The sequence below is a fragment of the Rhineura floridana genome, chromosome 4 (assembly GCF_030035675.1).
Source record: "Rhineura floridana isolate rRhiFlo1 chromosome 4, rRhiFlo1.hap2, whole genome shotgun sequence".
Taxonomy (NCBI): Eukaryota; Metazoa; Chordata; class Lepidosauria; order Squamata; family Rhineuridae; genus Rhineura; species Rhineura floridana.
Genome location: NC_084483.1, coordinates 86,620,792 through 86,723,235, shown reverse-complemented (window position 1 = coordinate 86,723,235; position 102,444 = coordinate 86,620,792). Strand labels below are relative to the sequence as shown.

The 102,444-nt window shown below is 42.4% G+C and overlaps 2 protein-coding genes and 1 long non-coding RNA gene across 7 annotated transcripts; 2 read left to right on the top strand and 1 right to left on the bottom strand.

The window, feature by feature from the left end:
* Positions 1 to 23,149: 23,149 nt before the first annotated feature.
* LOC133384376 (uncharacterized) lies at positions 23,150 to 40,813 on the bottom strand. 2 transcript variants are annotated; one of them, XR_009762540.1, is made up of 5 exons: positions 40,615 to 40,813; positions 35,359 to 35,542; positions 33,978 to 34,090; positions 32,858 to 32,968; positions 23,150 to 24,447 (listed from the first exon to the last, which is right to left on the bottom strand). It is a non-coding gene; the product is annotated as an uncharacterized LOC133384376 (long non-coding RNA). The 2 variants fall into 2 exon arrangements; XR_009762539.1 differs by lacking the exon at positions 32,858 to 32,968 and having other exon boundaries at positions 23,154 to 24,447.
* A 93-nt stretch (positions 40,814 to 40,906) lies between these two features.
* Positions 40,907 to 73,112, top strand: SLC22A16 (solute carrier family 22 member 16). The gene is made up of 8 exons (XM_061623611.1): positions 40,907 to 41,099; positions 59,128 to 59,604; positions 62,627 to 62,744; positions 63,556 to 64,102; positions 66,899 to 67,026; positions 67,767 to 67,876; positions 67,989 to 68,088; positions 72,265 to 73,112. Exons 1-8 carry the CDS (start codon positions 41,050 to 41,052, stop codon positions 72,451 to 72,453), a joined length of 1,719 nt encoding a protein of 572 aa, XP_061479595.1. The 5' UTR covers positions 40,907 to 41,049; the 3' UTR covers positions 72,454 to 73,112.
* Positions 73,113 to 78,155: 5,043 nt separating this feature from the next.
* On the top strand, positions 78,156 to 101,555 carry DDO (D-aspartate oxidase). Of its 4 annotated transcripts, XM_061623609.1 has the most exons (6): positions 78,161 to 78,262; positions 81,141 to 81,295; positions 84,863 to 85,037; positions 87,238 to 87,346; positions 94,116 to 94,292; positions 100,878 to 101,555. In XM_061623609.1, exons 3-6 carry the CDS (start codon positions 84,866 to 84,868, stop codon positions 101,443 to 101,445), a joined length of 1,026 nt encoding a protein of 341 aa, XP_061479593.1. In that variant the 5' UTR covers positions 78,161 to 78,262; positions 81,141 to 81,295; positions 84,863 to 84,865; the 3' UTR covers positions 101,446 to 101,555. The 4 variants fall into 4 exon arrangements, with proteins under 4 accessions (XP_061479592.1, XP_061479593.1, XP_061479594.1 ...); XM_061623608.1 differs by lacking the exon at positions 81,141 to 81,295 and having other exon boundaries at positions 78,156 to 78,262; XM_061623610.1 differs by lacking the exon at positions 81,141 to 81,295 and having other exon boundaries at positions 78,255 to 78,344.
* The last annotated feature ends 889 nt before the right edge of the window (positions 101,556 to 102,444 follow it).

Genomic DNA, 102,444 nt, shown 5'->3' with positions numbered 1-102,444 from the left:
CAGGCACAGTGATGCATGTGGGCACCTTGTTGGTCACCCATGGAATAAACAAATAAGAGTCTGGTGGCTCCTTAAAGACAAACAGATTTATTCTGGCGCTAGTTTTCATAGACCAGTGTTGATTTGGTCATCAAGGTGCCACAAAACCAAGATTTTTCTTTATCATGATGTTTACTATAGCACAGCTTAGCCAGAATGGGGAGAGACAGATATCAGACTGTTAGAGCATCCATGTTCTAAGACAGGTTTGCCCCAGTGCATAATGAACTGCAAGAAAATACTATTCTGTGTGGTGTTTTCACTGTGCGTTTGCAGACTGGCTTGTGGAATGGTTCTGAAGCAAAGGCTTCCAGATGTTATTGATTTTTAAGGACAGCCCATAGAAAGATATAAAGTTTCCTTACACTGAGTCAGACTATTGATCCTTCTAGCTCAGCATTATCTACAATGTCTGGCAGTGGCCCTCTGTGGTTTCAAACAGGAGTCTCTCCCAACCCTGCCTGGAAATGCCAGGGATTGAGCCTGGGACCTTCTGCATGCAATGCAGATGCCCTACTACTGACCTACAGCCCTTCCCTATAGACTTAGTTGTCTGCCGCCCTAGGATCGTAGCACCACAGACATAACAGCTTTCAGAATAAACTGGCCACAAGGATCAGTAGCAACATTTTCTGTCTGTTATTTATGTTGTTCATGTCTTATGGTTGCTGATGAAAATATCAGAAATATCTTGCCTGTGTGTGCTGTGTCAAAGCCTTTCTACATAATAAAACAAATCCAGAGTTCCCTCTGAACATTGAACTCATTCTAGCTTTGATCCACCATGAGTGTGAAATGGAAGCTCCATGTAACTGATAGAAGCTTGTCTGGCAATGGAAGGATAGCCATCCTCTTAGTCACTGTTTTAAATAAAAGCAGGCGGGGGTGGGAAGGCAATGTGTCACTAGTGCTGAAGAATAGGAGCACACCACATTGTAAAAATGAAATACAAATTCACAAAATGATGACACACTTGCTATGTAGAGAAGTAACCCGGCTGCTGGAAAAATATGAGGGCATATCAAAAGACTTGATGCAGTCTTTTGATGTGTGTTCCTAGTGAAATACCTACAATATTTGGTTATTTGTATTTTACATTTATGCCTATATAAAAATCAAGTGAAATAATAAAAAAAGCACTCAGATTGGAGAAATTCAAATCAATAGAGACCTGTGAAATTTGTGCAGTCACAGTCCTCAAAGCTGCATGATACAGCAATGCACATACTACCAGGAAGACTTTAATGATCCAAGTCAGTGGTTCCCAACCTGGAGGCTGTGACCCCTGGGCCCCCCAGAAAGTAATCCAGAGGGGGCTGTGAACAGTAAAGAAATAAATTATTATTTTTTTAAAATAAGTCTTCAGTCCCTGGATGCCATCTGGTTCGCATTGCCGCTCCAAACAACACCTCCCCCAGGGTTGGCTCCAAAGGGTGGCCAGATGTGGCCCTGGCTGAGGGCCCCGTGGCTTATGGTGGGGAGTAGCGCTCCCCTTCCGCAGCAGGCTCCCTGCCGTGGATCGTAGGGAGGGAGCTGCCTGCCCACTTGCTCGCTCTCCCTCTGCCCTGCCCACTCACTCGCTGGCCCTTCCCCCACCCCCTGCTCACTCACTCTCTCCCCTGCTTGCTCGCCCTCCCTGCTGCCCCCCACTTGCTCACCCTTCCCCTGCGCCCACTCCCACTTGCTCACCCGCCCCCCCACTTGCCCTCCCTCCTGCTCCTCTGCCTACCTGGTTGGTAGGTAGGTAGGTAGGTAGGTAGGTGGGTGGGGTGTGCGTGCATGTGCCAGGGCCAAGGGCAGGCTGGTGGCCAAGGCCCGGCATGCCTGGGGCTGGCCCTGACCTCCCCCTTGCTACAAACAAGAGGGGAGGACACTTGCTGAAGCACCAGAGTGTCTTTCAGGTGCACCGAGGGCAGGCATCTGCCTATAAAACATGTGGCAGAAACCAAAGGAGGCTGAGGGTGGAGTTACCAGGAAGAAGAGGGGATTACTGTTGCCAACTCCCATCTCCTCGCACTGCCATTGCTGACGATGCTCAGAATGAGACGAGAGGGTTTTTTGTGAAGCAAAAAGCAGCACGGCCACAGGGAAAGGCTGCTTTCTGCCTTCATTCATGGCAGCCTGCCTGCCTGCCTTTCTTGGCTCCTGCTTCGCTCCCATCTCCTTTTAAAAAATATTTGCTAGGCTGCCCAGATCTTGCCTTCAGCCCAGACGGAACCAAAGAGAGGAAGCCAAGGACTTGCTTGCTCCCCATCTCTGAGGCTAAGTGTGTGTGCCAGAGTCCCCCCTTTCTTCCACCTACACTCCATTCCCCCAAACTCACTCTCCAAGATGCTGCGGCAGTTGAGGGCTTCCCCACTCCCACATGCCCAAATGCCTGCATGCCTGCAGAGATGCTTGCAGGTGGGGCAGGTGTGTTTGCATGTGTGCTGATCTGTCTTCTGCTCCGCTCTCATCCCCCAAGTGCACACTAACCAAGTCATCAGTTCTGATGATCATCCCAAGGCCTAAAAGCACTAACCCCCCTACTCAATCTATCCACCCTTTTGTTTCCCCCACCACTACCACATTGCTGCTTCTTGGTTATTATTATTATTTTTAAAAAGCTCAGCACGTTAGCTGAAGCCGGGGTCCACATATTGCAGCTGAAATGTATTTATTTTATTGCATTTATATCCCACCTTTCCTCCAAGTTGCTCAAGGTGGTGCACATGGTCCCCCCCTTCCCATTTTATCCTTACACCAACCCTGTGAGAAAGGTCAGGCTGAGAGACTGTGTCTGGTCCAAGGTCACCCTGTGGGCTTCATGGCTGGTGGGGATTTGAACCTGGTAATTAGTCCAACACTGTCACCCACTGGTGTTGGGAGGCAGGACTGTACATCTTCAGAGTGTGTGTATGTGTGTGTGGGGAAATACCAATTTGATTGGACCTTTGCATTAAGAAAAGAAAGCAACACCTCCCTGTCTGCAGGGAGCTTTTTGTGGAAAGGGATATTTGGAGATGTGATTTTGTCACGCACCATTTTTTCAATTAACAGAGACTAAAATTACAGTTAGCATGGGGGGGTCATAAACTTTTTTGAGCTTGCATACTCATAAAGGTTGGGAACCACTGTGCTAAGTAACAAAATACTGAGAAAATGCAATATCCAAACCAAACACTATGGCTTTGTACTCATTACTGGCTTAAGGTGCAGCTAGCTGATTCTTTTTCTTGATTCTGATCAAAGCTGGTTTGGGAAGAAACACATCAAAAGACAGTATTTCATAATAATAACAGGAGAGCTATGGATTGTGGCTAATGTTGTGTGTTTCCTAAACCAGCAGTGGGAGAGCACTGGATGCAGAGTAAAAGGGAGTGTGTACACAACCTGCATTACACAAGATGTTTGGATCTCTCACGAGCAATGAGTAACAGCTGTATGCTTGTCTGTTGCACATAAAAATGACTGTCTTGCACTGGGACTGGCCACTGGAAATCAAGCAGCAGTCAAAGCATTTCAGATGCATAACTGCTCCATCTTGAGCTGCTATATTCTGCCCACCTTCCTTTTTACTTAGATATAGCCAGTTAAATTTCCTTCCCTTTTTTGCACTTTGGCACCCCTTTGTCATACCAAACAATAGCCAAATTCTTTTAAAATTAGATTCTTAGCAGCATTGCTGTGTACCTAAATTCATCAATTAGTTCTAAGTGCAGCTTGCCTTGGATATTTGAGGGACTCAACTTGTTAGTAATAATTGAGATATGAAGTTTTCAAAGGAACAGAGTGGTTTTAATTCTCTGGGACAGAAGCTGAAACTGCCTGCTGTTATTTAATTCTGGCCTTTTGTTTTGGTCTGTGAGGGTTTTTTCTTCTTTTTTGAAGGGGAGAAACAAGGATAAAAGCAGGTTTATTAATGCATTGTCAGACATTAGTGGTCCCCCCACAGGCAGCTGAGATGAACCCAAGTTTTCTCTCACGCAATATGGTTCCTTATGCACTAAAATTTGGGGGTGGGCAAAAGGCTGGTCTTCCTTTTATAAACATTTTTAAATCACTTATATTTGTTTAAAGCAGTTATTTGTTAATCCTTTTGGAGTTGTGCTTAGTCATTGTGGGTAAGGTGTGGCTAATTTTGCAGCTCTTTCAAGCTTTGGGTGCCCTCTGCTGGTAAATCCAGGGGGGGGCGGGAGCAGGGAAAAGAACTGGGGGGAAATCAGCACCAAGTCTGGACTCAGCGAAAGGAACCATGACTGATATAGTCACAAGGTCATTTGCTGATCCCTGGATGGTCAGTTTGCTGCCAAATTTGGAGAGAGAGAGAGAGAGAGAGAGAGAGAGAGAGAGAGAGAGAGATGCAAATGAGAAATACGAGCATCTGGTTTTGTTGCATCAGTGAGGACAAATTATGGGAAGAGGACATGTACCCCCAGCACAATAGCTGAAACAGTCATATCAAATTTGACTCCAGTGTACAGCCATTTTGTTCAGAATGCCAAGCTATAAATGTATGGGTTTTCAACTAAGTCATAGACCCCCATTGAAGTCAATGGATGTGAATGACTTCAATTGATTTCAATTCTTCTACTCTGAGGATTACTTTTTTTGGATACAATCTACTGTTCTTTCTCTCCAGTTGATACGAAGGAATGCCTAAACTGAAAGTGGTTACATGCAGATTTCACCCCACCCTCTGACCTCTGGCTGATCTGTGGAAGGTGGGATTGACCTGAGAATACATTACTGTTTTGCCTGCTATTTTTTGTGAATATGCCAACATGACTGACACTTGCACCTACAACTACCCTCAATCGACATGCACTTTGGCACACAGCATGTAAACACATGTCATATAGGCAATGTGTTCTATGTGTTGCAAACCAAAGTGCAGATTACAGAACTGCTTGTGTCATTGCCCTATAGCAGGCATGGCTAACCTGTGGCCCTCTAGATATGACTGGACCCAATCAACTCTATCCACAAGCCATCCTGGCTGGGGCTGATGGGAGTTGGAGTCCAATAACAGCTGGAGGGCTCCAGGTTAGTCACCCCTGCCCTAAGTACACATGGACATTCCTGCCTTGCATCAGGCCATGTGCATTTTAAAACACATGATATGTTCTGTAAGTTTGAAAACACTGTTGCAACTCTGTATACATTTATTGCATGTGGGAACATAGAAGGCTGCCTTATAGTCCATCTCTACCTAGAAAATTCCTTCTGGGAATACAGCAGCCAAAGCAGGTACAAGGCATAAGATTGCAAAAGGCACTTCACATTCAGTGCTTGAGAAAAAGCTGTTGCTCCCTTGGAACACAGGAAGCCACCTCGTACCGAGTCAGACAATTGGTCCATCTAGCTCAGTATTGTCTACTCTGACTGGCGGTGGCCAGGCTCTCCCAGCCCAATCTGGAGATGCCAGGAATCTTTTGCATACAAAGGAGACGCTCTGTCACTGAGCTATGGCCCTTCCCCTTGGGGATACCTTGAGATTAGCATGACTCTTGGGCCCTACAGTTCCGAATATCCCTCTGCTTTCTTCATCTGTCCTTATGCTTGCATGTTGATACATGGCGATGGGGTGAAACCCTGATATTTGATCACCAGAAACAGGTGGTTTTATTGATTGATTGGTCGATTGATTGCTAATATTTCTGTTCCACCCTTCTAGTGCTTGCACACCACTCAGGGCAGCTAAAAGAAACCAGATACAAAATACAATCCATTTCAAAAGCACAATATTATTTAAAACAGAGCTAGGTGTCGCAGATAAAACAAAGGCATAAATTAAAGCAAAAGAGTGTCTATGAGCAGAGTAGTCATTTGCACCGCCCCTGATTGTAGGTGTTATAATAATTATTAGGGAGAAGTGGGCCATTTTGCTTTCAGCACAGTCCTGTGATTTCGTTGAGAGATAAGCCATTTAGTAGCTAAGCCATTTTGACATTTGCAGTTGTATCATTTGGAGTCTGCTGACAGTACTTGTTTTGTACCACCTGTGAGTATCTGTCAGTATTAATGAGAGCAACTGCATTTCTGGTGTGTGTGAGACAGAGAGGAGAGGGAGAGACTGCTGTGTATACTGGGCTAGAGTTGAGTGACTTATTTTTTCCTTTCCTTTTATAATTACTGTCTCTCAAGTAAAAATACAGGGGAGAGTTTTCATCCTTTGTGCATGCCATCACCATTGGAATGAATGGTCCAACCCCCTTGCATGAGATTTGTGTACAGCAAAATTCATGTAGAACTGTAGACTGGGATGGCAATATATCACAGAACAGAAGTATTAAATGTAAAAACAAAGCCTTATCATTTGGATAACTCAACATTCAGATTACATATGGTTTCAAGGTCAAGCTGTTTTTAGCGGTTTTGAAAGCTGTACAATACAACATAGAGGAAAACTCTATAGTTTGCTGGGATGTCGTTTCCTGTTTGGTTGATTTTTCCCTCCCCTTCCTCCTCCTCCTCCTTGCTGTGCTGCCTTTTGAATTCTCCATTATCACATTGATCAAGCAGGCATGGTGCTGCTTGTGGGAAGCTGAAAACTATGGACTGAAAGTAACCAAAGTTTCTTCTTTCTGATTTCTTAAACTGTTCCTGTATGAAGCGTTCATGAGGAAACTATTTGTGTATAGTTTACTGGGGAACGTGTGGTTGCTTTATTCTGTTAGACTGTGTGAGGCAGGACAAAGGGTAAAGAGCGGGACTGGTAACTGCACTTTCCATTTTTGCCATTTTACTGTGCTAGAGATGGAACCACATGATTGTTTTATCCCACAAACCCCAACACTTATGCCTACCAAAGCTCCTTGCAAATACCTCCCCTGAATGCCATTTCTCTACAGACAGGCTCACTGTTAGGTGCTGAGCCTGGTTGGGGAAAACTAGCCTAAAATGACCTGATGAACATTGCTAAACATCCACTCCCATTCACGAGTAAAAAACATTTTGGAACAAGGGCTCAGAAAGAATATACATTTACAGATTCTGGCCTCTTTTGCCTGTTCACCTTCTCCCACCATAGCTGCTCTGTTCCATTATCCATCCATGTTTACCAGATGACAGTTGCAACAGTGATGGAGAGGCCTCACTGCAGAACCTCCATTAGGCCCTTGATGCTTATGAACCAGGAATCCTATGAAATGTAGTTCCAAAGACCCCTAGTAAATATGGCTGGAGCAGTGGGAACTGTGTTTCTTAGGGATCCTGATACATTGGATGACACTGGAACAATATTCTGGGGCAGGGATTGGAAATATTGTCAGCCCGAGGGACAGATTCCCTTTTGGGCAACCTTCTGGGGGCCACATGCCAGTGGGGGCAGGCCAGGAGCAAAAGATGGTGGAGCAATTAATGTGAATTTTATCTTAGAGCAGTAGGCTATTTTCTACACATGCTCACACATCTCTCTCCTCTATCCTTCATCTAAGCAATCAAGAGGGGTTATCAAATTTCAAGGATGCATTCCAGCCAGGTAAAAACATTCAAGGAGCGCTGATGAGCGATGTGGCCTGAGCTGAGGGGGCATGAACTGGAAAGAGTTGTCAGGGCCAGACAGAGAGGCCTGGAAAGATTGCTTAAGCCCCTGGACCTGAGGTCACCCATCCTTATTCTAGGCTTTATGAGGTATCTCTGTAGCTGCCTCAAGATAAGATGCGGGTGGGGGCTGGGGAGCACAAAGAGAGAGGTGCTAATCAGCAAAATGATAACATGTTTTCTGATCATTCATTTTAACTGAGCCCATCAAGATGATGGAGGGAGCTCATTCATCACAGTAACAGGAAGGGGAAAATTTTGCTGATGCAGCAGCAGATAATAAACTGCTGTAAACCGCCCAGAGTGCTGTTAACCGCCCAGAGAGCTTTGGCTGTGGGGCGGTATATAAATGAAATAAATAAATAATAAATAAATAAACATAACAAAGCCATGCTGATTCAGATCAAAGGCCTATCTAGTCTAGCATCCTGTGCACATAGTGGGCAACTTGATGCTTATGGGAAGCTCACAAGTAGGATATGAGGGCAACAGCACTGTCCTCCCCAGCGACTGGTATTTAGAGACATACAGTCTCCCATACTGGAGGTAGTACACAGCCATCATGTAGCCATTGATAGCCTTATCTCCCATAACTTTCTCTAAGCCCTCTTTAAAGCCACACATTAGTGGCCATTACTATATTGTTTGATTCATGAATTCCATAGTTTAGTTATGCACTGTTTGAGAAAGTACTTCAACTATGAAAAATGGAAATGGACTGTCTTCAAGTCGATCCCAATTTATGGCGACCCTATGAATAGGTTTTTCATGGTAAGCAGTATTCAGAGGGTTTACCATTGCCTTCCTCTGAGGCTGAGAGGCGGTGACAGGCCCAAGGTCACCCAGTGAGCTTCATGGCTATGTGGGGATTCAAACCCTGATCTCCCAGGTCAAACACCTTAACCACTACACCACACTGGCTCTCACTTCAACGATAAATACCTACAAATAAGATCTTTTCAGCACTAGGTAAATATGTACCTTTTCTCCCAGGCATTTGATAGATTGCGATGATGTTTTGTTTTAATACGCTGCCAAACCTTCCTGTGGCTGTGTGGGGGTGCTACTGCTATTGTTTTGTTGTGGTTTGTTGTTATGTTTTTATAGCGTGTTTTATTTATTTTGTTTTAACATTGTGAAAGTCGCTTGGGGACCTTCAGGTGCCAAGCGACTAATAAATCAATAATAATAATAATAATGATGATGATGATGATGATGATGATGATGATGATGATGATACAGTAACCCTATAGAGTGTATTAAGTGTTCAAGACTCAAGGATCCCCTGCCCCCCCAATGAAACGGAGTACAGCATATTTATTGCAATGAGAAGCAGGCACCAGTCAGAATCCATGCCTCCTTTTCTCTGTTACAACCCTAATGACCTTTTTGGAAGGTGAGAACATCCGCTCTCCCTCCTGAAAGGTACACTAGCCTTTTTCTTCCTATTATGGGAAATCCATAACCCCTCCAAGATCACCTTTGCTAATCATGGAAATAGATTCTTTTCTGCCCCAAAGCAAAATAACATCAAGAAAACAGATTAATCTGTAAGAGTTGTCTTATTAAATGCAAAGTATTGATCAAATTGAGTTTTTTTGTATTTGCTAGGCTATTTATTTAGGATATTTACAAAAGGCTCAGCTCAGTGAAAAACAGCTGAGATTCAGTTTCTGTTGTTTTTAGTCACCAGTCTAGCGTCTGCATTACTCATCTTTAATATAACAACAGTGTTATGGCTGCTGGCCATTGATTCCTTTGTTAGGCAGATTACTGCTTAATGGTCCAGGACAGTTGAGAAAGATCAGAACTAGCCCACTGATGCACTGTCAATGGGTGTGATAACTGCAGATCTCTTTCAAGTGTTTCATAAGAAGTAGCCATCAGAGCTTAGAGGTGATGGAATGCAGGGAAGGGTGCTAGATAGAGTGGAAGAGTGTGTGCATGAAGAAACCGCAGATTGGCAGAGAGAGCAAGTTCACTGTTTACTGGCTGAAAGCATTTGGACTGTAGGTGTTCTCTCCAGAAGATCTGACTTGATATAGTGGGTTTTTAGCTTCATGGGATGTCTATTGACTTCCACTTAAGACAAAGGTGAGGAGCATGGTACCCTCTAGATGTTGTTGGACTACATCTCTCATCATCCTTGACTATTGGCCATGCTGGTTGTGGCTGATGGAGTCCAACACCATCTGAAGGGCCACAGGTTCTTCATCCCTGATTGAGATACGTTGTTTGTATATCTGGAAAATAAAAACAAATATTCCAAGGTCCCCTGAAGCTTCCAGGGCACTCTCATCTCAAGGAAACCAGAGTTGAGTGGGGCTGGAACCTCTCATGGCTCAAAGAAGTGGGGAGCATGTAACAATTTTCCATTTTAACTTGAAAAAGAAATGAAACTTCTCTCACTGGAAAAGAATGCCATCTGTCAGGCTTGACAGGCACAATTTTGAAAGATTACATGAAGGATCACAGAAAATTAGATTGTTCCTGTGGATGATGGGAGAGTAAAAAGCAAGACCTGTAATTGGATGCAGAAATCCAATGAATAAGCAGTTACAGAATCAAAATGGCTTGCAACTGGGTGCAATTGTACAATAACATCTAATGTAAGGATGAGGGAGTCATGAAACTAATTGTATCTTTAGCTGATTTATTAAGGCTTCCCTGGAATTTTGCTGATGTTGTAATTCCATTCTGGGAGGACAGCATCGTACCCATGGTCTGGAAACACTTATTTCCAATAAAGCAGGGGTTCAGATTTAATCTCTTGTGAAGGAAAGTGTGCATAGATGGCAGGCTTACCCTTGTCTTTCAATTTGGTTTTGACATCATGACTGATTTGACAGGTATCATTCATTTACTTGAGCGGCTTAATGCTGTTTTTGTGCAAAGAATGTTTGCTTTAAAGTTCCTATAGCACCCACATAGGCAAGTAACACTTACAAAATTTTTAACAATTATTATTTTTAAAGAGCAGAAACAATTGAACAAATAAGCACATAGACTGGCTACTTTCCAAGATCTGTTCCAAAACATATGAACCAAAGAATATCAAACATAGACATATTCTGGTTAATGTTCCAGGTTGCTCTGAACTCTGTTTTGGGGTTCCAAGGCACACAAAAGGAGTCTCCCCTCACATGTGCAAGGAATGAATGGGGTTTGTTGGAACATGCCCCATGACCACACCCCTGCATGCCAACTGTGGGTCTCTTTCCCTAGTGGCCGTGCATTTGCTATTAGTGAGAAAGGAGCTGGACACAGGTACAGCCCTATCAAGTGACTGAGAACCCTGACTGGCCGGGAGGTGTGGGTGGTGGGTGTGTTGACACATGAGGGGCATGGCTAGCAGATGCCTTCCCTTCCACCTGCTATAAGGGAATGTAGTGTGTGGATGGCAGGCCAACCACTACCGTTCCAATTTACTTTCTCTCCACGAGTCATCTCACAGAACACTGCTAGGCTAGAACAGTCTGAGGCCACATTCACACCATATATTTATGCCACTATTATTCTACTTTAAGCAGGCATGGCTTCCCTCAAAGAATCCTGGGAAAGATAGTTTATGAAGGCTGCTGAGAGTTGGTAGAAGACTCCTGTTCTCCTCACAGAGGTACATTTCCCAGAGTGGTATAACAGTCAGTCCCTCTTCCCAGAGAACTCTGAGAACTGGGACTCTATGAAGGGAATAGGAGTTTCCTAACAACTCTCAGCAGCCTTCACAAACTACACTCCCCAGGATTCTTTGGGGGAAGCCATGACTGTTGGAATAATAGTGAAATAAATATGTGGTTTGAATGTGGTCTGAGGGTAGAACGTATGCATTGACTGTGTGATCATTCTTAGTGACTGACAGGTGTAAAGAGGTTTTACTCTTCCAGTAATTTTTCAAAAAAATCTCAAGATCCTCAGCGTAACTTGTAATTTCTCTCACCATCCTTCCACCCCAGAGGGGACAGGATATCCATGCACTCGCGTGTGTGTGTATTTACAAATAAGTCTATAATTGTATAGTGTGGGCTGAACATTGACAGGGATAGTTCCAGTTACATTCTGATAATCCTAATGGGAATGCATTTTAGCAGCTATTTAGGGCCATAAGAGAGTGTGGCAGAGAAAGGTGATACTGATTGATCAACTGGATAGCTTATAGCATGGATCTGCAGTAGGCTTAGATGAAATGAACACATCTACCACAGGCAGATTGCTGGAGGAAACTTCTCTACTAGTCACAACTGCACAGAACTATGGTCAGGATGGGCTGTCCACTTGAGGCAGAAGAAAGAGAGAGAATTTATTATTTATTTATTATTATATGGTGAGTGGTGGCAACACCTGCAATCAGCCCAAATAATAGAAACAAGACATGTGGCTGTGTTTATCTTGTTTTAGCAGGGATGAAGACAGTTGACATATTTCAGATAGTCACTTTAAATATGTCTGATTTACTTTGCAATTTTAGTGTAGTTTCCTATAGGAAATCATTTTCTTTTGCTTCTATTTCTGTGAATATGTGAAGTACAGCAACACTTTGCAAAATTTACACCAAAAAACTCCAAAAATAATTGTGAAATAATGGCACTGACTATTCTGCAGAATAGTCTCCAGTGGAGATCAGGAGTGTCTCAGTTTGCACAAGATAAAACAGTGGGAGGTGAAATATGTTCTAGCAAAATTCTAGGTGCGCGCTATGTTTTTAATTGACGATGCCCACCTTTCCTTAAGTGAAGTGATTTAAGCATAGCAGGTTGAAAAGATGCATCTTGGGCAGGCTAAGTTTGTTTTTTCCAACAGCTAGAGTCATTCCTGAAGTAGCAACTTATTGTAATCAGTCTGATTTTACATCAAACTGCAGTTTCAGATTCAACGGTTAATGCAGCCAAAACAGAAATAGAACATTACCTCCAATTCGAAACACAAAAGGCTGTCTTCACCATCATATGACACTGACCAATAAAAAGGCTTTGAAATTAATAAAAATAAGTTTGATGCAGGTTTCTAGAATGAATAATGAGAGAAATAACATCTTCTATATTAGATTCTCTGTAGAAATAGTAACACAGGAATGAAGCAAAGTAAGAAGAACACCAACAAACATACAAAAATGTCATTTTCCATCTTTGGAGATGACAGGTATTGCCACCACTCACCATATGCTCAGAGGCACATGTTACCAAATTCTTCCAAGCTACACAGGAAGTAGATTGGACTGTGAAAGACCAACCCAAATTGTGTTTGCATTTTGACAACTTTGTAGGGCAGTCCAATATCTCCCAGAAGAGGTCAGGTCTCCTGCTCCCCTGGTGCATTCACTATAACTGCCCAATTTCCCTGCTTTTTAAAGTTGGATAGAAATATCTGTGGGCTATAGGTACATTCTTAAACTGCAAGGTTTTTTGCCTATTTGTGAATAGACTATCTTAATTATGTGAGATCCAGAGACTAGAGGAAGTGTTCTGTAAACCACACACCTACCTCTCTATCAAAAAGAACACAAAACTGGTTGCATCACCAGCTTTGGTCCTGCTTTCTTGTTACCAGAATGGCTGCTTGTGTATAAGCCCAAATTCCTATGGGATCTAAAGCATACCTGAAGTGGCTGCTGCTTTAGGAAGCTCAGACAGAAAGCAGAAGCAGCCAAGCTTATAATTATGTGCCCATGGTGATGCAGTGTAACAAGGGCATTGCTGGGTACTTTAAAGGCTCAAGGCATGGGCTGTTGACACAAATTTGCAAATAAATAAATGCATATGCAATATGTAAAAATGTAAAATGTCAGCAATCACTGAAAATTAGACTCACCCAACTTGCCCCTCCTGCTCTTTTACCACTGTAATATCTTGCTCTTCCTGGGGTACCTTCCTCAAAGCGTTCTTCTGTTCGCCCAAGAGATCCATGCCACCCTCTCTTATTTTCTTTCTGCTCCCATATTCCTGTCCTCTCACCTCATCTGCTCCTTTTCAGCAGCTGACTGCTTAGTAATTCCTGTAAAAATGCCTTACCAATCCAAGCCCCCCTGCCCCTGTCTCGTTCCTAGGAGCTACTTTTTCTAAAGTCTTTAAAAAGGTGATCATGAAAGAAATTCCATTTGAATTGAGCATGTGCTGTATACTAAATGGTATGCTTTCACCATCTGTTGTGCTGGCAGTGCTGATACTGAATCACAACAAAAATGTCTTCCAAAAGGTATTTTGCAGTTAATAATATTTGTGCTTAGTTATTTCATTGGCATGCCAAACAAAGCAAAGTGTTGTTGTGCCTTGTATTTGTACATACTGTGTTCAAAATAGTTTTTGTGCCACAAATGTTGAAAATATTGTCTGATACAAACCACGCCATGTGTGTCCCTTTGTATAAGGTTGCCAATTTTCTTTCTGGCAAGCCTCCTATGTCTTTAACAGCTGTGGAACAAAGAGCTTGAAACTTCCTTAATAGTCAGCAAGCCTGATTGCCAGGCGCATCTTTTTCTACGGAAATTACAGGTAGGTGGCATACAATGACTTGGAAATAGCTAGAGACACCTCTGGAGGGCCATTTCGGGAAAGGCATGCCTTTCTCGCTCCCACCTAAAGATTATGTTAAGTGAGATTTGTGTCTATGAGAGAAACAAAGAATGCACTTTTTGAATGGGACTGAGAGAGAGGCAGAGGGCTTTGAGCTCTGGAGAACACCTTTTGGGGCCTGCCTCTCTGGAGATGTGAACTTGTTGTTGGAGCTCCTTTTAAGCTGTCTGCCTCCATCTATGCTCAACCTGAATATTTGTAAATAAACGTGTATACCGGCAGGAACAGCGTCAGCAGTCAAAATGGTTAGGCAACTGCTTAGGACAGCAGCATGAGCTCAGTCTGGTGTGAAGCCAGGCGAGTACCTCCATCTTCATTTCCCCTGAATGCCTCTGGCCCCGCAACATCCTGGGGAAATGGAGATGGCAGCTGTCAGGGCTGCTTCTCTCGCTGCTTCTCTCCTTGCAAGTGGTGGGTGGTGATGCTGAGACCAGAACTGAGGAGCATGGGCCAAAGCAGCTGCAGCAGCCAGCACCATTTCCCTTTCTTGGTGAAAGGCATGTTACCTGGTGCAGGCTTGATGACAGAAATACCATAAGTCTCCAGTCCTTCCAAATGAAACCAAATCCAGGTAAGGACTGTGCCTCTGAAACTTCTCACTACTCAGAGAAGTGAGTACACATAACAATGTGGCCCCTGCTAGTGACTGTAGGCAAAGCTCCAGATTGACACCAAATGTTAATGGAATGAATGATAAGAATCAAAGCAAGGTGGGAAAGTTTTAATATCCTTAGTCTTTTGAGAACCTTTTGGACTCTCTATACCACCTTTTATTTTCTAATATTCCTTTAAATGCTATACTGAATTCACAGCACAACTCAGTGTGTTGATATAGTATTTGTTTCAAACAATTACATGAGGTTGGGATTTCATTCCACCAACATTTATGTTATTAATGTGAATCTGTCTGCAGTATATGGATGTGCACTGGTACCCAGTTGGTGCCTTGCCTCATCTGGAGCACTGATTCGTTCCACCAAAAACTTTTGGAAAGAAGCTTTTTTCATTTTGACACAATAGCTTCCATTTAAAATAATGAGGTTTACTTTTCAGAGTAAGAACATTGCATTGCTGGTTAAAAATAATCATGGTGGCTGGTACCACCTCCACCTCTATAACTGAGCTGGGCCCCCTGGCTCTGATCACTCAAGATTCTTCATGGCTCAGTGTAGGGTATTCAAGATCACTGTTGCCCCCTTAAGTCGTCTCAAAAAGTAACAATATCTTTTCACATCCTGTAACTGTACAACATTAATTTAAGCAAGTTCTCAATTATTTAAAGAAGGTCAGGTGTTAAGCAGGCAAAACCTTCTGAACCACAACAACTCTGAATAAATGAAGAAGAAAAACCTCCTTATTCAGCTTATTAGTTTCTCATGCTAGCAATTCATAGAAATGAATATACACAAACACTTGGCTTTATATAGAACTCCTGGTTAAGAAGAAATCACAGAGTTTTCCCACTTGCTTCTTGAAAGCTACATCTGAAAACAGCCCCACCTACTGGAGCAGGTTGATCACAGCACTGGTGGTAAAATTCAGCATAAGTTCTATATGTCCCCTAAGAGGTGGCCTCGCTCAGGTCATAGGCTGTGAACACACTAGTCACCAGAGTAAAGCATTTGCATTAGCCACACCTGGAGGGGAAATGGGTTTGCCAATCAGTTGCAAACTCTCTTGGAAGCTAAAATAAAACAACACACACACTCAAGCTGCTCACACCAAGTTTTACAATAAAAAGGGGCAGGGTTTGACTAGCATCATATGCCCCCTTTTTCAGAAGAGACAGGTGGATACACATCGGAATGGGCAGAACAGTGAGTGTGTTTCTACCGTTAAACTGAGATCCAGTGAAAAGTATATTGAGTAGCAGAGCTGGGAAAGACATGTCAGTCAGAACCAGATAAGACCATTGCACTTGTGGCTACTTACACATCATCAAAAAGGAGGAATTAAAAAGAGGCCAAAAGAGGACATAGGTTTGCATAGAAATCATATTTGCTAATTTATGTATATAGATGACTATTTAGAAATAATTACTATGGCTGTGATGCAACATAGTGTGAGCAGGTGGGATTCTCCTGCCTCCTGAACCTCCGCCCATGTGCTCCTCAAATCTTCTCTAGAGGACTGGGGGACCCCATAGAGCAGATTTTAGGAAAACACAGGGGGCTGCTGGGGGGAGGAGAGAAAGGAGAAGCTCCACTGCACAAGTGGATTTTTGTTGTGCAAGTGGGCAGACCTCAATGGATGTCACTCCAGTGGCGTCATTAGGGTTGGTGTCACCCAGTGCGGTAACTCATGGTGTCACCCCCATGGACCTCCTCCCGTACCAGACCATACAGAATCCTTAGTAATGTTTTTTGTACTAATGTTACTCGTAAATCGTAATTCCCATATATCACTGAATGTAATGGCAATAGTAATGACATAAACAACTAGCAAAATTAAAATTACACCTTTAAATTACAATATCATATGCACAGCCTAAATGTTTACATAGTTTCATGTGGTTAAAGTGAAAATTCAGTAAGAAAACAAAAGAATTTGAAGTAAAAACGTTTAAGAACTACATCAACATTGATAATATCGCAAGATTGGAAAGCCTTGACTGTCCCATGGTAGATCGCAAATAGTTCTTTATAAGTTCTTTATCAGTTTCAGCTTTGAAAAGCTCCTCTCACATGAAGTTGAAAAGACTCACAGGGTTGTTGGAAAGACTCCACACACACACACACACTTGTAAAAAATACACCCCACATAATAGTTTATTGTCAAAACAGTTGGTCATTGCAGAACTGCCTAATTGTTTTAAAAATAGGATTGGAGAGGAAGGGAAAGATTTACAACACAAACACAATTCTTTGTTATGTTTACTCAGAAGTCCCATTAATTTACAGCACAATCCTAACCATGTCTACTCAAAAGTAAGTCCTAATGAATTCAATGGGGTTTACTCCAGGTACATGGGATCAGCATTCCTTTACTCCCAGAAAAGCAAGTATTGGATTAAAGCTTTCATATTGGAAAGGTTTTCAAAGCACTGCCCTCTCCAACAGCCCAGGGTCTGACTGCGTGTTACACAGAAGAGAAAAAAATCTTTAACCCATATTCTTACTTACTCAAACTGAAGACCTCAAAACCACCATTTTGACGTTGTAATGAAGCCTAAGCACTGCCTGGGTCAACAAATCACAAGCCTGGCTCCCCTTATTGGCTACAATCCTGAAAGGGTGGGATTAGAGGCCAGGGCCTGGAAAAGTTATTTTTTGAACTATAACTCCCATCAGCCCAATCCAGTGGCCATGCTGGCTGGGGCTGATGGGAGCTGTAGTTTAAAAAAGTAACTTTTCCAAGCTCTGGCTAAAAGCTGCTATACAGATCGGTTAAAAAACAGATTAGACAGTCACCCTTCACAAACTACACTTCTCAGGATTCTTTGGGGGAAGCCATGACTGTTTGTAGTGAAATAAAGGTCTGGCATGGGTGTGGCCCCTTGATTAGCCAATCCCAGCAGCTGTGAGTCTGATTTTGAGAACCCTGACAGTTGGTTCTTACTGAGCATGCCCGGGCTTATCATTGAGTTCAATGCTAAATTTCTTAAATTAATTAAAAATCAGCCAGGCATTTTTTAAACTTTTAACTGTAGAAGATGAAGGTCAGAGTATGGGGCAACGTCAGTAACAGGATTACAGGTACTCTGTGAACATGGCTGATTTTTAATTAATTTCAGCAAATTATGAGAACACTGACAGAAAAAAGTCCAACAGGGGTCTGGATTTTTTTTCTGTTGTTTTAAACTTTGAACTCTCGATTCTCTCTGACTGTTTTATGTATTGCCATGAAAACATAGAGGGTTGTTAAGCAAGTGTTTCTGTGTTCAGGACAACATGTTTTGTAAGGTTTTGTTTTGAAATGAGCTTATGGGAAGCAGCAGAATGGCATGGGGAGTATTTTAAATTTAACATTGTGGAATGCGAAAACTCCATGCTGGCCATAGTATACAGCTGCTCTGCTAATGGATAATGTCAAGGCCCCTGCTCTCCCTTCCTATGGGTCTTTATCCTTAAAGCAGTCCTTCAAACAGAGGCGTTTAGGTGTAAACTATGCGTGATTCACAAAAGTGCATATATTAGCCCTGCTTTATTTTTGTTTTTAATAGAAAAGTGCCTTGGGAGAGGAGGGTTGGAAGTGGAGAAGCAGTGGGCAGGGAAGTGGGCGCAACTCTTTCTCTGTTCCAAAGTGCCCCACTGAAGTGGTTAGCCCCACACACACACCTTGCAGGGTTTCAAATACATATTTGTTGCCCTCTTGTTGTACTTCACATTCTGAAACCTGCTGCCTGCTTTTTGTGTTACACAGATGCCTCTTCCATTTTTTCCTTATGTAGTCTTATTTATTTATTTATTTATTGAATTTTTATACCGCCCCACTAGCATAGCTCTCTGGGCGGTGTACAACCATTACAATAAATACAATAGAATCACACAGAACAATACAAAAAATATAAATGCAAATCCACAATCTAAAACCAATTAAAACATGTTTAAGAAAAGCTAAAATGCCTGATAAAATAGGAAGGTTTTGACTTGGCGCCGAAAGGATAACAATGTCGGCACCAAGCGCACTTCTTCGGGAAGACTATTCCACAGTTCGGGGGCCACCACTGAGAAGGCCCTAGTTCTTGTTACCATCCTCCGAGCCTCTCTATGAGTCGGAACTCGGAGGAGGGCCTTCGATGTTGAGCGTAGTGTATGGGCAGGTTCATATCGGGAGAGGCGTTCCGAAAGGTATTGTGGTCCCGCGCCGTATAAGGCTTTATAGGTTAAAACCAACACTTTGAATCTGGCCCGGAAGCATATAGGTAGCCAGTGCAAGCGGGCCAGAACAGGTGTTATATGTTCAGACCGCCTGGTCCTCGTTATTAGTCTGGCCGCTGCATTTGGCACCAGCTGTAGCTTCCGAACCGTCTTCAAAGGCAGCCCTACGTAGAGTGCATTGCAGTAGTCCAATTGAGAGGTTACCAGAGCATGAACAACTGAGGTGAGATCTTCTCTGTCCAGATAGGGACGTAGCTGGGCCACCAACCGAAGTTGGTAGAACGCATTCCGTGCCACCGAGGCTACTTGAGCCTCGAGTGACAGAGAAGGATCTAAGAGTATTCCCAGACTACGAACCTGCTCTTTCAGGGGGAGTGTAACCCCATCGAGAACAGGATGAGTATCCACCATCTGATCAGAGAGACCACCCACCATCAGCATCTCAGTCTTGTCTGGATTGAGTCTCAGTTTATTAGCTCTCATCCAGTCCATTATCGCAGCCAGGCAACGGTTCAGCACATTGACAGCCTCACCTGAAGAAGATGAAAAGGAGAAGTAGAGCTGCGTGTCATCAGCATACTGGTGACAACGCACTCCAAAACTCCTGATGACCGCACCAAGCGGCTTCATGTAGATGTTAAAAAGCATGGGGGACAGAACTGACCCCTGTGGGACTCCATATTGGAGGACCCATGGCGTCGAGCAATGTTCCCCAAGCACTACCTTCCTTGCAGAAGACATCTCTGCAGCAAAGAAGGAGCTTTCCATCTTTCAGTTGCAGAAATTTTTTTAAAAGGAAGCGGGAGGTCTTAAGCTCATGGGCCCTTTTCATGTAAAAGTATGGTGGTGCTTAATGCATATTTGGAAACAGCTTCTTTGCTTACTAGTTACACACTTCAGTGAAATCAAATAAAAAGACCAGACCTGCAGCCAAAATAGCTCCCATATCAGATATCTACCGTACTGAGCTTGCTATGAAAAGGGCAGGGTGTTCTTAAATGCTTGTTAAGGACTGAATGATAGTGACAAGGGATGTACAGATTTGCACATGTGCTCTCTTCAGACAACAGGTGTCTTGTGTGGCCATCTCTACCATTCTGATAATTACCATTGAGATGCAACATTTTGCCTAAATGTTATAAAGCATTTCATGTAAAGAATTAGGCAAATGTTTTACAACAGGAATCTCTGTCTCTCTCATTTTTATATTTCTGTGATGAATTATGGCTCTCAATAATTTGGAGGAGTTATTTTAGATGTGAGAAGACAATTTTTCTCCTTGAAAATTACTTTTCTTCATTACAAACGATTAAGAAACTTCCTCCTCAGCACATGGTAGAGACGTTTAAAGAGAAAAAAAAAATCAAAAATCTGTTTTTTGCCTGCATTTCACATTTCTTCTTTCTTTCATCTGATCTCACCAAAGAAAGTCAGGGTTGTTTTTTTTAAAAAAAGGGAGATTGTAGTATATGTGTGTGTGGTTTCAGATTTTGCAAAACAAACTAAACTGTTTTTCCTTGATGGCAGGGGTTTTGTTAATAAACTGGGGAAAAGTCATGCATACCTCTTTGTTTCTGATAGTGTGTGAATATTTTTTGGGACTGCTCCTCCTGAATGGCTTTAAAAGACGGGTAGAAAATTCATGGAGGATAAGGCTATCAGTGGCTTCCAGACATGATAGCTATGCTGTCCCTCCATAGTCATAGGGTGTATGCTTCTGATTCAGTTGCTGGAAATCACAGTGGGGGAGAGTGCTCTTCTGCTCAGGTCTTGCTGGTGGGCTTCCCGTAGGCATCTTGTTGGCCACTATGAGAATGGGATGCTGGACTAGATGGGCCACTGGCCTGATCCAGCAGGTTTAATATAATAATAATAATAATAAATTTTATTTCTAGGCCGCCTATCTGGCCGCACAAGCGGCCACTCTAGGCGGCGTACAAGATCAAGTAAAATACAACATACAAACTACATAAAAACCCAAGAACTACAATATAAAACGAAACCGAACCCACCCATAGCTAAAACCAATAAAATTAGGCTACCCCAGGGATCTTGTAGGCCTGCCTGAATAGCCAGGTTTTCAAGGCTTGGCGAAAACTTGGCAGGGAGGGGGCATGGCGAAGATCATAAGGGAGAGAGTTCCAGAGGGTGGGGGCCACGATTGAAAATGCCCTCTCTCTGGTCCGCACCAGCCTAGCTGTTTTGACTGGTGGGACTGAGAGAAGGTCTTGAGTGGCTGATCTAGTCAGGCGGCATATTTGTTGATGCTGGAGGCGTTCCTTCAGATAAGCTGGGCCGAGACCGTATAGGGCTTTAAAGGTTAGTACCAACACCTTGAATTGGGCCCGGTAAACAACTGGTAACCAGTGTAGATCTTGTAACACCGGAGTGATGTGATCGCGGCGACGGCTGTTCGTAATCAAACGTAACGCTGCATTCTGTACCAGCTGCAGTTTCCGGACTGTTTTCAAGGGTAACCCAATGTAGAGCGCATTACAGTAGTCTAAGCGAGAGGAGACCAGGGCATGTACTACCCGTGGGAGAAGATGGACAGGCAGATAGGGTCGCAGCCTCTGTATTAGATGTAATTGAAACCAAGCTGCCCGGCTCACTGCCAAAACCTGAGCCTCCATGGACAGCTGGGAATCAAGGATGACCCCGAGGCTGCGGACCTGGTCCTTCAGGGGCAGTTTTACCCCATTGAGCACCAGGTCTAAAGCTCCTAATCTTTTCCTGTCTCCCACAAGCAGTACCTCGGTCTTGTCAGGGTTTAGCTTCAGCCTATTTTCTCCCATCCATTCACTTACTGACTCCAGGCACTTGGAAATGGTCTCCACAGCCAACTCTGGCGAGGACTTAAACGAGAGATAGAGCTGGGTGTCATCCGCATATTGGTGGCACCGCAGCCCAAATCTCCTGATGATGGCTCCCAGCGACTTTACATAGATGTTGAATAGCATGGGGGCAAGGATAGAAACCTGTGGCACACCACAATTGAGAGGCCAAGGGTCCGAGACCTTATCCCCCAATGCCACCCGTTGATGTCTGTCTGAGAGATAGGAACGGAACCACCGTAGAACAGTGCACCCTATTCCCATTCTCTCCAGACGATGTAAAAGGATACCGTGGTCGACGGTATCGAAAGCCGCTGAGAGATCCAGGAGGACAAGGAATGCATGTTCTCCTTTATCCAATGCCCTCCTTAAATCATCCACCATAGCGACCAAAGCTGTTTCAGTTCCATGACCAGTCCTGAAGCCAGACTGGAATGGATCCAGATAATCTGCTTCATCCAAGTGTGTCTTTAACTGTTCGGACACCACTCGCTCGATGACCTTGCCCAAGAATGGAAGATTAGAAACTGGGCGAAAGTTGTTTAAATCTTGGGGATCCAAGGAGGACTTTTTCAGAATGGGCTTTATTACCGCCTCCTTGAGGGCTAATGGCACCACACCTTCTTCTAAAGAAGCATTCACCACTGCCTTGATCCCTTCGCTCAGTTTCTCTTTACAGCCCAAAATGAGCCATGTAGGGCAAGGATCAAACAAGCAAGTGGTTGGCTTCACAGTAGAGAGCACCTTGTCCACTCCTCAGAGGGAAGAGGCTGAAACTGATCCCACCAGACCGGAATGCAACTGGCCAACTTTGGCACACTTCCTGTATCCACGGCATACGGAATTCTCATGTTCTCTGACTCTCTCTCGTTATTATGAAATAGCCACAACAAATGTTCTTAAAATGACTCCCCCCCATCTCCATAATCTTGAATACATGAAGAGCAATCCTTTCTTCTGTTGTAAATCTCCAGCCTTCCCCTTCCCCCAAACTGAAATGGCACCCCAATACAGTGTCTGCTCCAGCACTCAAGACCATTTGGAAATTATTTTTGTGGTCTTCCTTTTGGAGTGAAGTATCTATCTCTTTTCTGATCCTATTTTAAGCCTAGAGATGTTCATTCAGTGTGCCAGTTACATTACCTCATTCACCGATGCTCTAGTCTAGTGTAAGAGTGAATACTCCTTTCTTACAGTGGTACCTTTCTTCCTTACAAAGAAACAGTGCTTTGTTATCTCATAGATAGGATAAAGAACCAAGGAGCCTGCTTACATGCCAAGGGACAATTGCTGCTATTAACTACATGGAACCTCCGCACACAGAAAACCAGAGAAAGCAACTGAACAGTTTCTTTTAGTAACATGAGAATAAAGTAAAACCCTCTCACAGTAAGTTTTGGCTCCTCACCAATGGAGGGTTGGCTCTTGGGCAGATGCTATTCTAAGAAACCAGTCTCAAATGTTCTGTTTATCAGTTCAGGCTGAATGAATGGTTTTACTTTATTTTGTGTTCTCATTTTAAAATGACCAACCCTACCACATATAACTGTTGTAGACGAATTCAGAAAGCAAAAAAGTATAAGAAAAACAAAGAACACCAGCGTTTACTATGGTGAGCGAGTGTTTTCTGCAGAGTTGGATATGCTAGCAATTTTAGCGAACAGCTGCCACAGACAAGTTTGTTCTTGACAGATTGCAACAGGAGGGGGAGCTTTGACTGCAGCAGCCAAGGCAGAGGAGCTGTTCAGAGCCACCTACAAATGCTTGCTGCTCTCTGGGCTCTGCTTCTGTTGCATTCGATGTTCCCCGTTACTCAGGGCCAAACTTGATGTGATGGGCAGGGCAGCCATGTACATTTAATACTGGGGGAGGGAGTCTGTTCTTAGCCTTTTCACAAAAAGGGGCATGTGAATAAAGGGAGCATAATCCTATAACAATGGGGGAGATTGGGTTCTAAGGATATATCTGAAGGTATGTGACCTCTGAAGATGATTCCCTCTTCCCACTTTGGTTCCCAGATGAAGGAAATAAACCAGTAGGCCTGCTGCTTGCCTCCTTCAGTGGTGTAATGGCAACTTCTGAAGTACAGGAGCTCACCTTCACAGCTCCTCTAGCCAGGCCACATTGGGGAATCCAAAAAGACCAGGCAGCTCTGTGTGTGTGTGTATACACACAGAACAGTAGTACATAGCACAGTGCCCAGTTTATTAGCAGCAGCAGCCAGTGTGATTGCAATCCTAAACACAGATTCCTGCAAGTAAACTCCATTGAACTCAGTGGTGCGTGCTTCTGACTGCACTGGATCAAATTATAAAACACACAGTGTTGTAACACAAGTTCTCCAGCCAGCTGAAACGCAATCTTTAGCTTTTAACTAGAAATGCAGACAACCTCACACAGAAGCGTTGCCATCTGCTAGTGTAACCCCCACAATCTTGTTTTAGTTGGTTCAGTCTGGTGGGTGGGGTTTCATAGCAGAAAAACCCTGTTTGAAGAAGATAGCAAGTGTGGAGCAGAAAAGTTGGTCCTGGGTGTGGCTGCTAGGGAAGCTATTATTTAGTTGGTCTTTAATCCCTTGATTAAGGACCTTGCTGAATCTGTGGACTTTCCAGGCCAAGCTGAAGCTGCAGTGGTTCAGAGCAGCAGGATAAAGCGATTCATCTCCTGAAAATTAAGAAAAAGAACTTTTCAGTTGATTGCAAAGATATTTTGCCAAAAAAAGGAGAAATGACACATGGACAAGGATCTTTTAAGTATTTGGAAACTGAGAACCATATAAAACTGTGTTATATTTAATGTTATGTTTTCTTTATGAAAAAAAGTTCACAAGTTATGCCGCCTGACAAGATCAGTCACACAAGACCTTCTCTCGGTCCCACCAGTTAAAACAGCTAGGCTGGTGCGGACCAGAGAGAGGTCATTTTCGATTGTGGCCCCCACCCTCTGGAACTCCCTTCCTTTAGACCTCTGCCATGCCCCCTCCTTGATGGCTTTCCGCCGATCCTTGAAGACCTGGCTGTTCAGGCAGGCCTATGTGGTTTCTGGGGTGGGTTAGTTTTTAATGCTGCTGATTACATGTAAGAGTGGGTAGCTTAATTATTGAATGTTGTTGTTATGGTTTTATATTGTATTTTATCCTGTTATTGTACGTCGCCTACAGTGGCCGTTAATTCGGCCAGATAGGCAACTCAAAAATAAAATTTTATTATTATTATTATAAGTTATTCATTTCATTTTTGGCCAGAACCTGCAAGGGATTACACTAGCATGAAGTAGCAATTCCATGAAAGGAAAGAAGTGTCCACCCTTTGCTGGACTATTTTCCTCACTCTCTGATTTCCTCTATGCTAATTTGTAACAAGCTTGAAAGCTTCATTGTCTCCTCTTTAACTTGTTAGAGGAGAATCCATCAGTTACTCTGCCACTCTGATAATGAGAGTTTTGTTCCTGTCCTGAAAAAAGAAGTCACTGAACTGCACTCCCCTGTGCTCTCCCTCCCCTACATCGCTGTTTGCATGTCTCTTCTCTGTCTATTTGCTGGAAGCATGACAACAGTGTTAATAAATAACCTTATTTATTAATGCTTGGGGAGGGGCCAGGGCTTCTTTGTAAAAAAACAACACTAAGTTGTTGCTACCTATTTCCTGCGGTTTCTCCCATCTGTAAGGGCTCACTGCTATGTCAGTATCAAGGCTTGTCTTTGGAGTGCCAAGCAGAAAGTAAGATGTCTGACTTCACGTGGGCCAGGAAAACCTTGGTTCAGATCTCCATTTAGTAATGAAGCTGACTGGGTGACCCTGGGCCAGTTACTACTAATATTAGTATTATTATTACCCACCCTTCACCATTAGGTCCCAGGGAGTGGTACAGAAATTTAAAATATTGCATTAAAAATCATTAAAACACATTACTTTCACAGGAGTAAGGTGGGTCCTGAAAACTACATCTCAGATGCTGAGATGCATCTTTAGCATTTGCTGGAAACTGTAAAGGGAAGGTGCCAGACGCACCTTTCTAGAGAGCAAATTCCACAACGTAGGGGCTGCCACAGAGAAAGCCCTCCCCTGGGCCACCATCCCCCAAACTTCTGAGGGTGGTGGAACTACCAAGAAGGTCCCCTCTGCTGATCTTAACACCCAAGAGGGTCTGTGGGGAAGGAGATGGTCTCTGAGATATTTGGGGCTTAAGTCATTTAGGAGTGTAAACACTAACTTGAGCACCCTGAATTGAGCCTGGAAACAAACAGGCAACCAATGCAACTGTTCTGGAATGATATGGTTCTGTTCTGGTTATATGAGTTCTAAAAGCGACCTCTGCCAGTAATCTGTCCACTGCATTTTGGACCAGTTGACATTTCCAAGCCATCCTGAAGGGCAACCTCACATAGAGCACATTGCAATAATCCAATCTGGAAGTTACCAGAGCATGTGGTACTATTGCCAAGTCATCTCTGTCCAAACAGGGCTGTTGCTGGCAAACCAGCCATAGCTGGAAATAGGTACTCCTAACCACTGAGGCTACCTGAGCCTCCACTGACAATGTTGGATTGAGAAGCTACAAACCTGCTCCTTCCAGGGGAGTGCAACCCCATCCTGAACAGGCTGTCTTCCCATCGCCTGGACTCAAGAACTTGGAACACGTAACACTTCTTGTTTTTTCAGAATCTAGTTTCAATTTGTTGGCCCACATCTAGCCCATCATTGCCTCCAGACACCTGTCTAGCACCTCAACTGCCTCTATTGATTCAGATGGAACAGAGAGTTAGTATTTCTCAACGTAACCCACCACTCAGAGGTGGTGAAAGTGCTGTAATAGGAAAACCATATTTGTACCACTATTGTCAGGGTCCAGGTTGGATTCCTCTTCATCAGGTGTTGGATGCAAGGACTCCAAACCTGAAGGGCATGCAGGGCCAGCCCCAGAGGTACTGCTACTCAATGAACCGGGGGGGGGCAGTGCCTCCCCCCAGCCTACAGATGTGGTACCATCATCCCCCAAGTCTGATGACTCCACTGTAGAAAACCTTAGACAATCTGAGCCTCCCCTACTCCATCAGAGTAGGAGATTGCTAGAAGGAGTAGAACAGCAACATGTAGCATAGTTTGTATTAATAATTAGGCTGCACCTGGTGCTACTGCTGTAAAATGGCTCAGTTTCACCTTGTTCCTTGAAGGAGCAACCAAAGCTCTGTGTTTCCCATCGCCTTGCCGGAACCTCACCATGTCCTACAGCCTGGCTGAGCATTGCAAGACAAGGATGTCTATGGAGGAAGAATGTCATAATACAGTTTTGCTGTGAATTTATAGTGAATTTTTCCCTAATCAGTGAATAGCCAGGCCCTTCCCCTCTCTTGATTTAGGACTTCCAAAGGGGAAAACTTAAGTCCCAGCAACTTCTGTAGCTGAGAAATTAGGCCAAGTGAAATAAAAAACCCTTGTAAAAAGACTCCGGTTAAGCAAGGTCATTGCACTAGAACACACGGAGCCAAGTGTGTCATAGCAAGTTAATGCTGGGCCATGGCTTCTTCAAGGATTGCTAAAGCATCAGATGAATGCCACTTCATTGTATATTCAGAGAATATGAAATCTTATCATTTAGCTCTAGTGCAGTCAAGGGGGACAGATAACGGCTGGAGCCTTCTAATAATATGATTAAAATATTAAGTCATTGTAGTGTTCCCACCAATATATTGCCAAATATAGTCAGGGACTTGGATCCTAAGATAGGTTGACAATGCAAGGCACGTTGTCCATCCCTTCCCCTCCCTGCGCACTACAAAAAGTCCATCCGGAAGGGTATGGCTCTCCTGAACAATATGTGATGAGGTATGGGGGGTTACTAAGAGAAATCACCCCAAATTGGGCTGACATTGGCAATTCCCCCCTCTTCCAGAAGCCCCTGCATCTCCATCCCACATTTTTAGCCCCCTTGTCCCTGAATGATTTTTTTTGAGGGGGAAGGGCACAGGTGATTGCAAGGGGAGGAGAGGGCCAGAAGTATTATTTCTGTTAACTTTCTTATCTTAGGATCCAAGCCAGTAACTCCAGAAATTCTGATTAACTAAGATTTGTGTCAGGATTAATGTAGAACTTCAAAGTTTTAAAAGTGCTTCATTCAGATGATTTCCAAGATATCACTAACTGCATGACCCCTTGGCTGCTCTCTGGGTCCTGGATCAGCCCATGCAGGCTTTGAGGACTGAGAGAAAGGAGAGGGTTACATCTGCAGCCTCTTTTGAAAGTCAAAATGTCATATTGTAGTAATGCCTTCAGACTGGAGGGCATGGATCCTTAGCCACTGGCTTTTTAATTAACTAAACCGAAGGATTGGTTATTTTCCTTACTAGCAATAAAGCATCTGATGAGCATGGTATTCCATCTGAACTCTTCAAAAACAATATAATATGGTGAGTCTAAGTTGGTGCCAAATTTTTAGATTCAATTAATTTCATGGGAAGGTTTCCTTAAACTGGGAATATGAGTACACTCATTCCCATACAAAAGAAGGTCAATCAACATACTGGCTAAACTTTATGCAAAATAGTTCTTAAACAGATTGGAGAGAGCCACTTAGTTGTTGATGAGTAAAATGGGTTTCAGCCAGGCCAGCTTTTCTATTATGGACAACTCTTTTATGTTGGCCCATTTAATTGATAAATATTCAACTCTGACTAAGGAACATCTGTATGAAAAAACAGATGAAGCTTGTTGTTGCTGGTGCTGCTGCTGCTGCTAGCCTAACTCCGGATAGTCTCTCTGTATACTGGGCCAGATTGAAAACCAAATGGACTAGCAAAGGAGGAATGGAGAGATCCATCCCTCTTCAAGCAACCCATTCACTTGCCTGCATGGAATTCCTGATCACCTATGGCAACCAGCTGTGGCTGGCACTCTCCTGCTGCTGGCATGTCTTCCATCTCTGCCGCTGCGGGTTGCGCTTTGCTTAAGCGACCCTCGCCTCTACCTCATTGTTATCATCTGGACTTTCGAAGGTGGCGTTCTTCGCGGGAAGAACGGTTTTAGAGATGGCGTTTGGGCGCACAGAGTGCGGGACTGTGTCTACTGTGTGGGTTTGAAGTGGATGAGTGGGTGTTTATATGAGTGTATGTCTGGATGAGTGAGTGGTTTGTATGTATGAGGGTGTGATTGTGTACAGATTGTGAGTTTTGTTGTTTTTATTTTTCATTTCATTTCATTTTTATTATGTGCCTGGGTGGGAGGATAGGGTATTGGGAGGGAGCACCAGAGGGGGCCCCTGTTAGCGTAGTGATGGGTAATGGGAGGTATGGTGTTGTGAGGAGGACATGCCAGTTGAGGGGAACTCGGCCCAGACAACCGGTGGCTGTGCCGTGTTCCGGTCCTCCCCACATCCACAGGATTGCTGGTAGTTCTATCAGCCAACTCTCGGATCTCCAGTTGCTGCTTCTTAATGCCAGATCGGTAAACAATAAAACCTCCCTCATCCATGATTTAATTGTGGATGAGGCGGCTGATCTGGCGTTTATTACCGAGACCTGGGTGAGCGATCTGGGAGGCATTAATCTCTCCCAGCTGTGCCCACCTGGGTACTCGGTTCAGCATCTGGGTAGATCCGAGGGTCGGGGAGGGGGAATCGCTGTGGTCTATAGAAGTTCTATCCCTCTTGTTAGGCACCCTATCCAGGTGGCTAATGGTCTGGAGTGCCTTCACATTGCGTTGGGTCAGCGAGACAGACTGGGAATACTGTTGGTGTACCGTCCACCCTGCAGCCCAACAGCCTCCCTAACTGAGCTGATGGAGGTGGTCGCGGGGTTGGTGTTGCGATCCCCCAAATTTTTGGTATTGGGGGATCTCAACATTCATGCCGAGACCGCTTTGTCTGGGGCGGCTCAGGACTTCATGGCCTCCATGACAGCCATGGGGCTGTCTCAATTTGTTACTGGCCCTACGCATATTTCGGGGCACACTCTAGACTTGATTTTTGCCACTGGATTAGGGGATGGTGATCTGGGAGTGAGGGATTTTACATCTATTCCTTTGTCATGGACAGATCATCGCCTATTGAGGTTTAGACTCACAATGTTTTCTCCCCTCTGCAAGGGTGGAGGACCAATTAAGATGGTCCGTCCCCGGAGACTAATGAATCCTGAGGGTTTTCAGAAGGCTCTGGGGAGTTTTCCGGCTGATAAAACTGACGCTCCTGTCGAAACCCTGGTCAATCTGTGGAATACGGAAATGACCCGGGCAGTTGACACGATCGCCCCGGTGCGCCCTCTCCTGTGCAGAGCTCAAGTGGCTCCGTGGTTTACCCCGGAGCTAAGAGTGATGAAGCAAGAAAGGAGACGGCTTGAGTGCAAATGGAGGTGAACTCCCGACGGCTGTAATCTTGCACTTGTGAAGGTCTCTACTAAGCTCTATGAGAAGGCGGTGAGGGCAGCGAAGAAGCAGTACTTTGCTGCCTCTATTCAGTCATCTTCTAACCGCCCAGCGGAACTTTATAAAGTTGTTCGGGGACTTTTACACTCTGGTCCTCAGAACGCAATAACACCATCAACAGCCCGCTGTAATGAGTTTGCGAGATACTTCCAAGATAAGATCACGAACATCCGCTGGGACTTTGACTCCAACATTGTAGCAGTTGAACCTAATGAGGTGTCCGGAGCACAGTCCTGTCCTGTTTTATTGGATGAATTTCAGTTGGTAAAGCTCGAGGATGTGGACAAGGTGCTTGGACAGGTGCGGGCGACCACTTCTGCTCTGGATCCTTGCCCCTCGTGGCTAATAAAAGCTAGCAGGAATGGAACAGCCGGATGGGCCAAGGAGGTGATCAATGCCTCTTTACGAGAGGGAGTGGTACCACCCTGCCTGAAACAGGCGGTGGTGAGACCGCTCCTAAAAAAACCCTCCTTGGACCCTGAAAACCTTGACAACTATAGACCGGTAGCAAATGTTCCATTCCTGGGCAAGGTTCTAGAGCGAGTGGTCGCTAGCCAGCTCCAGGCGCTCTTGGATGAAACTGATTATCTGGACCCATTTCAATCGGGCTTTCGGCCGGGGTTTGGTACAGAAACAGCCTTGGTCGCCCTGTATGATGACCTCTGTCGGGAGAAAGACAGAGGGAGTGTAACTCTGTTGGTTCTCCTTGATCTCTCAGCGGCTTTTGATACCATCGACCATGGTATCCTTCTGGGGCGACTTGCGGATTTAGGAGTTGGAGGCACTGCTTGGCAGTGGCTGTGCTCCTACCTCGAGAATCGTCTCCAGAAGTTGATGCTTGGGGAGCATTACTCGAGTCCCTGGGTACTCCAATATGGGGTCCCGCAGGGTTCAGTTCTGTCCCCCATGCTCTTTAATATCTATATGAAGCCGCTGGGTGGGGTCATTCGGAGATTTGGAGTGCATTTCCAGCAATATGCTGATGATACGCAGCTCTACTTCTCCTTTTCATCTTCTTCAGGTGAGGCTGTTAATGTACTAGACCGCTGCCTGGCCGCGATAATGGACTGGATGAGAGCTAATAAACTGAGACTCAATCCTAACAAGACTGAGATGCTGTTGGTGGAGGGGCTCTCTGCCCGGATGGTTGATGTCCGACCTGCCCTAGATGGGGTTACACTCCCCCTAAAGGAGCAGGTCCGTAGTTTGGGGGTCTTATTAGATCCACTCCTGTCACTGGAGGCGCAAGTAGCCTCGGTGGCACGGAATGCGTTCTACCAGCTTTGGCTGGTAGCCCAACTACGACTCTATCTGGACAGGGAGAACCTCGCCACAGTTATCCATGCTCTGGTAACCTCTAGATTGGACTACTGTAATGCACTCTACGTAGGGCTACCTTTGAAGACGGTTCGGAAACTTCAGCTGGTGCAGAATGCTGCGGCCAGAGTTCTTACTTGGTCTAAAAAATCTGACCATATAACACCAGTCCTGGCCCAGCTGCACTGGCTACCAATATGTTTCCGGGCCAAATTCACAGTGTTGGTTCTTACCTATAAAGCCCTTAATGGCATCGGACCGCAATACCTGACGGAACGCCTCTCCCGCTATGTACCTACCCGGTCACTGCGCTCGACGTCGAAGGCCCTTCTCCGGGTTCCAACGCATAGGGAGGCCCGGAGAGCAATAACTAGAGCTACGGCCTTCTCAGTGGTGGCCCCCGAATTATGGAACGCCCTCCCTGACGAGATACGCCTGGCGCCTTCCTTATTATCTTTTCAGCGCCAGGTAAAGACCTACCTCTTTGCCCAGGCATTTTAAATGTTAAATTTTAAATTCTAAATTTAATCTATTTTAATTTTAATTTCTTGTCTTAATTTTGTTTTTAAATATGTTTTCATATTGTATTGTACCCACACCTGTATTTTAATCTGTTTTTATCTTGTTGTACACCGCCCTGAGAGCTTGTCGCTAAAGGGCGGTCTAAAAGTGCAATAAAATAAATAAATAAATAAATATTAAAGGCTGTTGTTAAATCAACTGATTAATATGTATCCTGCTCTTCAAAAAATATCTAGAGCATTTTCCTCCATAAATAGTAAGGCAAAGCTTTCCAGCACAAACTCTTAATTGCAGAATGCCTTTTCCATTCAAAGAATTATGTGAGATTGAGAACTGCTCCTACTGGCTATCTGATGTGGTAGCAAAAAGGACCAGGGAGGAGCAAAGGGGCTGCAAACTTCTCTCCAGGAGCCGCCTCACTCATGCGGTCCTGCAAAGCCATAGTTTGGCTTGACATGTGAACCAGGCCTCAGAATACCACCGGAGATATATTAACAGGTTGTATATTTGCTTCCTGAGGCTGCAATCCTATACCCACTTACCTGGGAGTAAGCCCCATTGAATTCAGTGAACTTACTTCTGAGTATGCATATATAGGGTTGCACTGTTACTTCCTCTTCTTCAATTATTGGGATAACTGCAGAATTTAAAGGTAGAAGGTCTTTCATAATGGTAGTGAAAACTACCTCTGCCGTATGCAGGTGAAGTAGTTTTATTTTCACAGCCCAAATGTATTTTGGTAACCTTAAGGAACTATTATAAAGAAGAAGAAGGAACCTGATCCCCACCAGAATAGAATTTCAGAGCTGAGAAGTTCTTACCTCTTGTGCTCACCAGCCTCAGTCTGGGATGAAGACACCCCAAGCAGGGCCTCTGAGGCATTCTGTATTGTGATTTTTAAGCAATTGGGGACTTGCTCAATGTCAGAGGTACTTGAGGGAAGGAAAAGGGCCAAATTAAAAGATAAGAAAAAAAGTATTTGGTATTATGTTCTAGCTAACCATGTTCACAGAACACTCCTACTTTCAAATGTAGTAATATATCTATATATCTATATCTATATATTGTAGGATAACCAGACTATAATGAGCTGTGGATTGTGAGTTTGACAAGAACCGTGGCTAGAGTCAAAGGAGGACTGGGCACCTCATGTAACAGATGAAATTTTGACAGGTGCTATTTGTAAAGAAAAGGTGAAAAAAGCTGCGCCTATTTGTATTCCCTCTTTTATACAACTAATATGAGTGCAGCACACTCATCTGCCATTGCATTTGCACACCCTAAATGTAGAGAGAGCTGATTATGGAGGCTTTTAATGATGGAGACTTATGGCTATTTAAGGACAATGCTTTTATGTATTTATTATATTTATACCCCACCTTTCTTTTTCATGAAACCCAAGGCGGATTTACATATGGTACTTTTGCTAGAACATTGCTGAAACGTTGAACAACAAATGTTCTGCCCATCTCAGTATACCCACTGCGGTGTGAACACCAGGCACCTGAGGATGGATGCCTTATTAGTTCTAATCCATAGCGGAAATAAGAATCCATGGTGAAAGTAAAGTATTACATTACTTGAAAATGGACTGCCTTCAAGTCAATCCCGACTTATGGTGACCCTATGAATAGGGTTTTCATGGTAAGCGGTATTCAGAGGGGGTTTACCATTGCCTCCCTCTGAGGCTGAGAGGCAGTGACTGGCCCAAGGTCACCCAGTGAGCTTCATGGCTGTGTGGGGATTCGAACCCTGGTCTCCCAGGTCCTAGTCCAACACTCTAACCACTATACCACACTGGCTCTCATTACATTACTTATAGCAGTCCTATTGATAAAATGATGAATGGCCTTACAAAAAAAAGTATATACCTATCCTTACAAAATAATGCAAGCCCCAGTGTTTGCAGAATATTAAGTGATTGTCTATAAAAGTACTTACTTTTCAGTTCTTTATGTGGTTCAATCAAGAGATGAGATGACATATTGGATTGGTCTCCCTGTTAATAGAACCCCACTTCCAAATTTTCAGCTACTATATCACAACCCTGTCTTCTAATAACAAAGAAACAAAAGGCCATTCATGTAACATATTATGTAACATATGTGTAACATAATACACGTTTAAAGCAAAAAGTAATTAAGATCAGCACACATTTGAGGGATGTTTTCAGTGGAAGGAAAGTTCTTCCAAGAAAAGGCCACAATGGTGACAGCCACAAGCTATTTTTCTTATAAACCAGAAGAAACTTTATAATTTATGTGTAAATATGTCAGTTCCTTCCCTTAGATTATAAAGTTGTCTGAAAAGAAACTCACAGGATACTACTATATATACATCTACTAAGAAGGAAGTTCCATTAAGCTCAGTGGGGCTTACTCCCAGGCAAGTGGGTATAGAACTACAGCTTCAGATGAGCATCATGCTTCCCAAGCTACAGAGACTGAAGTCTTCAGAACAGATGCTGCTTTGTATGTTTTTGGTTGTCATGGAAGGACGGTTTTAAAAAAAATGTAAATAGTGATAAACATACATATTTCAGCTGATTAACTGAGCTGATTGTGTCTAATTGGTAGTATAATTATTCTCAGCCTGAATCTGTAGTGCATGAAAGTTTGCCATCCAGTTAAAGCACATTTCAGAATTCATCTTGGGCACAAATAATAGTCAACTTGTTTCAAAAATCTCCAGGATAGATCCTCCATTAGATAAACTTACATTCCTGTAAATTAAACCAATCAGTGATATACAGCCCATCCTGGACAATGATGTTCCCTTTTGCCGGCCTTGGGTGGCAAGCCTGAAGTTGCTTACAGTCAGCCCCCACACCACTAGTTATTCACAAGCAACAGACAACATTACAGAGATATAGATACAAGGTCCAGACCCTATAGCAGACCCTGATACCAAATCTGTCCTCATGTCAATGCTGGCAGCACCATTACAGGCCCTAATAATGTTACCCACAACATCAGAAGTTCATTTACGTGCTCCTCTTCCAGTGTGACATATGTCATCATCTGCCAACAATGCCCTTATGCATTCTACACAGGACAAATATGCCAGTCTCTGCAGAAAAGAATACAAGGATATGAAACTGGCTTCAGAAATGGCAATATCAAAAAGTCAATGAGGGAATCTTTCAACCTCCCAGGACACTCTGTAAGTGTCCTTAAAGTAGCCATACTAGAACAAAGGAACTTACAAGCGAGACCTCAACATGAAATCACTGGATTGCAATAAATCAAGATATTAAGTGCTATCACTTGTGGAATGAATGGCACAATGGATTTTTACATGCTACATATGTTAATTTGCTTACTGATTGGCTGCTATTTGCTGCCAGGTGGTATTTGTTGGGTTCTTGTAACATAGAGCCAGTTGCATAACAGCCTCAGTTGCATAGATTCCATTTGTTAATACCAGTGAGAAGACAGATCTGGGACTTGGGTCCGCCACATGGCCACTGACAACCATCTAGCTCCAATACAGTGGTGAGCCTGGAACTAACCAGAGAAAAGGATACCATATCAATATTGCCTAAATAATTTAGCCGTTAAATGTATGGCCCTTAGCAGTTACAATTTCCCAGCATTTTGGAGCATGAGTGAATATTGAAAGCCCTTAACACAACATGTTAAACCAAAAGGTTTTTTGTTAATTGAATTTGATTAATTTTTGAGAAGCCTGTGGACAACTCTCTGATCAGATAAACTTGAAATTGATAATAAGAAACTCAATGGAAAAAGAAATGAAGAAATGCCCTCATTAATAAGAAATCACACACCATTTTGAAGGGCAGGAATTCACATGCAACTTATATTATGCTATTAAAAGCAGTAATCAGTTACTGCATCCCATCAGTGCAAGGATTTCCACTTGCACAATAGGACTTCACCCCCTTCTCTTCCTCCCATGCATGCCCTGCACCCTCCCCAAATCTGCTCTAGAGGATTGGGGGTCAACAAGGTTTCTAGTTAGTTACCTGAACCAGTGAGGGGGGGGTGCTAGAGAGAGAAAGTAATCCTTGTGTTCCTCTCACTCTTTTAAAACTTCTTTGTCTTTTGAGCCTCTCTTCTTCCTTATCAGACATCTTTCCTTTGTTCTCCATCCACTCTGTAAGGATGTGCTATCCTGAGTTCCCACCCAGAGATGGCTAAAAATGCTGGTAAGAAATAAACCTTTCTCACCTTTACCAGCAGTCTTAATAGATCGATTTGTTGCAACTGCTGTGTAACTGCTGACTTCCAACAAGGGGAACCCCAAGAACAAATTTAGAGGGTGTGCAGCAGGAGGACTTTCAATTGTGAAAGTGGAAATCCATGCACTGATGGAATGAGAGACTTAGTGCAATGTTGAATTCCACTCTTTGTAGCTAATTTATTAAGTGAAACAAAGATCAACATAAAGGTTGCCAACTTTTTTCCTACCCAGACTTCTGCGTCTTTAATGGGGTTGCCAACTTTGACTGGCTCTGCTGCTGCTTCTCTACATGTGGCAACTGGTTTATTGGGTGACATTAGCAGGGAATCACATTGGTTCCCATGCCCTACAATCACCCCAGTTAATTTCTGCATATTATATGGTGGTTAGTGGATTGGAAGACTGGAAGCATATTGGAAGAAGCAAAGATCACCAGTGTTGAAACAATGATCCTCCAACATCAACTTCGCTGGACCAGCCATGTTGTTCGAATGCCTGACCACCATCTTCCAAAGCACCTACTTTACTCCCAATTTAAGGATGGAAAACGGAATATCGGTGGACAGCAAAAGAGGTTTAAATATGTTCTCAAAGCTAATCTAAAAAAAATGTAACATAAGCATTGAGAACTGGGAAGCCTTGGCCCATGAGCGACCCAATTGGAGGTCGGCCATTATCAAAGGTGCTATAGACTTTGAAGAAGCACGAGTACAGGGCGAAAGGGACAAATGAGCTAAGCGGAAAGCACGTCAAGCAAATCCTCATCGTGACCATCTTCGATCTGGAAACCTATGTCCTCACTGTGGGAGGCTGTGTGGATCCAGAATTGGCCTCCACAGTCACTTACAGACCCACCGTTATAGACCTCATATTGGAAGACAATCTTACTTGGCCACGAATGATTGCCAATGATGAATGAGTGGTGTAGAAGCAGGCCTGGCTGAGGGGTTTTAAGTCAGCTAGCCTTTAAAGAGGAAATTCAGCAGATAAAGCACACACAGAGCCATACAATTGCTCCCTAAATCTCCCTCTTTCTTTTTTTCTGAAGGCTCTCCTGTGCCTTCAAAAGCTATCCATCAGAAATCCAGCTGCTATGCACTCAGATATTATTATTAGATTTATTAGTCCCTAAACAACTTATATAATGTTAAAACACACACAAATAAAACACACCATAAGAACATAACAATAAACAACAACAAAATAGCAGTAGCACCCTCACACAGCCACAGGAAGGTTTGGCAGCATATTAAAACAAAACATCATTTCAATCTAGGAAATGCCTGGGAGAAAAGGTACATCTTTACCTGGTGCCAAAAAGATGTCAGTGAAGGTGCCAAGTGGACCTCACTGGGGAGCACATTCCACAGATGGGGAACCACACTGAAAAAGCAATCTCCCTTGTCACCACCCTCCAAGCCTACCCCGGACGGGGGGACGTGGAGAAGGGCCTCGAAGGAAGATCTAAGGAAGATATTTCTCCCCAGGCCTGTCAAATGATGTTTACTCATCTTTTTTCACACCTAACTTCTAGTCCTACCTGATCTGTAAATTGTTAAAAGGCTAACACCTGGTCTGTCAGAACTTTCATCTCTCTCTCATCATCTTCTCCCACCCCCAGTCCTTTTCAGTCCTTCACACAGCTCTATCTTGCCATTTTCCAGCTGACCTTCTCTGCTTGTCACTCGCTCTCACTCCACCCAACATTCCAGTCAACCCCCCCTCCACATAACTTTCTCTCATAACAGGTTCATTCTTGTGAAATCCCATTGAGTAACACTAGCTACAAAAATGCCTTTTTAATAAAAACTACACACTTTACTTAACTCATGGCTAATGGCACAGACTTAGACATTCCCCTTGAGCCATTTCCCTAAAAGTATAGTACAAATGGAGAAACTTTCCCCAAAACCACCCCAGTAAAGTCTATGGAAGAAAAAAACACACAACCTATAAATTTGCCAAAGTCTCTTGCCAAACTTTAAATTTGTTTACAATAGTCTTTTTTTTCCTGCCCCAAATTGGGCATACACTATCCTCAAACCTACCTCTCCTACATGACCAAGTTTCAAATCAGTCTGCTGAACCATTTTCTAATTAAAGACTATACAACCTTCTTCCCCAATTTCTCCTTATAACAGTGGAATGTGATTCAGCTGACTCATCTCAGTAGTGGCTCTATAATATCTGCTACCTTAATTTTGTACAGGGTCCCTGAAGAATGAAATAGAGCCCATCCTTTCACTCCTCATACTCTAGTGTGTGTTGTTGCCATTATTTCTACAGGTGAGTCAGGATCCAGCAAAGCCTGGGATATTTAGTCACTAAGAATGTGCATTACAGCCTGTTATGTTCTGAAGTACATTCCTGCATCTGATATTGGAAAGGGAAGAACTTATACTTCTTTCTGGTTGAACAGGTGACTTAATCTGGTGGCCATTTGACTCTTTTTCACAATTACCAAGTTATTTATAGCAGTACAAAATAATAGGTTTGGTTTATTCTGAATTGTGGATTGTTTCAAAACTCTTGACTATGATGACATGAATCCATCTTTATCTGCTCAAAAATTAAATGGTCACATGTGACAATGTTACATGAAGCTTTTCCCCCCATCTTCACAATGTGTTTATTAAGGCAACATGAACTCCAGATGGAAAATTAATGAGTCTCCACTCAAGTGTATTTCCCATCATTTTGTTCTCTATGTTAGTAAAACCTCATTTTGTTTTGTAAAATCTTGGTAATATTTGCTACTATGATTTTGGCCTGCTTTGTTTGTGTATAATGGTTAGTTTTACCAAAGATCCCATGGTTTCTGCTGGACATCTTCTACTTTCTCCCCCTACTCTACATGTAACATCCCTACATGTCAGACCTGGCTTTGTATCCTGCATTTTCATTGTCCATTGCTATAGTTTGGCTCATCACTCTTTCTGTAGCCTGTGGCCACTTGTAGATGGACTGCAGTCTGGTGGTATCAACCCTTCCAATGGCATTAAGGAGTCCTGGTATCTTTCTTTACCACTGTGAATGAATGAATGTTTCACTGCCATGATTCTCCCTAATCCTCATCTCCCAAAAGAGCATTGTTTGTGGATAGTCCAGTGTAGGCAGTAATTAAAAATTGAATACTATTGTTATGAATTAAAATATTCATAAATAATAATACTTTTGAAGCACCTAAAATGTTTTGAGTGGTGTACAGATATCAAAAGATAAGGCAGGCCCCTTTCTGTGAACTTACAATATACAGAGACAAAACACAAAATAAATAAAAAGAGGGATGGCAGTGGAAAGCAAGTACACTGGGACAACTCCTCTATCACTGGCTGATAGATAGGGCCAGGTTAGTCTCCTCCTCAGAGATAAAATTAGGTAAATTCTGGCTTTAATGGCCCCTTCCCCCACTTTAGATGGTAATGTGTATTACTTCACTTGCTTCGAGAGCCAGTGTGATGTAGTGGTTAGAGTGTTGGACTAGAACCTGGTTGACCAGGTTCGAATCCCCACAGCCATGAAGCTCAGTGGGTGACCTTGGGCCAGTCACTGCCTCTCAGCCTCAGAGGGAGGCAATGGTAAACCACCTCTGAATGTCACTTACCATGAAAACCCTATTCATAGGGTCGCCATAAGTTGGAATTGACTTGAAGGCAGTCCATTTCTATTTTCCCTTGCTTCAAAATGTGGTAAGCCAGGCACTTGTGGACCCCCCTGTTCATTGTGCTGAATGGCCCTCTGAACCTGGACCTAAAGTCCTACTGATGGTACCACCACTCCTCCTTGCCATTATGTTGTTCTTCCTAGGAGGCAGGAGGTGCCAGCTGCCAGTGGCCCTAGCTCTCATAAACCTAGCAGCAGAGGCAGGTCAGGGCATGCCTTCCTTCTGCTCTGTAGTCCCTCCCAGGGTGACCCACAGATCAGAGGTAGTCTAGTAGTCCTCATGCGCTTCAGATGTTACTAGAGGGCAACTTCCAGTGTTCCTACCCATTGGCTGCGCTGGCTGGGGCTGATGTTGATGTGAGCCCAACAACAGCTGGAGGGCACCACTTTAACTACCCCTTCCTTAGACCTAAACAGATGAACTGATGCAGAAGCCCGAGGATATTTCCCTTCTAACCAAAACGTATAGAAATTGAGCTGAGAGCTAACGCAGCAGTTGAATCCGTTATAGTTAAGGCCCCAAGATTTAGTTTTACAAACAAGCATAAATATGCATATGTAGCGATGGTATGCTCAAGGCAAGAAGAAGTAGCCCTTATTAATTTTCCACACAAGATTGGCTTTCAAGCGTTGACCACCAAACTGGTCCGGGCGGCGGCGAAGCCCACAAAAAACATCAGAAGAGCCCTGCCGGTCCGACGCAAAGACCCACCTAGTCCAGCATCCTGTTCTCACAGTGGCCAGCCAGATGCCTCCCTGGGAAGCCCAAAAAAACCCAACCGCCACAACAAAGACAAAAGCGCCACATCCTAGGAAATTTGGCCAGGAAGCCCCCTTTTAAAAGCGGTGGTGGACTCTTCTACGCGGGAAGGGCTCAGGTACGCTGGGGCTGGTTTAGTGGAGTGCCTGAGAGGAACGAGGCGGGGCACTGAGGGAGGCCGGACCGAAGGCTAACCGGGGGGGCGGGCAGGCTAATTGGCAGGCGCTAGGGGAGGGGTTAGCGCGGCCCTCTCGGCGGCCTAAAGGGTCGGTTGGGTGGGAGGGCGAAGGAGCCGCCCCTTCTAAGCAGGCGAGCTCTGCGGGGCAGGGAGGGGAGAGTGTGAGATGGGACTCTGGCCGGCCCCGCACACCACCAAGCGTCCCCGCCATGGCTCGCAATTTCGAGCTCCTCTTTGACTCCTTAGGACACTTCGGCAGGTAATGGCCTCGTCGAGCCTGGAGGGGAAAGGAAGCAGCAGAGAGGGTCTGGTTGCGAAAAGTTGGGGGGCGCTTTGCGTCGCCAGTCCTGTTCCTCCGCCGCCACCACTCCGTCTTCCTTGCCCAGAAGCAGCGGGGGTGGCGGTGGCTGGGGAGAACGTAGGCAGCGCGCACGCGGGAGAAGCAGGGAATCCGCCTGCTTTGGGCACTGGGGGCGGGCGGGTGAGTGTGAGACATGTGGCCACCGCGGGGTCGCTCAGATGGTCGCTTCTCGTGAAAGACAGCGCATTTATTGTTAAAAGAGTTTTATCTCGCCCTTAAGGAAGCTCAAAGCAACGAGCATGGTTCTCTTCGTCCCGTTTTATCCTCGCAACAACTCCGTGAGGTACGCTGGTCTGAGAGATAGCGGCTGTACCCAAAGTCACCCAGTGAGCTTCAGGGATGAATGGGGATTCGAATCCAGGGGTCTTCCCAGCCTTAGCCCAATCCATTAATCACTACAGCACGCTAGTGTAGCGTTTTTTGGTCATTTTATGTCTTGTGTGGCATTAAGCATAATCTCTGTGGTCAGGGCAGGGTCCTAGTAAGCTTTGGCTCACCTTCCCACCCGATGATGAAATATGTTATTTGAATGGGGTTCTGACCCATTGTGTGCAAAACCCATGGGGAGCTGTATGTAGCACGGTAGTGTGTGTGTTTAAGGATATGGCAAATCTGTCTCTTGGGGTTCTTGGAGTATTCCCTCACCTTTGTGACCTTATACTTATCTGCACCTGTTTGTAGTGTCAGTTCCTATTAAGTTCCCCCCCACTACAGAGTCTTTAAAAAAAGAAAGAAAAAAGAAATCAGAAAGAATACAGTTTTCTAGATAGTTTATTTATTAAATCTATACAGTATTGTTGTAGTTTGGCCAGTTTAGTCACTGTGAGCGAATAATCTGGGGTTTGATTAAAGAATGTTCATCTTTCATGAATGGGCAGCCCAGGGTTGGCGAAGAGTGCTCAGTGGGGGGAGGGAGAGAGAGAAACAACCAATTTTAGGGCTGTTTGTCTTTTTAGAAACGAAGAAGAGGAAGTAAGTGGAAACTGGGAGTATAGCTTTGGGAGGAGGTGCACACACTGCTGTCCGAAACTGGGGGCTGTTTTTAAGAGCCTGCTTACCTCCAGTGGAGTTTATTGGAATACTTTCATTTTCCCCTATGGACTACTTGAAAATTGCTGGTGGTCTTGACAGACCACTTAATGATTTTTCTGCCTGTGGACAATTGTAACATGTTATGCAAGGTGCTGTATTAACTAATTTTTTACAGACATGTTCCAGACCACCTGAATGAAGTTTGTGAACCACTGGTAAACAAAGTAAACAAATAAAATAAAGTAAACAAGGCAAGAAATAAATATATTATCTAAAGGAAACAAAACCCTGTATCATTGTATCTGGAATGTCACTGCTCAAAGTAGTTTTTATCAGATAACCTCCCTGGTAGACTGAGAATGCTGTGAACATAATATATCTGACTTCAGCAAATCTTTTGACAAAATGCCTCATGATATTCTGATTAGCAAGCTAGCCAAATGTGGGCTGGATAGAACAACTATCAGGTGTATCCACAGTTGGCTGCAGAATCGTACTCAAAGAGTGCTTATCAATGGTTCCTTCTCAAAGTCGGGGGGAGGCAATGAGTGGGGTACTGCAGGGCTCAGTCCTGGACCCAGTCTCTTCAATGTTTTTTAAATTGACTTGGATGAGGAGGTGCAGGAATGGTTATTAGATTTGCAGATGATACAAAATTGGGATAGCTAATACCCTGGAGGACAGAAACAAAATTCAAATGGATCTTGATAGGCTGGAGCATTGGGCTGAAAACAACAGAATGAAATTTAACACGGATAAGTGTGAAGTTCTGCACCTAGGAAATAGAAACCAAATGCACAGTTATAAGATGGGGCACACACACTTGACTCGGCAATACTACATGTGAGAAGGATCTTGGAATTATTGTTGATCGCAAGATGAATATGAGCCAACAGTGCAATGTGGCTGCAAAAAAGGCAAATGCTATTTTAGGCTGCATTAACAGAAGTATAGTTTCCAAATTGCATGAAGTACTAGTTCCCCTCTATTTGGCACTGGTTAGGCCTCATCTTGAGTACTGCGCCCAGTTCTGGACACCACACTTTAACGAGGATGCAGACAAACTGGAACAGGTTCAGAGGAGGGTAACAAGGATGATCAGGGGATTGGAAACAAAGCCCTGTGAGGAGAGACTGGGAGAAGAGAAGAAAAGAGTGCGGGGAGATATGATAGCGCTGTTCAAGTACTTCAAAGGTTGTCATACAGAGGAGGGCCAGGATCTCTCCTCGATCATCCCAGAGTACAGGATATGGAAAAATGGGCTCAACTTACAGGAAGCCAGATTTCCACTGAACATCAGGAAAAACTTCCTAACTGTTAGAGCAGTACAGTGATGGAACCAATTACTTAGGGAGGTGGTTGGCTGTCCAACACTGGAGGCCTTCAAGGGGCAGCTGGACAGCCACTATTGGGTGTGCTTTAATTTGGATTCCTGCATTGATCAGGGGATTGGACTCAGTGACCTTACAGGCCCCTTCCAACCCTACTATTCTATGATTCTGAAGTAATTTAAATCTTCTTTCTCACTTGTTGTGGGCAGGTGTAGGGATACTCTTTGCTTCTGCCTTCAAAGCATTCATTTCTCATTCAAGTCTATAAGAGTCTACAAGGCGCAGATATGTTTTTGCCATAGCAAATTAAAAACCTTTCCTTGTGGTTAGTCCTGAGAGAGCTTAACCATCATCCCAGGTTTGGATGATATGCTAAGGCAAACCTTGGCTTAGCACAGCATGGAGTAGCATGGACAGGGGAAAACCAAAATGGTTGCAAGTTTCTTTCTGGGAGAAGCCTGCATGCTATAGTAAACTGCATAAAGGTTCCAGGTGGATGCTCCTGTTATGAATATATATGAATCCAGCTTATAATGAGCTAGACCAGTGGTTCCCAACCTGGGGGCCAGGACCCCCATGGGGGCCGCGAAGTAATCCAGAGGGGGCCGTGAACAGTAAACAAATGAATTATTTATTAATTTTTTTTTAAAAAGTCTTCAATCCCTCAACACTGTATGCTTTCTACTGGCGCTGCAGATGACACCTCCCCCTTGCTCCAAACGAGAGGGGAGGCCTTTTCTGAAGCTCCAGAGCGTCTTTCAGGTGCACTAAGGGCAGGCATCTGCCTATAAAATACATGGCAGATGCCAAAGGAGGCTGAGGGTGGAGCTACCAGGAAGAAGAGGGGATTACTATCACTGATTCCCATCTCCTTGCACTGCCGCTACTGACAGCGCCCTTACTTAGAATGAGAGGAGAGGGCTTTTTGTGAAGCAAAAAGAAGCAAGCCTGCAAAGAAAGGCTGCTTTCCCCCTTCCTTCCTGGCAGCCAGCCTGGGGGTCACAATTTTTTTTCAGCTTATAAAGGGGGTCCCATGCTCATAAAAGTTGGGAACCACTGAGCTAGACCATTGGTCTATCTAACCCACAGTTGTCTACTTTGACTGGCATTGGCTGTCCAATATCTCAGACAGGGCACCCCATGTTGATTCCTAATTTCTTTCTAATTGGAGGTGCTAGAGGTTGATCTTGGGATGTTCCCTATGCAAAGAATGAGCTACATTACTGACCTTGCGCTCCTCTTCTGCCAATTCTAAAAGGAAAGCCACCTGCTTTCTCTTGACAGCAGGGAAGACTAAGAGATTCACACATTGGACCAGAAGCATGCCATGCACTCCTACACGCACACACAGACACACACCTCCTTCACATTGTATACACACCACACAATAAGTCCAAAACTCTCATTGTATTAATACAGAATAACATGTTATGCATAAATACCAGGCTAGTTCAAGCGGATCCAGGAGTCAGTCAAGAATTGAAGCAACATTCTTAGGGACCACTGTTTATAGAAATTGTGAATGCTTTATAGCTGCTTTGAGTACTTGTTAAAAACACATCTTCAGGTTAGTAAGAATCTTTGACCCTTGATAGGCAAGCGTTTGCCAACAAAGCACTTTATACTCCTCTTGAAATTGTAATGATGTCTCTAAACCTTTTGCCAGTTTATGAAGCTGAAACCTGGCTTTCCCAGCCACTCCCACCCAGCTGAGTTCTTGTTTGCCAAAAATCATAAATCTTGATGATTTTACTCTGATAGCAGAGTTTTAGATAAGGTTTTTAATTTCCTACAACCATATTGGCATCCTTATCCATACCACATGCAGTGCAATCCTAATACATATCTGCTCAAAAGTAAATGCCATTGCAGCTTTAATATGGTGATGAGGCACTGAAGCCAAGAGTTGATCCAGAGAAAATGTTTTTGAGGTCTGAGAGCCATTCCTTGCAGAGAACAGTTTGATTAAAATGTTATGATAAACAGCAATCTTGATCCCCCGAAAGAAAACAGGACAGTGTCTCTTACCAGTCACTGGTGATTTATAATAATAACATAAAAGAATATAAGAATATAAGGAGACCCCTGCTTGATTAGACCAATAGCCTATCTATGTCCAGCATCCTGTTTCCCACAGTGGTTGACTTGCTTATGAGGTGCTTATGAGACATGAGCACGGTAGCACTCTTCCGCTCATGTTCCCCAACCACTGGTAGCCAGAAGCAAACAGCCTATGATCACAGAGGTAGTATATAGCCATCATGATTAACAGCCATTGATAGCCTTGTCCTTAATGCATTTGTCTAATCCCTCTTTTAAGAGCTCACTGAAATCTTAAAGAATGTACTCACATGACCTAGGGATCAAAATATTTTTTGTAATGATTCCATAGTTACCATTAACATTTTTAATTGAGTTATATAATGAGAACAAACATGATGAAAATGCAATATGAGTAGCCATATAAATATAAAGTGGGCCCTAGCACTGCCTGGTTGACCTTAACCCTTTGATTGCCCAGCTTTGTTTGGCAGTTTCGATATTGGTCTGGGTTGGGAGGGTCATGCTGGGTGAAGGCTGTGATGCTGCTGTCTGAGGGGCAAATAGGATGGGGGGAACCCTTTTCTCACCAGACCACTTTCTCTGTTAATTGTCCTCACTAACCTGATGAGCTGCTGAGGTTTTTGCTAGTAATGCAACTTTTTTAAAAAAGTGATGCTACTCCTACATTGTATTTCCTTTTTAGTATCATCGTATTTCCTCATTAGTATCATTCATAATAGATTTTAAAGTATTATTTACACAAAATACTGGTTTGTGTTTTCCTTTCTTCAGCTTGCTTTTGCTTGAAAACAGGCTGGGAATTGGTCAATATATTTCATTTAAACAATCACCTGTATCTTTTCTGCAGTAGTGAAACTTTTGCTTTATAGAGCATACATTGAAGATCAAGTATAGTAAACAATAATAATAAAGAGGAAAGCTCCATACACATCAGTATGTATTTTTTAAAAAAGTAACTAAGCAAATAATTGGCCAATTATGCATGCATAATTGCCATTTAAGTGAGGCTTGTCTCTGGAGTGGAGCCCAGTGATGAATAACAAGACAGTTATTGAAATGAATGCTTTACAGAGCATTGAAGGGCTAATACTGAAAACCAGAACTATTCTAAGAGACATTTTTATAGCCTTGCAAGACACTACTTGGAGACTAATTGTCCAAAACCTGTGCTGTTTGTCCATTCTGTTGTTCTTCCCCCTTCACTAATTCTTCTGCTCCCCTCTTTTCTGCCCCAGATGCTTCCATCCTAGCCCAATACCTGAAGTGGCAGTAGAGTAGTGTGCTCATGGTCACCATTGCATTGCACTGGATTTTTGACAAGCAGCACCATGGAAGCTTCATGTAGAGATCCTGCCCTTCCTTCTAGACAGTACTTCTTTAAGACTAAAAGGTAGAGAATTCAATGCAGTATTATGTTGGCCATAAATAAATCCTGGAGGTAACTTGTAATTTTGTGCAGGTGACCAGCTGAGTGTTTCAGGATACTCATTTGCTTGACTGTAGGCTGGGGATGGGGAACCTGTGGCCCTATGGATGCTAGACCACAACTCCCACGAGCCAGTGGTCAAAGGTGATAGAAGCTATAGTCCAGCAACATCTGGAGGACCACCAGTTCCCCACACCTGCACATTTGAAATAGAAACATCAGGGGTAAAAAAGCAGCAGGGGGTAGAATTTTTAAATTGGAAAGTAGTATCAGGGAAAAACACAACCCTCTCTTAACACCATGGTGTCAATCCTACTGTTGCTGTTTTTAACAAGAGGAGAATCCCAATCATGGGATTAAATAACATGGTTGACATTGCTTCTCATACCAAGTAACTATCTTGGTGTTTCCTTATGCCTTTACAGGCAGGCCCTGCTTATACGGCAGGTTCCGTTCCAGACTGCCGCCATAAAGCGGAAATCGCCGTAAAGCGAAACCCATTGAAAATAATGGGCCGTGTTATGCGAAAATGTCACAAAATGTCGGAAAAGCGCAAAAACGGCCTTAAAACGGGGAATTTCCCCTCATTGAAAGCTGCTGCATCAGCGGAACACCGGAAAACGGAACGCTGGTAAGCGAGGCCCTACTGTATTAGAAATAGGTGCACAAATAAAATCTTGCATGCTTTCAGGAGCAACTTGCAAGAGAGCTCTTCTTGCTTGTGAACCAAACAAAGAAGGCCTTGGAACTGATATAGTTGTTTTTAATTCCATTGGTGGGCAACTACTTGAATTATTAAAATATTTTGTTTGATGCACAAGCGAAGTCTTGTCTCAGACTCAGTCATGCTGCAAAGTGCACCTGTGTAATCATACAAAAATGCTACAATGCCTTGGGCGAATTCATTCAGTAACTGTTGTGCTGATATGTCAACTCTTTATGTAACTGATTGGTAAATAGTCCAGACATTCTGTGCAGAATTGTGATCCATTCCAGCAAACTCTGAGGAACAGCCACAGCCTGTTAAAAGCAAGAAAATTTGTACACACATGCAGCTATATTGTTCATAATATATTAACATATATTGTAATTTGCCTTAAGTTGCATGATTTCCCTTGGAATTTAAGAAGATACGTTTCTGTGTACTCTAGATTTCACTTCTATTTGATAAGCCCAATATAAAAGGGGGAAAATAATGGGTTGGTCCTGTCTTGATCAGTATTCTGGAATAGCCAAAATGAATATATTTGAAATGGGGCAATGTGTAGTTATTCTATGAGCATACCAGTTCTCAGAATTGTGGTTTTAGCAGTGTTTCTTTTTAAACATAATTTTCCCCAATTATACAAACATTTCAACCAGCAACTTCAGGATTTGGGTATTATTCTTACACAGAGATGGTAATTTTAAAGGCAGCAGTGCATTGTGGGTAGAGTGTTGGACTTGGGCTGGCATAACTGGGACCAAATCTGCTCAACACATTATCATGGGCATTTGTGCACTATTTTGTGTTATGTACAAGCCTCATGGGTCCACACACAGTGGGTTGTTTCTCATTCTACATTTGTACTTGGAAACAGATATTTGCCTGCATTTTGCTATGAGAAGCAGTGACTAAAACATGTTATACAATATGACACACTGTTTATATTTATCCAGATCGTGAAGTGAGAAGCAGTCCATAATTGCAGTGATCCAGAAAAATGGGTAAACCTGGCAGGCAGGATAGGAAACTTGGACAAATCAGCCATGTCTCTGGAAGCGAAGGAAGAGACACACTGATTTTTATACATACCAATACAGACAAGCTATAGGTGCTTCTGGATCCATTGCACATTACAGCAGTTTCATAAATCATTACTTTTATTAATTATATCTTCATGTTTTAAATATATCTGTCAAAGATTCTCAGATCTTTACACAGATCTTAGAAAAGAATGGAAAGTCTTACGAAAGTATCAAATTCCAGAAGATGGTGCTGTTCATCAGTTACAGCAAACACAATAAAGAATCTTGTGGCTTCTTAAAGACTAGCCAATTTATTGAAACAAAAGTCTTTAAGCTGCCACAGGACTCTTTTTTGGAAAAATATGGAAAAGATTCAGAAGCAGTCTCTGAAATGCAGCCAGTAGAATCTAGGGAAAAATGCACAAACAGAGACAGCCTACCTTTATATCTGCTATTCAGCTCGTCTTGCTCAAACGGCTTTTGTCCTATATTTTGGAAGTACATCTTGTGATAAGGATGGGCATAGCAATGTTCCCAGTTGCAGAAATGTTTTAAAGAAGCCCACTGCAAGTAGAGGAAAGGTTGCAGCAATTGGGGCTTTTTAGTTTAGAGAAAAGGTGAGTTAGAGGCAAATGATAGAAGTGTGTAAAATTATGCATGGCATGGGAAAAGTGGATAGAGAATTTTTCCTTCTCTCATAACACTAGAACTCAAGGCATTCAATGAAGCTGAATGTTGGCAGATTCAGGAGAGACAAAACAAAGTACTTCACGCAGCACATAATTAAACTATGAAATTTGCTCCCACAAGAGGCAGTGATGGCCACTAACTTGGATGGCTTTACAGGAAGATTAGACGTTTATGGAGGATAAAGCTATCTATGGTTAGTAGCCATGATGGCTCTGCTCTGCCACCATATCAGATGTAGTATGCTGCTGAAAACCAGTTGCCAGTAGCTGCAGGAGAGTACTCTTGCACTCAGGCCCTGCCTGTGGGCTTCCCATGGGCATCTCGTTGGCGACTGTGAGAACTGGATGCTGGACTAGATGGGCCACTGGCCTGATACAGCAGGCTCTTCTTAGCTTCTTATGTTCTTATGACTAATATTGGATATTGTCCTTAAGGTTCCACTTGGCAGTACAACAACATATTTTACTGAACAGTGGTATTGCTTCATAACCTACATAAATAGACAAACTGGTAAACTAAATCCATCAACCATTATCTTTTATGGATGGAAGTACTAGGATGAAGAACCTTTGAAAATTATAAATGAATAATATATTTATCTGGGCTCCTGCTGGAAGGAAGGGTGGGATATAAAATAAATAAATGAGATATGCTTAGAAAAATGTAACTTGCTTCTCTGTACCTATTTATGTTGTATGTTTGTTCTGAAAAGAATTAAAAACCATATATTCTAAATCAGGATAGGATTTGGGGAGGGAAAGCCAGAGCTGGGTGTTAGGAGACATATCATGATGGAGTCTTCTTGTCCAAGAAGTCTCAGTGGGAACTCATTTAAGCAGGATTTGAGGGGCCAGTTACAAACATGAGCGACAAATGTAGATAAGTATGATAGCCCCAACGCCTTTAAAAAGAAAAAGGGAAATCGGCATTGGGGAGTGGGAAGGGTGCCCCCTCTCCACTCATACAAACTGTTTTTCTCTCTGTGGGTTCAGTGTGAGATTGTTAGCCCCTGAGGCATGTATAGTGACGACAGATTCATTATCAGTATAGAGGATTGGCCTCTGTTCAAATGGCTGCCTAAGGCTTTATTCGTGACCCAGGGAAACTTTATTGAGACTGTTCCTTGGCTGTCCACAAATAAACACAGGTAGCAAAAAGGGACAAACAGGCCTTGTCTGACTTGTCACTGCCTCTGTTATGACATATTTCTAGGACGTCAGACATGCTTTTACGAAGCTTACACTTCATCTTATCTTGCCTAGTTTAGTTTCAGTGTTTGCGTACACAGACATTCATCCACACTCATCCCTTTGGCAAACTGGATTTCAATCAAGAACTCACATTTATCTTCTCTGGTGTTGTGTTCTTTTCAGTCATAGTTCAGATCAGGTGTAAGACAAGACAACCAAATAAAAGAACAAGGAAATATAAACCCAATCTCCTAAGATGAACCACAATACAAAATTGGATTTGTGTGTCTTAAGACAGTGAAATATAATACCTTAATTAATGTAACAACATTTTCCAACTTTAATTTCCTCAGACAAATGGTATAGACCTAGACTTTATTTTTTCTTTACAGCTCAGAATGTAATATGTTAATACAACAGCAAACTGTTTATATTGTGACAAGTTTGAATCATAAAACTATATTGACTACTGAAGAAGACCCTTATAGAATAGAAATGTTTACAGTATAACTGCTTGTTATATAAGTCTTGGTTGCCCATACTAGAGCTGGCTATATGAACTGGTTTTTGAATGTAATTACGTATATATGTTTATAATAATGAGATTTTAGATATTTTATTCCTTGATATATTTTTTGTTTTTTATATTTTATATATGTATATACCATTGGTCTGAGGAAATTAAAGTTGTAACATTTTGTTCTGTTAATTAATTTAGGTATTATATTTCATAGACTTTGACATGCAAACCGAATTTTGTATTATTGTTCTTGTAAGATAAGACAATCACATGACTGCTTTTTAAACATACCATCATTTGCTTATTTATTTATTAAATTTATATCCCTGCCCTTCCTCCTAGAAGGACCCGGGGCAGCAAGCAAAAATGCTAAAACCACTCAAAACATCTTGAAAACAAAACTTCTTTAAAAACATTAAAACAAAACATCTTTATAAAAAAGCTTTAAAAACATATAAAGAAGTAATTCCAACACAGACACAGACTGCGATAAGGTGTCTACGTAAAAGACTTGTTGAAAGGGGAAGGCACCAAAAAGGTAACACAGATGGCGCCTGTCTAATATTTAAGGGGAGGGAATTCCAATGTGTCGGTGCCACAACACTAAAGGTACGCTTCCTGTGTTGTGCAGAATGGATCTCCTGAAAATATGCTATCTGCAGGAGGCCCTCACCTGCAGAGTGTAGTGACTGACTGAGTATATAAGGGATAATATGATCTTTCAGGTATTCTGGTCCCAAGCTGCATAAGGCTTTGTGCACCAAAACCAGAACCTTGATCTTGGCCTGGTAGCTAACAGGCAGCCAGTGCAATTCTTTCAGCAGCGGGGTAACGTGCTTCTAATTTGCTTCTGATTCAAATCTTCATGTGTTCATGCATACCAAAAATGGCACCACCCCTACATGAGAAGGTGGTGTTGGCAGACTTGGGGTAAGCCCAAGGTTTGCAGGAGTATGAATTTTTTTTAGGAAAAAAACCTAAGGGGGGAAATCAGCCCAAAGAGGATTCAGTGGCCACTAGGAAGAAAAAAAATCTGTAAAGCGGATGGGAATGAAATAAAGTGAATGGAAAAGGAGGATGGAGAGAAAGCTAGGTACAGCCCTGGGGTTCCCCACGCCTGCCTTAAGTGGGTGATAAATACTGGAGCACAGCAGAGCCATTTTTATTATTACCAAATTATTTTTATTCTTACCAAATTATTACTCTGTACAATCAGCTCAAATAGACATGTAGATACAATTTACACTTTTTAAAAGCATTTTGCGAGAAGACTGAAACTGTCCTTTTGTGACATGCAATAGCGCACAAAGCAGCAAGTGTTGTGAAAAATTCTGGCCTATGTTCTAGCAAGTGTAAAAAATTCTGGCAAACTTGTCCTGTATTTCAGACAGTTTTGTAACCCAAGAGAAGAAATGTACAGATATTTATACATAGTTTTTGTCTTGCTGAAAGAAGAACATTCTTCATCATTTTGTTTAAAGCATCTTTGGTGATGTTATTAGAAAAACCCTCCTCTCCCTGAACACACCCCTCAAACATGTGCTGCCCAACAGTTGCCTTTTTGTATGTGAATAAACAGTTTCCAGTAAAGGTGCTTGGATGAACAAAAAAAGTAGCAAAATAATTTTGGTGCCCATAAATTCTGTGGGTTGGTCTGAGGTTTCTTGATTAGAGGGGAAAGTGCAACACCTTTCTGTGGAATTTTTGTGTTAACAGTTTTATTGATAGATAGGCATTTTTTAAAATCATGGTAGTGTTGCTTGTATTTATGAAATATATTGAGAATCTGTTGCTTATTTGTTTTGGGAGATCCAGACATAGGCTTAGATCCTAAGAAGTAAACTTAAGGACGGTCTTGGAGGGAAAGTGGCCTGCTCTTATCCCATCCCCCATCACAAAGCCTCTCTGGAGGGCTTGAAACTTCCCGAATAATGTGCAATGGGGGCGCTCCTGGGGAGAGGAGAATTGCCACAAATCAGGGAGGCATCTGCCCAAATTTGGGTGATTCTCTACTCCTTCAACAGTGTGCCATGCCCCATCCCATATTGTTCAGGAGGGGCCCCCAACTCTTGGAAGAAGCTGTTTGGGTCCACAGATGGTGGCAGGAGGAGGAGGGGTAGGAAACCTTCCTTAAGTTAAACTATTTTTGGATCCGAGTCATATTTTCTAAATCTGGTGCTACCTTGGCAAGGGTATTAAATTTTCCTAGCATTCTCACAGCAATATTTTATTTCCCTCCACTCCTCTCCACCTCCACAGAACCTATATCCCACCCAACCACGCTTCCAGGTTACGCTACAGAGTACAAACATGCCTGCCTGGTCTCTCAAGAGGGCAGAGGACAGGTGACATAGGAGGATCTGACCTATTTGCATTGGAAAGGATGCAGTTGTAACTAAACTAGCTTCAGTGTGTTGGTAGTAACTTTACAATAGCATGCTGATTTCAAGTAAGTGTGCTTAACAGTTGCTGCTCAGATCAATAATTCATGAATCTTAAAGAGATAGCACAGACTTCAGCTATTGCTCTGAATCAGCATTTTTTTTAATGGAGGGATTGGGAATTGCCTGCTAGGTAAGTCTCTATTCTATGTACTTTTAATGTTCACAATTATTCACACCTGCTGTGTTGCTATAAGGCTACATTTTATTCTTATAATTTAGAAGCTTCCTACTTCTGTTCTAAAATGATTACATCTGAACAAGGATGTGCTTGTGTGTTCCATCCTCCTCTCATGTGCTTTGCTTGATTAGTAGCTTTCCATTTTTTGGCAAGCTACGGTTTGCACCGGCAAGCTTTATTTTTTTGCGCCAAGATTGGAAGCCAAGATCCAGCCATGGCTTCGTCCTGTTAACATCTGAAATGAACCAACCCTAAGAGCATTGATGCTCCTCAGAAAAAGCCCTACTGAAGGAGAGTGATATGAAAATGTTGAAGAGCTTGTGTGAAAGTGCTTTAAATATGATCCCTAGTCAATATTTTAAAGTTTTATCCTGATTCCATACACACTACTACAGCCAACTACTATGTCAGGTGTGGGTTAGTAGGGGGAAATGCCCCCCAAACAATAGCCTCTCATCAGTCCAATAGTGCAAAATAACAGTAATGCAAAGGATGATCTAGGAGAACAGGTGATAACAATAAGAAGAGATCTTAAATATGACTGCTTTTTGGGAAAGTGATACTGCTGGGTCTGATGTCAGGAAAAGCTTTGGTCAAGGTGGATGTCCAGTCATAATAACTAAGAGTGATTGTCAATGGGAGGCTTGTGCCAGGGCTAGCAGACACTGTGGCTCACTTTTGGAATCTGGGATAGACCAGGAGGGTTCCTTCCCATTCCTTCCTACCTCCTTTCCAGTCACTGTTTCTCTGCATTTCTTCATCTTTGCGTCATCCGTGATACGTGGTGGTGATGATGATGATATGATAAACAATGATTTTCCTAAGTGCTCATTTACATTCATCCCCCACATACATTTTATTAAATGGCCTGATTCAACTCAGGTCCTGTGCACTTTTGGTTCCATCAGTGGCGCTTCTCTGGTGATATGGATGGTCCTTTGGGAAGTGTTGCAATAAGTGGGAGTGAAGCCAGTTTTGAATTCTCTTTGTATGGCTCTTGCCTAACGTTGGCAGTCATATGGATTTGGGAACAGAAGCCATTCATCCTTTCCACTCACGGTGGTCCTGATGTGTTGGGAATGTTGTGCACAAGGCTTTATGGGTTTGGGGATAGGGAAATTACCTAAATATTGAGGCTGGTAAGTTGTAGAGAAACCACATTGATGTCAGCATTGTTGAAGTGTAGTCATGTGACTACTCAGACAGTAGTATCATAGCAGATTAAGGCCCCATCCACACCATACATTTAGTCTACTTTAAATAGTCATGGCTTTTCCTAAAGAATTGTGGGAAATGTAGTTTGTGCAGGGTGCTGAGAGGTTTAGGAGATTCCTATTCTCATGGAGCTACAATTCTCAGGGAGGTTTAACAATCAGTCTCTCTTCCTAGGGAACTCTGGGAGTTGCAGCTGTGTAAGGAGAAGAGGGGTCACCTGACAACTCTCAGCACTCTTCTCTTCCCAGGATTCTTTGGGGGAAGCCATGACTATTTAAAATAGAATAATAGTGGAATAAATGTATGGTGTGAATGTGGCCTACAAGTGGGAGAATATCATGTAATTGCCATCTAATACTATTACCATTTAAGAGTTATTAAGCATTTATAGTTGGCTTATTCCCATGTTATGCTGAGCACAGGAATAAGCTGTCTCTACACAAGTAAAAGTATGTGTAAAAGAGTGTACAATCATTGATTTGTGCAGCTCAACTATTGTGTACGTAGGTTGCACACATGGGAACATCCTTAGAGTGTCAGGAGCTATATAGGAGTCACTTGTGTGACCAGAGGAATTACAAGTGGGTCTGTAATTCTAAATCGTTTTTTTTGAAAATAAACCTATTACAAGTGAAGTTTTAAAATTTGTTCTGATGAGAGTATTGGTAAGAGAAAAGAACTGTATTGCATTATACAAGGGATTAATGAAACCTCAGGAAAATCAGCAGGATAAAACCTGCACAAAGAACTTTACATTTCTTTACTGCTTCTCTCCCTCCCCCCCCCCCCGCCCATGTGAATATTATTCTACAGGGAAGAAAAGAAAATGCAAGACTAATTATTTGTTTGAAAAAATAATCAAAGACAAGTAGAATGACTCTCAACAAATGATTTTTTCAAAGAAAGAAAATGCTCATCCAAGGTTGCCTAAGATACATTTAAAGATGTTTATTGCTTTTGACTAGTGAAAGAAACCTGTAGATTGGGAAAAGTAGTCATAACAGTAATTTGGAATTGTGTGGTCAGTGAACATTAGTAACGAAAGTGCCAGCAATGGAAAAGCTCAGTAAAAATATATTCTGATAGTGCCTAAAGCAAAGGTGAGGTGCTATTCTTTGAAATCAGACTGTAACTCTTATCAAAATGAATGTGTCCTAAATCTTTCTTTCCTTCTTCCTTTCAGCCGTGCAACTCTTCTTAAGAAAGGGGAATGTCTTGGAGAGATGGAATTTTTCTTGTGCAATTGTCCTAGTTAATACAGTGCCTTGCAAAAGTAATCAGACCCCTGACCAATGCTCTCATATTACTGAATTACAAATGGTACATTGTAATTTCGTTCTGTATGATATTTTATTTTGAAACACTGAAACTCAAAATCAATTATTGTAAGGTGACATTGGTGTTATGTTGGGAAATGTTTGTAAGAAACATAAAAAACTGAAACATGCTGCTTCATAAGTATTCAACTCCTGTGCTGTGGAAGCTCCCAGTTTACACAGATGAAAGGAATTGCCCTATCGAGGACACAGTGACCTTACCATTGGCCTCCACCTGCGAACCATGAAAGTTGCTGTCACATTGTCAGGATAATAACCCCACTGTTGAAGGATCACTGGTCAGGCTGTGGATCTGAGAGAGAATGAAGACCAAAGCGCATGAAGACCAAAGAGCATTCCAAAGAGAAGTGAGAGATGATAAAAATGCATAGATTAGGAAAAGGGCACAAAATAATATCCAAGTGTTTGGATATCCCAGTGAGCACAGTTGAATCAATAATCAGGAAGTGGAAGCTGCATCACACCACCCAGGCACTGCCAAGAAAAGGCTGTCCCTCAAAACTCTGTGCTCGAACAAGAAGGAGACTTGTGAGAGGGCAACAATCACTTTGAAGGAGCTACAGAGTTCAGTGGCTGGGAGTGGACTAATGGTGCGCCAGTCAACCATATCAAGAGCTCTGTGTAACACTGGCCTGTATGGGAGGGTGGCAAGAAAGAAGCCGTTACTCAAAAAGTACCATTTGAAAGCGCATCTGGAGTTTGCCAGAAAGCATGAGAGTGCCCCATCTGTGATGTGGAAAAAGGTTTTGTGGTCAGATGAGCCTAAGATAGAGCTTTTTGGCTAAAACTCAAAGCTCTATGTGTGGTGCAGACCTAACCCTGCCCATGCCTCAAGACACACCATCCTACAGTGAAGTATGGTGGTGGCAGCATCATGCTGTGGGGATGCTTCTCATCAGCAGAGACTGGGCATCTTGTGAAAATCAAAGAAAGATGGAGCAAAATACAGGGAAATACTGCAAGAGAACCTGCTTCAGTCTACTAAAAAACTGAAGCTTGGGAGGAAATTAACTTTTCAGCAGGACAGTGATCCCAAGCATAAGGCCAAAGCAACATTGGAGTGGCTCAAGAACAAAAAGGTGAATGTCCTACAGTGGCTCAGTCAAAGTGCTGATCTCAATCCCATTGAGAATCTGTGGCGCTCTTTGAAAATTGTGGTCCACAAGCGACGTCCAACCAACCTGAATGACCTGGAGCGAATCTGCCAAGAAGAATGGGCCAAAATTCTTCCGACACTGTGTGCAAAGCTGGTACATACCTACCCCAAAAGACTTAAAGATGTTATTGCAGCGAAAGGTGGCTCTACCAAATATTAAGTGTGGGGGTGGAATACTTATACAAGCAACATGTTTTAGTTTTTTATATTTATTACAAACATTTCCCAACATAAAGCCAATGTCACCTTACAATAATTGATTTTGAGTTTCAGTGTTTCAAAATTACAATGTACCATTTATAATTCAGTAATATGACAGCATTGATCAGGTTACTTTTGCAAGGCACTGTATACTTTTCAGTATTGACACCCAAGATTGATTTCCCTCCCCCCCCAAAACTTCTTTTGTTTCCTTGATCAGGAAGCTAGACAGGTTTACACAAAAAACAAATTCATCTTTTAGTAGTAACATGTATAACTTTGTCAACAACAATAATGAATAATCTTTTCCTGTTAATAGGCAAGTTAGTGTTTTGCTAGAAGCATGAAGTTAAACTACATTAATTCAAAGGAAAGTTGTTGCTGAATTTTGTCCTTTACACAGAACGTAGGTAATAAATAAAAATGGAAAGGTATTGTGCAAGTGTAAGAGAGCTAGTAGGCCTTCTCATAATGTGATCATTCTTGATGTTGTGGATGGCATGCTGAAGTCCTCTTTCAGTAAGAGCAGAATTGAGACTGATCTAATTTATAAGTTGCAGACTCTCTATATCTCCTATGAGTCATTATGACCACTAGGTTTGCCATGTCTGCCTGGCACAGCTCCTGTGCCTTTAACAGCTGCCTGAATGGTAGAAGCTCAACAGGTGAAGCTTTTCCTGGTGTGGAGAAGCAATGGCAGGGAAAGCTGCTCCAGCTGAATTTCTGCCTGTCACACAGCAGTGAAAAACACAGAAATAACTATGGTAAGCTTATGGACAGCTGGATATTTTAAAATGTCTAATTTTTTCCTGAGCAATATCCCTTAACTACCAATCCTGCTTTTGTCAGGTTTAATCTTTTTTCTTAGTATTTGGGGAAATTACATAAATACAGTATAGAGCATTTTCACAAGATAGTACTAAGAATGCCTTTTACTTTGGTATAGTACATCACTTGCAAATGTTAATATAGAAACAGAAGTGAGCCATTTGAAAATACAAATGTGCAAAAAAAACCAAGCTTGATTTATGATCTGTAATTTAGATTGGCTAAAATCAGTGTCAATTTTGTTATTTTGTTTCATGTGTAGGGCTCCTGCTGGGAGGAAGGGCGGGATACAAATTAAATAATTAATTAATTAAATAAATAATAGATTTTAACCCTTCAACTGCAGCTTACAAAACACTTTAGACTCTAATCCTCTGTCCATTTGCCTTAAACAAGGCATGCTACATCCACATGTGCATTTTTTACTTTAATCCGATTGTATTTTCTCTTATCAGTTCCTTGGAACAAACTTGTTGGGTTTGGGTTTTTTACATTCGAGTTTTAAAAAATGAGGGTGTTAAGAGTGTCAAGGCGTAATTTAAATGGTGAATACAATGATAATGAATTAACTGTCTTCCTTTTTCAGGTATCAGGCATGGGTTTATTTTGCATCTGTATTTCAGTCTATTTCTTGTGGCATCCACTACTTGGCTTCTGTCTTCTTGGCTGTCACGCCAAAGTTTGTATGCAGTGTCCCTGGAAATGTGAGTAGCATACTGATTTACAATTCATCTAGTTCAAGAATAGAGGATGCCTGGACATTCTGGACATCAACACAAAGCTACATCTTGGTCCAGCTGGAAAATGGAGATATTTGGGAACTCAATCAGTGCAGCAGGTCCAAACGAGAGGACGCTTCACATTTTATTTATGAATACAGTGGTAACAAGACTGATGTCCCATGTACCGATGGATTCATCTATGATCAGACCAAATGGCAGAGCACCATTGTTACAGAGTGGGACTTGGTCTGTCAGCGGGAATGGCTTGCAAAACTAACGCAACCCACATTCATGCTGGGAGTCCTTTTTGGAGCTGTGATCTTCGGGGATATTGCTGACAGGTATGATACTGAATTTGCCTAAACTAGCTTGGAGACTTAGGTTCAAGTTCCCACACACCCAAAAAGCTCACTTGATTTATTAGAATTGTTTATTGCTTTATACTAAAAAAAAAAGGCTCAGTAATTTACAACATATAATACAATAAAATGCAATAGAAACATTAAATAGGATGACAGGGCTGACCCAAGACATTTTGCTGCCTGAGGCAACGGATAAGAAGATGCCTCTCCCCATTCCATTTACAATAGTTGACCAGCCGGGCAGTTGAATTTTACTTCAACAGTGTTAATGGCGTATCTGATAGCAGCAGGCTAGTGTAGGACAGGCTGCATGGCACACAGAGTTCAGTCCTCTAACAACTCCCTGCCCCTCAGCTTCTGTTGCCTCAGGCAACTGCCTCATTCTGCCTAATAGTAGGGCCAGCTCTGCTTGGGATAACATACTGTGTACTGCTCCTTGGAGCACTGAATGAATGAACATGTTGCCGGCTAGCCTGCCATCTTGGAGCTCTTGTTTCATGTACCTTCTCTCCACATACCCCTTTTTTCTATGTGCTTCAGGAAGCCTTGCCCTCAGGTCCTGACGATCTATGCTGTTCACCAGTCTGTACTTGGGCTGATTTTAAACTTGATGCCAGGCAAGCAACAAGAATTTTGCCATGCAGTTTGCATGTACAATGTTAGTGTGGCTTTATGTTTCCATAATGTCATAACACTGCATGTGCAGGGCAACCTGGTTTTAGCAAATGCCAGCTGTCAATGAGTACGTTTTTTACCCATGCCACATTTTAAACCAGGCCTGCATTCTAGGCCTATTGAACTCATCTTTCCCCACTCGCTGCCTGCAGGACTCTTTTCTTGTTGGCCCTTGTGTGCCTACCTACAGCACCAGGTCACTCTTCGTCAGCAGAAGCAAGGTATTGCTCAGATGGCAGAAGTACAGACTCCTAGAATGTGAAGGGAACAAAAGGCTATCTTGCCCAATCCCCCACCACAAGGCACGGCCGCTTATCCACAGATCAGCCCCCACAATCTAGGTCATAGGGCGTTGCAACTGGACAGTGCAGAGGGATGCTATCTAAGTCTAGATATCTCAAGTAAGTGAGCAAAGCCATCCACTGCAGGAGAAAGAACAGAGCTGTAAAACCTGGGATAAAATTTCTATTAAATCAAGTAAACAGGCTGAGCTTGAGCAAGGCATATCAACTGAGTATTTCTAGGGGAAAATGTTATTGGAATACAGTTCATGCCACACTGGTATTTTGTTCTCTTTGCTCGTTACTTGATGCCCCAGTCAAAAGATAAGAAAACAAGTTTCTTTTTTTTTTAAAAAAAGCACCCCTTTCTAGGTATTAATGCTGCTTTTTTTACTCAGCAGGAGGTACACAGCTCCAATCTTTTTTTGGACCACTTTCTTAACTTGGGAGGGCTATGCTTCTCAGTTATCCATGGGAAAGCATTTTGATAATTAAAAACTGAAAGGCAGTCCTTTTCATGGCTACTCAAAACTGCAGCCTGAGGGAGCCTTAAATGTAGATGGGATGCAGCATGACTGGTTGGCTGTCACACAGGCTCCATTAACTCCACCACACACCTCTTTGTCCTAGTTGAGGAGGTGCAACACACAGCATGATGCAGACATACTCCATCCCCTCATCATTCATGGTCCTGTAGCTGATATGCAGATGGTCCTACAGAGTGCCAAGAACAGTTTTGAATTTAAAATCCATTGACTACATTGGGTAAAGATTACTGAACAGGAGTGTCCTATGAAGCTTCATGGGCTGCATCCGATCTATAGAACTTATTTTAGGAGAGTTATAGGAAACAATACAGCATCCATGTTGCTGATTTTGAAAAAAAAGTTTTTTGCAAGCCTCTGTCTTTAGACAGTAAAATTGGACAAGGCCATATAGGCAGTGCTATGTCTGTTTTGCCAGCCGCTATCATGTAATATAGAGAGAGGTTTACATCCTGTTATCTGTAAGCCTGTTATCTTTGCCAGACATTCATTGTGTTTTCATTCTGTTTGGCTTGTTGGTTTTAGCCTCTTCTGTGGTGTTTATGAATAGCATGTTCTTCTCATCATGTACTTTTATGTGTTTTTTTGTCAATGGGCCTCTGTGTCCCTAATAAGCCAAATATATATTCTTGAATTAAACAATATCCATTTTTTAAAATTAAGTATATAGTCTACCTGTGAACTCAGAGCACTTCTATTGTCTTTTAGTCTAGCCCAAGTCAAGCATTTTTTTTAAATCCTAAGTGGAAGAGTTAAATTAAGTGTTCTGTCCCACTGAAATCAATGGGGTGTAGAAGTACACAACACTGTCTGGTTTGTGCCAGTTTTATTTATAAATTAACTTACAGTGCAATCTGACTCATGCTTACTGAGAAGTAGCAAGTCCCACTGTTCTGTGTGGACTACTTGGAAGTGAGTGAGTGAGTGTGTGTGTGTCTGTAAGCCTCTGGGTTTTGTGTGGGTGGAATGTAGCCTACTGTACAAAGGTAAGTTACATCTGTTGCTTCACCCATTTTTGTCTCCGGCCCCACCCACCACTGGCATGTGGCCTGGAAGTTTGCATGCAACAGAATGTAGCCCTCAGACTAAAACTGCTCTACATAGTTACTCTGTCCAAAGGTAAAAGTAGTAACAGCTGCCCTTAAAAAAGACAGAGATAATTTACATTGACTAAAATGTAAGCTCTGATGTAAAATAAAAGCCATAAAGTTCATTGTGAGTTGATGAAAGACGATAATTTCTTTGCATAAAAGAGAGTCATAAAAATGTGTTTTACCCCTCTACTTTTGGCTGTTACCATTTTATTCCTGAATTATAGAAATATCAGGTATAATATACAGTATAATATCTATTAAACCTAGTTGTTTAATATAGCATTGGTGAGGTTTCCTTTTTCTCTCTCTCATTCTGGTAATGCAAGTCCCCAAATTGGAAATGTTTTTCTAATGCAGTTCTTGCAATATTTAATTTTATGCTTTTTTTCCTTATTGTGTTCTACAGGATGGGGAGACGACATGTCATGTGGTTCACAAGCACCGGCCAATTTATATTTGGCATTGCAGTGGCATTCACATTTGACTACACAAGTTTTGTGATTGTCCGTTTCCTGCTTGCAATGGTAAGACCCCAAGTTTGTTTTGCAAACAAAACAATTTCCTGGGCTGTTTATTTGTTTTTTCCTTTGCCTGTTTTAAAGGCTCTTTATTATTATTCACCCAAAAGTGTCATCTGGCTGCAGCCTCTGAATCAGTTAAGCCAGACCACTTGGACTGATTTCAGTAGGATTTCAGTGACACTAAAATGAGTTGAACCCAAGCGCTTCTAGGAATTTCTCTGGCTGCTTCTGGGAACATTGCCTACCCGTGTTTTATATTGACTGCCCTTTAATATATATGGGCCCAATCCAGCCAAAAACACTTTGAAATATCATTCATTTAAGGTGGGAGAGTTAAGCCTGTGCCTCCCTCTTAATCAATAGAACTTAATACTATTTTTTTCTCATTTATATGCACTTGTATTCCATATTTTTTTCAAGGATTCAGAGCAGTGAACATGGGTTGTCCTATTTTTTGTCTACACAACAACTTTGTGAAGTATATTAGGCTGAGTGTGTGTGTGTGTGTGTGTGTGTGTGTGTGTGCTTGGCACAAGGCTCACCCAGTGAGTTTAATGGCTGAGGGGAAATTTTAACCCATGTCTCCTTGATTCAGTTCTATGTTCTTGTCACATGGGCCTCTTTGGCTAGATTATAGCCTACATTTATATCCAGTACTGTTGTTGTTCTTGAATCACTGCTATCCTCTTTATGTCAGATCATGGACTTCTTGAAATTCTGAACATCTACAACTTGTCCAAATATTTTTAATTCTTATTATAGAGGGAGATTAGACTGAAGCCATTTTCTTTCTCTGTTTTTTTCCCCCTCTCAGGTTTCAAGTGGCTATCTGGTTGTAGTGTTTGTTTATGTGACTGAATATATTGGCATAAAGGCTCGCACGTGGGCATCCATGCACGTCCATGCGTTTTTTGCAGTGGGGATTATGGTTGTGGCTCTGGTAGGCTACTTGGCACAGACCTGGTGGGTCTACCAGATATGCCTTTCCATAGCTACTCTCCCCTTTGTCTTGTGCTGCTGGAAGCTCCCAGAGACGCCCTTCTGGCTGCTCACGGAGGGAAGATATGAAGAAGCACAAAAAGTAATTAATGTAATGGCAAGATGGAATAAAGTAAGCACTCCTTGTAAAATTTCTGAACTGTGTTCCGTCCAAGATGATCTAGTCAGTAGCAGAACGGGTGATAATGACATTTCTCCCGTGAAGAAGCACAACATCTTAGTTCTGTTTCATAACTGGCACATTGCAAGAAGGACCATTACAGTCTGGCTGATTTGGTTCACTGGGAGTTTAGGATATTATGTATTCTCCCTCAGTTCCGTGAACCTTGGAGGCAATGAATATTTAAATCTGTTTCTCATAGGTAAATATTGTTTGATGTAACTTTCTGTATTTGCAACAGAAATGCAACCCTCTTTTTATAAATGTCTTAGAACAAATTAAAACAGAACTGTCACTAGAAGCTAAAATGATGAAACTGAGGTTATCATACTTTGGACACATCATGAGAAGACATGATTCACTAGAAAAGACAATAATGCTGGGAAAAACAGAAGGGAATAGAAAAAGAGGAAGGCCAAACAAGAGATGGATTGATTCCATAAAGTAAGCCACAGATCTGAACAGGGTGGTTCATGACAGATGCTATTGGAGGTCGCTGATTCATAGGGTCGCCATAAGTCGTAATTGACTTGAAGGCACATAACAACAACAAAGTGATTGTCGCAATCACCAATGAACTTCCAAACTCAGTGTGATAGCCATTTCACAGGTAGTGGTTCACAAGATGGTTTGCTGGGTAAATGCTGGCTCCAAGCAGTTACATTTCAAGCAGGACTGTGGTGATGGGAGGGGGCTGTGGGGCGTGGCCCTCTCAGGGATATTCCAGCTAAAAGTTCAACTTTTAAGTCTCTAGCCCTTTTACTTTTGGAGATATAAAGAAAAATGTGTAGGAAGTATTCTACCCAATTGCTTACTAAGATGTAATACTATCAAATAAATTTAAACTTGTCCTGGCTGTTCTGCAGAATTTCTCTACCTGTTCAGGTCTCTCACCCTAAAGTGTCTGGTTTCAAGTGGCTGCTGTTTGCACAGCTTTCACTTAAGATTGGTTTAAACCTAGGGTGGCTTAGGGGAACCTGTGGCCCCTCCAGACATTGCTGAACTACAACTCCTATTAGCTTCAGCCAGCATGGCCAATTCTGCAGTTCAGGGGGTTGTAGTTAGCCACTCCTAGGTTACACTATTGTGGTTTAGAAATCCTGACCAAAAAACTAGGACCAAGTATGCATACCTCTCCTACTGTGCACATGACTTAGTGTGCAGTGAGGATGTGTGTACATATGTGCCCAATTCCTCATATCCTTTCCCTCCTCTATAAGGAGTGGAAAGGCTGCAAGAATTAAGGGTATACACATGTACCCTGTGTGGAGATGTGAAGGCCTGGAAAAAACCCGGAAAAATTTGGGGAAACCCCTGTTTTTTTCTGAAGTCTTTTTTGTTTTTTTCCCTAAAAAATTGGAAAATTTGAAAAAAATGAAAAAATGGATTATGGAATGTTTTATTTTAGCATGATGAATAAAATGTTTCATTAAATCTTGCACCCCCTCTTTTTCTCAGTTCTTTTTATGGGAATGTGTATTTATGTCTGCTTGACACCGTGGAAGACTAGCAGAGACATAAATAATTTTCTTTGTTATTAATGTTGATGGTTTCTTCTGTTTCTTTTTGACTGATTTTTGCCTGCTCTAAATAAACTGGCTCCAACTGTAGAGCAGCAGCATAGCACAGAACCAAGAATAGGGCTCCAAATGCTGGCTTAAGAAAACATTTTGTCTCCTTGTTTTAGCAGTGGGAGTTGGCCCCAACTTCTGACAGAGGACCAGGAGCCATTGGTACAGCAACTCCAGAGCTGTGAAAGAACTCCTGTGCACCATGTACTACATGAGGGTTTTCTTCAGGCCTGGGAGGGCACATGTCTGCCTATAGTCCCTAGGAGAAAATCCTAATAGCATTGGAAGAAATTCCTGGCCATCTAATGCTATTGTAGACTTCTATGCTTACAAAGAGGTAATAGTATTAGGAGATGCTTTGAGAGACTGGTGGGAGCAAAGGTGCCCTCCCACACTTGCCTTGCCTAGGCATGCTGCTATAGCTGTTGGCAGCACAAGCGACAGAGCATTTGAAGCTATGGATAGGATCGGACTGTTCTTTCCCACAAACTGGTATTGTCAGCTGGAATTTTAAAGATTTGCTTAAGAAAATTTGCTAAGACTTCATTGTGTTTAGCAGGAGTATCTGGTCAATGGATACGGTTGCAAGAGTGACTTGGTAATTAAGGTGTCTGTAGCTAACTGATTAAATGTTTTTAGAAGGAATGCGCTTTCCAAAGTGTGCTGCTAACCACTTCAGGTGCAGTTCAACCAAATGGAGCATTTTCAAGTTTCAACCTATTTCAATGGGAGACTAAAACATGCTGTTAAATCTCTTCTGTTGTAATGAATAGAATTTCATAATATTTCAATTTGATTGCATTGTGCCCATTATTTGGATGCATTTAGAGTCAGGATGTTAGACACACAACCTCCAATTAATTGGGAATCCTAAGGGGGCTTCCACCCTATAAATATGAACCGAACTCAAGCATAGGATAGCTTACACCACAATAAATGTTTAAGGCTTTAAAGTGCAACAGAACAAAGAGTTCTTTTAATGTCATATAATGAAGGCTTTTTAATGTGGCATAGCAGGACCCATTTTAGGTATCCTTTTAACACCTGGGAAAGATGGTTAGTAATAGCCTATGTTTATGTAGATGGCTTCCTCTGAAGGGCAAATGTATTTCATATTCAGTACTCTGTAGTAATTTATGCAACTCTGTTAGGTAGATATAGTCTCATTATCTTCATATTGCAGATCAGAAGGGCTGAGACATAGGGACATGGCAGCCTAATGCCATATTGAGTTTTGGCTGCACTGGGATTTGCACCAGGAACTTCCTTGTGCAAATGCATGCTTTTACTTACTGTGCTTTGCCAGATCCTTTATAAAAATTGTTCTGTTTATTTAAGAGCAAATCAAAATTATGACAAGCATCAGTCCAGCCATGTCTTTGTGTATTTTAACACATTTTTTTAAAATGAGAATTCTCTAATGGCAGGTGCTGTGGAGCTTCCTGCGTATGTCCTCGCTTGCATAGGAATGGACAAACTGGGACGAAGGAACACATTGATCCCATTTCTCATCTCAAGTGCAGTTATCTGCGCTATAGTAATGCTGATACCTCAGGTGGGTCACTCACACCTGGATCTTATAGAGGTGTATATAGCACACAGTACTGATGTAGAATCCAGAGCAAGGCAAGAGGATCTAGTCACTACATGTGTTGTTTCTTGTCAGTTGCAATTCAGTTTTGAAAGGGTGCCAGAACATATTCAGCGTGAATGATTCCATCAGAAGTGAATTGCCCCAGTTCCACCCCTGTTCCATCACCTCTTGGCTAGTTTGTAATGCACGAGGCCACATTTGATAGTAGTGACTCTTGTCAACATTGCAGCAATTCTTGGATGACGTCCTGGTTTGGCTCTTAGGGTTGTTATTCAAATTAATTGTAGACCATAGCTGATGCCATGGCTGAAAGGACTGGGCCATAAATTCTAGAAAATGTGTATTTAATACTGAAAATATTCCATCTATGAAAATAAGTTCCTAATCTAACAATCTTTTGTAGAATGTGACTGCTCACATGGTTAGATGGAACTGAACTACAGCCTTTGGGTTCATAATAGCAGTTCTAGAACCTTTATAAATAACACTTTTCGCTCATGATTAAGCACAGAGATGAAAGCAACTACTTGGTAAAGGAAATCCGATCATTGTCTGCTGTGAACTATTAAATGTGCAATTGGGATTTCTTATTGTTTAGGAAATAACCAGGCTTGTGATCTATTCTGGAGCATAAATAGAAAAGTGACCATAGATGAATTCATTCTCTCCATGCTTTTATCAATTCTGTTTACTTTTAACAGGATTACAGTGTTCTAATTATTGTAGCAAATATGGCTGGAAAGTTTGCAATAGGTGTTGCTTTCGGCCTTATTTACCTGTATACAGCAGAGCTATATCCAACAGTTGCACGGTAAGTGAAACAATTTTTCTTTAGAATTAGAATCTCCGGCTTTGCTCTGTGAAAATGTATTCTGCTTATAAAAGCATCCATTTTTAAAATGGCCGTTCTGTTTACTGTTCAGGTCCCTTGCTGTGGGCAGTGGGAGCATGATGTGCCGAGTAGGGAGCGTGGTAGCACCTTTCTGTGTCTATCTGTCAAGTGTTTGGATCTTCATGCCACAGGTGAATGATTCTCTTTTAAAACAGCTCCGTCAAACCTGACTACTCCAATAACTGACTACTCCTGTATGTTTCCGAGCTCGATTCAAGGTGCTGGTTTTAACTTATAAAGCCTTACACGTATTAGGACCACAATACCTGATGGACCGCCTCTCCCGACATGAACCCACCCGTACACTATGCTCAACATCCAAGGTCCTCCTCCGGGTGCCTACTCTGAGGGAAGCTCAGAGGATGGCAACAAGGGAGAGGGGCTTCTCAGTGGTGGCCCCCAAATTATGGAATGATCTTCCTGACGAGGTGCGCCTAGTGCCAACACTGTTATCTTTTCGTTGCCAGGTCAAGACTTTCCTCTTCTCCCAGGCATTTTAGCACGTGTTTTTAAATTGTTTTTATTTATTTTTTAATTGTTTTTTGTGTTTTAAAATTTGTATATTTGTTTTTATTGTTTTTAATTGCTGTAAACTGCCCAGAGAGCTTCGGCTATGGGGCGGTATATAAATGTAATAAATAAATAAATAAATAATGTGCTGGATGGCTAGGTGTAGGAAGAACCAGCTGCTGAGCTGGCATGTCTCTGGCTTGAGGCCCGAGTTCTTATACTTTTTTCCTTCAGCGGGTTTAAATGCATGACTCGCCTTGAGTCAGTGCCAGTTCTACTGTTACTTATTTAAATGTGCAATTTTAGTTAGGGTGTAGCAGTGCATTGCTCAAAACTGTGATTTCACTGTACTGCCAGTGATTTGAGAATTCAGTGTCCTGAGAATACTGGTTTTCATTGAAAAGATAAGGAATGTTTCTAGCCCTCATAACAAGGCAGATGTAAAAGTATGCAGCCCGGCCTGCTGCAATCTCAGAGTCTTAAAATAACTCAGAAATGTCTGTGCTATCCTTCATTACTTTCCTTCAGAATAACAGATTCTCAGGGCTGTTAATGCAGCCAAAGCTTTGCTCACGGCCACAGTTTGATTCCAACGAAAGGAGGAAGTCGAATGTCCGGTAAAAGGGGTCGAGGTCTACTCAGCCTTCCATCCATCCGTGGTCGGTAAAATGAGTACCCGGCATATGCTGGGGGGTAAAGAAAGGCCGGGGACGGAACTGGCAATCCCTCCCCATATATATGGTCTGCCTAGTAAACGTCGCAAGACGTCACCCTAAGAGTCGGAAACGACTCGCACTATAAGTGCGGGGACACCTTTACCTTTAAAACATCTGTGCTTGTTCTGTGCTAGGCCTCACCTAGCACGCCCACACTGACACTAACTCCAGTAACTAAATCAGTCTAGTCCCCCTATGGTGTGTAATACCCTCTAGAGAAAATTAACTCTTTCTTTGCTGTGCATCTAACCTAAAGACACATTTCACTATAAGGGCAGCTTGCACAATAGAAGTGAATAAAAGAAATGTTATGGGATAGCAACAAAATTAAAAAGCATGAAAAAGCAGTAAAAACACCTCAGTTCTGACAATTTAAAGCCTGGGGAAATAAAAAAAGGATTTCTCCTGGCACTGAAAAGGTGAGCTTCCTTGAGGAGAACGTTTTGTAAAGTGGTGGCAAGGGCCACCATTGAGAAGGCCCTCTTCCTGATCATCACCTGCCTTGTTTCTAATGGCAGGAGCCCCTGAAGGAGGTGCTCCCAGGGCACGGGGCAGATGATCCTTCATATTTCCTGGTCCCAAGCTGTGCAGGGGTTTAAATATAAGTACCAGAACCTTTCATTTTACCCAGAAACAGGATGGCTCCCTTGTGAGTATCCAGAGGCATCTAATTGATTGATGCTGCATAAAGAATGACAGACCAGATGGGACCTTGGCCTGATCCAGCAAAGTCAATTATTATAGTCTTCCTTTCCCTTTTCTTTGCATTCCATCCAAGCTACTGGTGTGCATTTGTGCATATTCATAGTATTACTAAGTTTTAAATTAACTGATCCAAATGGAACAGCCTACAGAAGAGGACAGATACGTAAATAAGAAACTCATAACAAGAAGGGCCAAAGCTCAAAAGCAGAGCACATGCTTTGCATATAGAATAGGAACCTGCAACCCTCCAGATGTTCTTGGAATCTAAGTCCCATCAGCTCCAGCCAGCATCGCAGAGCTTGGAAAAGTTACTTTTTTGAACTACAACTCCCATCAGCCCCAGCCAGCATGGCCACTGGATTGGGTTGATGGGAGTTGTAGTTCAAAAAAGTAACTTCCAAGCTCAGAGCATGGCTTATGGTCAGGGATGATGGGAGTTACGGTCCAACAACACAGGCTGCCCCCCCCAATATAGAATGTCTCAGATCCAATCCCTGTCATATCTGCTAAAAAGATACTGTGCAGCTGGGCTGTGAAATACTTCTGCCTGATCATGGAGAGGCTACTTGAAATAGATAGGATGGAGATAGGTGGACTGGTGGTTTTACTCTGTATAAAACAGCTTTGTATGCTCAAATAGAGGAGCGATGAAGGATAAAGTGTCCTAGAAGAGTGCTGTAACAAAGAAGCATGTGCACTGCAACCCTTGTGAACATGATTTGAGCATATCTGCAATGGTCCAGTTTACCTGTAGTGCTAAGCCAATCCATAGGAAAACAAGAGCACATGCACACTCATAGTAAAAATTGTGGCCACTTCGCTCCTTCTGCTGTCCTGCTGCCATGCTCTTCATTAAGTCTGAACTCAGGTTCATTGTTTGTTTCCCCAGACAAACAATGAGCCCAATTTCAAATGACAAACCATGGCTTAGCTGTGTGTAGAGCAGCAGGATGACTGGGAGAGGAGCAAGACAGCCACAATTTTAACTGTGAAGACTTGCACGCGTGCATGTTCACACTTAGCTATGGTTTGGCTTAGCATTATATGCTAACTGGGCCAATAACATCAATTTCACTACTGATAAAAAAAAAGACAAACTAAGTTAGATCTTTTTACTATCATTGTTATGGGGCACAATTTGGCTAAAGTTCTTTTAAATCCTGTTGATTTCAATGTTGGCACTAAAATATATTAATAGTTTCAATAAATATAGTATAGAATAAACTGGCCTTTTGCCTCAATTTGATTACAATGTGCATAGAATGAAATCTGTTCATATGATAGAGACATTCCCCCCCCAAATTGCTTGGTGTTTGATTATTTGTATAACTAATAGTTATATGCAAAATTATTGAACTCAGACATATCTTGGGGAAAAGCCCTACCTTAGTGGTATTTTTGTGGCTTTTTTCATGCCTGTTCCACGCCCAGAAAGATTGCTTCAGTTCCCTTTTCTTGTCCATGGCATAAGCCCAGCCAGTTAGGGATCACTTAATGAATGATATGGCATAATTGTGTAGCACCTTGATCCAGCTCTTTTTGGATATAGTTGTGTGTGTATCTAATTGTGGCAAAATGTGGATGTGAATCCCAGTGAAAATAATACTATACAGATGGATGAAATCCACATTCAGATATATATCTCCAGCAATATTCTGTCTCAGCTCTGTTAAACTGGATCAGGGTGAGGGAGTTCTGGCTTGGTTGCATTAGCAAAATTTCCTCTTCAAACATGTTCACATTCTTTTCCAAAGAGTTGTAAAAAGAATTGGCAAAAGCAGTGGGAGGGGGCATTCTTGAAGAAGTAAAAGGGTTTCCGAAAAATGCCATCCCTGTTTCGGCACAGTAATGTAATCCTAAGCACTAGCCAGCAGTGGCAGGGCTTGAGGGAGTGGTGCAACTAGTGACGCATCCATAGCTTTGCTGTTCACATCAGCCAGAGGCAGTTGGGGGAGGGGGGAGGAAAAAATGACCCTTCGCTTTGCCAACTCCCAGGCTGGTGCAGGGAAGAGGCCTACATCAGGCCCGTTGCCACTGCATATCGACAGCAGGCACTGCACAGGATCCAGCAGATCCTGTGCCAGCCCAAACCTACCCCTCCCAACTCCATTTTGGGGTTTACCACTGGCAGCAGCTTCCTACTGTTGTTTGGGCAATCATGTTGCAACACTCCTTGGTGGAGAGGCTCCCTCACTGATGGCAGAGCCAAGTAAGATTGGTTGAGGGACACCTCTTCTCCATGTAAACCTCCTCTAGCATGGCTCAGGATTGCTCTGCAAGTCACCTGTGTCACCTGTAATAACAGTAATTAAAACCTCATTTTACTTTTCATTGCATTTACTGTACCTCACTTATACAAACTTTGTTTTCTTTTAGTTGATCGTTGGAGTCATGGCCTTTTTGAGTGGAGTGCTAACACTAATGCTGCCAGAAACTCTTGGGAAACCATTGACAAATACATGGGCAGAACTAAATGACGGTTTCAAAAAAGACAGTGGTTCAGAAAAACCTTCTGCAGCATCACAGAGTGGTGCAGCGCTGGAGAAGATTGAGATGCTGAACTGAGAGCCACATGGCACTGATGGATAAGATACCCCCTTTTTGTTTTAGCTGCCATGCATCGTATTGAGCACCTTCATTTGCAATATCCAATGGTTAGGTTAGTACATGTGCCTTGTAATCTGTACACCCTGTCAACATGGGAGACGTAAAAATTTGAGCTTGTAGAAAGTATCTTGTGGAGTGAGTAATGTTAATTTAAAGAAGTGTTTTTCTGATATCATAAAAAGAACTCTACAGTTTCTTTGTCAGATTTCCTGCTGCCTTCTTTTCTTACCTTAGGAACCCTAGTCAATAACTCTTAAATTGCCAATAAGCACAAGAAATCATGAACTGGTGTTGTTATGTTCCCAGACATTTAGATAATGTCTACACAGGAGGAAAGCTCTCATATAATTGTAGCGATTTCTTAATAAATGAAATATAGCGATCTAGGTTTTCTATGCTTTTGTCTCATTGCTTACAAATGTCATCACTTTAAAAAAAGAAGCCAGCCCATAGCTTTTGGAAAGAGTCAAAAATTTGTACAATGTGCAGGCAGTATACACACTGCTTGAATGTTACAGGAATTTTGTGTGGCCAAAACAAAATATTGTTAGCAAACTGTTTGTAGTCTGTAGTAATGTCTCTGTGGCACAGGTAAAATCAGATTGTTTTAAAATTTACACTTCAGACTTTCCTTTGTTTCAACTGAAATCTTTAACTCTTAACACAAACGTAAACACACAGCTCTGCAAGTGTGGGAGAAAGTGGCATGAAGCTAAATGTGTGGATATGCTCCATGACTTATTACAAACCTGAGGATAATTCAGGATACATTTTCTCTCAACTCATACAGGGCTCATTATCTTAACTGTGCTCCAAGAATAAAATGTTGCATTGATATGCATGAAGACCAGAAATAATCTGTGAACAGAACCCAGAAGGATTTTGTATACAAAATTATATTTGCTACATACAGCTCTTTTAGGGTATATAACAGGTTTGGGGCCAACCTGTTATGGTAAAATGGCATAGCGGAAATGGTTGACCTGCCCCTTTCTTTATGCCATAATCACAGCCTGGAAAGGATGCTCCCCCTTTGATGCATTGTATTAAGAGGGATGGTAACTCCTAAGCATGCTATTTTTGAAAACATGATTGAAGTACCCTGTAGAGTCTCTTTCTACACTCAGTTAAAACTGATCTGGATCTTGACAAGTGCTTGAGCGCTTTGTGGAGCAGACGCTGGGGTCACCAGCCCACAGGTCTTTAACCCTAGGGCTGACATTGCAAAGGTGTTGGATTGCTTTATGTATATACATATCAGTTTCTCTCATATGACTGCAGACTTCAGAACAAAGCTTTTTGGCCATTCATCAAACCTTTTTTTACCTTTAATGCCCCTGCAGTTCTTTCACAGTTGACTTCTGTTTCTGCTGGCAAAGCAACTTCCCCAGCTGTTATTGCAAGGGGAACAGAGGTTGAGGGGAATTAGCTGCTACAGTCTCGACCTTTGGTTCCCACGATGATTCCCTAGTGATTCAGATGGAGGCAAGGAGCTTGTTAAGCATCTTTTCCCCTCCTCCTTCTCTTAACAGTTCAGACCTCCCTGGCCTCTCCCTTCCTCTGCCTCTGGCTCCCCAGCTATGCCCTATTGCTCTTTCCTTTTTTTTTGTAACTATCTTCTCAGAAAACTATCCTGACAACCCTGTTGTATTTGCAAGAAAACCCTTTCCTACTATCACCTTCTGATTGCCCATCCTAGTGGTGCAGACCACATCCTGAACCTCTAGCAGCTGCTCACAAGTTTCTTCATGGATGTTTCCCTGCGTAGAGAAGCCAGCTGCCTAAGATAACACTTCTTGTCTTAAACAAAAACAGCAAAACAATGTAATTTGGCTTAGCTTAGTGTAGAAGTTGGTAACTACAGGCTCGAGACCCCTAGAGAATATTCTGGCTTCCTACCTAACAACATTCCCCTTTCTGTCCCTGATTCTTGAACCTTCCTAGGCCTCTCCTTGTGTGCTCCATTTGTCCCTGCTTGCCTGGTCAAGGGATGGCTGGGGGGCGAGGTGAAGACTCTGGTTCTGAAAAGGAGATAACGTGCTGAGTGTGCCAGGGATAGGATGCATATTTATTCTTTTTGCGTCCTGTTTTTAAAAGGGTGGGGGTTAGTGTCATAGATTTAACTGGATTCAGCTGTGCAGGATAAGGTTTTTATTTTAAAAACAACAAAGAAGGAGGCGTTTGAGAGATGTTACAAAAAAGCAATTCTCTTGATAAATTAAAACAGAAGCAATCTGCAGATCCAGCAGTTTTGATCATTTAAGTACTTCCATGAAGCAAAAAAATTCAATTAGAGGTAATAAAAGATGGCTCTCAGGTTATGACACTGAATATATTGTTGATGCAAATGAGACCATGCAATCCTAGAAAAATAGAAAGATTTGGCTGCCTTAGCAGGATAATATACAGAGCTAACATTAAAGCTTATGGAACAAGGACATGTTCTGCAAAGCATAGTTGAACTCTGTACAGTATCTTATTTTAACCACAGAAATCTAGCTGCCTCTGTCCTCAGCTGAAACATGGATTGTCCTGCCTTAATGTTAGATTCCCTGTGTACCTAGTTCATTGGGGATGAGCCCTCCAGATGTTGGACTACACAACTCACATCCTCCCTGACCATTGGTCCTGCTGGCTGGGACTGATAGGAGCTGGTGTCCAACATCTGGAGGGCCACAGGTACCCCACCCCTAATTTAAATGCTTCATGACTGTTAGGGCAATCCAGTGGCTTTAGTATGTTGATGTCATCTACATCACAGCTATACCACCATGACATGCTTATGCGTTCTCAGCAGCAAAGACGAAGGCAAAAGCACAGCCAGAGAAACCAAAGTAGCAACACAGTGGCAACTGGTCCCCCATTGTTCCTAGCAACTCTGCCGTCATCCACCAATCATAACATTGGCCATGATGACGTCCCATTAGCCATGTAATGAAGGCGTCATTCATGATAAAAAGCCCTGATGATCTCATCAAATGCAATCCTTGCACCTCTTCCCACACACAATACATTAGCAGTCAGCCAAGAAGAGGGGCTCACAGGGCTCCCCCCTCCCCCCAATAAAGACTACTGTGGTACAGCCAGTAGGAGAGCAGCAACAAACACTGGTAGCCATAGGCTGCAGCCCTCCCCTCAGACAGTAATGTTACCTTTCCCACTAGCCCAAACAGCCAGAACTGCCAAATGTCCCTTCTGGTAGGGGAAAGGAAGGAGAGCCATTCTAATCACAAAAGCCAACCAATGCCATAGCCCAGTGGCCAAATCTCTCCCTTCCAACAAGTCCAGGAGAATATCTGCATTTAGAGTGCATAAGTAACAACTTGTAGCAGTATGTGAAGAAGTCAGCTATGGGTTTTCCTGGAACAGGTGTTCTCTTTTATAGGATTGGGTTTTATAAGAACAAGTATAGATTTATGAAGTGGTGATGCCATCTAATAACTCTGAAAATACCACAATGAAATCAAATGACAGATTTATTATGCACTCAGTTTCACAGCCCCACCTACTGCTTTTGTTATGAAAAACAAATGTGTGAACTTCCATAAATTAAAGGAATACACATAAATAACTCTCTAATGTTTCCAATCTGTAAATTATAGGACATCAAGATTTAATATACTATTAAGTGTTACATGATGATGTTGTGTTTTTTAATTTATTTATAATGCAACAAGAATTACAGAAATAAATTAACTAAACTGTCTCCAGTGAAAGCAGTGATTTTTTTTTACCTTAGTGTAGCAATATAGCCTTAGCTATACCTTCAGGTTGAGCAGTTGCCTTATGCTGTCTCTCAGATCACTAGTCCATGTAGCTGGCAGCAGTTTGCAGGCATTCCCATTCTTCGGATGGTAGCAGTTCCTAGGCAGAGATCTATTACTGAGAAATTACCCAGATTGAACCTGAAACTTTCTCCAGGCAAATAATTGTTTCTTCCACTCATTTATGAGATATTAATGGTTGTACACCTGAAAAGTCTTCAGCAGCTCTTCACATTCTTCCTGCCTCTGTAGGTTTACTAGGAAGTATGACTGAGAGTGAGTTCACACATGCACACTTATTGCTCCACAACTGCAATGTCCAGTGATGATTTGGCCATTGATGCAGGGGATGGCTGCATTGGGTTCTGCCCCTACAAAAGGGGAGGTATAGGGAAGGGCTTACTATGTCTCTGGAACGGGGTTCCTATTATGTATATAACCAAGGTCCTGGATATGGAGAAATAATTTGCCCCTCCCACTTCCTGAGGGGTCCTGCATCTGCACATGGCAGAAACCTCTTTCCACACCTGGGACAGCCTTCACATAAGTAATTGACACTGAAGATATAACAAGAAACATAAAATATATTCAATATAACCAATAACTTAAAACATTCTGATAATAAAACATATATACATTTTGGCCACAATCCAATGCTGCACTTAAATCTATGTTGCACTGTTGCCATAATATAGACAGATATAATTAAACTGTATCATGACCAGTGGTGACTAGTGACTTTATGTCAATGGGGCAGTGGAATCTGTTCCAGGGTTCGAACTTTCAATGAGCTGCCCAAGGTGCTGAACCTACAGTGAAAGTTCGGGCAAAAATCCAGAGCAGATTCCACTGCCCCACTAAATCGGAGCTACCAGCTCATGAGGATGTATACAGAGAAAGAGACTAGCAAAGTTTTCTACAAGTCGGATTTGCAACTGCTTATTTGTTTTAAATTGCATCCAGTGATGCTTCTAATTTGTTTTGCAACGCATCCAACTGTAGAGGATACAGATTATTAGGACACTCCCATTCAGAGGCAGCCTCCCACCAATGGGAGGTTTCAGGCAAAGACTCCTTCCATGTGTTTGCATCGTACATATGCGAGGGGGTTGGGGTGGCTACTCGGCTTGGCTCATTTGTGTATGAATAAATCACTGGTGGAAGCGCTGATAGAAATGTTGGAAGGGAGGCAAGATGAACAATTTCCACGACAGGACTTCAAGATCATGTGGAATGCTGTAGGCAGTGTGACCGAGGCCACATCTACACCATACACATAAGGCACATGACTTCTCACAAAGAACCGTAGTTTACCCAGAGCTACAATTCCCAGCACACTTAACAAGCTACAGTTCCTTGGATTTTTCTTGGGGGGAATCATGTGCTTTAAATGTGTGATGTGGATGTGACCCATGTCTCTCTATATTTATTAAATTTATTATGTATTAAATTTATACTCCATACCTTCCTCCAAAGGAGCCCAGGGCAGCATCATAGGTATGGGGGAAGGGCAAGGAGCTATTTTTTTGGGGGGGGCGTCTGGGACTCAAGAGGGTGAAAATCAGGCACAGGCATGCGGACCCCTTGCAGACATAGGCCCTGGCGCAATTGCTGTATTATAATCTGGCCTTGATCGTTTCGCCTGAGTTGCACAGTAGCACCAATTAAAGCAACGCAACCAGACGACTGAAAAGGTTTCTCTTCATAGAGTGTTCTCCACTTCAGGAGTCCATACAGATCAAACACTAGCAGACAACGCCGCGCTGGAAAGAAAAAAGCTCCGGAGAGTGCACCAACTCGCCACCCTCGAGGCAATCAAGCCCAAACCCACCAGTGCTGCCCAATCAGAAACGAGGAGAGTCGGCTTGTGAACATTTCCCCGCCCACCGCATCCATGTTTTTCCTCCGTCCTCTTCTAATAAATCGCTTCTGCGTCCGACGTGTAACCCTTTGTGGGAAGGCGCCACTGGTCCGAAAGAGTTTGGCTTCTTTTGCACGGAAAGGTATTTTCCTTCTCTTCCGCGTTTGTTCAAGGCTCATCAGGTCGACAGATAACCCACGAAAGTCTCTAGTTCATCTCCAAAAGTAAATGTAGCACCGTATAGAAAACGTATGCGATGAGCATTTTATTACAGCCGATGCCTGAAGAAAGTTGAGGCGGGGGAGGTGTATGTGGGGGTGGGTGTTGTGTTTGTTTTTAAACACTATCCAGCTATAACCCCTACCACATTCTGAAACGGCTGGTTGAAAATACTGGTGTTTTCCCGTCGAACGGATGACCTTTCGGACCTTAATTTACGACGTTCTTGAAGAGAAACTGAGCACCGTTTGGGACAAAACTCGGAACTGCAAAAACGACACCAAGACCCTAGAGATACTTTTGGGGGCGGGATTAATAGCAGTGCCTGATTTCGGAATTAACCAAGTAAGCCAAGGTGTAGGGCATTACATTATGAGGGGGCCTCTGAACATGTTGGTGATAACTAAGACATTATATTACATCAGTCCTTTTAAGTAAAGACCCTATTCGACTCTGCGTCTGTCTTGGAATTGCTTTTAAGATGTTTTTAAAGCTTTTTTTAAAAAGTTGTTTTTAAATATGTTTTAACATTTTTAAAAATATGTTTTAATATATTTTAAAGTCTGTTTTAGTATGTGTTTTTAGTTTTTTGGTTTGCCACCCTGGACTCCTACTGGGAGGAAGGGCAGGATATAAATTTAATAAAATAAATAAATAAATATTACATTGACATTGCCTTGGCTTAAACAACCTTTCATCTAAAACCACCACCAAAATTTGGAACAATGACCTCCCCATCCCAATCCACACCCAGTCCCATCAGCTTCCTTCCAGGGATGCTGGACTACTTGCACAGCTTGCCCAACCTTGTCTCAGACCTGAAGAGGAGACAAATGGGAGCTAGCCTACCAACACGTTCTAAAGTCCTGTTCCACACTAGGCATCACTCCCACTAATCCCCTCCTCGCCACTTTCCCATCACTTTCACCACTCTTTTGTTTGTTTATGGGATGGGGCCTCTGAATGCTGACATCGTTTAGGGCCTCAGCATGTCTTAATCCAGCCCTGATTAATAGTGTCGTACTCCACAGGTTAAGACAGCTGGTACAGCACAGTGGGGAGGAGAGCCTGGCTGGGAGTCCAGAGTTTGTGAGTTCAAATCCCTGCTCGTGTCTCCTGGGTGTAAAAGGCCAGCTAAAGATCACCCCCACAGTGAGTGGCTCAGGGGTTACGTGCCCTGCCACCTGTGCAGCCGTGGGCAAGCTGCATAGTCCCAGTTGCCCCTCAGCTGGCAGTTGCAGACAAGGAAGGGGCTGGCTTGTGCAGCTGTGGCAAGCTGAGCAGGCCCTAGCCAGCTGGGGAGGACTAGCCTCAGAGGGAGGCAAAGGTAAACCCCCTCTGAATACCGCTTACCATGAACACCCTATTCATAAGTCAGGATCGACTTGAAGGCAGTCCATTTCCATTTACTCCACAGGTTAAAGTGCTCTTGGGAATGCATACTGGAAAGGAGTACACTTGGGAAGAATAATTTCTAGCTTACTGGAGAAATATAACTTCCAGCCCTGTAGCATTGTTAAGTGTTTTACAGCAAAAGCAGCAGAGTCTTGCGGCAAACAATGGGAGATTTATTACTGCATAAACTTTCATGGACTGGAGTCTACTTCATCACACATCTGCGAAGGCTGATGTCAATAAACATTCAACTCTTTAAGATGCCACAGGACTCTTGCTGTTATTTTTGGACCAATGTGTATGTTATGTTCTGTAGCAGGGGTTGCTAAACTGTGGTCCATGGACCACTGGTGGTTTGCAGGCTTCATTCAGGTGGTCCACAGCATGTCTTTGGATTTGTGATTGAAGATGGAAGATGGCACATCCATCACATTAATTACTCTTACTGATTTTTAGTTGTATTTTGATTGCTTCTTTTATTTCTGATGTTGTATATTATTGTATTACAGTTTGAATTCTGTGGAATTTTATACAATAAAATAAATCTATAAGAAATGAAGGAGGCAATAAAAATACAGTTAAGAACATAAGCAGAGCTTGCTGGATCAGGTCAGTAGCCCATCTATCTAGCATCTTGTTCTCAGTGGCCAACCAGATGCCTTTGGGAAGCCCACAAGCAGGGCTTGAGTGCAAGAGCACTCTTCCCCTCCTGTGGTTTCCAGCAGCTGGTATTCAGAAGCATGCTGCTTCTGACTATGGAGACAGACTGTAGCCATCATGGCTAGTAGCCATTGATAGCCTTATCCTTCATGAATTTGCCTAATCCTCTTTTACAGCCATCCAAGTTGGTGGTCAGGGCTGCCTTAAAAATTAACTTTTGTACAGCACCTAGCACAATGCATTACAGGCAAAAAAATCATTAGGTGGTTGCCAAGACCCTCAGCAATTTTCAGGTGGTCCTTTGGGGGCAAAGTTTCTGTCCTCTGTGTGGCACAGAGGACAGCAATTTGGGGTTCTTGCTGGACAAACTTTACTCAACCATGAAACTCACCAACTCTCAGCCTAAAATAACCCGACAGTAAGAAAGACAGACCCCAAAAATGCAACCTTGTGTTCACTGGATGAAGAGTGAGACCAACCTCATTTTTAGAGCAATTATGCTGAAATATGAAAAAGTGAAATTATTATACCCTTGACCTGATCTTTGCAACTACAGCAAAGAAAATCTGTGTGGACTTTTAGAATATAGTGTCCGTGAACTGCAAAGTTGATTCACAAATCTGAACAGCTAAGAGAAACCCAGGGGCTATTTATGTCATGTTTTGTATGCTAAATGTGAATTGATGGTTTAATTGTACACATTGTCTTTGTGTTTCAGACAATTTTTCCTTTTTTCTTGTATGCAGTGGTCTATGGCTACAAGCAATAAACATTTGATTGTACTGATTAATTATGATAATGGCTCAGGCTAAAATGCTGCTCTGCATTATATGAACTGTTCTTGTTAGACTGGAGAGGAGAAGAAAATGTGCAGATTAAAGAAAGACCTGGAGGAAAACAAGTAGGCTGAGCTCACTTCATATTGGGAAAAAGTATTGGAGCTTTTGCCTCTGATAAATTGTTTATGCTCACTGGGAAGATCAAATGTCTCCCCTCTTCCTTAGTAAATCTCTACAACAGAGAAAGCACAATGCTGCTCTAAGGAGCAAGGTGACCTCCCCACCGCCCATGACATAAAATATAAGAAGCTTATGGTAAGCAGGGATTGAATCTAAAATAGGAAAAATAAATGGGCAACTAAAATATATTGTGCCATCTAGCAAAGAAATCAGATATACTAAAGCTTTCCTCATTTTATTTTGTAACGGTCATACTGGAGAGAACTGAAATGCCAAAATGTTTTGAAAATCCATAGAATTGGTGTTTCCTAGAAGGGACAAAGAACTTCAGGCTTTCTTCTTTCCACTGCTAGTCTTTTCACAGAAATGTACTTGGGGAATTATCAATCTGCTTGCCAAGTACAAAGTTCAGAATTCTATATAAAAGCAAACACAAGCAAGTTCTGTTTGAAAACTTCAAATAAATGTAGGAAGTTCAAAATCTAACGTGCTTTTAAACAGAGTACAAAGACCACTCTACTCGATCATAAAAAATGAACTTGTTGAGCCATAAACTGGCCAATATGAATGTCATGCCTATACTGACATGCCTTTTCAGTGGTGCCTCCCCCCCTCCCCGATGTGGAATGCTTTTCCAAGGGAGGCAGCCTGGTGCCTTCTTTATTTTTAGGTGCCAGACAAAGGCCTTCCTTTTCACTCAAGCCTTTGGCCGTTGAGATACGCTGTCTTAGGTTCTTTCATAGGGTTTTACGTTTTTATATTGTATGTTTTTAAATTTGTGTTATATGTTTTAAACTCTGTTTTCTTTTGTATGTTTTTTAATCTGTTGTAAGACGCTTAGAGACTGCTGGGTATGAGGTAACCAATAAATAATAATAAATATATAAGGCAATGGCAGTGACAAAGGCAGCAATCCTGTGCACACTTGCCTGGGAGTAAACCTACTGATCTTTTGAGCAAACATGCCTAGTATTGCACTGCATATCACTATGCCTAGGCAACATACCTAGTATGCTGTACACACCCCAAAAGTGCATTCTGAGGGTCAACATTGGCATGCATTTAACATGTATCCCATTTTCCCTTAACTAATTACAGGGGCAGGGGTGCCTGATTCTTCCTGTAATGGCAGTCCCTGATAAGAGGAGGCTTATCTCTTCACACACCCTATTAGACAGAAACAGAGATTTTTTCCTCCGCATGAGGATAGGAGCCTTAGAAAAAAGTCGCTGTTGGTATGAGTAAGGATCCTATTGTGTACACTAATCTTAGAATCAGACCCTGACCTTCAGTCTGTATGTATTTCAGACATATCTATGCCACATTTGTCTATCAAATTGACACGAAGTAGCACACAAAAACAAACACAAGGGATTAAAAACATAATCACTGTAAAAAATAAATTCTAACTCATACACACTTAAAAACTAAAATTAAAATGCCTGCAAAATCAACCAGAAAATCAGAACCAAGATTAAATATAGCACATTGGCTAGATGGAACATGTTCTAAGAATCATTTTCTGTAGTTGTTGTGAGAAAGAGTAATGTAGGAGCCAAGCAGATCTTATGCATAAATGAGGTCCATAATGGCAGTGCTAACGTAGATGGGTAGCAGCATTCTGCGTCAAGAGCAGCTTCAAAACCATTGTCGCAGGTAGCCCCTATGAAGCACATTGTATCAATCAAAATGGGAGATATCTGAAGCATCGATGACGGACTCCAGATCCTAGTCAGACCAGAAGGGTATAGATGGCGCTCCAGCCTATGGTGGTAAAACATGCCTGTCATCGCTGCCACCTCAGTCTCAAGTTGCAAGGCAGGGAACAACCCCAGACTGTCAACCTCTTCCTTCAGGGAGAATGCTATCCTGCCAAGAATAGGCAAACCCCACTACCATCAAAACTTCTGTCTTGCTTGGATTAAACATCAGTTTTTTTAACTTTTGTCCAGTCTACAACAATGTCCTGGCAATCATTTGTGGATGGCCACTGCTCTTGGGTGGCCTTAGTTATGTCACATTGTCTCAATCCAACCTGCCATACAGGGTTTGTTTGTTTTTTTGTCATAATAAAAAGTGACAACTCCATTCTGTCCCTCCCCTCCCCTCTAAAAGAATGGGGGGATTCAAATAATTAATATGTACTATATATAATATCCATGCAAAGCTGTCATAATATCTTGGCTTGTGATACTGAGCTGGAGCAGGGGTTGGTACACTTTATCCTAAAAATATACTGACTTAGTTCTCATGTGTCTGGCACATATATCATGAGTTCTGACCATTAAACTTGGAGGTTGGGCCACCTTTCTTCTTTATAACCAGCCACCTTCAAGACATGGGTAGCTTAAGTGTAGGAATGGCGAACCTGTAGCCCTCCATACACTGGTGGACTCCAGTTTCTCATCAAGCCCCAGCAGGCACAGCCAATGATCAGGGATGATGGGAGTTGTTGGAGCACCACAGATTCTCCACCCTTGACCTTGTGGCTTAAAAGCCTCTTGCATTGGCTTGGATGTACCCTGATTCCTTCAGGGCCAGCTAGTTAGCTTTACTACATTTGGAGCATCACATTAGTGGAGAAGTTAACCTCCCACAAAGTCATGAATGTCGTGGGTCCCAGAACACATAACAAATTTTATGTCCTCCAAGTAGACATTTAGAAAAGCACATAAGAAGCAGATATGACCTAATCATACAAAGTCTCTGGATTCTGTAGTTGGTATGATAGTCAAAGACACAATGATGTTTCCCCCCATGTGCTTTGGTCCCTATTCCATCTTTGCAGGTGGTGTGTTTGGCTGCTGGACATTTTGCAGCTTTGTGCTGACCTTTGATTTCAAGCAAAGAAATGAGTAACTGGCTCCGTGTTAATTTAAAGTAGAAAACATGTGCTTGCTTGCATAATCTGTCTTCTTTTTTCTTTGTTGTTTAAACCGTGACCATTACAGGGCTGCTCTAGGTTTGAAGGGGCCTTCAGCAAAGTCCCCTCTAGTGAATTCCATTCTGCGTTGGTGTGCCTTAGGCAAGGGCTTACCTTGTGGGGGCAACCATGAGTGATTATTTTAATTCCCTCAGTGTCTCCAGCGTAGCATTGCTCTGGGGTACTGTAGGAAATTTTTAAAAACTGTTTAAAAGGCTGCCAGCTGCTGCTAATGAAGCCTATGGCTGAGAGAGCAGGCATCAGTATCAATGTGCCCTGCCAGGGTGCTGGGATCCCAACAACTGCCCCAGATTATCAGGTGCTGATGCCAAACCTGAAAAGTTACAGCTCAGTTTTCCCCCCCAGAAGAGTCTATTCAACCAGGCATATGGATGTGGTTTACCTATGCTGATCTCTCTTAACTTTAGCCTGATATCATCAGTTAAGATCACTTCATATTTTGTTCTACTGAGGGCAGATAAAAGTATCTTTAGATTTTTTTTAAAAAAACTACATGGTATCTTAATTTTTGTCTTTAGAATTTTCTTTTAACCCCTTCCTTTCTCTTCACCACTTCTCTTTGCAGAACATGGCTAAGCCAAAGGTTGCAGTTGTTGGAGCTGGGCTGATTGGCCTCTCCACTGCTGTTTGCATTTTGGAATCTGTCTCAGATTGCAGCGTGAGTGTCATTGCTGACATATTTACTCCCAATACAACAAGTGATGTAGCTGCTGGGATGCTTATTCCACATATTTACCCAGGTGAGTGAAATTTACATTCTAAAGTGCAAAATATAAAGATGTATAGATTATGATTTTCTGTATTTACCATAACCCCCCCACAACTGGCTTCAAAGAAGTATAACTGTGGTTTTCATGGCTGATTCCATTATGCATGAAATCAGTGTGCCATGAGTAACAAAAGGTGGAGTGGTTGCTGTACAATGAGTGCTGCTGCCTCCAAGTCTAGATGATTTTCTAGAAGTCAAAGAGAGGCTCCATGCTCTTTGCAGCAAACATGACGCATGCACATCAGAATATTTGGGCTTGACACAAAAGGCATGGAGCTTCTCAGTTTCACCCTTATCTCAGATATATGGAGACTCACACTTGATCTAGTTACTCAGTGGTTAAGAGAATCTGTTCTTGCCCATGTTCTATCAGAGAGGCACTCTTCTGTATTATTACTTAACACGTTCCAGTGAAAATTCCAGTGTCCTTGTTTGCCGCCCTGGGCTCATGCTGGGAGGAAGGGTGGGGTATACATTTTGTTGTTATTGTTATATAGGTTTCAGGGCTAAAGCTTGGTGAGGCTTGCTGCAGGTGAGGCTAATTCACACATGACATTCTACTTATACATGGGTGTTGTTGTTTTTTAAAAAGTCATGTACACCATCTTGCAATTGCCTGTGTAACTTTTTTGCCTCATTTACAAATATTAGGAAGCTGTGTTTGAAATAATCTCAGTTCATGTATATATGGAAAAATAGGCACGATATTCTTAGTATACATGATTTTCTCCCTACACCCATGTAAATAAAATTTCATGTGCTCTCTGTTTAACACCCGTTCCTTTAAATAGGGTGTACACAGAGAGCGTTCCTCTTGGGTTATTCTCAAATGTGGATTTGCAAATATAGTTTTCACTGCCTTGTTCTGCTCTCTGTCCAATTAGCAATCAAATCCAAATTCTTCCTTGTCCAGTAGCACCTATATCAGAGCATCATGAAATATCTGCTACAATGATGCCATGATGTTCTGCTGTTATTTTGATGTTTTAAATGTTTTTTCTTTTGTAGCCATTTCTTAAATCTTATTAATGTGTAAGATTTCTTATTCCCCCATTAAGAGCAGCGAGACTGGTGAGGACCAGGTCCAGAGCCTTTTCAGTAGTGGCTCCCTCACTATGGAACTCGCTGTCAACCGACCTTTGCCAGGTCACCTCCTTGCTCTGTTTCTGTCAGGCCTTGAAGACCTGGCTCTTTAACCAGGCGTGGGAGGGGGGTTAGGTTGCCAGTGTGCAGCTTTGGGGGTGTTTTTACCTTTAATTTTTAATGCTCTCTGTTTATGTTTTTATGTGAACGGTATTTGTGTTTTGCTGTATGTCGCCCAGAGTGGCAGACTAACCTCTGCCAGATGGGCATCTAATCAAATCTAATAAATAATAATAATAATAAATAATTTATTTTTTGATATATGACTGAAATTGTGTAATGGCCAGTGGCTATATTACAAGAAAGGACAACTGAATCTATTGCATGATGGGAGAAACATGTCTGGATCTGTTCTTTCTCAAGAGACTATCTTTATAATAGTTCTGCAAGAAAAAAAGTGGCCCATCTAAAATATTTCATTTTCCTTCAGCATTCAGAAATTGGAGATGGATTTCTTAGTTTTCATATCCTTTGCACTTGGCCAGTTATGGTAGATTTTGCACTTCCAACCAATGTGTAATCTACTGACATTCTCTGTGATAATGCCAGGCTGGGGCCGTTCCAAAGCCCAATCTCAAGTCTTGTACACAATGCCTGTTGTACACCTGCTACGTGCAAGACTGTCTTTCCCTCCCTCCCTCTGGATTCTGTGTGTAACCTCTACTTCTAGGCAGAATTACGTGCATTGTTTATTTAGTCATGTGTTTTAAAATATTACATCATAGAAGCTGGAAAATATATCCCTTTAGCTACATTTGAAGGTAGTCTGTATTTTACAGGAAGAAGCATCAATCAGTTTCCAGGGCTGGAAGATCAAACTACTGTCTAGTTTCACTATATTCCACATGTTTAGCTGAGCATGGAGATATGAAAAAAATGATTTCAGTGTAGCTTGGATTGTGTCCACCAAATGTCTAAAACTGTAGACATTTGTTCATATGGGATATTACTGTTATTTTAGATAAACATTTTCATACCAATTCTGGTTTTTCCTAGCACCATTATGAATTGTGTTTTCTCCTATGCAGACACACCAGTTCATCAACAGAAGCAGTGGTTTAAGGAGACCTTTGACTACCTATCAGTAATCTGTAATTCCTCAGAAGCTTCAGAGGCTGGGATTCATTTGGTATCTGGGTAAATAAGGAATTTACAGAAGGGTCTGTTATTTATGCTACTGGCAGAGAGATATGCAAATGTGTTTGCTAAGCAGAGTGTAAAGGCACATAAAGCTATGCAGGTCTGGATAGTGCTTGGGTAGGAGACTATCTGGGAACCCAGTGTACATTGCCTTGAGTTCTATAGAAGAAAGGTGGGCTACAAATAAAATAAACTCACTAACTAATACATTAGAAAAATGCATACATTGGATTTATATGTTGTGACCATGTTAGGAAAGTGAGAGACAAAACCAACATGTACTGATTGTACAACTTTTATGCAAATAACACCCCAAATTATACCCTCAGTACCTGTGCATCTTTTTTTTCCTTGTCACATAGGCACATGTTTTGGTAACATATTGATAAATAGTCCAAATCTATTTAGGACTGGCTTAGGTCATTGCTCTCAATGGCTATTTGTCAGGGTGGCTATATGGCACCTCCATATTCAAAGACAGCATGTCACTGAATGCCAGTTGCTGTGGAGCAACAGAAGGAGAGGGCTTTTGGCTTCAGCCCCAGCTTGTGGGTTTATCAAAGACATTGGGGTTGGTTACTGTGGGAAATGGGATTCTGTACTTGGGAGCAGCCGGGGTGGGGACACAGAGCTACCTTCCTGACAGTGGTGCTCCTGTCAATGCACCCATGCAACCCTGATCTCATTGCTCCCTGCCCCGCCCTTGCACCCTCTGGGTAAGTAGTAGCAACACTGCTGTCAAGAGGGCAGCTCCATGTCCCCCCCCAACATGGCAGCTTCTCCTGGCTGTACCAGATAGACTTTTGATTTAAACCAGCGGGGCTCCTCTTACGTTCTTGTGGTTTTATTTATTTTGCTGGGGATGGGAGGTAGAACATGTTCAGGAGATTTCTGGACCCTACTCTTGCCCAAAAAGAACATGGCAAAAGTTGTATTCGTGTTCATAGCACTACTTACCCAACCATGTTGACTCTGCCCATCTAGCCCAGCCAGGGAACTTGCCCATAAATATATTCACTCATAGGCAAAAAACTCTTGTGGTTTAAGAACATACCTATAGCCCACAGATATTTCTATCAAACTTTAAAAAGCAGGGAAATTGGGCAGCTATAGTGAATGCACCAGGGGAGCAGGAGACCTGACCTCCTCTCTGAGATATGCCTTAACATGGTGAGGGGGTTTGAGAGTGTTAAAGAAGCTGAGAGCAATGCCGTCAGGAGTCTAGACCAAGAGGCTAGACTCCTAGCAGGGGCACCCAAGGTGGAATGGTCAAAGCTGAGACACCAGACTAAGATGCATCCAAACTCAGAGGAAGGCAATGGTAAACCACCTCTGAATACCTCTTACCACGAAAACCCTATGAACAGAGTATCCAAAATGCAACACAAGATAGTGCTGGAAGATGAGACCCCCAGGTCAGAAGGCACTCACCGAGCTACTGAGGAAGAACGAAGGACAAGTACGAGTAGCGCTGTGACTAATGACGCAGCTGGGTCAAAGCCGAAAGGAAGCCCAGAGGCTGATGCACACAGATGCGAAAGGAGAGTCTGGAGTTGTACGACACACACAATAGGAACATGGAATGTGAGAAGCATGAACCAGGGAAAGTTAGAAATTGTCAAGCAAGAAATGGAACGCATCAACTTTACAATACTTGGTGTGAGTGAATTAAAATGGATGGGAATGGGACATTTTCAACCAGGCAACTACAACATACTTTATGCAGGAAATGAGAAATTAAGAAGAAATGGGGTTGCTTTAATAGTGAGAAGTGATGTAGCAAAAGCAATTAGGAGCTACAATGCAAGGTCTGAGCGAGTGATATCAATGAGATTAAATGGGAAACCTATTAACATAACCATCATCCAAGTCTATGCTCCAACTACAAATGCAGAAGAAGAGGAATTGGAGAGATTTTACGCAGAAGTACAGGAGGAAATTCATCACACACCAAAACAAGATGTGCTGATAATCATTGGGGACTGGAATGCAAAAGTAGGGAATAGAGAAGAACTAGGAATTGTGGGGAAATGGGGCTTAGGAGGCAGAAATGAAGCAGAAGAAAGACTTACTGAATTCTGTGAAGCTAATCATTTGTTTCTGAGCAACTGAAAAGATGACCGTACACATGGACATCACCAGATGGTCAATATAGGAATCGAATTGATTATATAATTGGTAGGAGAAGATGGAGAAGTTCCATACTTTCTGCAAAACCAAGACCAGGAGCAGACTGTGGTACAGATCATGAACTGGTCATATCAAAAATCAGAGTAAAGCTAAAGAAGACCAACAAAGCAATCATAATGCCAAAATACAATTTAAATAACATCCCAGAAGAATATAAAGATCAAATAAGGAACAGATTTGAGTCTTTAAACTTAGTTGACAGAGAGCCAGAAGAACTATGGAGTGAAGTCAGAGACATCAGGTAAGAATGCAAAAAGACAATACCTCTAGTTAAAAAGAGAGAAAGACGTCAATGGATGACTGAAGAAACTCTTAAAATGGTTAAAGAGAGAAGGAAAGCAAAAGCAAAAGGAGATAGAAACACAGTCAGAACCCTAAATGCAACAATACAGAGACTAGTACGTAGGGACAAAGAGAACTATTACAATAGTTATTGTCTAGAAATAGAAGAGGACAACAAAAAGGGAGAAACAAGAGCCCTATTCCAAAAGATTAGAGAATTGAAAAGGAAATTTAAACCATGAGTAGGGATGTTGAATAATCAACAGGGCAACACACTGACTGACCAAGATGAAATAAAAGGAAGATGGAAGCAATACACTGAAGAACTCTATAAAAGAGATGCAAGGATGACAGATTCATTCACGGAGGAACCATATGATGAAGAACCAGAAAGTTTAGGTTGTGAGTTAAAACTGCTCTTAAAATACTTGGAAGAAACAAATCACCAGGAAGACATGGCATACCAATAGAGTTGCTACAAGCTACTGAGACTGAATCTGTCCAAACTTTGACAAAAATGTGTCAAGAAATATGGAAAACTAAACAATGGCCCACAGATTGGAATACATATCCCAATTCCAAAGAAAGGGGATCCCAGGGAATGCTGTAATTATTGAACTATTGCCTTAATATCCCATGCCAGTAAAGTAATGCTCAAGATTCTACAACAAAGGCTCTTACCATATATGGAGCGAGAAGCCCAAGCTGGATTTAGAAAGGGAAGGGGCACCAGAGATCATATTGGAAACATATGTTGGATAGTGGAACGGACCAAGGAATTTCAGAAGAAAATTACCCTGTGCTTTATAGATTAGAGCAAAGCCTTTAACTGTGCAGATCATGAAAAACTATGGAATGCTTTAAAAGAAATGGGGGTGCCACAGCATCTGATTGTCCTGATGCGCAACCTATACTCTGGACAAGAGGCTACTGTAAGGACAGAATATGGAGAAACTGACTGGTTTCCTATCGGAAAGGGTGTGAGACAGGGGTGTATTTTATCACCCTATTTGTTTAATCTGTATGCAGAACATATCATACGGAAAGCAGGATTGGACCAAGATGAAGGAGGTGTGAAAATCGGAGGGAGAAATATCAATAATTTAAGATATGCAGACGATACCATACTACTAGCAGAAACCAGTAATGATTTGAAACAAATGCTGATGAAAGTTACAGAGGAAAGCACAAATGCAGGACTGCAGCTGAATGTCAAAAAGACTAAAGTAATGACAACAGAAGATTTATGTAACTTTACAGTTGACAACGAGGACATTGAACGTGCCAAGGATTATCAATACCTTGGCACAGTCATTAACCAAAATGGAGACAATAGTCAAGGAATCAGAAGAAGGCTAGGACTAGGGAGGGCAGCTGTGAGAGAACTAGAAAAGGTCCTCAAATGGAAAGATGTATCACTGAACACCAAAGTCAGGATCATTCAGACCATGGTATTCCCGATCTCTATGTATGGATGTGAAAGCTGGACCGTGAAAAAAGTGGATAAGAGAAAAATCAACTCATTTGAAATGTGGTGTTCGAGGAGAGCTTTGCGCATAACATGGACTGCAAAAAAGACAAATAATTGGGTGTTAGAACAAATTAAACCAGAACTGTCACTAGAAGCTAAAACGATGAAACTGAGGTTATCATACTTTGGACACATGATGAGAAGACATGATTCACTAGGAAAGACAATAATGCTGGGAAAAACAGAAGGGAGTAGAAAAAGAGGAAGGCCAAACAAGAGATGGATTGATTCCATAAAAGAAGCCACAGACCTGAACTTACAAGATCTGAACAGGGTGGTTCATGACAGATGCTCTTGGAGGTCACTGATTCATATGGTCACCATAAGTCGTAATCGACTTGAAGGCACATAACAACAACAAACAAATTTGTCAAAATGCAAATACAATTTGGGTTGGTCTTTCATAATTTTTAATTATGTTTTATTGTGTATTGTATTTACATTGTATTTAATATATTTACTTGTATTTTAACCTGTTTTATTATGCTGTACACCGCCCTGGGAGCTTATTGCTATAGGGCAGTCTAAAAATGTAATAAAATAAAATAAATAAAAATCCAATCCACTTCCTGTGTAGCTTGGAAGAATTTAGTAACATGTCCCTCTGAGCATAAGGTTAGGGTTTGCACTCTCGTGGCTGTAAAATTTATTTGGAGTTACACGCAAATACAGCCTGCTTCATTTTCTTCAACATCAGAATATTGGTGATGGACTATTTATCAGCCCTTGAGCTGGGGACTGTTATCAACCCTATCTACATGCATCATCATCATCATCATCATCCCACCCTTCCAGAAGGAGCCTAGGGTGGCAAACAAAAACACTAAAAGCACTCAAAAAACATACTAAAATTATTTACAAATGAAAGACTGTAAAACTTATTAAAACCAAACATCTTAAAAAAAACATATTAAAACAAAACATCCTAAAACATCTTTTAAAAAAACAGCTTCCAAAACATCAAAAACAAAAAAAGCAATTCCAACACAGTTGCAGACTGGGATAAGGTCTCTACTGAAAAGGCTTGATGGAAGAGGAAGGTCTTCAGTAGGCACTGAAAAGGTAACAGAGATGGTTCCTGTGTTTAAGGGGAGGGAATTCCAAAGTGTTGGTGCCACAACGGTCTGCTTCCTATGCGGAACGGACCTCCTGATACGATATCTCCAGGAGACCCTCACTTGCAGAGTGCAGTGATCGACTGTGTATATAAAGGGTAAGACAATTTTTCAGGTATCCTGGTCCCAAGCCGTATAGGGCTTTGTACACCAAAAACAGAACCTTGAATTTAGTCCAGTAGCAAATGGGCAGTCAGAGCAATTCTTTCAGCATCAGGGTAACATGTTGGTGAAACCCTCCCCCAATGAGCAGTCACTCTGCTGCATTTTGCACCAGCTGCAGCTTCCATACCAACTTCCAAGGGTAGCCCCACATACAGTGCGTTACAGTAATGCAGCCTGGAGGTTACCAATGCATGGACAACAGTGGTCAGGCTATCCTGGTCCAGAAGCAACCACAGCTGTCTTACCAGCCAAAACTGGTAAAAGGCATTTGTAGCCACTGAAGTCACCTGGGCCTCTAGTGACAAAGATGGAGCTAGGAGCATCCCCCAGACTACGAATCTGCTCTTTCAGAGGGAGTATGACCCATCCAAAGCAGGCAACTGACCAATTATCCAAACTCAGGAACCACCTATACATAGCTCCTCCACCTTGCTAGGATTCAGATTCAGTTTATTGGCTGTCATCCAGCCCTCCACCAAGTCCAGGCACTGGTTCAGGCTTGCATGGCCTCTTCCAATTCACATGTTACAGAGAAATAGAGCTGGGTATCATCAGCATACTGCTGACACCTTGACCCAAATCTCCTGATAACTGCTCTCAAGGGCTTCTTGTAGATGTTAAACAGCATTGGGGACAAGATGGCACCCTGAGGCACTCCACAGCACAACTGCCAGGGGCCCAAAAGGCAATCATCCAATGAAAACACCCCTGAAGATAGGATCAGAGCCACTGTAAAACAGTGCCTCCAATACCTAACTCACCATGTTGGCTCAGAAGGATGACATGGTCAATGGTTTCAAAGAATAACAGGCTGCACTCCCCTGTCCTTCTCTTGATAAAGGTCATCCATTAAGGTGATCAAGGCCAATTGAGTCCCATAACCAGGTCTGAACCCAGACTGGAATGTGTCAAGATAATCTGTTTCATCCAAGAGTACTTGCAATTGTTGTATTACAACCCTCTTAATCACCTTCCCTAAAACGGAGGTATTTATGACTGGGTGGTAATTGTCACAAACCAACGGATCCAGGATGGGCTTTTTCAGGAGTGGTTGGATCACCGTCTCTTTCAGGGCTGCTGGGACCTCTCCCTCCTGCAAAGACCTATTGACCACATTCTGGATGCATTCAGTCATACCCGCTTGACAAGCTTTAATCAGCCAAAAAGGCTTACCCTAATTTTTATTGTCATTAAAAGTTGTGATACTTGAAAATACAGAGGGTGCTTCATATATTATATTTAGAAGAGGCACCCATAAAATGTTTTATAGATACACCTAAAAATGTAGTGGATGCATAGGATTATTGGATATCTATCATACTTGCACATGGATTGGGGAGCCAAGATTTGCTATAAGGAGTATTTGCTACTGTATAAAGTCTGAAGCAGTCATGACATATTAAATGACTGTTTTTAAATAATTGTTTTCTGATATAGAAAAAAAATGTAATACTACATGATCATTTTCTTTCATGTCTATGAGCTGGCAGATCTTTAAAACCATTCCTGATGAGAAGCCTCCATTCTGGTCTGATGTGGTTCTAGGGTATCGCTCAATGACTGAAAAGGAGATGAAGAAATTTCCACAGCACAAATGTGGCCAGGCCTTTACTACACTGAAATGTGACTGTCCATCTTATTTGCTGTGGCTGGAGAAAAGGTACGTATGTATGGACCTCTTCCTATATCCTGACATAAATTAGTTTTAGGATGGCTGCAGGTTCACTTCGTTACATGAGATAGAAATTTCGATATCTGTCATGGCTTCCTTCAACAAACTCCTCGTGGCTAAAACGTGAATGTTCCATTGCTAGGTGAGGCATTATAGGATAATTGACAAAGGTGATTCATCCAAGGTAGACATTCTAGGTAAGCCAGAGCTGGGCTGCTAAACACACAGCACTGTATCAAGAGGGTCAAGACCAGAATGGATTCACCCAGGACTGTTTCCTTCTTGCATTCATCTTTCCACTGCAGAACTGTAAATGATGTCAAATTATAACTAAGAAATCAACACGTTAGTCATTGTGAAGCTAGTTAGGTATACTTGTCTTATCTGAGGGCACCAAGAATAGAGCCTTGTGAGAAAATCCTATGACCCTGTTTATGGTGTACAAACAACCCACCAAAAACCTTCAATTTAAAATAAAAATAAAAACTGGGTCAAGAGCCTTTTGTGTGAACCAATGTGGGTGTCTGTGGGTGCAGTGGTGTCCATGGGTGCCACATTGGGGACCCCAGGTGTCATGTGAGGTCCCTCCCTATATCCTCTCAACACTAACATTGACTGGCCACCAGGGGCAAAGCAAAAGTTAGACTATTGTCTGTTGAATGGGCTAAAATGTATTTAACTCTGTGTTGGGTTGTTGTGACCATAAAATACTAGTACCCCTTCACTTGATCTTGGCTAAAACTCCTACTGGAGTGTTCAGTGGGGGAGGTGAAACTATATTGGGCATGCACAACCTGCAGTCCACCAGATAGGCATGCATCTAGGTATTGTGGTCTAGCCAATTATCCAGCAAGCTCCCTATTTTTGCAAAACAGGTTTTATCATTTTGCCATAAGAACACTATTGATTTCAGTAGAATTAAGTACAGTTCATTCTGTGCTGGATTGTGATCCACATGTTTTGAGTCTGTGTGATAGAAATTTGGAACCTTGAGCTTGTTTGGATCAGGAGATGAAACCACCAATAATTTTTTGCAGATTCTGAAGAGGGCCTTTTGTCACTAATTGTATGAATTTGAATTTATAAAACTGCCTACCTGGGCATAATCTCATCTCCCTTAATCCTGTCCAGGAATACTTTACTTTCAGCTGCTATATCATCAGATATTCAGTGACAGCAAAGCAGTACTAGGCACACCCAGATTTTGGGCCCATTTTTTTATTTTTCATATAATAGATATACTGGGTTGTATCCAGACTTAGTTAAACCTAGTTTCTGTTGAAATCAATGGGTTCTATCCAATGTAGCACTAAGTTAATAGTTACACCAGTGCAAGGGTTCTGTTTGTGCACCAGAAATTCTCCCCCTCTTTCCCTGCCTCCCAAATCTGTTCTAGGGGTATCCACAAACAGAAGGTAAAGGTGATGGAGATCTTCTTTGTCTGGTATTCAGATGAACAACATCTATACATAGAAGTTTCACTTAACTATATTGCAGGTACAGAACCTTTGGCCCTCCAGATATTGTTGAACTACAGCTCCCATCAGCCACAGCAAGCATGACCAGTGGCCAGAGTTGATGGGAATTGTAGTTCAGCAGCATCTGGAAGGCCACAGGTCCCCCCACACTAGTTATATTGGCTAATACTCACTCATGGATCTACTTGTCTAATCCTTTTTTAAAGCCATCTAGGTTGTTGGCCATCATTGCATCTGGTGTCAGGGAGTTCTCTTAAGTTATTTATGCATTGCCCATTTTTTTCAGCTCTGAATCTGTTACAAGTTAGCTCACTGGGTGGTTCTTAGTTCTAGTACTTATATGAGAGAAAAATTCCTCCTTTAAATTAACGATGGAGAACCTGTGGCCCTCCAAAAGTTGTTGGATTCCAGCCAGGATGGTCAATGGTCAAGGGATGATGGGAATGGTAGGGCTATAGGTTCCCCATCCTTGCTTTAAATGCACTGCCATTTTTGCCATTTTTTTATTGGAATGATGTGATGCAAAGTGTCATGAAAGAGAATCCAAATGTTAAAAGAGTGTTCGCTGGTCATGCAGTTGTACTGCTATTTTTGTGTCATGTTAAAATATGGGTTAGCAGTTCTTGCTTTAGAACTGAGCACTCTTTAGTCTTCCAACGTGCTGTTCTGACATACAAGGTAGCTCATGAGGAAAACAAGCCCTGTCATGTTTCATTTTTTAAACAGGAAGGAAAGTGGTGCTGATGCTCAACTAAATTGCAGAATCCACTTAGTATCTGTCAGACGGACCTGTGGGCTGAGGCCTCTGCTGCCCCACATTTGTGTTTTACACCCTTGTAATTTCTTCAAGGAGCTGTCTCATCCTCAGAGTGATTCATTGGCACAAAACCCACGGAAATAAATGCCACTTTGCTGATAAGCCTGTTTGAAGGACAGAGTCCAAGTAGCTGAAACAAATGATTAAGATTTCATCTGAGTGGATCAGAAGGAAGTGTCTATTAAAGGTGTAATTTATTGTGTACCCTCAAGTGCCCTGAGCACTATTCATGGTACTTCATCAAAAGACATAAAAAGAGAATCAATAATAAGCACTTGGCTGGAACCCATGAGCCACTTCTGCAAGCAATTAGAATTTTGATTGGGGTGAGTTATCTGCTCTTTGACTGTCACAACAAACTGAGAATCATTTAGCTGGAAGTAACCATAAAGGTCCTCTAGTCTAGCTCCTGCTAATGCAGGAAATGCTGCTACAGCTTAACTGATGGGTGGCCATCCAGCCTCTGCTTCAATACCTCTAAAGGAGGTTTTCCTGCATTTAGCAGGGGGTTGGATTCAATGGCCTTATAGGCCCCTTCCAACTCTACTATTCTATGATTCTAAGGAGAGTCCACCACCTTCCAATATACTCTGTTCCACTGCCAAATAGCTTGTACAGTAAGAAGTTCTTCCTGATGTTTAGTTGAAATGTGCTTTCTTGTAATTTGAATGTGTTGGTTTGGGTCCTGCCCTGTAGAATAGTAGAAAATACATTTACTGAGTCATGCGTTTGAAACTGGTTATCATTGTATATCATTATCATTGAGCAGGGGGCTGGACTCGATGGCCTTATATTTCCCTTCCAACTCTACTATTCTATGATTATTATTTTTTAGATTTATTAGTTGCTTGCCACCCAAAGATCTCCAAGCACCTTACAATAATGATAAAAACAAACGTACTGCAAAAACAAAATAATAAAACAACAACACCCCCATGCAGCCACAGGAAGCTTTGGCAGCATACTGATAACAAATAATCATCTCAGTCTATCAAATGCCTGGGAAAAAAGGTACATCTTTACCTGACTCTGAGATGTCAATGAAGGCACCAGGCAGACCTCACTGGGGAGCATATTCCACGGATGGGGAGCCATAACTGAAAAGGCCCTCTCCCTTGTCACCGCCCTCTGAACCTTCCTTTGAGTAGGGACCTGGAGAAAGGGCTCAGAAGAAGATCTAAGGGTCCGGGTAGATTCATATCAGGAGAGGTGTTCCAAAAGATTGTCCATAATCAAACCTAGAACATATGCTCATGTAGCAGTGTGTTTTGTAGCAGCCATATTAGCAAATGGCACCAAACTGGACACAGGGATTGGGTGGGGGTAATTAAGAGTGGCAGGACTGGATGCAGTTTACCTACCTTGCTCTTTTTTGCCCGTGTTGGCCCAGTCTCTCTCTCTCTCTCTCTGTATGTGTGTGTGTGTGTGTGTGTGTGAGAGAGAGAGAGAGAGAGAGAGAGACTACTAGATAATATTGACCTGGTTTGCATGTAATGCTAAGTGCAAACCATGGCTTAGCATGAATGAGCTCCTGGTTTGTCTGGAGCAAGAGAAATCACAAACCTTTGGGGCGTAACATTAAGCCAAACTATGGCTCAGTTTATAGCAATGCAGCAGCAATGGAAGAGAAGCAAAGCAGGCACAATCTTCTCTCCAAGAACCTGCAATGTTTGCACTAAGCCATGGGGTGGGCTTAGCATTACATGTAAACTGGGCCATTATATGTTTTTTATTTATTTGCTTGATAACCCACCAATACATTATGTCCAGAGTGGCTTGTGTAATGTATTAACAATAAAAATACAAAATATAAAGGATTTTTTATTTGATCGACTTATAACCCACCCTTCAATACATTACATCAGGGTGGCTTGTGTAATTTTAATAAAACAATAAAAATACAAAATGTAAAGAATCAAACTAAACGTGACAAAAGATGCAGCAGCATAAAGCATTTAAAACAAGTTTCAGCAGCATAAAACATTGTGAAAGTTCTGCGCTTTAAAAAAAACACTTGGGAAAATAAAAAGGTCTGTGCCTGGTGGTAAAAGGATTGCAGTGCTACAACTTAGAATGTATATTACTGTGTTGCAACTGAAGGTGCATTTCATATGAATAGCTGATGAAATCATGATAGGGTAATTTTTTAAAAATAGTTGTGGGACAAGTGGTTTAATTTCAGCATAAATCGAGGGCCAGCAAAATGTCCATCAACTTGTTAGAAACCAAGACACAGATACATCTGGTTCTGGTTTTTCAAATAAACAGAAGCTTTATCAGAACACAAAACGCCCCTGTGAGACTTCGAAGTGCAGCATACCTCTAGGTTCTATTCTGTGGCTCACCCTGTTCAGCTTAATTTTTATGATGATGTATTGTATTGCATTTCAGTCTGAAGATTCCTAAGCAGTATACAATGTCAGCATAACATAAAAACAATAACCTATCAAGCAGCAAAAGATCAATTTATTAGCTTCAAAGACCTGAGGAAAAATACATCTTTAATGGTTAAGGTGCTGGACTAGGACCTGGGAGACCAGGGTTCGAATCCTTACACAGCCATGAAGTTTACTAGGTGACCTTGGGCCAGTCACTGCCTCTCAGCCTCAGAGGAAGGCAATGGTAAACCACCTCTGAATACTGCTTACCATGAAAACCCTATTCATAGAGTCGCCATCAGTCGGGATCGACTTGAAGGCCATCCATTTCCAATTTCATATGATGTTGGGAGGCTGGTAACTGGAGAAAAATTGTATCTATAATGGGAAGGAATTCCATAGCTGGGGAGCCATTACAGAGAAGGCCTAGTTCTGTGTTGTATTCCATGAACCACCACTCTCAGTGGAACTATAAGTGGATCTCTCCTGCAGATCTTAAGGCCCAGGCTGGTGGACTATGGGAGAAGACCTTCAAATGCCTATGTTTCAAGCCATGTAGGGCTTTCTACATCTCCTCAGCACCTCAAATTGGGTCCAGTAGCGAACAGACAGGCAGTGCAGCTCGTTAGGGATCTGTATAATGAAGACTCTTTGGGGGTACAACACATAGTATTGAGAATTATCAGTAGGCATTACACACAGTTCCACTTAATAACTGGATCTGGAATCTAAGAGCTGCTCCAGGCAAATCTGAAGGCTTGTGCATGTGCAATGGGATTTTTTACTTTGGATTTGTTATTTGAAGAGCAAATTTCCTTGCCACATCACAAAACTGCCTTGAAAGTCTTCTCCGTTCCAAAATTGCCATGTATTGCTGGGCTTCTGTTTAAGAAAAAGAAGTCTAAAATGTTTGTGGGTGCACAGAACTAATTGCATGATTCTTTGAATCTTGGCTGAACACTTTTCTTGGTCCCTGTAAAAACAGCAGATTGAACTCTTTGCTGTAGAATGATGGGGATCAGAGAAGATAATGGTGGTGATACAGAACCTAGGATTAGCTGGACATTTCCCACCTGTTCAGTCCTCAGCCACATCCACACCAGGCATTTATTCCACTATTATTCCACTTTAAACAGCCATGGCTTCCCCCAAAGAATCCTGGGAAGTGTACTTTGTGAAGGATGCTTAGTGTTGTTAGGAGACTCCTATTCCCCTGACAGAGCGCCAATGACCGGAGTGGTTTAACAGTCAGCCCCTATTCCCAGAGAGTTCTGGTGATTATAGCTCTGCAAGGGGAATAGGGCATCTCCTAACAACTCCCAGCACTCTTCACAAACTATACTTACCAAGATTCTTTGGGGGAAGACATGACTTCAAAGTGGAATAAATGTCTGGTGTGTATGTGGCCCTCTTCTTTTATTCTCTCCAAATGAATACACCAACCACACTTTTTGTTCTTTATTTTGCTAAATGCTTAACAGGAATGAGATGTTCTACACTTTAGATAGACACCTCTTGACTGAACTGGTAGCTGCAGCTAATAGTTGAAGGTGATAGGATATACTTAGCACTATATCCCAGAACTTGGAAAAGTTTTTTTGAACTACAACTCCCATCAGCCCAATCCAGTGGCCATGCTGGCTGGGGCTGATGAGAGTTGTAGTTTAAAAAACTAACTTTTCCAAGCTCTGTTATATCCATATATGCACACTTCCTTGTTGAGGTTATCTGAATGGCATGTTGGGATCTTTCTGTGTAATTTTTTCAGCTTTGTGTTTCATACTATTTCAACACACTTTAAATCCTCTGATATCTTTGGTCTATGTAACAAATCAGGCAGAGAATTCACATTGATAGATAAGTAATAATCATGATTTCACTTCTGATGTTATCTTTGCAGGCTGAAAGAAAAAGGGGGCCAGGTGCATGCTAGAAAAATAGAAGACCTGTGGGAACTGCACAATAACTATGACATCATAGTGAACTGCTCCGGCATTGGCTCCAGGAAGCTCGTGGGTGACCTTGAGATATACCCTATCAGAGGTCAAGTTCTCAAGGTTCAAGCCCCATGGGTCACACATTTCATTCGTGATGGTGATGGATTAGCGTACATCTATCCAGGGATGCACAATGTAACATTAGGTGGGACACGGCAAAAAGGCAACTGGAAGCTGACCCCGGATCCCAGTACTACCAAAAACATATTTAGCCGATGTTGTGCTCTTGAGCCGTCGCTTCAGACAGCTCAGGATATAAAAGTGAGGGTGGGCCTGAGGCCATTTAGGTCAGCCGTGAGACTGCAGAAAGAGATACTGGTTCGAGGTAGTGAGAAGCTTCTGGTGGTCCACAATTATGGGCATGGGTCTGGTGGCTTTTCAGTGCACCAGGGTACAGCTCAAGAGGCAACTCAGCTGGTTAAAGAGTGTATGGCAGCACTGGAAATGTCGAGGCATAAGGCAAAGCTGTAATATGCTAAGGTGAAAATGCTCTAACTCTTTTGGTAATTAACTAAATGTTGGATTAGAGTGTTTGTTCTGAAATAAAGTTAGGAAAACCACCATTGGGTGGTTGGTTCACAGATGCATTTGTATCTCTTGATAGCTGAGCACTTGATGACATGCAGGGGAATGTGAGAACTAGCTGAAATCTGATGGAAGATCTTTGTACAGTGTTTCATCTGTAATGCAGGGGCAGGGAGCTTGAGGGATGCAGTCTCTTCTGGGCAAATTTCCAGGGCCACATGCCTGTGGTGGGTGGGACAACCAATATAAATCTTACCTTTGCACAGTAGGCTAGTTTCTACACACGCTCACATCATCTTCTCTGTTCTCCAGCGAGGCAAGCAAGAGTCATTATGGGAGTTCAAGGACACATTCCAGCCAGGTAAAAACCCTAAAAAGGAGGGTGTGAAGCAAGGCCAGTGAGGGAAGTGCCCTGGGAAAAGAGGGCATGGCTGGGGAGATTGTGTGCCCTGGGGAAACCCCCAGGGGCCACAGAGTGTGGAGAAGCACATTTGGACTCCGGCCTGAGGTTCCTCACCCTGCTGTAACGGCTCATTGTCAGAAACCACCTGGATTAGAATAGGAACATTTGACTATGTGCAGCTGTCTCATGGGGTGAAACATAAAACTGCTGTTTGGAGCATCTCTCTAGGCCAGGGGTGGGGAACCTGTTTAGCTCCCTCCCTGCAGGGGATAGCCCACCTGTCAATCACATGATGGCACATGACTGACAGGAGGGTTGTCCTGCCCACTTCTCAAGATCCCTTGGGTGGGCTTCCCAAGCACCCAGCAGCCAACTGGCTGTCAGATGCCTGGGAACCTGCAGTGCAAGGGATGCTGCCAGCTCTAGCAAAGCGCTTCTTTCTCTTCTCCCCTACCCATCACTGGGGGTGGGCAGGGGGGGGTAAGAAGAAAGCCTGCATTGTACAGGCATCGCTCAGCAAGGGAGAAGGCCCTATTGGAGCC

Bases quoted from the DNA above. Each gene is read 5' to 3' on its own strand.
- SLC22A16 (XM_061623611.1), top strand. From the start codon at position 41,050: ATGGCTCGCAATTTCGAGCTCCTCTTTGACTCCTTAGGACACTTCGGC. The intron at 59,605-62,626 runs GTATGATACTGA...TGTGTTCTACAG, and splicing joins TTCGGGGATATTGCTGACAG to GATGGGGAGACGACATGTCA. The intron at 67,027-67,766 runs GTGGGTCACTCA...TACTTTTAACAG, and splicing joins TAGTAATGCTGATACCTCAG to GATTACAGTGTTCTAATTAT.
- DDO (XM_061623607.1), top strand. From the start codon at position 84,509: ATGAAGCCTATGGCTGAGAGAGCAGGCATCAGTATCAATGTGCCCTGC. The intron at 85,038-87,237 runs GTGAGTGAAATT...TCTCCTATGCAG, and splicing joins TATTCCACATATTTACCCAG to ACACACCAGTTCATCAACAG. The intron at 87,347-94,115 runs GTAAATAAGGAA...CATGTCTATGAG, and splicing joins GGGATTCATTTGGTATCTGG to CTGGCAGATCTTTAAAACCA.